Genomic DNA, 144,179 nt, shown 5'->3' with positions numbered 1-144,179 from the left:
AAATTTTACCCCCACCATCACTCAATTTTTTTGATTTATTAGAACCCATCTATTACTTTAATAATTAAGATATAACCTGTGTTTTCTGATGGATGACATACCCATTTTTTATCTTGTTAGCCCCCCCCCCCTAATACCTAAATCCTTAATCTTTGATTGCGGTGGTCTTGAATTTGCTAAGAAGTTTTGAATTCTATAGAAATTTAATTTTAATCTATTTAACCTTATCTTAATACAACATTGAACCTCACCTAATCCCTTTGTAGAAAATCCTAGAATTTTCTTTCATATAGCTCATCTTCTATATATATATATATATATATATATATATATATGATTTTTGAAGATTAAAGTAGATTAATCCTTTGGTTCAAGATTAAGGTAAAATATGTTGAACCTCACCTTAATCCATTTGTAGAAAATCCTATAATTTTCTTTCTAAAAAAATATGGTTGTTTACTTTAAAAATCCTATATTGTTATTTAGGTTTGAAGGTTGAAGTAGATTAGAACAATAGTTCAAGACTAGGACAAAAAAATTATTACCTTAGATGTAAAGATGACCGGCTTTGGAAACATAAATCAAAGAATTTTTTATTTTAAATTTAATATGAGGGTGGGTATTGAGGTCATTTTGCATTAATCTATTGGAAAAGATCCAGGTCATAGACGCATTTAGGTGTTCTAGTCAGTATTTGAGAACCCTATATACGTTTTCAAACGGATGACATTTCCCCTCCACTTAGGTCTTCTCTCATAGATTAATGAGAAATGAATTGAATACCTTTTTCTTCAATCTTTAACAAAAAAAAAACCCTTGAGTTTTTTCCCTCAAAACCACTCGTCTTTAAGCTCTTTGACCATATCAAAAACTATAGTTTACCCCCCTACAAGAAAGTCCTTTCTCCTCCCCAAATCAGAGTCGTGGGTTTGCAATTAATAAGTTTCCTCTACTCCTTTTAGAGGTTCTAGCCATCAAATATTAGTATGATGCAGTATAATGTATCTTACATTGATACATCATATCAATATGATATGTTTGTATTAATGAACTCAATATTATAATGCATCATACTTATATTCTAATTAGGGTCACTAGGTGTTTATCCAAGATTGGTTACTCCCACCAACTGATCTGATACATCAACTAAAAAAAAAAAAAAAAAAGAAGCTTTAATAATTAACACCACCACCAAGACAGTCATGAAATGTCTTCACCAAGAGTCCACCTAATCTACTATATTAACAAGGATTTCACCCTTGGGGACACCTTTTTATACACATCCAAAAACATGATCCGATGCGTCAGGTTTTTTTTTTCCCTAAAAACAATTGGACTGATTGCACTCTTAGAATTAACAAATCATAAGTTGGACCTGTTAAGTTTATGTTCAATAATATGTAAGCCCGTGTTATCAATCCCGATATGATAAGCCATTAGGAATTGATAGGCCCCATAAGCCATGCCTAAATACCCAAAAAGTTTAATATAGTTCACTTGAGCCACATTGAATATAGTTCGTTTCAATTAAAAAAAATAAAAAGAGTTACCTTATTGATCCTTTGACCTTCATCTAGTCAATAAAGAATATAGATCTAGAACCCTATGTAGTTTTCATGTTCATCAAAAATTTGGTTTTTCGGAGGATTAGGATTTTTTCACTTAAATATTTCAAATATGGTAGGTTACTAGTAGGTGCATAAAAGAACACGTGTATAACAAAAATGAGGATCTAATTAATCTAATTTATTTCATAGTTTATCATTTAATATATTACAATAATGTTTTTATCATTTTAAATATTAATTTAGAGTCATTTTGAAATTGTATCAAACTCTTATCATATTAAATTTAAAAGGTATTATTTTATTTTATTTTTTTAATTTCCACAAATTAACTAACATGGTTATGAGAGTGGGGCAGATTTACAGTAGGGCCAAAAAGGCACTTGCCCCAACAAGAATTTTTAAAAAATTACATGATCCTTTAGATAATTGGGTGATGTAGATATGCCCCCCTTACATTTTGCTGGATATAAGAGATACCCAACTATGTTTTGAAATTGATGACATGCATCCCTTGACCTTAGTCTTCAAAATAGACTGAAGGGAAAAACTTAGATGCCCTTATCTTCAACCTCTAGTCAAAAATCTAGATTTTTCTTCCTATAATCAATCATCTTCAATTTCTCCAATCTCCATGGTATATCTACTCAAACTTCATCTTCAATTCATCATTTTCAACCTAGAACTAATCATTTACATAAAATCTTAGATTTTTCAATTTTCCCAAAAATACTATTTATTTTTTCTTCCCAAATCAAGTCATCTTCAAGCTCTTCAACTTCTAGGGTAACTTTAATTTATTTAACTTTATTTTAGTCCATCATTTTCTACCTTCCCTTCTTTATCGAAAATTCTAGATTTTTCTGTTCAAAATTTCTTCATTCTATACTTCCTAAAAACTTCTTTCTTGCCTTTAGGTTTGAAGGTTGAAGAGTTGAAGTAGATAAAATCTTAAGATAGTTGATGAGGGTAAATTTTTTTATCTAGTGAGGTTGAAGATTGTCGCTTTTTAGAAGAAAATCTGTATTTTTTAATATCAAAGGTTGAATAGATGGGAGTTTAAGTCTTTTCCACTTAGTAGTCTATGTACAAAAACTGATGTCAAGGGATGCATGTACAAGTTTTCAAAAAATAGGGGGAGGGTATCTCTAATATTTAACAAAACATAGGGGGGCATGTCTAAATCACCCTAGATAATTTTGATATATTTTGAGTTTGTCCCCACATTTATTCCCCCACCCCTACTCAAAATTTTCTATTTATTAAAACCCCTCTATTATTTTAATATTTAAGATACCAACTGCGATTTCTAATGGATGACATACCCATTTTGGCCTTATTAGCCCTCTCAATTTTTCGATGAATAGTTTAAGACACCACTTTGCTCTCAAATGATGACATGCCCCCTCAATTTTTATTGGATATTTGAGATAGCCCTATGTTTTCAAACTGATGACATGCCCCCTCCCCAACATTTTTGTTGATCTAGACACCCCTCAACATTTGGGTGAATATTTGAGATGCCCTTATATTTTCAAACTAAAGATAAGCCCCCATAGACCTTGTTCTTCTTTTCTACACTAATAAAAAATAAGCTAAATACCCTCATCTTGAGCCTGTAACTAAAAATATTTCATTTTTTCATATCATAAATCAATTTAAAAATTTTCAACTTCTGTAGAAATTAATTTTATTCTATTTAACCTCATCTTAATCCATCATTTTGAATCTTGCCTAATCCCTTTGTAGAAAATCTTAGAATTTTTTTTCAAAAAATCTCATCTTCTACTTTAAAAATCCTATATTTTTCTTTAGGTTTGAAGTAGATTAGTCCTTTGGTTCAAGAATAAGGTAAAATATTTTGAACCTCACATTAATCTCTTTGTAGAAAACCCTATAATATTCTTTAAAAAAAATGATCTTCTACTTTAAAAATCCTACTCTTTTCTTTAGGTTTGAAGGTTGAAGAAGATTAGTATTGTGGTTCAAAACATTAGTTTTTTTTTACCATATATATTGAAGATGATTGGCTTTGGAAACATAAATCAAAGGATTTTTTTATATTAAATTTAATATGACATTTTCCCTTGACTTAAGTCTTCTCTCGTACACTAATGAAAAATGACTTAAATGCCTTTTTAGTTAACTTCTAAACAAAATTCTCTTGAATTTCCCCCCTCAAAATCACTCATCTTCAAGCTCTTAAACCTTATAGCAAACTATAGTTTGCTCAGCCCCCTACAAGAAAATCCTTGCTCCGCCTTTGATCATAGTCGTGGGCTTACAGCTTTATTCATTTTGACAAAAAGACAATAATAATTAATATGTTTAGATATACTCTTATAACAATTATTCGAAGACAATTTTGATTTCAACAAACCTCTACTAGTCCTTTTCTTCGAGGTTCTAGTTGTTGAATATTATGTTTGCATTGGAATATTAGTATGATGCATTATATTGTGGTGTACATTGATACATATCATATCAATATGGCATGTACTCTTATACCAATTTTTAGAAGAAAATTTTGATTTCAACAAACCTCGACTACTCCTTATCTTTAAAGTTTTAGTTGTCAAATATTATGTTTGCATTAGAATATTTGTATGATGCATTATATTGTGCCGTACATTGATTCATATCATATTAATATAGTGTGTTGTGTATGTATACACCTTTGTCAAGCTCACTTAGTAATTTGATGAAACACCTATTTGGTATTAAACCAAACATCTTATATGCCACATCTTCCAAGACGTTGTTTGATAAAGACAATGAAGAATAAACCCAATTAATAGTAGTAAATGCAAAGAAGATAAGAACGAACAAGAACATAATACCCACAACATAAGATTTTACATGATTCACCCAAGTGTTGAAACTCAACTTCACTATGAAGAAAACAGGGCAAATCGATATAAGGAAACACCTTTATCAATTAGCTTCACATTCTTCTAGATTTCAATCATCCAAAATCTCTCAACCTCTCATTTCTTGAGTTTCTTTTTTTTCTCTATTCCCTTATCTAGAAATGACTTAGACTTCCTCCTAAAGAAAATAAAACCCCTTCCTTTTAGGAGCATCACAAAGTGGGTGACTTACATAAGTTGTAAACCCAACCCAAATTACCTTGGACCGACCCAAAAAGACACATACTTGGATCGTGCCTAATTGTTTTGAGTCATATTTCAACAATCTCTACCTTGGCAAAAAATTCTCAACCCTTGGAAACGTTGGAACCTTAATGTATTTATTTCACCTTCACCTTAATGAGAAATCTCTCATCTCCATGCACCTCAAGTGGGGAGGTGCCCTACAATCTCAACAAGTAATAAGATTAAGTAAGTTTAAGCAAGGCTCGAACTTGTCCCTTGTGACCGGCTTAATGAGATCTCCATCGCTTGCCACTAGAGCAAATTGCACTTCATCCTCACATCCAAACCTTTAAGGTGGTTTGATGGTCCTCCTCGACATTTCATGGGGTATGCTAGAAGGCTCATCATGAATCATCTTTTGTTGTTGTTCTTTCCTACTAGAAGTGCTACCTATTTCAAATTTAATTTGAGCTTCTTCCCTTGTAGTATTCTCCATGTTCGTAAGAACTTTAATAACAACTACCTTGTCACTAACAATTGATTTCTAACCATCATCTTTCTTGAATTTTTGTTTTGCCTTAAAACCTTAATCAAATACCACATCTCTACTTAAGATTTTCTTCTTGTTTACTAGCTCCTAAAACTTGAATTCCTTCATACTTTTCTCGAATATGAGGAAGATGTATTCAAGTAAAAAATTGCAAGTTGTTTATTTCATCACTAGGAATAAGAGTATATGCCTTGCATCCAAACATCTTCAATGTAGAGTAGTCCACTTCTTTTCCCGTCCATACGTTTTCAGCACATTTAAACTTAAGTAACTTTGATAGTGACCGATTAACCAAATAGTAAGTATGGTTAATCGATTCCACTCAAAATGGTTTGGACAACCCCACATGTAGCCTAATGCATCTCTTCCTCTCCATGAGAGTTCTATTCATCCTTTAGGCCATGCCATTTTGTTGATGATTTTTATTCACGGTAAAGTATCTTTTTATGCCTTCTTCTTTGCAAAACTTCAAGAACTTGCTATCTTTATACTTACCCCAATTATTACTTCTAAAGTATTTGATTTTTCTTCATGTTTGATTTTTTACTTCAACATTCCATTTCACAAACTTGGCAAAAACATAGAATTTCTCCTTTATAAAGCAGACCTAAACCTTTTTTGAAAAATCTTCTATGAAAGTGACAAAGTAGTGAGTTTCACATTTTGATTTAGTAGGTATGGATCACACACATCAGAATGAATATAGTCTATCAACTCCCTACTCTTGATTTCTTTATTTTCAACTTTGAACAACAAATTACTTTATTTTCCCATCACACAAAACTTGCAAAAGCCTAACTTGCTTGCTCCAACACCTTTCAACAATTGTCGTCATTGTAATTTTTGTATTGCTCTTTTACTCATATGACTAAGTGTTAAGTACCAAAATTGTGTTTCGTCCTTCATAGAATTTTCCTTTGTGAATATTGCAACTCTACTTAAAATTGTACTCTCTGAAAGCTTGTAGAGGTTTTTTGTAAGCTTCATATTTTTCATTATTACCATGACTCTCTTAGACAACTTGAGTGTTCCATCCTTTGCGGATAATGAAAATTTATTTGAGTCGAGTGTGCCCAAAAATATCAAATTCTTCTTGAGTGCTGACACATGCCTCACACTATCCAAAGTTATAACAACCTCATTATACATTCTTCTATTCATGGTATCCATTCCAATGATTTTATATGCTACATTGTCACCCATTAGAACATCTTCATCGTCATGAGGTTCATAGGAGTTAAACCAATTATGATTGGAACAAATATGAAAAATACACTTGGAATCTAAAATTAAGAGTTGGAGGTGCAATTACCCGAAGATGCCGCTAGTCACTCTTCATCATTTTTCGATACTATGCTTGTCGTAGAACTTGACTCGACTTTCTTCCTTTATTTTACCTTCGCTTTGTACTTGCTACAATCTCTTTTGTAATGTCTCTTCTTCCCACAATGGTAGCACTCAACTTCTTTTTTATTTCTAGATTTGGATCTAGAATTCTTTTCTTTGAATTTTTATTTCTCTTTTGTTCGGCCTCACTTGCTTGAACCCTTTGCAATGAGTCATTTCCCTTGAGTTTCTTTCTCACTTGACTAACACATTGTCACATGAGAGATAAGATTTTGAACCATATCCTCAAACTTGAGGGTCTCCTTGCCAAACAGAAATGTAGTCTAAAAGTGTTTGATAGAATTAGGAAGTGATCTTAATAAAAATAATAATTTATCTTCTTCTTCAAACTATACTTCTACCTTCAACAGAAAATATAATACTCAATGAAACTAATAACTTTCAAATCTAACTCCTCCTATGTCTCATTGGACATGCTCTCCGATTTTGCTTCAATTCCCTGAATATAATTATGAAGTCCTTCTTGGATAAGAATATTCCTCATCTTATTTGTCACAATGTAAAGATTTATTTTCTATCAAATAGTTTTACCTCAAATTTCATCCCACCAGAACTTCTGATCATTGTTGTATTCTTCTTTGTTATTGCAAACCCCTTAGATAATTTAGGCTCTGGTACCACTTGTTGTGTATGTGAATACATTTGTGAATCTCACTTAAAAATTTGATCAAATACCTAATAGGTATTTAATCAAACACCTCATATATCACAACTTCAAAGACCTTTTTGATAATGACAATGAAGGATAAACCCAATTAATAGTAGCAAATGCAAAAAAGATAAACAATTGCACAAAGAAAGAGTAAGAACACAATGCTCACAACACAAGATTTTACATGGTTCACCCAAATGCTACGTTCACAGAGGTATGAGTGTTAGAGCTTGATTTCATGATAAAGAAAACGGGATAAATCGATACAATGAAACACCTCTATCACTTAGTTTCTCTTTTTGCTTAATCTCAATTTTCCCAAAACTCTTTCTTACTTAAGTTTTTTTGTGTCTCTACTCCCTGCTCTAAAAAAGACTTAGACTTGGAGTTAAACTTCCTTCTAAAGAAAATAAAATCCCTTCGTTTTAAAAGCATCACAAAGTGGGCCACTTACATAAGTAACAAACCTAACCCAAATTACCTTGGACTGACCCAAAAACATGCACACTTGGACCGAGCCTAATTGTTTTGAGCCATACTTCAACATGGGGAACGGAATATCACAATGCATCGTGTTATAGAATACAGGTCTAAGAGTTTATCTTAGGTTGGTTACTCCCACCAATTGATCCAACACATCAACAAAAATAAGAAATTTTTTTTTTTTTATAATTAACACCAACACTACCTTGACATTCCTGAAATGTTTTCACTAAGAGTCTGCCTAACCTTACTAAGTTAGTAAGGATTTCACCCTTGGTCCTTGGGCTCATCCAAAAACATGATCCGATAGCTTCAAGTAGTAGAGGATGAATTCTATGTATATTGAAAAACAAAACTTTTAAAAAATGTTATTTTTCACCATTGAATTTCATTTTTTAAGTTTGGTGAGTTATGTGGAAGGTCAGTAGCCTTTCATTTTCAAAACCTTAGATCTAATTCATAAGAAATTGGTTTTTGAATTTTTTTTTTTTTTTTAAGATCTGAGTTTTACAATGAAACTTAGAGGGCTGTGGTGTTGGATTTCTGATGTGGTAATCCATTTGAGAAAAAAAAAAACCCTTTGTAAGCTCAAAATCTTACTATGTTAGTGAGAGTTTTTATAAAAAAACATGTAAAAAAAATCTAATTTCTACTGAAAACATATATTAGGGAATGTTAATATCCCACACCACATGGGATGTTAGCAACCTCCAAGAATTCACATTTTCAAAAATGTCCTTCATTTGTTTTTTTTTCTTTGAGTGAAAATGCAATCTTATTTTAATTTTTTTTGCTTGTCTTCGTTGAAAATTTTAAATGGCATTTTGGATTTTATATATTATGTAATAGATGTTTTGCAATAAATACAATAAATATTTAAAAATGCAAGGAATTTTTTTTATTTTTACAATAAATACTTTAATAGATATTTTGGAAGTTGCTAACTTCCCTAGAGCATAAAATGGGCCGGACCCTGGCTGGATCTAATTATATCTATATTCAAATCTGGATTTTATTATATTGAGTCAGATCCGATCAGATACACTTTGGGTCATACTAACTAATACCATACCCAAAGCCGACTAACATTTTGGCATTTTTTTAAAGAATAATGATGTATGCACACAGTCTTGGTATGCAGTTGGGTACACGGATGATGTGGCAAGGGTGTAGAACTGCACATATTTTTCTTGTGTACCCTGATGAAAACGATCTATGGTTTATGTGCCCTTGCCGCATCAGCTTAAAATAATATTCTATTTTACCATTATACTTTTAAATTTTATAAGAAATCGATATAGAAAATAATATTTAGAAAAACTTAAAAATATAGTTTTCAAAACAATATATATTCGGATCGTGGCGAATCTGGCGGTGGATTCGTATCCATCCCCAGAGTCAGGTCAATGTACATTAAACTATATTCGACCCATTTTATGCCCTAAACTTCCCCATGTGGTCATAAATGTTATACAGTAAGTTGCATTAATATTGGAGACTCATATGGTCTCATGGGTGATTCACATTGACTTTCTTGCTTGGTTTCCGAGGCTAAGATGAGCGTTAAGTCAATGTTGAATTTTGAAACAATGTTGGACCTCATCCCTGGGAAGCCCTCACACCTATTTCATTCTTCATCTCCACCAACTCTAACCATGCTCCCCTTTTAAGACTATATAGGTTCTTAATTCCTAATCAATTGGTTTATTAACTGTTGAAATTTGAACTTTGCTAAAATTCTTGATGTGATTATGTTAGTCCTATCGGTTATATAAAATCAAATATAAAAGTCCACTAGTATAATACTAACTCAATGGCATCTAATCTGTCTACTTGATCCTAATCCAAATCTTGAAGATATGTAACTCTATGCACCATATCCATGATAGGACTTATATAACGTTTCTTAATGCAATCTTGTGTGGATGCATGGCTTAATTTATTAAAGGACAATAACAAAAATTTTACAATTCTATTGTTGTGTTATTCGAGAAATCGCACAGGAAAATATGGTGGATGCAGTTGTCGCTGTTTTATTAGAAAACTTGATCGACAGTCTCTTAAGTGAAGGGTGTGACGTGCTTGAATTTCACAACCAGTTTAAGAAAATGAAAACGGAACTCCCTTACATGCAAAGCTTCCTCAAAGATGCAGATAAAGTGTTGATAAAAAATCAAAAGAAAACTCTGAAGACAGTTGTAAGGGATCTGAGAGAATTACTATATGAAGCAGAGGGCATTATAGAAGATTGTGAGTTGTTCCTGGAACAAAAACAAAAAAGAGGAGTATCCAAGTGCACGAATTATTTCTCTCTTTCATCATTGAAATATCGTTACCAAATGGGAAAGAAATTGAGTCAAATAAATCAAGAAATAAGAGATCTTCGGGAGAGGATGCAATCGTACCAATTTCCAACTCAAAGTGTTTCAAATGAAGAACAAGCCGGAAGTAGTCGACCAATAAGATATCCAATCTTAATGAACGATGCTGAAATAGTTGGCCTAGAAGATGACGTAAGGAAAATTAAGCGGTGGATCATTGATGCACGTGGGCCCCTGCATGTCATTGGTATTGTGGGGATGGGCGGGATAGGCAAAACTACCCTCGCTGAAAAGATAAAGAATTATGATCAAGTGAAGGAGTCCTTCAAACCTGTCTTGTTTGTGACCGTTTCCCAGACCTTCAAATTTGAGGAATTACTCAAGAACATGTTGAAAATGCTTCATGTAGACGACAAGGAGCTATCGAACATTGATGTACGTGGTCTACTGGAGATATTACATAAACAGCTGGATGGGAAAAGGTACTTGATTATCTTGGATGATGTGTGGAGGACAGATGAAGGGTCGTGGTGGGAGAGCTTCAAGTCCGCTTTGCCTCGAACAAATAAGGGTGGTTGTGTTGTTGTTACGACAAGGAATGAGGAAGTGGCCCGATCGATGGGAGCACTTGAGAATAACATACATAAACCGAAACTTCTTTCCAATGGGGAGGATTGGTCATTATTCTCCAAAATAGCATTTGCAAATGATGGTGGTCATTGTCGAAATCCAAAAATAGAGCAAATTGGCAGAGAATTGGTTGCTAAATGTAAAGGGCTCCCTTTGGCAATCAAGGTCATGGGAGGAGTGATGTTAGGGAAAGGAGACTCTATCCATGAGTGGAGGCGAATATCCGAGCATCTAAAGGAAGAGTTGGCGGCCCATGATGAGGAGATTTTCGCTCCACTACAGTTAAGCTACGAAGAGCTTCCTATGCATTTGAAGCCCTGCATGTTGTATTTTGCAGCATTTCGAGAGGATTATAAAATATCTGATGATATGGTGGTTTATTGCTGGATTGGTGAGGGTTTTGTTCGAGGAAGGGATGGAAAGGCTGCATTTGAGATTGGACTGGAGTACTTCGATGAATTAGTGAGCCGTGGTTTACTACTAGGCGCAAGGAAGGATGCTTATGAACAAAGATTTATATTGTGTAAAGTCCATGATATGGTACGCGACATGATTATAAACATTGCCAAGGACGAAAATTTTATGGGATTAGATAACAGGGGTATGCTATCTTGTACAGATAGATCGCGTCGGGCGGGCATTGTGAATTCACAAATGAGTCAAACTAATTCCCGATTGTTGAGGACAATAATTGGGGTTGACTTAGAGGAGAACGAGGAGGAGTTTGCCTTAAATGTTGGACCCAAATTATGCAAGTTAAAATGGCTGAGGGTTTTACATGTTGACTTTGGCTTCAAAGTTGGACCCAGATTTGAAGCAGGGCCTTTGAAGCTAAATTGGTTGAATGGGATAGGATCTCTAACACATCTTATTTGTCTTACAATAGAACGTTCTCGTTTGGATGAACTCCCCAATTCAATAGAAAAACTGAAAAATCTTCAAGTTCTACGTTTGGTCGATTTCTCTTATTTAAAGAGGCTTCCAAGACAGGTGACTACTTTGGAGAGACTAACTATGCTGGAATTATCTAGATGTGTAGAACTAGAATACCTACCCAAGGGGGTTGGAAAGCTATCAAACCTTGAATCACTTATGGGGTTTAAGATTGTAAATTCCAATGTGGAAGATGCGTGTCGCCTTTCTGACCTGAAAATGCTGATCCGACTCAGACGATTGGAGTTGTTAATTGGTTCAAAAGGTCAATTAACAGAAGGGGAGCTGACAGTCTTATCTGAGCTCAAACAACTGGAGTTTTTAACCCTAGATTTTGATTTGGCAAGGGAGGAAATCGTCACGAAAGTGGATTACGAGCTTCCTCCTCTTCAGAAGCTTCAGGAACTACGATTCAAGTGGTATAAAGGAGAAAAGACACCTGTTTGGATCAATCCGACTACTCTTCCAAATTTACGACGACTGTGGATTGCTGGTGGAGGCATTTCTAAGATGAGTAGGGAGTTCTTTGGGAATAACAACATAGTTTGGGACTTGGAAATCTTAGTCTTACGTTTCTTACGAAAATTGAAGGTGGATTGGCTTGAGATGAAAATGGCAATGCCATCCCTAAGAAAGCTTGTGGTTGAATATTGTGAAGAACTCGAGTCAGCCCCATGGAGCAATGATGGATGGTTGGACGAAGGAAGGAGCGTAACAAAGAAAGTCGGTGAGGATATAATTGAAGACGCTTTGGCAGATGTGGAGGAGGACTGAGAAAACCATGTAGCTCGTGGTTTACTGCTCTTTATTGTTTCTTTCTTTGTTGTAATTACTCTTAACTGCTATAATGATATTATTGTATTGTATTGTATTATCTTCCCTGTTAATAATTTGTTAATGTTCTTATTTTGACTTAATTGCTTCCAGCTGAAATGGAAGAGAATATCTGTAAGGTAATATCCTCTGAGTTCCTTAATTTCTGAGTTCATTAAAAATATTTCAGTTGTTACATTTTTTTTGAGTTGTGCTGGGGGTGACACAGGATTTACTGTGATTCTCACAATTCTGACGTGGAGATGCATACATAAGCATAGATGCTTTTTACTCGTATTATACGAGTAAAAAGCATCTATGCTTATGTATGCATCTCCACGTCAGAATTGTGAGAATGGCAGTGAATGCCCTGTGTCATTTCAGTATTTTCCTTTTTTTTTAGGTTGTTAGAGAGATATTTCCAAACTTTAAGTAAGGATTCCGTGTATCCCGAGGTAGAAAGATCTACGGTTTTCAAACATTTCCTTTTTATTTGTATGATTTTTCTTCCTTGTGATTTCCTTATTTTAATTAATATTGCAGGCTTCCATGAAATTTATTAGGATATTAGTTTACAATATTTTTTTCTCTCTTAGGTTCTTAATTCCTAATCAATTGGTTTATTAACTGTTGAAATTTGAACTTTACTAAAATTCTTGATGCGATTATGTTAGTCCTATTGGTGTCTAATCTGTCTACTTGATCCTAATCCAAATCTTGAAGATATGTAACTCTATGCACCATATCCATGATAGGACTTATATAACTTTTCTTAATGCAATCTTGTGTGGATGCATGGCTTAATTTATTAAAGGACGATAACAAAAATTTTACAATTCTATTGTTGTGTTATTCGAGAAATCGCACAGGAAAATATGGTGGATGCAGTTGTCACTGTTTTATTAGAAAACTTGATCGACAGTCTCTTAAGTGAAGGGTGTGACGTGCTTGAATTTCACAACCAGTTTAAGAAAATGAAAACGGAACTCCCTTACATGCAAAGCTTCCTCAAAGATGCAGATAAAGTGTGGATAAAAAATCAAAAGAAAACTCTGAAGACAGTTGTAAGGGATCTGAGAGAATTACTATATGAAGCAGAGGGCATTATAGAAGATTGTGAGTTGTTCCTGGAACAAAAACAAAAAAGAGGAGTATCCAAGTGCACGAATTATTTCTCTCTTTCATCATTGAAATATCGTTACCAAATGGGAAAGAAATTGAGTCAAATAAATCAAGAAATAAGAGATCTTCGGGAGAGGATGCAATCGTACCAATTTCCAACTCAAAGTGTTTCAAATGAAGAACAAGCCAGAAGTAGTCGACCAATAAGATATCCAATCTTAATGAACGATGCTGAAATAGTTGGCCTAGAAGATGACGTAAGGAAAATTAAGCGGTGGATCATTGATGCACGTGGGCCCCTGCATGTCATTGGTATTGTGGGGATGGGCGGGATAGGCAAAACTACCCTCGTTGAAAAGATAAAGAATTATGATCAAGTGAAGGAGTCCTTCAAACCTGTCTTGTTTGTGACCGTTTCCCAGACCTTCAAATTTGAGGAATTACTCAAGAACATGTTGAAAATGCTTCATGTAGACGACAAGGAGCTATCGAACATTGATGTACGTGGTCTACTGGAGATATTACATAAACAGCTGGATAGGAAAAGGTACTTGATTATCTTGGATGATGTGTGGAGGACAGATGAAGGGTCGTGGTGGGAGAGCTTCAAGTCCGCTTTGCCTCGAACAAATAAGGGTGGTTGTGTTATTGTTACGACAAGGCATGAGCAAGTTGCTCAATCGATGGGAGCACTTGAGAACAACATACATAAACCGAAACTTCTTTCCAATGGGGAGGATTGGTCATTATTTTCCAAAATAGCATTTGCAAATGATGGTGGTCATTGTCGAAATCCAAAAATAGAGCAAATTGGCAGAGAGTTGGTTGCTAAATGTAAAGGGCTCCCTTTGGCAATCAAGGTCATGGGAGGAGTGATGTTAGGGAAAGGAGACTCTATCCATGAGTGGAGGCGAATATCCGAGCATCTAAAGGAAGAGTTGGCGGCCCATGATGAGGAGATTTTCGCTCCACTACAGTTAAGCTACGAAGAGCTTCCTATGCATTTGAAGCCCTGCATGTTGTATTTTGCAGCATTTCGAGAGGATTATCAAATATCTGATGATATGATGGTTTATTTGTGGATTGGTGAGGGTTTTGTTCGAGGAAGGGATGGAAGGGCTGCATTTGAGATTGGATTGGAGTACTTCGATGAATTAGTGAGCCGTGGTTTACTACTAGGCACAGTGAAGGATGATTATGAACGAAGATTTATATTGTGTAAAGTCCATGATATGGTACGCGACATGATTATAAACATTGCCAAGGACGAAAATTTTATGGGATTAGATAACAGGGGTATGCTATCTTGTACAGATAGATCGCGTCGGGCGGGCATTGTGAATTCACAAATGAGTCAAACTAATTCCCGATTGTTGAGGACAATAATTGGGGTTGACTTAGAGGAGAACGAGGAGGAGTTTGCCTTAAATGTTGGACCCAAATTATGCAAGTTAAAATGGCTGAGGGTTTTACATGTTGGCTTCGAGAACAATTTTGGACCAGGGCCTTTGAAGTCAAATTGGTTGAATGGGATAGGATCTCTAACACATCTTATTTGTCTTACAATAGAACGTTCTCGTTTGGATGAACTCCCCAATTCAATAGAAAAACTGAAAAATCTTCAAGTTCTACAATTGGTCAGTTTCCGTTATTTAAAGAGGCTTTCAAGACAGGTGACTACTTTGGAGAGACTAACTATGCTGGATTTATCTCTATGTCTATTTCTAGAATACCTACCCAAGGGGGTTGGAAAGCTATCAAACCTTGAATCACTTATGGGGTTTAAGATTCTAAATTCCAATGTGGAAGATGCGTGTCGCCTTTCTGACGTGAAAATGCTGATCCGACTCAGACGATTGGAGTTGTTAATTGGTTCAAAAGATCAATTAACAGAAGGGGAGCTTACAGTCTTATCTGAGCTCAAACAACTGGAGTTTTTAACCCTAAAGTTTGGGCCAAGGGAGGAAATCGTCACGAAAGTGGATTACGAGCTTCCTCCTCTTCAGAAGCTTCAGGAACTACGATTCTGGTCATATAGAGGAGAAAAGACACCTGTTTGGATCAATCCGAATACTCTTCCAAAGTTACGACGACTTTGGATTGGTGTTGGAGACATTACTAAGATGAGTAGGGAGTTCTTTGGGAATAACAACATAGTTTGGGACTTGGAAAACTTAGTCTTAGAATACTTACCAAAACTGAAGGTGGATTGGCTTGAGATGAAAATGGCAATGCCATCCCTAAGAAAGCTTAAGGTTGATGATTGTGGCGGACTCGAGTCACCCCCATGGTTCAATGTGGATGGTTGGACGAAGGAAGGAGCGTAACAAAGAAAGTCGGTGAGGATATAATTGAAGACGCTTTGGCAGATGTGGAGGAGGACTGAGAAAACCATGTAGCTCGTGGTTTACTGCTCTTTATTGTTTCTTTCTTTGTTGTAATTACTCTTAACTGCTATAATGATATTATTGTATTGTATTGTATTATCTTCCCTGTTAATAATTTGTTAATGTTCTTATTTTGACTTAATTGCTTCCAGCTGAAATGGAAGAGAATATCTGTAAGGTAATATCCTCTGAGTTCCTTAATTTCTGAGTTCATTAAAAATATTTCAGTTGTTACATTTTTTTGAGTTGTGCTGGGGTGACACAGGATTTACTGTGATTCTCACAATTCTGACGTGGAGATGCATACATAAGCATAGATGCTTTTTACTCGTATTATACGAGTAAAAAGCATCTATGCTTATGTATGCATCTCCACGTCAGAATTGTGAGAATGGCAGTGAATGCCCTGTGTCATTTCAGTATTTTCCTTTTTTTTTAGGTTGTTAGAGAGATATTTCCAAACTTTAAGTAAGGATTCCGTGTATCCCGAGGTAGAAAGATCTACGGTTTTCAAACATTTCCTTTTTATTTGTATGATTTTTCTTCCTTGTGATTTCCTTATTTTAATTAATATTGCAGGCTTCCATGAAATTTATTAGGATATTAGTTTACAATATTTTTTTCTCTCTTACTTTCTTTATTCTTTTTGGATATTTTTTTTTAAATCTTTCTGTAGAGGAGAAATTGATCAATTAACATATCATAATTTCATTTTTTTTTTCCTAAAAACAATTGGATTGATCGCTTAATAAAACATAAGTTGGACCCGTTACATTAAGTTTATGCCCAATAATATGTAAGCAATTTGTAATTGATAAGGCCAGAAACCATGCCAAAAACTATAGCATAGCTCACTTGAGCCGCATTGAATATATATACTTCATTTCAATTTAAAAATAAAATAAAAAGAGTTACTTTATTGATCCCTTGACTAAGCTAGTCAATCAAAGAATCAAGATCTTGTACCCTATGTAGTTTCTATGTGCATGTTTTTAGGAGGACTAATTTTTTTTATTTAAGTATTTTAAATATGATAGTTACTATTGGGTGGAATTTTTTAAGATTACATGATCCTTTAGATAATTTTGGTATATTTTGAGTTTGCCCCACATTTGAGATTTTGCCTTCACCCTTACTCAATTTTTTCTATTTATTCGAACCCCTCTATTATTTTAATATTTAAGATACCAACTGTGTTTTCTAATGGACGACATACCCAACAATGACCTTGTTAGCCCCTTCAAATTTTTTGATGAATAGTTAAGACGCCACTTTGCTTTCAAATTGATGACATGCCCCCTCAATTTTTAATGGATATTTGAGATATCCCTATGTTTTCAAACTAAAGACAAGCACCCATCGACCTTGTTCTTCTTTTCTACACTAGCAAAAAATATTTCAATATACTCATTTTCAACCCGTAATTAAAAATATTTCATATTTTGTCCTATAGTCATTTTGAAAATTTTCAACTTCTATAGAAAATAATTTTATTCTATTTAACCTCATCTTAATCCATCATTTTGAATTTTCCTAATTCCTTTGTAGAAAATCTTAGAATTTTCTTTTAAAAAAGCCCATCTTCTACTTTAAAAATGTTATATTTTCTTTGGATTTGAAGGTAGAAGTAAATTAGTCTTTTGGTTCAAGATCAAGGTAAAATATTTTAAAACCTCACCTTAATCTCTTTATAGAAAATCATATAATATTCTTTGGAAGAAAAAATGATCTTCTACATTAAAAATTATGCATTGTGCTTTAGGTTTGAAGGTTGAAGTAGATTAGTAGTATGATTCAAGACTAGGATTAAAAAAAAATTCCTAGATGTCGAAGACCGCTTTGAAAACTTAAATCAAAAGAAAATTTAAATTTAATATGAGGTTATTGAGGTCATTTTGCATCAATCAATTAGAAAAGACTAACGTCACATAGGTATTTAGGCGTTTCGGTCCGTATTTGAGATCCGTACATATATTTTCAAACAGATGACACTTCCCCTTGACTTAGGTCTTCTCTTGTATGCTAATGAGAAATGACTTGAATGCCTTTTTCTTCAACCTCTAACCAAAAATCCCTTGAATTTTTTCCCTCAAAATCACTCATCTTCAAGTTCTTAAACCTTATAGAAACTATAGTTTTGCCCACCCCTTACAAGAAAATCCTTGCTCCACCCCTAATTAGAGTCGTGGGCTTGAAATTTTATTAATTTTGACAAAAAAAGATAATAATAGTAATTAATAAGGTTAAATTTACTCCTAGAACAATTTTTGGATGAAAATTTTGATTTCAACAAACCTCTGTTATTGCTTCTCTTAGAGGTTCTAGTGGTTGAATATTATTTTTGCACTAGAATATTAGTATGATGCATCATAATGTAATGAATATTTTTTCAATAAATACAATAAACACTTTAAAAATGCCAAAGAATTTTTTATCTTTACAAACAATTGAAAGACATTTTTGAAAATATAAATTACTGGAGGTTGCTAACTTCCTTAGCACATAAATGAGTGAGACCCTGGTCGGATCTAACTATATCTATATTGAGATTTGGATTTTTTTATATTGATTAGGATCCGATCCGTTTTGAATCATACTAGCTAATACCATATCCAAATCCAACTCACATTGGATAATTCTTGAACATTTGGCATTTTTTAATCAATTTTACTTCTTTGCAAGCTTAGAAGAATATTCTATTTTACCATTATACTCTTCAATTTTATAAGAAATCGATGTAGAAAAAGATATTTAGAAAAACTTAAAAATATGGTTTTCAAAACAATATATATTTGGATCGTGGCAACATATCCATCCCCAGATGCGAGTAGGGTCAAGGTATATTAAACCATATTCGACTTAATTTCTTATTTTATTCAGATCTATTCCATGGTTCCAAACTTGCAAAACTCAAGTTTTGAAATTTGGATTTTGGGTGAAGTATATATTAAACTCAATTTATTTGGAGGGTTTGGATCATTATGTGAGTATAATTTTTGGATTGTTAACTTGGTTAAGTGGATTAATTAATAATGTCGTTATAACCATTTCTAAGCTAGTATGAAACGGTTAACAGACCGTCTCTAATCGAGACGTCGTTAATGAATTAAAACAGTTGGAAGCTTCTCTAGATCTCAGGATTTGGAACGGCTAAAAACCGTTTCTAATCTGCATTTATAACCCAAAAAGTACCTTAGACATCGATTTAAAATCCGATGTCTATAAGACTGATGTCCTAAGTCTAAGACTTTAGACATCGGTTACAAACCTATATCTAAAATAATTATAAACCGATATCTAAACTTTAAAAAAAGATTTTTTTTTTTTTTTCTATGCACCTATCATCCGCAATCAAAATAAATCCAAATAGAGAACATCGAGGTTCTCTATCACATTAATTTATTACACAAAAAATTTACAATGATTCATAACTTACAAATCCAAAATTACAATACATCAATAAACCCTTCACAATCGTTACACAAACAGAGGTGCCTACAAGAAAGCAATGCCATCACTCTCATCGCTCTCTATCTTCATTAAGATCCCCACAATGCTCACAGCTGCCAATCGAAGAGCCCTTCTTGTCACCACATTGCATACTCTCACAATGAGCTTCCGCACCTTCAAAGGAATGTTTGAAATATGAAAACCCAAATCCACAACAACGTTCACCCCTCGCACACCAGTTCTATGACCCTGAATTGAACAGAATGTAGTTACAAGCTTCTGTCTACCCTTTTGAGTGTAGTCTGTCCAAATTGGGATATTTCCATCACCTATATTAAATGAGATGAGAATACAATCAGATTCATTCTGAATTACAACATCCCACAAGGAAGTGGTTCACTAAAACCATCACATTGCTCATCAACATACCAGTGATGAATCTTACATGAAGCCCTCACCTATATTAAATGAAATGAGAATACAATCAGATTCATTCTGAATTACAATATCCCACAAGGAAGGGATTCACTAAAACCACCACACTACTCATCAAACATACCAGTGATGAATCTTACATGAAGCAACAAGAAGTAAACTGTCATCTAGCTCATTCACCAGGCAAAGCTTAAAAATTCCTTTGTCAGGAAAATTGTGATTGTCAAAGCTATTGAGAAGGGTATCTTCCTCATAGTTCCATACCTTGCGATACACAGAAAATATGAGAACATTAATTATCAAAGCTATGAAGTGAAGATTCACCATTAAGGATCAGTAAAGATTCAGTATTCACTGAAATATTTCATGAAATGAATAGTGATTTCCACCGAAAGAAGCTCTTGATTAAATTTCATGTCAAACCTCATGGAAATGGAGATATATGGATATATTTAGTGGAAATATGCCAATATTTAACATTGATTGCAATGAAGAATTCATTTTTATCAGTGATGAAAGTTCCACAGAATAAACAACAGAACACACCATACAAACTACCTGATGCATTCGCTCTCATCTGCAGCAACTACAACAGGAGAGAGAGGATGCAACAAAGCTGCTTTTGTACCCGTTTCAAACTTAGTATCCCAACTAGCAATTTGATTATTAAGCTTGCTTACAGCTGCAACATAAAGGAAATCAACCAAATTCACTTCATACCTCAAGCAGAAAAATAGTCATGATCATCCAAAAAAAATTAATAGAATGGAAAATTAATGATATATATGTCCAGCTGCATGCCCATCGCTGCACTAACCTGCACAACATGTCTGAAGCCTTGTAAACATTGTGACATGACTATTTTCAAACATTATCTGTTTTGAATTATTACAGGTTGGAACAATGAAGTATACTGACTCACTCTTGTTGAACAAAAGTATCCCTAAGCTTGCACTATTTTCTCTGTACACAAGGAAGACATTCTACAGCTATGCCAATGATGCATTAACAAATAATCATTAATAGTTCATTTAATGCTACCTACGTATCTTGATCGATAAGCATTTATGGCAATGAAATTATCAAAATCAAAGTTTCTTCAAAATATAGTTCCACCAGTAATTGAACACTTAATAAATAAGCAATACGACTAAAAAAAAAATATGCAGAGCCTTTGCAAAAGGTAAGAGAAGGCTTCTAATTCCTACGGACAGAATAAATGGTAGTCAAAATCTTTTAGGTAAATGAAAACAAACCAGAGAAATTAATGGAGCCTCGTCTTCATCAGTAGTAACATGAATCATCAGTGCCAGTTTTTCACCAATCCACAAGTTTCACCTTCAGGAGTATCACGGGGGCAAAGCATGCCCCACTGTTCCATATTCAATTTTATCAGCAAATGCCTTGAAACAAAGAATTAAAAAGAAAACCATATTCAATTTCCTCAAGCATACAAGCTCTCGCTATTTGTATAGATTGACAGCAGAAATACAGAGGAAAACTGAGACAAGTGAGGCTGTGTTTCCCCTGTAATCATAGGAACATTGAATATCTGATTCCATTAGCATGCCCTGCACCTACTTGCCAACCTGTAAGGCCACTTTTACCCATTAATGCCAGCCTGTTTCAAAGGTAGTACTAGTCTGGCTTAAAATATCATATCGATTGAATGTTTCAGTTAATGAAAAGCCCGATAAGATATCCACCAATACATTTGATACAAACCGATACATTTTCAGGGACAATGTTTCTTATAGATCGTGGACGATACATTCCAATAATTTAAACCATGGGTAGTACTATGTATAATGATGTTAAAATTAAACATACCAAGTACCATAAACTATAAATGCAGCAGTAGCACTACAACAAAAATGGAAATTAGGAACCGTTTATAATCGTTTCTACGCCGGTCTGAAACGGTTGAAAGACCGTCTCTTATTGATGAGTCATTAATGAGTTCAAACCGTAGGAAGCCGTTCCAAATCTGTTTTTATAAAACGAAACGCACTAATACTTTGTGCCATTATGTTTCTCAATGAGCTTGGTCAAATCAGCCACAATTAATACATAATTTTTTTATCATCATATCAACTTCATAAAGACTTCCCAATACAAATGCTATTCAACAAAAGAAAGTTTCTTTCTTATAGTTAGTTTATCAGTTTCCCAATAAACTAACTACATATTGGATCAAAGACTGCTATAATGATTTTACTTGATCATCATTCAAGGTCAGTGCACTATGAAGTATGGAAGTAACAAAGTTAAAATAAAACTTTAAATCTGATGAAGTACTACCCATGGCAACTTGCTATGTCTAGGCATGTAGAAAGGAAAAAAGAAAACAATAAAGAAAACACTAAAAAGGATTATAACCCTAAGGGGGACAACCATATAAACCAATATGGTAAGAGCCTTTCAATGAAGCAGAGTAACTTATTTGAGTGTTAATGGGACCTACTATCACAGCATATATACCACTATTTAAAAAGCCATTTTATTGTGGGGTTTTTGCCTTAGTAAGATATGAATGAAATCATTCATGCTAATATTTCAAAGGGGTTGCACATGAGGTAATATCTTGAACTGTGTTTCAAGGTGATATAATTGATTTTAACAATGAGATTGTATACCTCATAATCCAGATGGGAGGGTGCTCGAAAATCATTGCTAAGCCAAGGGGAGATTGACCACCCACCATTGGTGAAGCATGGGAGATTGTACATCTACCTCATAATACAGTTGTTTACTAACTTTGCAAATGTCAGATGAGTCCTCTACCTTGCAAATCTGCAGGAGTCAATATTTAGAATGTATCAAATGCCTTAACTGACAATGCTCCAAGGGAAATTAATCACAAAAATTCAAAAATAGTGATATATCTGGATATAAAAAAAAGTATAACTACCTTAAAAATATTATTTTTCTGTCTTTATGGCATTGCTTGCTAGCATACTTAACCAATTCATTCAAGGCATTAATAATCGAGAAATTATTTGGGCCAATTCTGTTTAGATTCTTGACACCTACTCTAGCCTATATTATCAAAATTATATTCAACAATATGATAGGACTACAGGTTGTGCACATATAATTCATCAAGTTACTGTATAGTCATGCACGCCACACATAACCAAATGTTTGAAATTATAAACTATCCATCAAATTCTTATTTTATTTTTTTGTGAGAGAGGGAGTTCTAATTTTCAATTCCATATGTATGTTGCATCTATGTTAGATTAGTGTAAGGCAAAAAAAACAGTTTATAATTTACATAAATGCTCTTCACGAGTCTTCGATCAATTCACCATTCGAGACCTACACAAATATTTCCTAAAAGCCAAAGCACGGAAAAGGAAGCCATACCACCCAACAATCTACTTGTAGATCAATCACTGCTGCTGCAAATCTATCATGATCATAATGCATAACTCCTATCAGTCCATGGTCATATATAACAGGCAAGGTGTTGCGGCCACTAATAGGAACAACGATCATCACCCAGCAATCTACTTGTAGATCAATCACTGCTGCTGCAAACCTATCATGATCGTAATGCACAACCAATCAATGAAGTATAATAATAAAAGAAACGAGCTCAGTACCCTTTGTGTCATTTGAATCTCATTAGAAGTCAACCTGAAAATTTTCAAATTTTCTTAATTAGCTCAACCCCAAATCGTTGGGAAAAGGCTTCAATGATTATGTGGTCTTCCATAGTTTATGGGCTGCGATCCCTTGAAAGTGAAAAAACACAAAATTTTAAAGGTCAGGATACATCAAGTGTCCCTAGCAATAACATAAATCCAGACCACTTGATTTCATGTTTTAATGGTCTGGATTTTAAGCTTTTTCATAGTCAAACAGATTCAAATAAGCCAATATATAAGTACCATTTCTAAATGAAGAATGAAATTTTTTGTTCCAGATCTTTTGAACACAAATTTGTGAGGAGCTGAAGTAGAGCACGTAAATCCTTATACTGTTGTGTCTTTGCTTCGCTCAGCTAACTACTTGAAAGACTCAGTGATATATGAGAAGACAGTAAAAATTTAGAGAGCCACAGTAAGGAAAGCACATCTCAAGCAATGTTTAAACAATCCAGCCTCAAGGAGAGGCATAGCATTCTATCTAAGAGACCTAAGCCTTGACTTGTTTATAAGAGACTTAAACCTCACCTGATTGACGCCTATAAGCGTTGAGGCTCAGGCAACACTTAAGCCTCAACTATAAGTACATACAGGAATCAAACGAATAAAAATTATTCTTGTTAAATTTTTTTCCCTATGGTTCCAAAATGGTCCTAGTTATTTTCTATGCCAAAACAACCTTGACTGAGAATATTTATATCATCTTCATCCCATAAGGTGCAATGGTCCAAGGTGGCAAACACCTTCTCTAATCCTCCAAGGAGTGGCAGATATATCAATAATACTTGGGAGCAGCAAAGCATGTGCACCAATCATTTCTAAGAAGGATTTTAGTCCATTGTGGGATGTATGCGTGGACATGTTGGAATATCTTCTCTGTCGTTATGGTCACCAACAACATTTATCCTTCCATTTTCTTTCCTTTTAACACCACATAGAGAAAACTGACAAAATGAGAAGTACTTCGTTTAGAATGTCCAAGACAGTCTTCAACATTCTCTACACCATTGAAATTTCCATTGAATAACATTTTAAGGAACAGTTTCAACAAAAAAAAAAAAAAAAATTTGCATTTTATATTAATATGACTTTAGTATAGATGCAGAACCGTCATTAAAAAAGAGGCAAGTTTGCAGAGAAGCTGTTTTTCTGTTTCTATTTCTCTTCTTTCCTTTCTGTTTTTTTCTTTTCTGATTGGTAATATTCTTTCTTTCTTTAATATTTCTTTCCTTTATATTCTTTTATTCTGCTCAAGCAAAAAAATGTTCACATGTATTTAACAATCAGATACACGATTTGTAACTATATTTTTTTGGTACATATCTATTACAACATGTACCAAGTGAATAAATTAGAAAGATGTGGAACAATACCTTGCCAATATTGTGAGAAGAGTAAAGCTGAAGCAATCGCATGCAGAAATTAACAACAACTGCAGTGTCTTTAACCTCCAAGAACACAACTAGCCCATCCACCCAGTCAACAACGAATTTCAGTAACACACAAACAACTGCAGACTAAACAGCAGAGGTTAGGATCAATGTAGACCAATGAACCCTCTGGCCATACAGTGGAATAATATAAACAGCAATGTAAAGATCTAGGAGATATAATGCCGAATACAAGGAAATACAAAAAATCGTGAGGCCTGTAAAGTAGGTCTATTATGAAAACATGTGCAATGCAAGGATGAAGTGAACAAATTCAATACCTCATGTTTGTAAATTTCTAGAAGAGTCAGCATAGAGTTCATCAAGGAGACACCCATCTCATAAAGAGATTTTTGAGTTCGAGGTTGAGTAGCCCTGGCTGCTCCTCTTAGCTGATCAAACAAACAGCTGACCTACAAGATGTTCGTGATGCTATGTGGATCAATCTATCGTTCTAATGATGGAAAATGTGGATCAAGGGAGACCTTGCATTAAAATCCTTTCTAGACTTACTGATAGAATAGCATTGGGCAGTTGAGCGATAGTTTTGAAGTCATTCTTACTAGATATATTTACTAGGTATGCTGTCATTGGTCCCATGAGATCCCTCACAAACCTATAAGAATTTCATACCGGATTATTAGGCCATCCAGTATTCATTATCTAAAAGTAAATAAATAAACGAGAAAATCAATGAAGAGCGGCTCACTGATTGGATGCCTCTGAATTTCTCATGCTAGAAACAGAATGGACAAGAGTATCTGCTTGTGAACGCTACAAGAAACAATGAGGATAACCACAAAGGTTGTGATTAGTTAATTTTAAAAATCAGGATAACATAGTGGTGGGGATGAAACATATCAAATTCTTACTTGTTGAGGAGCAGTTAGTGAGAACAAACCTCTTCCATTTGCAAAAGCAAATAAATATAAAATGTGGAGCTAATTTAAATCAAATACCAGGGGTATCTCCATCTCATCCTCTTTGTGAATGAAGGGTATTTAGCCGCCGAGCAGCACCAAGTCCTATTTCAATAGCATAAATAAGACCCTTTGCAAATAAGTAATCGAACTCTATTCGGTAGCTTAAATGTGCAATTCTAAGTAGCATTAAAAAGCTTCAAGAACTACGCCATTAAAGCCTACTTATATTTGGATTTTTAACTGGAATGACTCGTGCTTGTCAAATTCCAACTAAAAGATTGTTGTAGACTAAGAAAAAAACTATAAAAGACAATAAAAATAGAATTAAAACTAAAATAGAACATGCAAGTCATAATTATTTTCATTCCTAAAGATTCTTTATCAGCTCAAAAATGCAATCTAGTCCAGAACTAAAACTAAAACAGAACATGCAAGTCACACTGAGATAAGAGGCTTTAAGAGCTGTCTCTTAGTTTAATAATTTAAGTATTAAAACACCAAGATTTACATTCTTACAGAACTTATGTTACTAACTTCATTAAAGTCCCAAAACAAATATTTTAAGTCTCCAAAATAAGGGTTTCAGATTTGACTATTCGACAAATAATAGAAATCTAATTCTTTAATGGTCATTCATCATGCATCCTTCAAGGAATCCTTCCAAATGTTAAAGGTGACTTAAAATGTTAAGAATGACATAAAAACCGAAACAGGTTTAGTCATTGAAAGGTTTTAAATTCAAAATGGCCAAAATCTGCTTCAAACTCCTGGTCGTAATTCACAGTTTTCCTGTAGTGAATATGGGATTTGTAATTTCCACACAATTATGAGAATAAAAGATAAACAACCATATTTGATCACTGAATTCTTTGGCAGTCTGATTTGGGATCAAGTGCTGCATATGTAGGTCGATAAGCAACCTATTAAAATTGCTAAATTTTGAAGGAATGCCAATTAGTAATTGGAAGAAAAATTATGGATAGAAATACTAGAAAAATAAGACTGCCAAAGAAACTAGAACTTTGAGGATGACTAAAGTCTAGAATTAGTGCACAAAGTAGCGATGATTACATATGGTTTAGGTTTCCCCGAGAAACATTCGAAATATGAATCTTCCGACTGACAAAAAAACACGATTAAACAAAGACTAATCAAATGCTCTATCGTAAATTAGTGTGGGAAACATTAACTATGTTCCATTTTACAGAGAGTGCAGACTTCAAAAAACCCCAAGAACAAATTAGACTATCACAAAAACAAAAGGAAGATTTACGAAAACAGAGAAAAAACCTTTTGATATTAATTATAAAGGTACATTTCTAACATGTTTATGAACAACGATATTGGGAGAAGGTCAGTATTGAACCAACTGAGCTATGGGTCTAAGTCTGTTTTTTCGTGTTTAGTTATTCCAACTACATATACTAGCAAATGTGCAGATCGATCTGTTCAACGTGTAGAGATATAATGTATCTCTTGTATCAAAGTTTAAAAATTGATACCCAATTATGAAAATTAGTCCTTCAAACAACAGAACCAAAAGAATTATTTAGGAACCAATACAAAAACAGAATGAAAATCATAAAACTTCAATCGATTAGCAGTTTTTCGAATTTTACACTCTAATCCAAAAGAGTTGGAAGTAGTTGAAATTAAATAACACAAATCCAACCAGATAAATTAAAGATAGTTTAGTTGTTCAACAAATACAACAAACTAGAAGGATAAGAAAATCTTATTATTAACTATCTGTAAACTTGTTAGAGTGAAGAAATGACAATCATTTTCGCAAGTCCCCATCAAGTCTCTGATTAAGCAATTGCAAGTTCTAATCTTTACTGGAATCACAGCCTATGTATAGTTATAGTAGGAAAAATAACAGATTCTAGAGTTCAAATTAAACAACCTGAAAAATTGTTGAACTTCTTGATCCAAATGCATGATGAGAACCTGAAAATCTGTCTAAAAAAAAATCCCTAAGTTCGAAGAACAAAAGTAGGTCTTCAACCCTAGAATCCACTCAAACATTCCAAAAAGACTAGAACACCAAACTAAACTTCATTCATTTTCAGAATCTGATATTCTTTACAGAAACGAAAAACTACAGACATACAACTCTAACCAAACAATTAGATTTAAAATGCAACAAAACCTCTAAATCAACCAAAGAAATTAGGGTTTTTGTTTAGGGTCTTACTTTAAGAACTTCTTGTAGGCTTCGACGGCTAATTTCCTTCTCGAAATCGACGAAAGACATTGACGTTTGATCTTCTTCGTGAAATCGAGATAAAAAAGGAGAAACGAGTCGGGTTTTGAAGGAGCTTTGTTGGGGTTCAAGAGACGAAGATCAGAAGTGATATTTCTCTCGAAGTATTAAGAGAAACGAGTTGATTTCCAGTTAATTTCTTCTCAAAATCAAGACGAAGATCAGAAGAGAAATTTCTCACGAAATCTAATAGATTTCTAGTTGATTTCTTCTCGAAATCAATACGATGGAGGAGAGAAACGCGTACCATTGTGAGGATGGAGAAGTCTGATATCCTTGTCGAGCTCGATTTTAGGATTCGTTCTATTTTAGAAAGGAGAGACTAAATACCTTTCTCCCCATGTTGTTAGTCTAAAAGCGTCATTGAGAACCCATTTTCTCTAGTGAAACAGTTTTAATCCGTTTTTAATTAGAAACGGCTCAAATCCGTTTTAAAGACTTGTGCCTAATTGGCAATTTTGTTATGGTGATAATATGTATTGGTGACATTTATCAAACCATTTGATTAGCCTCAAATTAAATGGAATTGACTCAAATCTCTTGTACCCATAACAGGCCTTCATACAATATAAAATTTTCAAAATATTATTGAGCAATAATCTTGCTTGCCTTTGTTCGTTTTTTCAGTGGTGACGGTAACGTTGAAAATATCCAAAAGTAAAATAATTATATCTGTAAGGACGACAGTAACAGATTTAATGTCAAAAATAGGTTAAAGCGTATTGAAGGTATAAAAATCAAATAACCACTGATGTGGCAACTGTTGGGGGTAAAATACATATTTCAAAGAGATGGGGCCTACAAGAACCCAACTTTGAATTAACAATGCCCCTTCAAAATTTTGAAGGAACCCTCCTAGTTTCAAGACATGTGGCATTTTGTATTTATTTCATGCCCCTATATTTTTGTCAATATTTGAAATACCTCGTTGGAAATGTCACGTGCAATCTAAAAGAGATGTTTCTACAGAAATTTTGAAGCAAGATTGTCGCTTCAAAGTTTTCTGGCTTAGAATGCTAACTTATGAAAGTTAGGAGTCCGAAATACTAAAAACCCGATTTATTTATTACTAAAGATTGAAGATAAGGTTGTTTTGGTTGTTTTCTGTTGGTGTTTTAGAGTAGAGCAAGGTCGAGAGATATGTCATTAGTTTGAACCACTAGGGATACCTCAAATCATTTAACAAATAAATATTAGAAAAAATGAGACAGAAGATTGGAATTGCTTCTAAGAAGTGCTACAACTCCCAAAAAAATATTGGCACATGGGACCTATATTAAACTGGAATAATCAAATAGCTAGCTCATTAAGGCAAGAGATACTAGTGATCAAAGTGACTAAGTCAAGAATATTGGTACACTTTTATAAATTTTAATCCCTTAAATTTGTATTTTTCTTTTCTTCCTCAACTAGAAAGAAATGGAGAAGCAATATATCAAAGTAACAAAAGTAACATTTGGACTGAAATGGACTCCTTATACTTTACTTCTAGCTGAAATGGAACAAGGGTGTTCTTGGAAATATTCATATAAAAATATATGTTGTATTTGAAATTTTAAATGTGTGGCAATGTTTGAAGGGGGTTGTACATACATGGGCTTCAAAACCTTTTAAAATGTTTGAGATCATCTACTTGGGTTTTGGAGTCGCTATCATTCAATTAAGGTATGAATAGACACCATAAAATTATTTTGATAACTCTTATATCCAAAGGATAGGTAAAAGTCTACCTAAAGTTCTAGGTAAAAGAGTTTGGTTGAGAGACAAAGAAGGTGTTAGGCATATTGTCCCTCACATTCTAAGATGGTCACCAATATGACCATAAAAGAAGTTTTTAAAAGTGTTTTTTTAGATTTTTGAAGATAGAGGGAGTTAGAAAGAGAGTTAAGGAAAATTGACTATAGTTTATCTCTACAAAATGGACAAATTAAGATGATGAGTAATCCCCTATTAGAAGTAGGTGCTTGTTAGATTTTTTTGTGAGCCAAAGACTTTGGTCCCACTTGAATTCCAGCATTTTGAGTTTCAAAGTTTTAAAACAAGATTATATACTCACTTGAGAGTAATTTTTTATTGGTTTAGTCTTTTGGAGGTGTCCATGGGTTAGACACCACCATTAAAAAGACTACAGACCTTCATGTATGATTTGTATACCTTTTGGGACTATTTTTTAGTGGAATGGCTACTTTGGCCGACCCCCCCCCCCCTGTTGTTCTCTTTAAGTGGTTTAGCTTCTTTGGTCCCTATTTTGTCTCCTTAAAGAGATTCGGTCACCTTGGTCAACCCCTCATCTCTCTATGTTACATTAGGTGGTTTGGTTACCATGGTTGACCCTTCGATATTTTTTTCGTCCAAATGAGGTTCCTCCTCCTCAAGGAGCCAACCCCTTGTTATTACGTCCTAAGGAGGTTTGGCATCCTCATGGAACCGATCCCTTGCTATGTCATCTAAAGGAATTCTACTCCTCTAAGGAGTTGAACCCTTACTATATCATCCGAAGTAGGTTTCTCCCCAAATGGAACTAATCCCTTATTATAATGTCCAATTCGATCAAACACTTAATTAAAGCCGACCCTTTTTTCAAACACTTAATTAAAGTGATTCGATCAAGTTCTATCAGCAATGATAGCTATTACTGCTTCTTCTCCTAATCCTGGCTCAATAGTTGATGCTATTGTTTCTCCTCCTTCTCATGCTCTTACTCATTAACTGATACTACTACTCATATTCCAAGTATTTTTGGTATTACTTTAAGGAGATTGATACACCAAGGGAATTGTACAAAGCTACCTGAATAGTAACATATCAAAGTACTATAAATAGTTACAATATAGCTATCTAAGTAGCAACATATCAAAGTATTATAACTAATCACCATAAAACTACCCAAGTAGCAAAGGTCATTAGAACATGCTCTACCAATAATACCTTGAAAAATGATTAAGTGTACCCGTATAATATTATATGTATAAAGATATGTTTGGTAAAACATTCTTGTTAACTTATAGATATACATTTTATTCTATCATTTTTCACACTTATAATATTTTTCTATTTATGGGTAAAAAGGTAATTTCACCTAAGAATAGTTTAGTCACTTTGAAAATATCATTATCAAAAAAATATTTCCTTTTTTTTACATGAGTATGATGAATCTTTGAATCCAGAAAATCATAACATAATCGAATAATAAGAATATCTTTATATTAGGGATGTAAATGTCATTTTCATTTAAGTAATTTGTATTTTTGAGCACCAAAATGTTAAAATATCACTTTAACCAAAATATAAAGATAATTAGAATCTAATTTTACAAAACATATCAAATTTCCTTAATTATAGAAGACAAGACATTTTTGGACTATTTTGCCCTTCATGTATTTTTTTTTTATGTCTTCTTTGTTTTCTATATGATTTACTTTGTGATAATCTTTATTTTTATAATGATATATTTTATAATAAAATTTTAAAAATACTTTTAAAAGTTGATAACTTTTAAAAAATAAAAGTATTTTGATTTTTTTACGTAAACTCTAACGAGAAGAGATTTTTCTAAAATTTTCAAAAGTCAAAGGGTGCCTCAAAATATTATTTTTGAATTTAAAATTGTTGCTGAATTATGGGAGAGAAAATGGATTGGTTAATTGATTATTATCCCATAAATTTGATAATTTTAACTTGATAAAACTCTTAAATGCTACGTGTCACTTTTCTATTGCACAAAACCCTATTTTTTCATCCAAAATGTGACACGTGTTTTACTATTATTAGTTGATTACATTAAACTCTAAGATGTTTCTATGTGGTTCAAAAATAAATGAACAATGGTCATGATGAAGTAGGGAATATTTTAACCTAAATTGGTGCAAATTGTAGGATCAAGACTACACCAATTTATTGAGAATCTATGCTATTACTGGGGATGAGAAAAACAAATTTTTGAATTTTTAAAACCCTAGAAGTCTTTCCAAATTTATGCTCACCTCACCTCATTCTAGAATACTTATAGAAACACCATTATTTATTAGAAAAACACCATTGAAAAAACCCTCGGAATTTCTATCTACTAAAGTCATTTGCTCTCGGATGAAACACGAAAGTTCTTCATCTAATCAAAGTTTAAAAATACTTTATTTCCAAATCAAAATATTAGGTAGGTGCACATTTATACTTTTTCTTGATCTTTTTGTTATAATAGTGTTATCTTATTTTACTAAAGTTTCTTGTACATCTTTCTTTAATGTAAGAAAAATTATGTATTTTTTTTATATATATATTATTTATAAGAAAAGAATTCGTTAACGATGAATGAATTATGCTAATGAGGTTTGGAAAATGATATTTTTGCATTGACATAACGGATTGGTAAAAATCTCGATTCAGTAAGAAGGAGAGTGTCTTATGTGGGTATATGACTTAATACATGCATGCCTCGTGTTATGTGGGTGAGACCTTTGCATGAATTATCATTACATGACATATTTTATTTACTTATTAAATTTTTATATCAATTACGTAATAAAAGATTTACAATATTCTTTATTTACTCGATATGATTATTATCTCGATTAAATCATGAGTAAGTATAGCAGTAACCTATGATGATTTTCGTATGTTGTTTATTCAATTTTTTTTTCAGATACTCATCTCGAGGAGGTGTCATAGTCAGATTTTCAAAAAAATTTATTTTTATGTTCTTATTTCAGTCCTGTTTTACATCAAAATAAATGGTGAAAACATAGATAAACACGTAGTGATTTATTTTATTTTATTTATAAACTCTATGTGACGAGTCATCCAAGAAGAATGTTAAGTTGATCTTATTAATTTTTTTTAATAATGGATTGAGATTATCTTTTATTGTTATTTATTTCTGAGTTTGGAGTATATTAGATATAAATTAAATTTTAATTAATAAATTATTAATTTTAGAATATTTCACCATTGTAGTTTCATAAAGGTTGAAAATATCTTTCTAAAATGGACAAAATCATTGAAATTAGAATAATATTAAATTTTATATGTTTTTTAAAATAAACCACGGGAATCTAAATTTCTACTGTCTTCGCAAATAGGACCTGTTTCGACTAATTATTATTTTTTTTTAAATATCCTTATTCTAAAAATAGTCAAAACGCAAAACTTTTAGGTTTTATATGTTAGCTTTCCAACCCCACTGGCCGTTCTTGAAAATACTGAGTATGTAATCCACAACAATAATTTCTGTAAAATGGGTTTGTTGTGTCCACAATGGGACATCACACATTTACTAATTTTCTCTCATATTTCCGTTTATAACTCGTAACTATTGTATTTTTTTTTTTTTTATGAAAAATAAATTGAATTGAAAATCTAACGGTTTAAAGAATACACAATATCGAGGTGTCTCAATAATCGAATAAAATCATACTTTTGGATTACCAATGTTTATTTCTAGTATTGACAATTATAAAAAAAAATTAAGTGTTAACTATGAAATCCCTTTTACTAAAATCATACATATTTTTTTATATATCTTAAACAATTTATAATTTTTTGATCTTCAATATTTGAATCTACATCTTAACTCACGAGTTATGGGTCGGGTCATGGACCTGAATTTTGAGCCGTCATACTACCATTAAATTAAAACACACATGGTGCTTGAAATAGTCACAAACACATAATTTGATTGAGTCAATTCAAGGAACTGAATGACGACCGAGTTTGAACAATTACATATTTACGGCCACTCCTCATGTATATAACAAAATCATGAGGAATGAGTTTTCATTATCATCAAAGCATCATAGACTTTTATCATCATGAATATTAGACAACATTGGTGACTAGTTACAATTAAGTTTACTACTCCCATTAAATAGCCCACTTAATAAATATGGATGCTTTTCCTACTCAAACCCAAAGTAAAATTCACACAACTATAATGCCCTTATTTGCTTATTGCTCTACAATTTTCATCAACTACTAACTTGATAGTTGGAGCCTCTTTAGCATGTACCATACCTGTGCATTTTTAGGTAAAGGCGAACAAAAAAAATGATCCCAAAAAATAAGGTTCACTGGAGAAGATGATCAAAAATTCAAAGGACCATCGGAGATGAAGACTAGAGAGTCGTATTAATTGTAATGCGAATTTCAATGAGTGGGAAATTAAAAAATCCCCCATGGTGCATGTAGCCAATCTCAAAAGTGAGAAAATATAAAATATCCAAAGTCATGTAAGTGATTATATTTTCCTTTCTATTTTTATGATTTTTCTTCTTTGTAATTTTCTTATTTTAATTAATTTTGCAGGCATGCGTGTAATTTATTAGGATATTAGTTTTACTTTTTTCTCTCTTATTTTCTTTGATCGTTTTGGATGTATTTATGTGGAGAAATTGATCCTCAACATATCATAATTTCATTTTTTTTTCCCTAAAAACTATTGGACTTGTTGCAATCCTAAAATTAATAAACCATAAGTTGAACCCGTTAAGTTTATGCCCAATAATCTATAAGCGTGTGTTATCTATCAAGAAATTATACACTATTTGAATTTTGTAGGCCTAAAAATCTCAAATTTAGAATCCCCAAGCTCCATCATTTGAAATTTAGAATCCCCAAGCTCCATCATTAGGAGACATAAAGAGGTGTAGATCTTATATGATAAGGATAAAACTCATAAAATATGCCTAAATTCCCAAAAACTAAAGTATCTTGAGCCACATTAAATAGTTTTTTTTGTTTTTTGTTCTCGTGGGTATCCCTACCCTCTGGGTGGGACTAATCCCATGGTGACACATACTACCCCCTCTAAAAGTCCTACATGCAACAAGTTGAGTCAAGGGACAACCAAACATGGAGGGTGGCCTAAAGAAATTCATAGCTTCGTGGGGTTTCAAACACTTGACCTACTCTTCCTGAGGAGCTTATCAAGGCTCAGCTTGCCACATTGAATATACATCATTTCATTTCAATTTAAAAAAATAAAATGAGTTACATTATTAATCTTTTGATCTTCATCTAGTTAATCAAAGAATCTAGATCTAGTACACTATCACTACAAAAAAAATGTAAAATTAGAACAGAAGGGTAAAACGGTATTAAGCCGTTTTTATTAAAAAACGGTATTAAACCGTTTTATTTTTAAAAACCGTTTTATCCGACCCATATTCGTTTATTTAGATGGAACGAAAGTCCGATCCATCTCTTTTCCATCTCTCTCAGCCGTCTCTCTCACTCTCTCTCTCGTCTCTCTCTCACTCTCTTGTCTCTGATCTCAGCTCTCTCGTCGTTCTCTCGTCTCTCTCAATCGATCGTGTTTCTTTCAATCGATTGTCTCTCTGTTTCAACTTTCAAGCGAAGACGCCATGAGAGGACCTCCGAAAGGCTCTATCGCTCACAAGAAGCTTAATCTAGCGTAAGATCTGCTTCCTGTTCTTCTAATGTTTTGATTTCTAGTTTTTCTTCTCTCTCTGTCGTTTCGATTTCCTGTTGTTCTAATGTTTTCTAATTTTCTGGTTTTAATCGATATCGTCTCTCTGATCTCAGTCGCTCTCTCTCTCGATCTCAGTCGCTCTCCCTCGATCTCATCTCTCTCTCGCTCAGTCGCTAGCTCGGTCGCCTCTCTCGCTCAGTCGCTCGCTTGATCTCAGTCGTTCTCGCTCGATCTCATCTCTCTCTTGCTCAGTCGCTCGCTCAATCGATCTCTCGGGCTAGGTACTATCTCTAATCTCTCTTTTATTTATATAGATTATATTAGGGATTTGGATTGAAGATTTAGGTTTTTAGATGTGATTAAACATAGTTTTGTTTGTTCTATTATCTCACAGTTATGAGAAAAGGAAAGAAAAAAAGATAGCTGATTTACAACTGTGAAACCATAAATACCAAGCAATTTTGCATAAAAAATACAAAGAAAGTGACATTTGTGCGTGGAAAAAATATTAGCAAAAGGGCTAAGTGGTTACATTAGTAAAAATCAGTTGGGTGGTTCAAGACAGAGACCAAACATGCCATTATTTAGCAGAAAAAAATAGTAGTTATCAAAGGAGCAAAATTGCTCAAAGAAAGATTAAGGATCACAAGAGATGTAAAATTCACATATGAAAGCTACATAACTAATGCCATTGAGTATACAAGGTGCAATGTTAACGCTAATAAAGAATGAAGCATATTATCGAATGCCTTATTGAGGTTCACTTCACTCATGTCTAAGTAATTGCATAGAAGGAAGGCCATAAAGCTATTGGAGACTCTAAACATCTAATTCGAAATAGCCAAGATATGATTATTGAATATTATATGGATTGCTTACCAACAAAATTATCTTAGCTTTTTGACCAATTATGATGAAAACGTTGACACCAATCTTTAATCTATTAGGAAATAAAATTAAGGTGTGTACCCATTTTCTAAACTACAGAGCACCTAAGTGAATGCAAACTGATAGGGGTAGGAACAAATAATAGTTTGAAACCAATCCATACTTTGAACTATAGAATCTACTTATTACTTAGTTCAATTCGTCAATTGAACCCGATTGGCCGTCAGAAAGACTTTAGAGGTCTGATAGCAAGATTTAAGTAATCTATTCTTAATCTCAGACCTTCCATTTAGTTAACCATCATGGTCCTACATCACATACCCAAATATCTAGTAGGTAATTTATTGTCTGAAGTACCTCGACTTAATTTCAATTTCTTTCAGACTGTGAACAACATTTCAATGTTATAAATGTTGGGTTTGTTATATGCTTGAATCTTGATATTTGTAAGTACTTGTAGTATTCTTGTAGAGGAGTTGCATTTATTTATAAAGTATATCTTTTTTGAGTCATAGGTGAATCTTATTCACACTGATATGTTATCTCAACTTTGTAGAATAATGATATCAAGTAGCAAAGCATGGATGACTAAACCTAGGACAAGTGCAAAGTACTTTGATGGGGTTCAATCATTTTTGGATTTTGTTATAAAAAATTCTGGTGGAGATACATTATTTTTATGTCCATGTACGAAATGTTGTAATAGAAAGGGAAAAATCTCTATTGAAATGATTTCGGAGCATTTGATCATAAATGGTATTGATCAAACATATATTGTATGGTTTGTTCATGGAGAACATGAATCATTAAATGAAGAACAACCATCAACAACAAATTCTGTAAATGACTCTCTTGATCAACATAACGATAACTATCCAAGAATGGGTGAACTCGTTAATGATGCATTTGAAAAAATAGGTGGAAATGCTGATGTTGTTATGGAAGATATGGGAAAAAATGAAGATGAGTGTGGGTTATGTTCAGTAGAATCTCATAACCATGAAGACCATGAAGTAAGACGATACAAGACTTTATGTGACAATGCAAGACAACCATTGTACCCTTCATGTCCAAAGGAATTAACAAAGTTGTCAGTTATTGTTGAGTTATACAACTTAAAGGTACGACATGGTTGGTCAGATAATAGTTTTAATGAACTACTTGAATTGATTAAGAAAATTTTACCGGATGGAAACACATTACCTGATAAATCTTATCAAGCGAAGAAAATGATTAAAGACTTGGGAATGGATTATGAGCAGATACACGCGTGTCCAAATGATTGTATCCTTTATTGGAAAGAGAATGAATATAGAAATAATTGTCCAATCTGTCATGTGTCTAGATGGAAATCAGATTATTTGGCACAGAGAAAAGGTAAACGAATCCCTGCGAAGGTATTAAGATACTTTCCTCTCACACCAAGACTAAAGAGGCTTTACAGGTTAGTAATAATCAAGTTTCAACATATTTTTAATATCTCACTAAATAATAGATATTTATGATACGTAACTATGAATCGTAAAATTTACTTTTGTAGTGTACCATGGATAGCTGAGCAAATGACCTGGCATGCTAGATCGAAAGAATCTACTGGTGTAATGCGGCATCCCGTTGATTCATCAAGTTGGAGGGCAATAGATGTCACATGGCCACATTTTGCCGAGGAAGCACGCAATGTGCGTTTAGGACTTGCAACTGATGGCTTTAATCCTTTTGGTCATCTTAGCAGTGCTTATAGTTGTTGGCCTGTGATTATAGTACCCTATAATCTTCCTCCTTTTTTGTGCATGAAAAGAGAATTCTCAATGTTGACCTTATTAATACCAGGGCCGAAAGGACCAAGACTAAGTTTGTCCGGTACATGCAAACACACATGTATTACAAAAATGAGGATTTATGTACGATTAATCTTATTTATATCATAATTTATCATTTAATATATTACAAGAATGTTTTTATCATTTAAAATATTAATTTTGAAATTGCATTATTAAAGATTAAAAGGGATTTTTTTTAATTTCCCCAAATTAACTAAGGTGGTTAAGAGAGTCATGCAGATTTATGGTGGGGGCAATGAGGCACTTGCTCCAACAAGAATGTTTTAAAATTGCATGATCCTCTACATAATTTTGATATATTTTGAGTTTTGCCCCACATTTGAAATTTTATCTCTCGCCCCACCCAAATTTTTTGGTTAATTAGAACCCCCTCTATAATTTTAATTTTTAAGATAGTACTTGTATTTTTCTAATGAATGGCGTACGCATTTTGACCTTGTTAGCCCCCTCTGTTAAGACACCCTTTTGCTTTCCAATTGATGATATTACCCAACAAATTTTAATGGATATTTGAGATATCAGTATGTGTTCAAATTGATGACATGCCCCCCTCCCCCAATATTTTTGTTGATCTAGACACCCCTCCACATTTGGGTGAATATTTGAGATGCCCCTATATTTCCAAATTGATGACCCCCTCGACCTTGTTCTTCTATTCTACACTAACTAAGGCTAACCTAAATACCCTCATCTTCAACCTGTAACTAAAAATATTTCATTTTTTCTCCTAATGTCAATTTAAAACTTTCAACTTCTATAGAAAAGTAGTTTTAATCGAGTTAACCTCATCTAATCCGTCGTTTTAAACCTCGCCTAATCCTTTGTGGAAAATCTTAGAAATTCCTTTCAAAATATCTTATCTTCTACTTCAAAAATCTTATATTTTTCTTTAAATTTGAAGGTTAAATTAAATTAGTTATTTGGTTCAAGACTAGGGTAAAATATTTTGAACCTCACCTTAATCCCTTTTGTAGAAAATCCTATAATAATCTTTCAAAAAAATAAAATAATAACCTTCTACTTCAAAAATCCTATATTATTCTTTAAGTTTGAAGGTTAAAGTAGATTAGTACTATGGTTCAAGATTATGTTACATTTTTTTTTACCCTAGATGTTGAATCTAGTCCCACATTGGACACTCATTGCCATGTCTCTTTCCTTATAATCTCTTGGGCCTCTCTACTCATTGCCAATTGATTTTGAGTTGGACTCTCAAATTTATCATAGTGTCAGAACGGGCCTTTCTCTCCTTCATGTCACCCAATTCATATCTCCACGTGCTTTCAATCTAGTCCACACGTGTGGGGGCGTGTTCAATTTAGTCTCACATCGGACACTCATTGCCTTGTCTCTCTCCTTATAAGCTCCTGAGCCTCTCCACTCATTGCTAATTAGTTTTGAGTGGAAATATAAATCAAAATATTTTTTTATTTTACATTTAATGTGTGGGATTGAGGTCATTTTGCATTAATCTATTAGAAAATACCAAGGCCACATAGGCATTTAAGCTAGATGGCATTTTTCCTTGACTTAGGTCTTCTCTCATAGACTAATGAGAAATGATTTGAATGCCTTTTTCTTCAACCTTTAACTAAAAAACCCTTGAATTTTTTTTCCTCAAAATCACCCATCTTTAAGCTGTTCAACCATATCAGAAGCTATAGTTCGCCCCCTACTAGAAAATCCTTACTTCGCCTTGATCAGAGTCGTCGACTTGCAATTTTATTTATTTTTACAAAAAAATAATTAATAAATCTAAATGTACTATTAGAGCAAATTTTGGAAGAAAATATTGATTTCAACAAACCTCTACCAACAAGGCATCCCTTCAAAAAGGGAGATGATTTTAGTTCAAGCCCCCTTGTTGCACCAACATGGATTTAACCCTACTATCTGGTATGTGTGGTTTTGTGGGGGTGTTGCATGTATTTGGGGGGATTTGGGCTAGATATGGTGCTCTAAGAGGTCAATTGCCTCGTCCCCGCTAGTCGGGCCTACGAGTCCGGAATTCCCATCATAAAATAAATAAATAAATAAACCTCTAGCTACTATTGCTTCTTGTAGAGGTTCCAATGGTCGAATATTATGTTTGCATTAAAATATTAATATGATATATATTATATATTGGCGTACATCGATACATCATATCAATATGGTTGAGGAGGTTATGCACAACTTGATGGTATGTTGTATTAATGAACACAATATTACAATGCATCACACTTAAATTCGAAGACGGGTCTTTAGGAGTTTATATAAGATTGGTTACTCTCACGAAATTAGTTGACAGATCTACTAAAATAAGAAAAAAAAATGGAAAAAAGAAAAGAAAAGAAAATTTTTAATAATTAACAACTCTAACTCGAGAGTTTTCACCACGCCTAGCCTTAAGTTAGTAAGGATTTCACCCTTACTAAGGGTCCTTGGGTTCATCTCTTGGCAACCAAAAACATGATCCAATGCTTCAGTGTTGTAGAAGACAAAATTCTATGATTTCTTTTTAGAAAAGTTCAAAAAAAAAAAAAAAGAATTTTACCATTGAATTTCATTTCTAAGTTTGGGAGTTATGTTGAAGTTCAATAATCATCCATTTTCAAAACCTCAAATCTAGTTCAAATAGCAATTATTATTATTATTTATCTAATTTTTTATTATTAAACTAGTGAGGTGATGTTGGATTTCTGATGTGGTCATTTGAGCAAAACGACCTTGAGTATGGCTCAAAATCTTACTATATTAGTAAGGAAAGAGTTTCACTTTCACTAATAGGTGTCATGGCATATGTAATTCATAGGAGTGAACATTGGATTGGGTCAAACTGAGAATCAAACCAAATAAAAGCAGTTAAGATTGATTTGGTTCTGTTTCATAGATAATCTACTCAGTTCAGGGTAGAAATTTAAAAAAAATCAATTGAATCAGTTCAATTCTCGATTCAAGGGTGTCCTAGAGCCAAACCGAACAATAATGCATATAGGGGATGGTTTGACAACAATACATATTAATTAATTTGATTTCATTCAATGAGTCGAATTTAAAGCAGTTAGGTCGCTTCCAAACTTTGAAGAAACCATCCTCATTACAAAACACGTTAATTGTGATTTAATTCTGAATTTTCAAAAAATCATGGATTATTTTTGTTTTAGACATTTTTTCTTTATTATTTTTTATTTTATATATAAAAAACTAATTTTTGTAAAAAAAATAACTCTATATTTAAAACTTTCCAGCATGCCAATGTAGACAAGTGAACTGATGACTTTAGTGACTTAATTTGTCTTTGTTTTTTCCCTTACAATTCTTCACCTCATATACTTTAACTTTATATCCCTCATATACTTTAACTTTATCTAGTTGGAATATCACTACAGTAAAATAGGGCTATAGCGACGGTCGCTATAAGTACAAAATACCGTCGCAAAACATCTAGCAACAACCAAGAGGGCCGTCGGTACTCGTCGCTAATAGTCCCATCGCTAAATGTTATATCGACGGCCAACAATTGACACCAACAATTGACAGAAACGTCGTTAGATATAGGACTTATAGCGACAGCCGCTATTGGCCGTCGCTATAGGGTAGTGTTTTTTTTAAAAAAAATATCCTTCAGCTACGGTTTTGGCTTGGCCGTCCCTATAGAAGCTTTTGAAAAAAAAATTTTAATTTTATACCAGCCCCCTCATGTATTGCTAAATATTGGAGATACCCCTATATTTTGAAATAGATGACCTCAACCCCAACTATCAATATGAAAAGATCTAAATGCCCTCAATACTAGAGCTCATTGGGTTACTATTGCAAACTAATATAAATTCTCACAGAATCCAAGTCACACACATTATAAGATGGTCACCGGAATCCAACTCACGCGCACACACACATACACTCCAACTCACACATACACACACGCGCAAACATACACACACGGGCGCACACATACACTCCAACTCACACACACACACATAAAATATTGTTATTTTCTGTAGAAACACTTATTTATCAATAAATCCCTAAAAAATAGTGAAAAAAAGAGAGAGATATATAGAGTTAAAGATGAAGAAGATACATGAAACTTTCAAATATTAATAAATTTAGCTCAAATGAAGTCCAAAAAGTCTCAGACTGCTGATGAGATACAAACAAGAAAAAATAAAAAAAAAAATTGTTGCTTGCATCGAATTAGAGCTGACAAGTGATTGTGTCCTTGTTGCATAGAATTTTGCAACCACTTTCTTAGTATTTAATTAACTCTTTCAAAGTTTTGTTTTGCTTTATTTTATTTTTTTAATCTCACTGAAACAGAAAAAGATGAATTGATACATGAGACAGCATCTTTTACCTTGAAAAGATGAGCCAATCTAAGGAGAACATTTCCATCATCCAACTCCTGCAAAACCATGAAGTCACTAATACAGTAGGTAAAAAGATTAGTGATTAGCAAATGAAGTTGGGCTCTAGGGGGTTTGAAACTAGGACATGGGAATAGCACTCCTCACTTCTTATCAACTTAGTTAAGTTTCATCACTAATATAGTTCTTAGACAAAGTGTTCGACACCCACATCATTTTACACATAGTCCTTTGAGACAAGATCACCTGAAGAGTGATCAGCGCAACATTAGGAGGTAAACTATAGCTAGGAAACATAGTGGTTGCATTTGCCACATAAGAAGGGGCTTCCCGATTCCCCATTTCCTGTAAGACAAATTGTTTCATCAGCAGTTAATTAAGAGAAAAGAAAGTTACACTTTAGTATTAATCATATTTACATGCTATACCTCATGTGTGAAAGCTAAAAGAAGTGGGGAATAAACTTGTTGGCCGCTCATCCGTCGCCAGAGTGCCCCAGTGCCTAGCTGGTTGATGCTCATATAATAGTTCCCTCGAATCTGAAATAAATTTGGAGGGAAAGTGAAAAACAGATGATTCAGAAGAAGCCTTTGAATCCACAAAGAAATCTTTGCTGTCCATTTCAATGATATTATTCATTGCCAAGGCACTAAATTTGCCAATTGCTATCTGGAAACCGGATCTTAAGAATTGGAACTTGGAAATTAGCTCAAAGAAATACACATACAATGGCCCATTATACACTACATAGTCCTTTGAAAAATTTATAGATTTTTGGGGAATATTTCTTTAAAAAGAAATGTTTATAGTATTGAAAATTCTAAAAATACTAGAAAGTTCTTTTCAAGGAAAATAATGTTCACAAGGACTGAAGGAAATATTTTTCTTTTCTAAAAGGATTCTGTACTTATTTCTGTTCACACGTATACCGTCTACTAGATCCATCTCCATGATTAATCCTGGTAAGCAGGGTAATTATGATAATGTAAACTTTTCCCCATTCCCCATTTAATCTTAACATCAATTTTTATTTTTTATTTGTTATAATCAAAGCAATTCATTTAAAAAAAAGGAAAAAAAAGAAGAAGAAAGAAACTGAAATACAGGGGAAAGGGATGCCAAAAATGGCAGATCAACCAAAGGGCAACCCAAAACAAACAATGACATCAAGAAAACTAAATAAAATAAAAGAAAGATATATTTCATTCAGGCTTCAAAAAAAAATTTCCTGATAGGTAAGCTGTGCTTGACACGGATTCAGCACCCATTTTGAAGTATTCGTTTATAGGAAAAAATTGAAAGAATTTGAGAAATTGTTACCCGGAATCAGTGGAGTACTCATAGAGCTTTCCTTTACTTGAAAAGGCAATCAAAGAAACATCAGCATCGCAAAGAACTGAGGTCTCATGAGCTTTCTTCATTAATCCTGACTTTCGTTTCGAAAACGTAACTTGTCGATTGATCTTGTTTTCGATCCGCTTCAACTAAACCTTACCTCTCCCCATTCTTTCTCTCTCTTACTCTTCTTTTTTTTTTTCTAGAAATCTCACAAAGAGAGATTAAAAAAACAAGGAAAAATCAAAGTGAAGGAAGAAAGTTTGCAATGTTTAATAGCATATACCTTGAACAGTTTTTGCCATCAAACATCTCAATCAGTTAAGCAAGTTTGCAATGTTTAATAGCATGATCATCAAGGTGGGAAAGTAAGGTTATGGCACTACAACGAAGGTAGAAATGGGAATTGTATAAATACAAACCGGGCCATCCTCATATTTTCAGATTCTACAAATGGGTATCCTAATTCTTCTAGTATGAATTATACATTAGAATCATCAAACTGGGAAAAAATAACTTCATATCAAATTTCACAAACCATGAAATTGACCTAAAACAAAAATCCTCTACACAATTATATTCAAAATCAAAGATAATCTAACTAAGAAATTAAAACCAACATGACAAAATTTTCATTGTTATCCAAAATCAAAGACAATCCAACTAAGAAATTGAAATTAACATGACAAAATTTTAATTGTTATCAAAAATCAAAGATAAAACAACCAAGAAATTGGCTTAAATAAGACAAATATTTCATTGTGGGTTCAACAATAAAATCAAAGAGAGAATCCCCAAATCAATAGTCCCAAATCCAAAAAAACGTAATTTCTCTTACCATATTGTTCAATCATGTCTAACAATACTTTCTGACTCAAAGCATGCTCTACAAACAAAATCTCCAAAAAAGAATCAATATGAAAATTAAGTTGTCGCATTCTCATTTAACCCAAAAGAGATTGAAACATGTGCTTACCTCAAGGGTCTACCATCCAACAAATAACCATATGCCAAGTGAATATACCAAACTGTTTTCTCCTCTTTCAAGTAACATATCTGTAATGAGTTTTATCTGCCGGTGTACCCGATAGAGAACCACATCGAAATAACAACTACTGAAATGTTAGATTTTTTTTTTATTGAAATATATTCCTAATTTTTGTCCTCAATAAAACAATGTTAATCAAACAAAAAGAATGAGAAATAAAATCTACGGTCATCTTAAAAAATAATTCATTATGTAATGCACATATGATTCTAAGTAAGACTGATTGATTAAGAGCTTGGGAGATCAGAGCTTTGGGAGGATTACAAGGGTTTCTTTTTTTTTTGTGATAAATTCAGGATAGCTGCAAAAGGTTGGAACAGGAGGTTTGCCCAAGGTGGAGAAGTTAACCAAGCAATGGCTGTTAATGTATGAACAGTTGCATATACATTGGACGATTACCGTGATGAAAAGGTGCGGTCCCAGAAAATAGTTCCAATTTGTCAAGATCAAGAATATTGTTGGGGCTGTGAATGCTAAACAAGTGGAAGAATTCACTTTTAAGTTCTTCTAAAGAAGATATAATCTCTGAGGCTAGTTTTAAGCAAGATTGGATACTTGATAGTGATGCTACACATCATTATTTTCTGAGAAACAAAGTGGAAGGGCTAGAATTTTAATATGAATCCTAAGTTACTTCAACTTAAGTCAATAGCTATTCATAGAAGCTGGTGGAGCAACTTACCACAAGGTGATTCATAAGTGATGGTATATTTCAAGAAATCTATGCTTGGTTTCTAGAAAACAAATCAAAAGTCTACAGTTTCTAATCAGCATCAAATGACAATTATATACAAGCAAAGGTGCTTCTTATTTTTTTTTTTTAATTTCTCCGTCAGTGAATTTAAGTGCAGCAAATAAGATACTTATTGATATGAAGATACGGCACTTACCCCGTCAGAAGCAAGAACAATAAATTGATCCCGCTCCGTGAGAACCCTGTGAGAGAACTTGGGTATAGATATCACTCCATAATCCTTCAAACAGAAATCCCCAAATGCCCTAGCCATTGCTAACCCAGGGGCATCATCAAATGGCAACCAAACCCTAGGAACTTCGGGTTCATCTTGGAGTGCAAAGACCCTTCCTTTACACCTTTTAATCCGTTCAGCTTCCCCTATAACAGATCATGATTAAAGGAGTAAGTTTCAATAACACACACATCACTATGAAAGTAGCTAATATCAAGACATACTTGGCAAGTCGGGCTCCAGATCAACTGTTAACTGTATTGCGACCATGGAATCAGTGGCATCTTTAGATCCCAAAATCGCCTGAGAATCCCCAATGTTTCCCATGAAAAGATTAAGCCCCTTAAAATCAGATAAAAACAGAGAATTAATAATTGGAACAAAAAGAAATAATAACAGATTCTGGCGACGCACCTGTTTCACTATAGTTACAGCATTGCTGCCACTGCAGAAGCAGTCCAAGGTAGGATGAGACTTCAGATCCTTGTCCATGGCCTTGAATGACTTAAGAAATGCTTCTCTCCACAAAGACTCTGTTTGATCCTCAATCGAATCAGCCTTCTCAGAATCTCCTATATCAAGATCGAGAGATCAGCATCGATGTCGAGTTTGAGATGAGAGAGAGATCGAGAGATCAGCGTCGATGTCGAGTTTGAGGATGAGAGAGAGATCGAGAGATCTGCGTCGATGTCGAGTTTGAGGATGAGAGTCGAAGACAACAGCGTCGATTTTTCAGGGTGAGAGTGAGATGGAGAGATCAGTGATGTCGAGGGTGAGAGACAGTGTTTTCGTCTGAGAGGAGAGTGAGTGGGTGGGTTGGGTTTTAGATGACTCTACAACGACAGTCAATATATGACCGTAACTAACAGAATACATTAATGGTATTTCCTGTAGTGTATTTTGTAAGTTAGATAACTAACAGAGATAGTAAGAATAGAATACATTAATGGTATTAATAACATAAAACTAATTTTAGTTTTTTTTCAAATTTAATGTCATACTTATATTCAATTTTCCAAAAAAAAAAATAATAATAATAAAAAGGCTTTGTTAACTTGTGCCCTTAGGGCACACGTTAAAGTGCTATAAATCCACATTTAAAATAAGCACCTGAGGGTATTTTGGTAAAAAAAGAATTTTTAAAGGGTATTTTTGGTACAAAATAAGCACCCATAGATGCTTTTCATTGATACAATCCTGAGGTCACTTCAATGGTATTCTTAATTATAAAAAAACCTATTTTTAAATTTGACTTTGAAATCTTGAGTCAGATCAGTCAATCTGCCATTATTGAGTTTGTTCACCCAGTCACTTAAAAAAGAGAGCTGCTATTGGGACCCCAATTAAGAATAGAGGAAATAAGTGAAGGTTGGGCTGCCAATAGAAGTTCTCTCTCTCTCTCTCTTTTTTTTTTTTTTTTTTTCCTTAAGTTTCTCCTTTTAGAGTTTAGCTACGATTTATATGAGCCTTGTCATTTGGCTTTAGTAAATCAAATTTTTATTTAGTTATTTTTTTTTAACGTTTCTCTTGATAAGCATGTGAAGACCAGGTTTAACTTCAGGTACCTCTCACATCCTTTAACCTTATCAAGTTCATATAGTTTGTAACTTAGATTAACAGAGCAAAATGAGGAATTTTTAGGAAATGAATATTAATTGTATTAGTAATATATAATAATAAAAAAGTAATATAAAATTAATTTTAGTTTTTTTTTTTTCCAGATTTGATGTCAGATTCATTTTCAATTTTCCAAGAAAATTGAGTTTGTCCGTCAAGTCACTTTAAAAATTGATTGAATTGAGATGATTTGGCCAAGTTTCACTTTGAAAAATAAAGAAGAGCGAGGGAAGAAATATGGGGCTTGTAAATGAGATTTGCCACCATTCAGAAGATTACTTTCGGATATGCCAAAAAGTCAATCCACCAACTCTTACGAGCATTTTTTTTTTCACCAATGCTTTTTCCTTCTCTGAAAATGAGAGCTCTCAAGATTTGACAAATATCATGTTAAATGACCTTACTTGTAATTTCATTCATGGGTAATTCATTATTATGAGCTTTTTTTTGGGTGGGGCATTTAGCTTATCCTTAAAATAAATAAAAATCATAATGTCCACTCCCGTATACAATTTTTACTCCCATGTTGTGTCCCCTGGACTCATGGTTTCAAAACTTGGTTTGACGTCTCATTGCATCTATGGACGAGTCAACTTGTCTCATCGAGACAAACCGTTTGATTCGATTTATAATGATTGTTTACATATATTTGAATTAAAATAATTATAATTTTTTAATAGAAAAAGGTAGATAAGAAGATGTTTAGTCATGAAATGATATTTTATTTATATAATAAATACTTAAATTCTTTAAAAATTAATTATTTTAATCAAAATCCTGGTTGACTCTGTCGAGATTTTCAAAATATTGTCCAAGACATTTCGTTTATCTCACGAGATGATGTGAATGTTGAGACACAGTGTATATCCGTATTGTTGTTGAATGAGACCGAGATGACTCGCCGAACGAGATTTAAAATCATGCCTTGACTAAAGTAAATTTTATTCGCCCCTAAAAGATGTCATGTACTTTCTCATGGCAATTTCACCATGTTATTGATTATGTTATTAGTTACTAAAATTCTTCACATTTAAGTCAAAGAATTGTTTCTTAGGTAAACATTTGTAATCAAGGCATTGCTTGGATTATTGACATTTCCTTAACCAGTTTTAGATGTGGTGTCCACGATTCAAGAAATGGCAAAATTTAGGGTTTAATACTCTGTTTTTAAATCCCTAACTCAGCAACCAAAGTCTGGTCCATCGAGTTGTTTTTGTGACCCGCACATTTAATTTGGCCGAGTCACTACAAATTGACTTGTTGAGCAAGGAAGTATTATTCATTAATTTTGTGGTTAGGTACATAATATTTTGTATCACAACTATAATAACCATGGTTTTAAAACTCGGATTCGCATCTTGTCTCATCCATGCCAGATACTGTGTTGTCTCGAAAGAGTTTTCTAATACGTTGAGACGTCTCATTCAAAAATGAAAAAAAATGACCGAGGGGTTTTAAATCATGTCCGAAAAATTGACTTGTCCATCCATCTCATCCTTGCCTGTGTGTTGGTCTCGGACGAGTTTTGAAACCATGATAATAATAGGGTATTCTTACATTGCAAATTACAAATATGCAAATGTTTGTAGTGCAACCTATTTTTGGTTGCTCATATGTGGGGACAATCCAATTGGAATTTCCAACATAATGTGTTTCCCACTCATTTCCATTGAAATTTGTTCATACTGTACTTACTTCCCTTGGTGAGAAATTTTTTTGTGATGTTACTTGGTTTCATTTCTCACTCCTCTGAAAACAATGAGAAAAAGGAAGAAGAAATAAAAAAGACAACTTCTTATTCAAAAGCTCATAATCTTGTTCAAAAGTAGATTTATGCAATATCAAACATTGCGCGAGGCGTACACCATGCACATCAAACATATCTGTGTTTCTGGTGTTGCTATAGGTTACCATTGCATAGATTTACAGTGCAGTTTGGCGTGCCTCGAGCCCACAACTCAATTACAAGCTAATAAGGCTATAACAACTGAAAATCAAAATAAAACAACAGACCATTATTTGTTGTCATCTAAGAGATTTTTATTATTTATTTGAAATACATCCAACTATTTCTAATGCCAAGTTATCAACACATCTCCAGTACTCAAGTACTCAGACCACCATTTCTGTTTACATGCCAAAACCAAGAAAAGACCACAAAATCCAACCCCAAGACCCAATGCAACATTCCCATAAAACAACCACTTCCTTCTCACAACCTTGTTATCTTCTTCCTTGTTAGCATTTGTATGGGAATCATCATAACAGCTCTTCCTTGAAGGGGGTCTACACAACAATTCATTACCAATGAAAGCTGACCCATCCAAACTCAACGTATCAAAATGAATTCCTCTTGGAATCATTCCACTCAAATTGTTATAAGACAAATATGCAAATGTTTGTAGAGTCCATGATATGGTACGCGACATGATTATAAACATTGCCAAGGACGAAAATTTTATGGGATTAGATAACAGGGGTATGCTATCTTGTAGAGATAGATCGCTTCAGGTGGACATTGTGAATTCACAAATTAATTCCCAATTGTTGAGGACAATAATCGGGGTTGACTTGGAGGAGAGCAAGGAGGAGTTTGCCTTAAATGTTGGACCCAAATAATGCGAGTTAAAATGGCTGAGGGCCTTTGAAGGTGAATTGGTTGAATGGGATAGGATCTCTAACACATCTTATTTGTCTTACAATAAGATGTTCTCGTCTGGATGAACTCCCCAATTCAATAGAAAAACTGAAAAAGCTTCAAGTTCTACGGTTGATCATATTACCTTTTTTAAAGAGGCTTCCAAGACAGGTGACTACTTCGGAGAGACTAACAATGCTGGATTTATCTCCATGTCGAAGACTAAAATACCTACCCAAGGGGGTTGGAAAGCTATCAAACCTTGAATTACTTATGGGGTTTAAGATTGTAAATTCCAATGTGGAAGATGCGTGTCGCCTTTCTGAGCTGAAAATGCTGATCCCACTCAGAAGATTGGAGTTGTTAATTGTTTCAAAAGGTCAATTAACAGAAGGGGAGCTTACAGTCTTATCTGAGCTCAAACAACTGGAGTTTTTAAGCCTAAATTTTTATAGGGAAAGTGCGGAAATTGTCACGAAAGTGGATTACGAGCTTCCTCCTCTTCAGAAGCTTCAAGAACTACAATTCTGGTCATATAAAGGAGAAAAGACACCTGTTTGGATCAATCCGACTACTCTTCCAAATTTACGACGACTTTGTATTTGGGATGGAGGAATTACTAGGATGAGTAGGGAGTTCTTTGGGAGTAACAACATAGTTTGGGATTTGGAAAACTTAATCTTAAGTGACTTAAGAAAATTGAAGGTGGATTGGCTTGAGATGGAAATGGCAATGCCATCCCTAAGAAAGCTTAAGGTTGAATATTGTTCCCAACTCGATTCACCCCCATCATGGAGCAATGATAGATGGTTGGACGAAGGAAGGAGCGTAACATAGAAAGTCGGTGAGGATATAATTGAAGACGCTTTGGCAGATGTGGAGGACCGAGAACACCATGTACGTAGCTCGTGGTCGTGGTTTACTACTCTTTATTGTTTCTTTCTTTCTTGTAATAACTCTTAACTGCTACGGTGATACTATTGTATTGTATTGTATTGTATTATTTCCTTGTTTATAATTTGTTAATGTTCTTATAAGAAACATTATTTTGACTCAATTGCTTCCAGCTGAAATGGAGGACAATATCTGTAAGACAATATCCTCTGAGGTCCTTAATTTCTGAGTTCATTAAAAATATTTCAGTTGTTACATTTTTTTTGAGTTGTGCTGGGGTGACACAGGATTTACTGTGATTCTCACAATTCTGACGTGGAGATGCATACATAAGCATAGATGGTTTTTACTCGTATTGCGAGAAAACACATCTATGGTTATGTGCACATCCCATGTCAGAATTGTGAGAATCGCAGTGAATGCCCTGTTCATTTCAGTATTTTCCTCTCTTTTTTTAAAGGTTGTTAGAGAGATATTTCCAAACTTTAAGTAAGGATTCCGTGTATCCCGAGGCAGAAAGATCTACGGTTTCCAAACTCTTCCTTTCTATTTGTATGATTTTTCTTCCTTGTGATTTCCTTATTTTAATTAATATTGCAGGCTTCCATGAAATTTATTAGGATATTAGTTTACAATATTTTTTTTCTCTCTTATTTTCTTATTATTTTTGGATTTTTTTTATAAAATTTTTTATGTAGAGGAGAAATTGATCAATCAATATATTATAATTTCATTTTTTTTTTCTAAAAACAATTGGATTGATCGCACTCCTAGAATTAATAAAACATAAGTTGGACCCGTTATGTTAAGTTTATGTCCAATAATATGTAAGCAATTTGTAATTGATAGAGCCCAGATGATATGTTGTATTAATGAACACAATATTACAATGCATCACGCTTAAATTCGAAAACAGGTCTTTAGGAGTTTATCTAAGATTGGTTACTCTCACCAATTAGTTGACACATCTTCTAAAATAAGAAAAAAAAATTGGAAAAAAGAAAAGAAAAGAAAATCTTTAATAATTAATGACTCTAACTCGAGAGTTTTCACCCCGCCTAGCCTTAAGTTAGTAAGGATTTCACCCTTACTAAGGATCCTTGGTTCATCTCTTGGCAACCAAAAACATGATCCAATGCTTCAGTGTTGTAGAAGATGAAATTCTATGATTTCTTTTTAGAAAAGTTCAAAAAAATAAATAAATAAATAAATAAATTTACTATTGAATCGGATCAAACCGAGAATCAAACCAAATAAAAGCAGTTGAGATTGATTTGGTTCTGTTTCATAGATAATCTATTCAGTTCAGGGTAGAAATTTAAAAAAAAATCAATTGAATCGGTTCAATTCTTGATTCAAGGGTGTCCTAGAGCCAAACCAAACAATAATGCATATAGGGGATGGTTTGACAACAATACATATTAATTAATTTGATTTCATTCAATGAGTCGACTTTAAAGCAGTTAGGTCGCTTCCAAACTTTGAAGAAACCATTCTCATTACAAAACACGTTAATTGTGATTTAATCTTGATTTTTCAAAAAATCATGGATTATTTTTGTTTTAGACATTTTTTCATTATTATTATTTATTTAATATATAAAAAACTTATTTTCTTAAACTTTTGTACACTTAAAATAATTATTTATTTTATCCGGTATTTTCCCTACTTTATGGATTTTTGCCGAAACTTTCTCTTGCCCAATTATTCCCAATCTCCAACTTTGTAAAAAAAATTAAAATTTTGCTCAGCTCACAGATATTTGGGATCAACCGGTCACATATACCATGTTATAAAATTAAAATTGATTTTTTGCTATAGATAAGGAGGTGAAGTCAAGTCACCATTCAAAACAAAATAAAGAAGTCAAGTCAAGTCAATTGAAGCTCACTTGTTCACCAAACACACCTTGTTTTTTTCTTGAAAAAGTTTAATTACATCTTTGACCGAGTCATTCGGTCTTTATTATCTTTGAATTTGAATTTCAAACTTTTCCCTTCTTTTCATGTGGGTCCTTTTTAGTTTGATGGGATAATAACTCAACCAAATGAGATAATCACAGCCATCCGATCAGCTGGAATTTTTTAATGATCAAGTCCAACAATATACAAAAAGGTATTTCAACGGTTAGGATTCTATGATTTGTTATGTTTTTCAATTAAGGAGATAGACCAAGTAAGGCCCCTAATTCACAAGTTAGCTTAGTTTTTTTATTTATTATTTTATAATCATTTTAAGAGTTGATTTAGATAGGAATCGTTTACTTTATCGTGTTAATTATATGAGTCATAAAGAATGACACATGTAAAAAACATGTGATCCATCACATTCTTTTTGTTCAATAATACTCATATTCATTTTATCTTCTAGTGAAAAAGATAAATGTAATATTGTACATAATAAATATATTTATTATGCTGTTAATAAATACATTGGGTTGAGTTATTATCCCAACAAACTTCTAAAAGGACCCCTATGGAAAGAAGGGAAAGTTTGAAATTCAAATTCAAAGATAATAAAGATCGAATGACTCGGTCAAAGATGTAATTGAACTTTGGACTTTTTTTCAAAAAAAAAACAAGGTGTTTTATTTTTTCGGATTCCATAGATCGTGGAAGAATTTTTTTTAAAGAAATTTGACAATAAAATTGGAAAAAAAGATTAATATTCACCGTTATATTTTTAATTTTAAATTTTGGAGTTTGGTAGCCATCGATTTTCAACAACTTCAATTAAGCTCAAAAAGTATTTGTTTTTTATTTTTTCCATGAAATTTAGAAGGATGTGGTGTTTGATTGCCCATTTTGATAATTCATGTCGACTCAATAATCCATAGTGAAATTTGAAATCTTAGAAGATTAGTCATGATAGTTTGATTCATTATAAAGTAAGGTTTGTCAAGTAATTTAATAAGGGAATTTTTGTAATAAAATTATAAGAGATAGATCTGCTGGATAAATCTCTCATTAATAATTGAGACAGCACAAAAAAGACAAGTCTGACTAGCCTTACTAAGTTAGGGAGGAAAAGAGATTTTACTAAGTCTCATCCACCGTGAACATGACCTCGAGATTCAGTAATTTAGTAAGACTAGTCAAATTCCTAAAGTCAACTGAGACGGCTGTATCCCAAATTTTGAAAAAAAAAAAAAATATTCCTTAGGTCAATTGAGACTTCCAAACTTGAAGAAATCTAACCTTAACGGGAAAAAACCGATTAGATTTTGGATCGATGGCATCTTTGGATCTCACTCTAAATTGAAATCTAATAGAACGAATCCATTAAAGCTTATATGGATGGGACGATTGAAGATTATTTTAAGCTCATACGGATGTACTCATAATTGTTGAGTTTATTTGCTTTCTAAATATTTTGCTTCTCCAATATTTTTGTGCTCTAAGTTCTTTAATTAATTCATTAAAAATATTTTAACTGTTACTTAATTTTTAATTTTTTGTAATTGTTTGAGAGAGATATTTCCATGTAATGGTTAAGAAATAAATATTTTAGTTGGGTTGGTACAGGTAGCCAATCTCAGAAGTGAGAAGATATAAACTATCCAACGACTAGTAAGTGATTATATTTTCCTTTCTATTTATATGATTTTTCTTCTTTGTCATTTCCTTATATATATATATATATATATATATATATATATATATATATATATATATATATATATATATATATATATGTGGTAGTGTTCTTTTGACAAAATCTCAGCCAACATTCTAGACAAAGTTTTATCTTAATGGCTAAAATGTTTCAGAATGTAATGATTTTTTGTGAAGATGATCTCTATAGTCAGTAGATCATCCTCACAAAAAATCGGCCAATTCTGAAACTTATAACCCCATGAAAAGTCGTCACAAACTAACGGTAAAAATTGACGGTTCACAATTCATCATCTTTTAAACAAAGGTTAGAAATTTCAGAATTTGCTGATTTTTTGTAAGGATAATTTTCTCATCATAGAGATTATCCTCACAAAAATCAGCCTATTATAAAATTTTTAGCCCATATAAGACAAAATGCTTTGTGTAGAATGTTGTCTAGGATTTTGTTAAAAGAATGCCACCTATATATATGGGAAATGTTCAACACCCTAAGCTTTACCCTACACTTTAACAAACGTGTTTTGTCCTACATGGGTTAGAAGTTTTGGAATTGGCTGATTTTTGGTGAGGATGATCTCTATGATTAGAAGATCTTCCTCACCAAAAATCAGCCCATTTTGAAATTTTTAGCCCCATGTTTACAAGTTGAAAAATTGTGGACCGTCCATTTTTTGTAAATCATTTTTGATGGGGTTAGAAGTTTTGGAATGAGCTGATTTTTGGTGAGGATGCCATAGAGATCATCCTCACCAAAATCAGCCCATTCCAAAACTTCTAACCCATGTAGGACAAAACACGTTTGTTAAAGTGTAGGGTAAAACTTAAGGTGGGGAACGGGACCCTATATATATAATTGCATGCAAGCATGCAATTTATTAGGATATTTGTTTTATTTATATGATTTTCTTCTAATATTTCCTTAGTTTAATATATATATATATATATATATATATATATATATATATATATATATATTTGCAGGCATGCATGCAATTTATTAGGATACTTGTTTTATTTTTTCTCTCTTATTTTCTTTATTCTTTTTGGATGTTTATTTATTTATTTATTTTTATGTGGAGGAGAAATTGATCCATCAACATATCATTAATTTCATTTTTTTTTCATTGAAATCAATTGGACTAATCGCATTTCTAGAACTAATAAACCATAATTAGAGATACTCCCTTATGTTTTGAAATTGACAACATGCATCCCTTGAGCTTAGTCTTTTAAACATGCTAAGAGAAAAAGATTCAAATGCCCTCATCTTCAGCCTCTATCCAAAAACTTAGATTTTTCTTCTTATAACCAATCATCTTCAAGTTCTTCAAACTTCATGGTATATCTACTTAACTTAATTTCAATTCATAGTTTTCTACCTTGAACTAACACTTTTTACATATCTACTCAAAATTCCATCATTTTCAAAATTTTCAAAAGTATTATTTGTTTTTTCTTCTCAAAACATGTCTTGTTCAAGCTCTTCAATTTCTAGATTAACTTTAATCTATTTAACCTTATTTTAATCTATTATTTTCTACTTTGCCTTCTCTGTAGAAAATCCTAAATTTTTCAATCCAAAATTTCATCATTTTATACTTGCTAAAAAATTCTATCTTGCTGATATTTGAAGGTTGAAGAGATGAAGTAAATAAAATCTTAAGATAGTTGATGAGGGTTAGATTTTTTATCCAATAAGGTTGAAGATGATTGGTTTTTAGAAGAAAAATCTGGATTTTTTTATTAGAGGTTGAAGTGAGTGTGTTCAAACATTTTTCTCTTAGTCTATGTAGAAAACTAAGGTTAAGGGATGCATGTCACCATTTTCAAACCACAAGGGGGTATCTTTAATATTTAGTAAAACATAGGGGGGCATGTCTAAATCACCCTGAAGTTTATGCCCAATAGTTTCTAAGCATGTGTTATTAATCACATATGATAAATAATTCGTAATTGATCGGACTGGCAAATCTCAGATCGAGAATCCCCAAACCCCATCATTACGAAACATAAAGAGGTGTAGATGTTATACGATACGAATAAAACCCAGGTAATATGCCAAAATACCCAAAAACTACAATATAGCTCACTTGAGTCACATTGAATATATTTTGTTTCAAAAAATAAGAAGAGTTACCTTATTGATCTAGATCTAGTACGCTATGTAGTTTTCATGTGCATCAAAAATTAGATTTTTTCTGAGGGATAGGATTTTTATTTTTATTTAAATATTTCAAATATGATAGATTACTAGTAGGTGGCATAAGCAAACCCACATGTATTACAAAAATGAGGATTTATGTACTATTTATCAAATTTATATCATAGTTTATTATTTAATATATTACAAGAATGTTTCTGTCATTTAAAATATTAATTTAGTGTAATTTTAAAATTGCATCAAACCCTTAACTCATTAAATATTAGAAAATGATTTTTTTTTTTTTTTTTTTTAAATTCCACAAATTAACTAATGTGGTTATTAGAGTTGGGCGGATTTACAATGGGGGCAATGGGGCATTTACCCACACAAGAATTTTTTTTTAAATTACATGATCTCTATATAACTTTTTGTATATTTTAGGTTTGCCTCCACCATCACTCAAATTTTTTGATTATTAGAGCTCCTCTATTATTTTAATAATTAATATACCCCCTGTGTTTTCTAATGGGTGACATACCAATTTTTGACCTTGTTAGCCCCCTCATACCTAAATCCTTAATCTCTCTTTGCAATGGTCTTGACTTCGCTAAGAAGTTTTGAATTCTATAGAAATTTAATTTTAACCTATTTAACCTTATCTTAGTACAACATTTTAAACCTCGCCTAATATCCCTTTGTAGAAAATCCTATACTTTTCTTTCAAATAGCTCATCTTGTATTTAAAAAATCCTATATATATATATATATAGTTTTGAAGGTTAAAGTAGATTAGTCCTTTGGTTCAAGATTAGGGTAAAATATTCTGAACTACATCTTAATCCGTTTAAAGAAAATCCTATAATTTTCTTTCAAAATAACATATGATCTTTTACTTTAAAAATCCTATATTGTTTTTTAGGTTTGAAGGTTGAAATAGATTAGTACTATGGTTCAAGACGAGGACAAAAAAAATAAAATAAAATACCTTAGATGTTGAAGAAGACCAACTTGGAAACATAAATAAAATAATTTTTTATTTTAAATTTGATGTGAGGGTATTGAGGTCATTTTGCATTAATCTATTAGAAAAGATCAAGGTTATAGAGGCATTTAGGCATTCTAGTCAGTATTTGAGAACCCTATATATACTTTCAAACGAATGACATTTCCGCTTGACTTAGGTCTTCTCTCATAGATTAATGAGAAATGAGTTGAATGCCTTTTTCTTCAACCTTTAATAAAATAAACCCTCAAATTTTTTCCCTCAAACCACTCATCTTCAAGCTCTTCGACCATATCGGAAACTATAGTTTGCCCCCCTACAAGAAAATCCATGCTCCTCCCCTAATCAGAGTCATGGGCTTGCAATTTTATTCATTTTTATAAAAAGATAATAGTAATTAATAAGTTTAAATGTACTTTTAGAACAATTTTTGGAAGAAAATTTTGATTTCAATAAACCTCTACTACTCTATCTCTTAGAGGTTTTAGTGGTCGAATATTAGTATGATGCATTATAATGTGTCGTACATTGATACATCATATCAATATGATTGAGGAGGTTATGCACTATGATGATATGTTGCATGAATGAACACAATATTACAATGCATCATACTTATATTCTAATTAGGGTTTCTAGGAGTATATCGAAGATTGGTTAGTCCCACCAATTGATCCGACACATCAACTAAAATAAGAAAACAATGAAAAAAGAAAACAAAAAAAAAAAAAAAATTTAATAATTAACAACACTACCTAGACAGCCATGAAATGTTTTCACCAAGAGTCCACCTAGTCCACTATGTTAGTAAGGATTTCACCCTTACTACAGCTCCTTGGGCTCACTTTTTTATATGCATCCAGAAACATGATCCCATGCTTCAGTGTTGTAGAAGACTAAATTCTATGAATTTTGAAAATAATAATAATAATTAAAAAAATGTATTTTTCCTAGTAGAATTTCAAATTTTTTTTTTAGTTTAAGAGTTATGTGGAAGTTCGGTAGGCATCCATTTTCAAAACCTTTGATCTAATTCAAAAGAAATTTTTTTTATTTGTTTTTTGGATTTGAGTTTTTGGATGAAACTTAAGAGGGTTGTGGTGTTAGATTTCTGATGTGGTATTCCATTTGAGCCAAAATCTTACTATGTTAGTAAGAAAAGAGTTTCACTTTCACTAATAGGTATCAGGGCATATGTAATTGAAGAACTAAGATTATCAACTTAACTCTACAAGACATTTTTTTAAACCCTGTCAACAAAATTCTCACTCTCGTAAATAAATAGATTAGAATTTTTAATTTAAAAAAAATATTTTTTTAAAAACAATCTAATTTCTATTGCAAAATATATTGGGGGAATGTTAACGTCCAAGACCACATGGGATGTTAGCAACCTCCGGTAAAGACATTTATGAAAATTTGAAGTATTGGAGGTTGCTAATATATTTCCCTAGAGCATAAAATCATTTGGACCGTGGTTGGAACTAACTATATCTATATTGAGATCTAGATTTCTTTATATTAATTTGGATCCGATCAAATCCGTCTAAGTTCATACCAACTAATATTAAAAAATCGATGTAGAAAAGGATATTTAAAAAAACTTAAAAATAAGGTTTTGAAAACAATATATATTTGGATCCTGACGAATCTTGGGATGGATTCATATCCATCGGGTCAAGGTATATTAAACTATATTTGACCCCTTTTTTTTATTCAGATCTATTCCAAGGATCCAAACTTGCTAAACTCAATTCTCGAATCACTCGGGATTTTGGGTGAAGTCCGACCCATTTTATGCCCTAAATTTTGACCTTGTTACCCCTTTCAATTTTTCGATGAATAGTTTAAGACGCCACTTTGCTCTCAAATGATGCCATGCCCCCTCAATTTTTATTGGACATTTGAGACAGCCTGTGTTTTAGAACTGATGAAATGCCTCCTCCCCAACAATTTTGTTGATCTAGACACCCCTCAACATTTGGGTGAATATTTGAGATGCCCCTGTATTTTCAAATTGAAGACAAGCCCCCACAGACCTTGTTCTTCTTTTCTATACTAACAAAAAATAACCTAAATACCCTCATCTTCATCCCGTAATTAAAAATATTTCATTTTTTTATGTCATAAAATCAATTAAAAAATTTTCAACTTCTTAATTTTATTCCATTTGACCTCATCTTAATCCATCATTTTGAATCTCGCCTAATCCCTTTGTAGAACATCTTAGACTTTTTTTCAAAAAATTTCATCTTCTACTTTAAAAATCCTCTATTTTTCTTTAGGTTTGAAGGTTTGAAGTAGATTAGTCCCTTGGTTCAAGAATAGGGTAAAATATTTTGAACCTCACATTAATCTCTCTGTAGAAAACTCTATAATATTCTTTAAAAAGTAATCTTCTACTTTAAAATCCTATTCTTTTCTTTAGGTTTGAAGGTGGAAGAAAATTAGTATTGTGGCACAAGCCATGGATAATTTTTTTTTACCATACATATTGAATATAATTGATAAGTTCAAGAAGAATCATACTTTACAGAAAACAATCAATGTTTATCTAATAATCTCGACCTGAGTTATTGAGATAACGTATGTTTTTATTATTAGGTGGAATATTAAATGTTTCTCATAATTTTAACTGCTTGATTTTTCGATCCACAAATATCAGCTTTGTTTAGTGGATTGAGATAAAAAGAAAATCAGAATTCACTTATAAAGCTTGTGAAGGTGGATCCAATTGATCTATACTTCTCTATCATAATTTTTTTATTTTTATTTTAGTAATTTATTTTAGATAAATCCTCTTAACAAACTATTTTTTTTTTTAAATCGTTTGTTAAACTTGAATTAGATTAGAAGTAAAAATACTTTGGATTAACATTGTCTTTATGGTTCGACTCTTACTTGCCAATGTTTTCTTTTGCTCTTTATTTTATTATCATCTACAGTTCGAGCACTCCATCTTCGATCCCCCCAATGAGCTCGATTGGTGTGAAGGTATGGCTTGATTTATAGTACCTCTTTGTTGACCAGTGCTATTAGGCTCTACAAACCAAAAGAAGAACTATGTATATAAGAGGGTCACGGGGCTTAATTGGGGTGAGATGCACCAAAGAGTGGAAGAAAATTTACACTCACATTAAAAAAAAATCCACTTAAATAATCAATATTTATGTAACTTTTTCCACCTATAACAAACCTTTTTTGTTTTTTAAATGGACAACACCACACACAAAACAGTCTGCATCGAAAAATAAATCCATTTGAGTCCAAAGCAAAATTGGAACGACATTAGATGCTTCATTCAGCTGCAGTCCTCACAAAACTTTTTTTTTTTGAAGATTTGGATCATTATGTCACCATAATTTTTGGATTGTTAAGTTGGTTTTATGGGTCAATGAAACTGATCATAATTTTGAAAGGGATACTAAGTTTACAGATGTTTCATGTTTGATAAATTACATTCTTGTAAACATTTAATAATATGTATTGGTAACATTTGTCAAACCATTTGATTAGCCTCTGTGGAAACCATTGATCAATTATAGAAGAAACAAATGGAGTTGACTCAAATCTCTTGTACCCAATAACAGACCTTCATATAATATAGAAATTTCAAAACATTATTCAGCAATAATCTTGCTTGCCTTACTTCGTTTTTTCAGTGGTGACGGTAGCGTTGAAAATATACTAAAATAAACCTGTAAGGACGATAGTAACAAATTTAATGTCAGAAGTAGGTTAAAGGATATATAAGGTATAAAAATCAAATATCCGCTGATGGGAGGAGTGTAAAATACCTATTTCGAAGGGATGGGGCCTCCAAGAACCCAACTTTTGAAAGAACCCTCCTAGTTTCAACATACGTGGCATTTTGTATTTATTTCACACCCTTACATATTTGTCAATATTTGAAATACCTCCTTTAAATTAGCAATGCTGCTTCAAAATAATGAAGGAACCCTCCTAGTTTCAAGATACGGGGCATTTTGTATTTATTTCACACTCTTACATTTTTGTCAATATTGGAAAAACCTCCTTGGAAATGCCATGTGTAATCCAAAGGAGATGTTTCTACAGAAATTTTGAGGTGAGATTGCCACTTCAGAGTTTTCTGGTTTGAAATGCTAACTTGTGAAAATTAGGAGTCCGAAATACTAACAAATTATTTATTGCGAGAGGTTGAAGATAAGGCTACTTTGTTGTTTTCTGTTTGGTTTTAGAGTAGAGCAACGTCAAGAGATATGTCATTAGTTTGAAAACAACCAGGGATATCTCAAATCATTTAACAAATAAATATTAGAAAAAATGAGAGAGAAGATTGGAATTGCTTCTAAGAAGTGCTACAACTAACAAAAAATATTGGCATACAGGACCTATATTAAACTGGAATAATCAAATAGCTAGCACATTAAGGCAAGAATATTGGGTGCACTTTTATAAATTTTAATCCACTAAATTTGTATTTTTCTTTTCTTTCTCAACCAGAAAGAAATGGAGAAGCAATATATCAAAGTATCAAAACTAACATTTGGACTGAAATGGACTCCTTATACTTTGCTTCCAGCTAAGATGGAACAAGGGTGTTCTTGTAAATATTCATATAAAAATATACGTTGTATTTGAGATTTTAAATTTGTGGCAAGGTTTGAAGGGGATTGTAGATACATGGGCTTCAAAACCTTTTGAAAGATTTTGAATTCATCTACTTGAGTTTTGGAGTAGCCACTATTCAATTAAGGTGTGAATGGCATTATGTGACAACTGAAAATTTTGACAATAAAATTTGACGAGTCAGAACCCAAAATTTTAGAAAGCTAATTTTGACGGCCTATGACTATTGAAATTTTTTATGATCCCTAATTCGACTGCTTAGAGAGATCAAATTTCTCTCATCCTTCATTAATTTAATAGTTTCGGTCTGTTGAAAAAAGAAATTGATAATAAAAATTTTGACGCTTTGGTCTGTCAAATTTTATGAAATTCGATGGCCTTAGACCGTCAAATATTAGCTTTTTTCACGTTGTGTGGGCACCATAAAATTATGTTCAAATTCATTTTCCTTGGCTTGTAGTGACTCTCATATCCAAAGGATAGGTAAAAGTCTACATAGAATTCTTAACTTGAACAAACTTTAGAGTTGGGGTCCACATTATAAAATTAAAATTGAGAATGTTAATTTGTTACTCAACAAACCTTAGAGTGGATCTATCCACATCAATTGTGGCATCCAAAAATATGATTGGATTCCATCGGGTGGTGGAGGAAAATTTTCTAAAAATTTTGAAAATAAAATTTAAAAAAAAGATTAACATTCATTTTTAGTTTTAAATTTGGCAGTTTGGTAACCATTCATTTTCAACAATTTCGATCATGCTCAAAAAGTATTTGTTTTCTATTTTTTCTGATTCCATAAGTCGTAGAGGAAAATTTTCTAAGAATTTTGAAAATAAAATTCGAAAAAAAGATTAATATTCACTGTTATATTTTTAATTTTAAATTTGGTGGTTTGGTAATCATCCATTTTCAACAGTTTCGATCAAGCTCAAAAAGTATTTATTTTTTATTTTTTATTTTTTGCATGAAATTTAGAAGGATGTAGTGTTTGATTGCCCATTTTGATAATCCATGTAAACCCAATAACGCTTAGTAAGATTTGAAATCTTAGAAGATTAGTCATGATAGTTTGATTCATAGATTAAGATTTGTCAGAGTACTTTAGTAAGGAAATTTTTGTAATAAAATTATAAGAGATAGATCTGTTGGATAAATCTCTCATTAATAATTGAGACATCACATAAGACAAGTCACAAAAGACAAGTCCTAAGTTAGGGAGGAAAATCAAGACAAATCCTAAGTTAGGGAGGAAAAAGATTTTTACTAAGCCTCAACCACTGTTAACGTGGCCTTGATATTCACTAATTTAGTAAAGCTAGTTAGATTCCTTAACTCAATTTAGACAGCTGTAGCCCAAATTTAAAGTATATATATATATATATATATATATATATATAGGAATTTTAAGTCAAGTTAGCAACTGTATCACAATTTAAAAAATATATATATTCTTTTAAGTCAATTGAGAAAGCTGTATCCCAAACTTGAAGAAATCTAACCTGAACTCCGAAAAAACCGATTAGATTTTGGATCGATAGCATCTTGGATCTCACCCTGAATCGAAATCTAGCCGAACGATTGAAGCTCGTATGGAGGGGACAATTGAAGATGCTTATTGTTTGAGTTTTATTTTGCTTTCTAAATATTTTGATTCCCCAATAGTTTTGTGCTCTTAGTTCTTTAATTTCTTCATTAAAAATATTCAATTGTTACTTAATTTTTTAATTTTTTTAAATTGTTTGAGAGAGATATTTCCATGTGCTGGTTAAGAAATAAATATTTTAGTTGCGTTGGTGCAGGTGGTTAATTTCAAAAGTGTGAAGATATAAACCATCCAAAGAGTAGTAAGTGATTATTTTCCCTTTCTTTTATAATGATTTCTTCTTCTTCTTTGTCATTTCCTTTTATATATATATATATATATATATATATTATAATAATTTTTATGTAGAGGAGAAATTGATGCATCAAAATATCATAATTTCATTTTTTTTCACTATAGAATTAATAAACCATAAGAGAGATACTACCCTATGTTTTTGAAATTGATGACATGCATCCGTCGAGCTTAGTCTTCTAAATAGGCTAAGAGGAAAAGACTCAAATGCCCTCATCTTCAACCTCTATTCAAAAACCAAATAAATTTTTCTTCTTATAACCAATCATCTTCAAGTTCTTCGAACATCATGGTATATCTACTTAACTCAATTTCAATTCATAGTTTTCTACCTTAAACTAACACCCTTTACATAAAACTCAGATTTTTCTACCTAAAATTCCATCATTTTCACAAATTTTCAAAATATATTTGTTTTTTATTCCCAAAACAAGTCGTCTTCAAACTCTTCAACTTCTAGAGTATTTACCTTATTTTAATCCATCATTTTCATTTCTACTTTATCTTTTTCGTAGAAAATCCTAGGATTTTTCAAACCAAAATTTCATCATTTTATACTTCCCTAAAAAATTCCAACTTGCTTATTTTGAAGATTGAAGAGTTGAAGTAGATAAAGTCTTAAGATAATTGATGAGGGTTAAATTTTTTATCCAATAAGGTTAAAGATGATGGGTTTTTAGAAGAAAAATCTGGATTTTTTATTAGAGGTTGAGATGAGCGTGTTCAAATATTTTTCCCTTAGTCTATGTAGAAAACTGAGGTCAAGGGATGCATGTCACCATTTTCAAACCATAAGGGGGTATCTCTAATATTTAGCAAAACATAGGGGAGGCATGTCTAAATCACCCTTAAGTTTATGCCCAATAATCTCTAAGCCTATGTTATTAATCACATATGATAAACCCTTTGTAATTGATAGGGCTTACAAATCTTAGATCTAGAATCCCCAAACTCTAATCATTACGAAACATAAAGAGGTGTAGATGTTATATGATACAAATAAAACCCAGATAATATGCCAAAATACCCAAAAACTACAATATAGCTCACTTAAGCCACATTGAATATATTTCCCTTTCAATTTAAAAAAATAAAAAGAGTTACTGTATCGATCTAGATCTAGTAGGGCTAGTTACTTTTCATGTGCATAAAAAATGTAGGTTTTTCTAATGATTAGGATTTATTTTATCTAAATATTTCAATGTGGATACGTAATTGTAGATGGCATAAGCAAATGCATATGCATTACAAAAATGAGGATTTATGTACTATTATCTAATATATATATATATATATAGTACGCTCGGACTTGAAATTGGAAATTTGGAGTCCGGATAAACATTGATTGAGATTCTTGCAACTTGGACACTTGGCTCTTTCTTTTTAGAAAATGAGGACACAACTTTTGACCAAAATGGGGTAAAGGTTTTTAGGATTGGATGGTTCGCTTGTTTTTCTCCAGAGAAGACAATTATTTTAATGTTTTCTTTTACCAAAGCAACAGACCATCAAACAATAGAATTATTTTCCAAAAATCAATTTTAAAACATCAACAAAAACACAAATTCTTACATATTGGATTAATTCAAGTAGGGATATATATATATATATATATATATATATATATATATATATATATATATATATATAGGGTCCCGTTCAGCAACAAACATTTTGACAAACATTTTGGCAAAACATTTTTTCAAAACATGGGTTAGAGGTTTGGAATTGGCTGATTTGTGGTGAGGAATGATCTCTATGGTGAGGAGATCATCCTCACCAAAATCACCCATTCCAAAACTTCTAGCCCCAGTTTACAGTTGAAAAATCGTTGACCGTCCATTTTTTTGCAAACCATTTTTGATGGGGTTAGAAGTTTTGGAATGGGCTGATGTTTTGGTGATGATGATCTTCTCACCATAGAGATCATCCTCACAAAAATCAGCCCATTCCAAAGCCTATAAACTCATGTTTTGAAAATGTTTTGGCCAAAATGTTTGTTTGCTGAACATTTCTCATATATATATATATATATATGTCATAGTTTATCATTAATATTTACAAGAATATTTTTGTCTTTAAAAATATTAATTTAGAGTAATTTAAAATTGCATCAAACCCTTATCTCATTAAGATTAGAAAGGAATTTTTTTTTTTTTTTTTTTTTTAAATTCCACAAATTAACTAATGTTGTTATCAGAGTCGGGCCGATTTACAGTTGGGGCAGTGGGGCATTTACTCCACAAGAATTTTTTTAAATTACATGATCCTCTATATTAATTTTTAATATATTTTAAGTTTGCCCCCTCCATCACTCAAATTTTTTTGATTTATTAGAACCTCTTTATTATTTTAATATTAAGATACCACATGTGTTATCTAATGGATGACATGACCATTTTTGACCTTGTTAGCCGCCCTCATACCTATATCCTTAATCTTAGTCTTGAATTTTTCTAAGAAGTTTTGAATTCTATAGACATTTAATTTTAATTTTTTTAACCTTATCGTATGCAACATTTTGAACCTCCCCCCCAAATCCCTTTGTAGAAAATCCTAGAATTTTCTTTCAAATAGCTCATCTTCTATTTCAAATATATATATATATATATATATATATATATATATAGATATATAGTATATAGATATATATATATATATTGGTTTTGAAGGTTAAAGTAGATTAGTCCTTTGGTTCAAAATTAGGGTAAAATATTTCGAACCTCACCTTAATCCATTGTAAAAATCCTATAATTTTCTTTTAAAAAATAAATATGATCTTTTACTTTAAAAATTCTATATTGTTCTTTTGGTTTGAAAGTTTAAGTAGATTAGTACTATGGGTCAAGATTAGGACAAAAAAATAAACTACCCTAGATGTTGAAGATGACTAGCTTTGGAAACATAAATCAAATAATTTTTTATTTTAAATTTAATGTGAGGGTATTGAGGTCATTTTACATTAATCTATTAGAAAAGATCAAGGATATAGAGGCATTTAGGCGTTCTAATAAGTATTTAAGAACCCTATATATGCTTTCAAACGGATGACATTTCCCCTTTACTTAAGTCTTCTCTCATAGACTAATGAGAAAAGAGTCGAATGCCTTTTCCTTCAACCTTTAATAAAAAAAAACCCTTGAATTTTTCCCTCAAAACCACTCATTTTCAGGTTCTTCGACCATATTGGAAACAATAGTTTGCCTGCCCCCCTATAAGAAAATCCTTGCTCCTCTAATCAAATTCATGGGCTTGCAATTTTATTCATTTTTATAAAATGATAATAATTTATAAGTTTAAATGTATTGTTAGAATAATTTTTAGAAGAAAATGTTGATTTCAATAAATCTCTACTACTCTTTCTCTTAGAGGTTCTAGTGGTCGAATATTAGTATGAGGGATTATAATGTGTCGTACATTGATACATCATATCAATATGATTAAAGAGGTTCACTACTATGATGATATGTTGTATGAATGAACCCAATATTACAACGCATCATACTTATGTTATAAAATATATCTGTATCTAACTATATTATATTCAGATCTGGATTTGTCTATATTAATTTGGATCCGATCAAATCCGTCTTGGATAATACTAACTAATACTAAAAAATCGATGTAGAAAAGGATATTTAGAAAAACTTAAAAATATGGTTTTGAAAACATATATATTTGAATCTTGACGAATCTTGGGGTGGATTCACTAGTGCAAAGTGCATTTCATTCTCACATCCAAACCTTTATGATGGTTTGATGGTCCTCCTTGACATTTCATGAGATATACTAAAAGGTTCATCATGAACCATCTCTTGTTATTGTTCTTTCTCATCAAAAGTGCTACCTATTTCAAATTGAATTTGAGCTTCTTCCCTTGTAGTATTCTCCATGTTAGTAAGAACTTTGGCAACAATTACCTTGTCACCAATTACCGATTTCTAACTATTATCTTTCTTGAATTCTCTTTTTTTGCTTTAAAACCTTAATCAAAGACCGCATCTCTACTTAAGATTTTCTTCTTGTTTACTAACTCCTAAAACTTGAATTCCTTTACTCTTTTCTCAAATCCGAGGAAAATGTATCCAAGTAACAAATTGCAACTTGTATCTTTCATCACTAAGAATAAGAGTATATGCCTTGCATCCAAACATCTTCAATGTAGAGTAGTCCAATTATTTTTCCATCTATACGTTTTCAGCACATTTAAACTGAAGTAGCTTTGATAGTGACTGATTAACCAAATAGTAAGTATGGTTAATCGATTTCGTTCAAAATGGTTCGGACAACCCCACATGTAACTTAATGCATCTCCCCCTCTCCATGAGAGTTCTATTCATACTCTAGGCAGTGCCATTTTGTTGATGATATTTCTTCACAGTAAAGTATCTTTTATGCCTTATTCTTTGCAAAACTTCAAGAACTTGCTATCTTTATACTCACCCCCATTATAACTTCTCAAATATTTGATTTTTCTTCCTGTTTGATTTTCTACTTCGACCTTCCATTCCACAAACTTGGTAAAACATCGGATTTCTCTTTTATAAAGCAATCTCAAACCTTTCTTTAAAAGTATCATCCATGAAAGTTACAAAGTAGCGAGTTCCACCTTTTGATTTAGTAGGTATAGGCCACACATTGGAATGAATATAGTCTAGCAACCCTTTACTCTTGATTTCTTTACTTGCAACTTTGAACAACACATGTATTGCTCCAACACCTTTTAATAATTGTCGTCGATGTAATTTTTGTATTGCTCTTTTACTTATATGGTTAAGTCTTAAGTACCAAAATTGAGTTTCGTCTTTTATATAATTTTCCTTTGTGGATATTGTACTCCACTTAAAATTGTATTCCCTAAAAGCTTGTAGTGGTTATTTGCAAGTTCACATTATGCCTCAACACCTTTCAATAATTGTCGTCGATGTAATTTTTGTATTGCTCTTTTACTTATATGGCTAAGTCTTAAGTACCAAAATTGAATTTCATCCTTCATATAATTTTCCTTTTGTGGATGTTGTACTCCACTTAAAATTTTACTCCCTGAAAGCTTGTAGATGTTATTTGCATGTTTCACATCTTTCATTACTACCATGACTTCCTTAGACACCTTGAGCGCTCCATCCTTTGTTAAGAATGAAAACCTATTTGAGTCGAGTGTGCCCAAGATATTAAATTCTTCTTGAGTGCCAGCACATGCCTCACACTACCCAAAGTTCTAGCAACCTCATCATACATTTTTATATTCATGGTACCCGTTCTAATGATTTTGCAAGTTGTATTGTCATCCATTAGAAAATCTTCATAGTCATGAGGTTCATAGGAGTCAAACCAATTACGATTGTAACAAATATGAAAAGTATACTTGGAATCTAAACTTGAAGAGTTGAAGGTGAGATTACCCGAAGATGCCGCTAGTCACTCTTCATCACTTTCTGATGCTACGTTTGCCGTAGAACTTGACTCAACTTTCTTCCCTTATTTTACCTTTGCTTTATACTATCTACAATCTCTTTTGTAATGTCTCTTCTTCTCATAATGGTAGCATTCAAATTCTTTCTTATTTCTAGATTTGGATCTAGAATTATTTTCTTTGAATTTTTCTTTCTCTTTTGTTCAACCTCTCTTGCTTGAATCCTTTGCAATAAGTCTTTTCCTTTGAGCTTCTTTCTCACTTGACTTGTTCATCGTCACGTGAGAGATAAGGTTTTGAAACACCTCCTTAAACTTGAGGATCTCCTTGTCAAAGATAAGTGTAGTCTAAAAGTATTTGAAAGAATTAGGAAGTGATCTCAATAAAAATAATGATTTGTCTTCTTCTCCAAACTACACTTCTACCTTCAACAAATCACTAAAACACCAATTGAAAGTATTCAAGTTTTTCATCCTAAGCCATAGAGTTAGTCCTTAAGGAATAGCTTGTTGGATAAAGTCTTTTCCATGTAAAATTTATCATGCTTGTCCCATGTTCCCTTAGCGCTCTTTTCTTCCATGACGTTATACATATCTTCATTGAAAAGTATACAACTCAATAAAACTAATATCTTTCAAATATAACTCCTCCTATGTCTCATTGGACATGCTCTCCGATTTTGCTTTAATGCCCCGAATACAATTACAAAGTCCTCGTTGGATAAGAATATTCCTCATCTTATTTGCCATAATGTAAAGATTGATTTTCCATCAAGCAGCTTTACCTCAAATTTCATTCCACCAAACTTCTGATCACTGTTGTACCCTTCTTTGCTATTGCAAACCCCCTAGATAACTTAGGCTCTGGTACCACTTGCTGTGTATGTGAACACCTTTGTGAAGCTCACTTAGTAATTTGATTAAACATCTTTGTGAAGCTCATTTAGTAATTTGATCAAATACCTACTAGGTACTTAATCAAATACCTTATATGCCATACCTTCTAAGACATGATCGGATAGCTTCGAGTTGTAGAGGACAAAATTCTATGTATAATGAAAAACAAAACTTAAAAAAAGATTATTTTTCACCATTGAATTTCATTTTTAAGTTTAGGGAGTTATGTGGAAGTTTGGTAGCTGTTCATTTTCAAAACCTTGGATCTAGTTCAAAAGAAATTAGTTTTTGATTTTTTTTTTAGTTGGTTCTGAGTTTTTTTATGAAACTTAGAGGGTTGTGGTGTTGGATTTCTGATGTGATATTCCATATGAACAAAACAAACCTTTGTAACATCAAACTCTTAATATGTTAGTAAGGAAAGGGTTTCACTCTACCAGACATTTTTTTTTTCTAAACCTGGTCAACCAAAATCTTATACTCTCGTAAATAGCTAAGAGTTTTTATAAATTTTTTTTTTTTTAAATCTAATTTCTATTGAAAAAATATATTGGGGAATATTAACATCCAAAACCCCATGGGATGTTAGCAACCGCCAATCATTCACATTTTCAAAAATGTCCATTTTTTTTTCTTTTAGTGAGAATGCAATCTTATTTAAAAAAAATTTGCTTGTCTTCGTTGAAAATTTTAAACGGCATTTTGGATTTTAGATATTCTGTAATAGATATTTTGCAATGAATATAATAAATACTTTAAAAATGGAAGGAATTTTTTTTATTTTTACCAATATGTCATTATATAAGTACGACTAAAGGACAAACAACTGGAAGGCATTTTTGAAAATGTAAAGTATTGGAGGTTGCTAGCTTCCCTAGAGCCTAAAATGGGCCGGACCCTGGTTGGATCTAATTATATCAATATTCAAATATGGGTTTCTTTATATTGATTCGGATCCGATCAGATCCGTTTTGGGTCATACTAACTAATACCATACCCAAATCCAACTCATGTCGGATAATTCTTGAACATTTGGCATTTTTTTAAAAAGAATAATGATGTATGCGTACAGTCTTGGACGCAGTTGGGTACGTGGATAATGTGGCAAGGGCATAGAACTGCACATATTTTTCTTGTGTATCCCGATGAAAACAATCTATGGTTATGTGCCCTTGCCACAACAGCTTAAAATAATATTCCATTTTATGATTATACTCTTAAATTTTATAAGAAATCGATGAAGAAAATAATATTTAGAAAAACTTCAAAAAAAAAAGTTTTCAAAACAATATATATTCGGATCATGGCAAATCTAGGGGTGGATTCATATCTATCCCTAGAGTCAGGTCAAGATATATTAAACCATATTTGGCCCATTTTATGCCCTAAACTTCCCGATGTGGTCATAAATCTTATATAGTAAGTTGCATTAATATTGGAGACTTATATGGTCTCATGGGTAATTCACATTGACTTTCTTGCTTGGTTTCTGAGGCCAAGATAAGTAGCCTTAAGTCATCTTGGCTTCGAGCTGAATTTTTAAACAATGTTGGTCCTCATCCCTGGGAAACCCTCAGACCATATTTCATTCTTCATCTCCACCAACTCTAACCATGCTCCCCTTTTAAGACTATATAGGTTTTTAATGCCTAATCAATTGGTTTATTAACTGTTGATATTTGAACTTTGCTAAAATTCTTGATGTGATTATGTTAGTCTTATTGGGTATATAAAATCATATATAAAAAGTCCACTAGTATGATACTTAAGTCAATGGTATCTAATCTGTCTACTTGATCCTAATCCAAATCTTGAAAATATGTAACTCTATGCACCATATCCATGATAGGACTTATATAATTTTTATTTATGCAATTTTGTGAGGATGTGTGGCTTAATTTATTAAAGGACTAACAAAATTTTTACAATTCTATTGTTGTATTATTCGAGAAATCGCACAGGAAAATATGGTGGATGCAGTTGTTGGTGTTCTAATACAAAACTTGATGGACAGTCTCTTAAATGAAAGGCGTGAAGTGCTTCAATTCCACAACCAGTTTAAGAAAATGAAAAGGGAACTCCCTTACATGCAAGGCTTCCTGAAAGATGCAGATAAAGTGAGGATAAAAGATCAAAAGCAAACTCTGAAGGAAGTTGTAAGGGATCTAAGAGAAGTACTATATAAAGCAGAGGACATTATAGCAGATTGTGAGTTGTTCCTGGAAAGAGGAGAATGCAAATGCATGAATTACTTCTCCCTTTTATCATTGAAATATTGTTACCAAATGAGAAAGAGATTGAGTCAAATAAATCAAGAAATAGGAGATCTTCGGAAGAGGATGAAATCGTACCTGCCTCCAACTCAAAGTCTTTCAAATGAATATCAAGCCGGAAGAAGTCGACCAATAAGATATCCAATCTTAATGACCGATGCTGAAATAGTTGGAATAGAAGATGACATACAGAAAATTAAGCAGTGGATCATGGAAGCACGTGGGCCCCTGCATGTCATTGGGATTGTGGGGATGGGCGGGATAGGCAAAACTACCCTCGCTGAAAACATAAAGAAATACTATGATCAAGTGAAGGAGTCCTTCAAACATGTATTGTTTGTGAACGTTACCCAAACCTTCAAATTTGATGAATTACTCAAGAAGATGTTGAAAAAACTTGATGTGGACGACACGAAGTTATCGAACATTGATGTACATGATCTACTGGAAGAATTACATAAACAACTGCATGGGAATAGGTACTTGATTATCTTGGATGACGTGTGGAGGACAGAAGAAGGGTCGTGGTGGGAGAGCTTCAAGTCCGCTTTGCCTCGAATAAATAAGGGTGGTTGTGTTGTTGTTACGACAAGGAATGAGGAAGTAGCCCGATCGATGGGAGCACTTGAGAATAACATACATAAACCGAAACTTCTTTCCAATGGGGAGGATTGGTCATTATTCTCCAAAATAGCATTTGCAAATGATGGTGGTCATTGTCGAAATCCAAAAATAGAGCAAATTGGCAGAGAATTGGTTGCTAAATGTAAAGGTCTCCCTTTGGCAATCAAGGTCATGGGAGGAGTGATGTTAGGGAAAGGAGACTCTATCCATGAGTGGAGGCGAATATCCGAGCATCTAAAGGAAGAGTTGGCAGCCCATGATGAGGAGATTTTCGCTCCACTACAGTTAAGCTACGAAGAGCTTCCTATGCATTTGAAGCCCTGCATGTTGTATTTTGCAGCATTTCGAGAGGATTATGAAATATCTGATGATATGATGGTTTATTTGTGGATTGGTGAGGGTTTTGTTCGAGGAAGGGATGGAAGGGCTGCATTTGAGATTGGATTGGAGTACTTCGATGAATTAGTGAGCCGTGGTTTACTACTAGGCACAGGGAAGGATGATTATGAACGAAGATTTATAAGGTGTAAAGTCCATGATATGGTACGTGACATGATTATAAACATTGCCAAGGACGAAAATTTTATGGGATTAGATAACAGGGGTATGCTATCTTGTACAGATAGATCGCGTCGGGTGGGCATTGTGAATTCACAAATGAGTCAAACTAATTCCCAATTGTTGAGGACAATAATTGGGGTTGACTTAGAGGAGAACGAGGAAGAGTTTGCCTTAAATGTTGGACCCAAATTATGCAAGTTAAAATGGCTGAGGGTTTTACATGTTGACTTTGGCTTCAAGAACAGTTTTGGAGCAGGGCCTTTGAAGCTAAATTGGTTGAATGGGATAGGATCTCTAACACATCTTATTTGTCTTACAATAAAACGTTCTCGTTTGGATGAACTCCCCAATTCTATAGAAAAACTGAAAAATCTTCAAGTTCTACATTTGTCCGTATTCCGTTTTTTAAAGAGGCTTCCAAAACAGGTGACTACTTTGGAGAGACTAACTATACTGGATTTACATGAATGTCTACGACTAGAATACCTACCCAAGGGGGTTGGAAAGCTATCAAACCTTGAATCACTTATGGGGTTTAAGATTCTAAATTCCAATGTCGACGATGTGTGTCACCTTTCTGACTTGAAAATGCTGATCCGACTCAGACGATTGGAGTTGTTCTTTTATTCAGTAGATCGCTTAACAGAAGGGGAGCTTACAGTCTTATCTGAGCTCAAACAACTGGAGTTTTTAAAGCTTTTTTTTGTTGGGACAAGTGAGGAAATCATCACGAAAGTGGATTGCGCGCTTCCTCCTCTTCAGAAGCTTCAGGAACTACGATTCCACGTATATAAAGGAGAAAAGACACCTATTTGGATCAATCCGACTACTCTTCCAAATTTACGACGACTTTGTATTCAAGCTGGAGACATTACTAGGATGAGTACGGAGTTCTTTGGTAATAACAATATAGTTTGGGACTTGGAAACCTTAATCTTACGTTTCTTACGAAAATTGATGGTGGATTGGCTTGCGATGAAAATGGTAATGCCATCCCTAAGAAAGCTTGAGGTTGATGATTGTGGCAAACTCGAGGCACCCCCATGGAGCAATGATGGTTGGACGAAGGAAGGAGACACTTTGGCAGATGTGGTGGAGGACTGAGAAAAGCATGTAGGTCATGGTGAGAATCACTTGGGGGGGGGGGGGGGGGGGGGGGGCGGGGCGTATAAGGCTTGTTCCTTGATGGGATCACCACTACTCTTTATTGTTTCTTTCTTTGTTGTAATATTGAGTCTTGAAATAACTCAACTGCTATGATGATATGTGAGCAGATGACTTTTAGTATTGTATTATTTCCTTGTTTATATACATATTTTTCGTAAAATAAATTAATTTATATTCATAAAAAGATAATGTCAACTCATGTAACAAATAAGGGTCTCGTTCGGCACCAAAATTGTAAAACTTCAATAGAAAATAATTTTATTCTATTTAACTTCGTCTTAATCCATCGTTTTGAATTTTGCCTAAACCCTTTGCAGAAAATTTTAGAATTTTCTTTCAAAAAAATCGCATCTTCTACTTTAAAAATCCTATACTTTCTTTGGCTTTGAAGGTTGAACTAGATTAGTCCTTTGGTTCAAGATCAGGGTAAAATATTTTAAATCTCACCTTAATCTCTTTATAGAAAAGACTATAATATTCTTTGAAAAAAAAATGATCTTCAACTTTAAAAATTCGACATTGTTCTTTAGGTTTGAAGGTTGAAGTAGATTAGTACTATGGTTAAAGACTATCATAAATAAATAAATATATATATATATATATAGGTCCCGTTCGGCACCCTAAGTTTTACCACACACTTTAACAAACGCGTTTTGTCCTACATGTGTTAGAAGTTTCAGAATGAGCTGATTTTTGGTGAGGATGATCTCTATGGTGAAGAGATCATCCTCACCAAAAATCAGCTCATTCCAAAACTTCTAACCCCATCAAAATTGATTTACAAAAAATGGACGGTCCACGATTTTTCAACTTGTAAACATGGGGCTAAACATCTCGGAATGGGCTGATTTTTGGGGAGGATGATCTTCTAATCATAGAGATCATCCTCACCAAAAATCAGCCCATTCCAAAACTTCTAACCCATGTAGGACAAAAAACGTTTGTTAAAGTGTGTGGTAAAACTTAGGGTGCTGAACATTTCCCATATATATATATATATATATATATATATATATATATATATATATATATATATATATTCCCTAGATGTTGAAGACTACTCAGGAAACTTAAATCAAAAGAAAATTTCAATTTAAATTTAATATGAGGTTATTGAGCTTATTTTTGCATTAATCTATTAGAAAAGGCTACCGTCACAGAGGTATTAAGGTGTTTCGGTCAGTATTTGAGATCCGTATATATGTTTTCAAATAGATGGCATTTCCCCTTGACTTAGGTCTTCTCATGTACATTAATGAGAAATGACTTGAATGCCTTTTTCTTCAACCTCTAACCAAAAATACCTTGAATTTTTCCCCCAAAATCACTCATCTTCAAGCTCATAAACCTTATTGGAAACTATAGTTTGCCCAGCCCCCTACAAGAAAATCCTCGCTCCGCCCCTAATCAGAGTCATGGGCTTGAAATTTTATTAATTTTGACAAAAAGATAATAATAATTAATAAGTTTAAATTTACTCCTAGAACAATTTTTGGATGAAAATTTTGATTTCAACAAACCTCTACTATTGCTTCTCTTAGAGATTCTAGTGCTCGAATATTATTTTTGCACTAGAATAATAGTACAATGCATTATATTGTGGAGCAATTTATTAAATAATATCCAAAATCCAATTGGTTACTCATGTGGATTGGATTTTAGATATTAAGTAATAAATATTTTTGCAATAACTACAATAAACACTTTAAAAATACCAAAGATTTTTTTATCTTTACAAAAATGACATTATATAAGTATCTCTAAAGGACAAACAATTGAAAGGCATTTTTGAAAATATAAATTATTGGAGGTTGCTAACTTCCCTAGAGCATAAATGGGTTGGACCCTGGTCGGATCTAACTACATCTACATTCAGATCTGGATTTCTTTATTGATTAGGATCCAATCAGATCCGTTTTGAATAATACTAGCTAGTACCATATCCAAATCCAACTCACATCGGAGAATTCTTGAACATTTGGCATTTTTTAATCAATTTTGCTTCTTTGCAAGCTTAGAATAATATTCTATTTTACCATTATACTCTTTCGATTTTATAAGAAATCAATGTAGAAAAGGATATTTAAAAAAACTTAAAAATATGGTTTTCAAAACAATATATATTCGGATAGTGGCAAATCTGGGGGTTGATTCATATCCATCCCCAGATGTGAGTCCGGTCAAGGTTTTTTAAACTATATTTGACTTATTTTTTTTATTATTCAGATCTATTTCATGGTTCCAAATCTGCTAAACTCAATTTTCAAAACTTGGATTTTGGGTGAAGTCCACCCCATTTTATGCACTAAACATCCCCATGTGGTCATAAATGTTAGCATTTATATATGGGTAATTATAAAAGCACCCTACGAATTAATAAGGGCAACTCAGGCATAGCTGAATTGTTGTCTTATATACAAGGGTTAAAAGTTTGAGAATGAACTGATTTTTGGTGAGGATAATCTCAATGATGAGGAGATCATCTTCCCCAAAAATCAGCCCATTCTGAAATTTCTAACCCCATCAAAATGGATTTACAAAAATATGGACGATTTACTATTCTTGAACTAGAATGTAATGACGAAGTTTATTAAATTACCTAAATTGAATCAAGTCGGATGATAAAAAATAGAAGTTCCCGTGGACTAATGAAAATCCAAACTTGGCCAAGGAAAGTGCACATTGGAGTCTACATTGGAGGCCATGACTAATGATCAAGCCCATTGTAGAGCCTGTAATAAGATCATCTTAAGGCCCATGTCCTAACATGACTGACCCATTCAATGTTGAAGCATATCAGTTGTGTAAACTACAATATTACCACTTTTGAGTGGTGCAAAAGAAATCCAGAATTGTCTCTTTTTTCCTTTTTTGATCTTTTTTTTACCCTAGTGTCAGTCGAATTTGGAAAAAAAAAAAAATTGATTGCATACCTCATGAGCATGGTGAAAAAAAATCTGCGAATTTTTTTAAATTAAAGTACGGTTTTAATAGTTGTCGATTCAATCAAGAAGTTTTTGAAAAAGATCTTTGATTTGAAAAAAAAAAAAATCACAATTAATCAACGATTTCTCAAAAAATCTCATAGATTATTTTATTTTTTTAATTATTTTATTTATTATTTTTTCATTTAATATATAACATAAATATTTCTATTGCATTTTTTTTTTTAAACAATTATATTTTACTTTTTAATGTATCCAAAGTTTTCCCGGCTTTACTAACTTTTTTCCAAAGCTTTCTCTTGCCGAATTATTCCTGAACCCGACTTTGTCGCTATGCTCATGAGCAATAGCACTTTAAAACCATGTCCTCCCTATTACACAAATTACCAGTCCTCACAAAACTTTTTTTTATTTTTGAAGGTTTGGATCATTATGTCACCATAATTTTTGGATTATTAAGTTGATTCTTTGGGTCAGTGAAACTGATCATAGTTTTGAAAGGAATACTAAGTTTACGGATGTTTCATGTTTGATAAATTACAACCTTGTAAACATTTAATAACATGTATTGGTAACATTTATCAAACCATTTGATTAGCCTATGTGGAATCCCTTGTACCCACTAACAGACCTTCATACAATATAGAAATTTCAAAACATTATTGAGCAATAATCTTGCTTGCCTTTCAAACAAAATAAGATAAAATAAAAAGAAAGATATGAAACCACTAGGTATTATAGTTTCAAAGATTTTAAAACAGAACATAATTTGTACTGAACCTTGATGGAATGTGAACATAATTTATATATCAATTATGTAATAAAAGATTTACAATATTCTTCTTTTACTTAATATGATTATTATTTCGATTAAATCACGAGTGAGTATAGTAGTAACCTATGAAGATTGTTCTTATGTTATTTATTCAAATTTTTTTCAAATGCTTATCACGAGGAGGTGTCTTAGTTAAATTTTCAGAAATTTTATTGTTACGTTCTTTTTATTTCAATTTTGTTTTACGTCAAAATAAATGGTGAAAACATTGATAAACATGTAGTGGTTTATTTTATTTCATTTATGAACTCTATTTGATGAGTCATCCAAGAAGAATGTTATGTCGATATTATTAATGTTTTTAAATAATGGATTGAGATTATGTTTTATTGCTATTTATTTCTGAGTTTGAGTATATTAGATATTAATTAAATTTTATTTAATAAATTATTAATTTTAGAATATTCCATCATTGTGGTTTGATAGAGGTTTAAAATATCTTTATAAAATTGACAAAATCATCGAAATCGAATAAATATTAAATTTTATATGTTTTCTTAAAATAAACCACATGAATCTGAATTTTTATTGTCTTTGCAAATAGGTTCTGTTTCGGCTAATTTTTTTTAAGAAATATTCTTTCTCTGAAAATAGTCAAAACACAAAACTTTTAGGCTTATGTGTTAGCTTTCCAACACCACTGACCGTTCGTGAAAATACAGGGTGTATAATTCGCAACAATAATTTTTGTAAATTGAGTTTGTTGTGCCTACAATGGGACATCACACATTTACTAATTTTTTTTTAAATTTTCTCCCATCTTTTCATCTGTAACTCGTAACTATTATATTTTTTAAGAAAAATAAATTGAGTTGAGAATCTAACAATTTAGAGAACACACAATATCAAGGTGTTTCAATAATTGAATAAAATCATACTTTTGGATTACCGATGTTTATTTCTAGTATTGATAGTTATAAAAAAAAAAAATAATAAGTTTAAGTGTTAACCATGAAATCCCTTTTACTAAAATAATAGATATTTTTTTATATATCTTAAATAATTTATAATTTTTTGATCTTCAATATTCGGATCTATATCTTGACTCATGAGTTATGGGTAGGGTCATGGACCTAAATTTTGAGGCGTCACATTACCGCCGAATTAAAACACACATGGTGCTCGAAAGAGGCGCATTCACATAACTCGATTGAGTCAATTCAAGGAACTGAATGATCACTGAATTTGAACAATTACATATTTAAGGCCATTCCTCGTATATATAACAAAAATCATGATGAGTGAGTCTTCATTATCATCAAAACATCATGAACTTTTATTATCATAAATATTAGACAACATAGGTGACTAATTACAATTGAGTTTAATGCTCCCATTAAAAAGCTCACTTTATAAATAGAGATACTTCTCCTACTCAAACCCAAGGTAAAATTTACACACAACTATAATGCTCATATTTGCTTACTGCTCTGTAATTTTCATCAAATACTAGCTTGATAATTGGAGCCTCTTTGGCAGGTTCTACACCTGTGCATTTTTAAGTAAAGGCTAACAAAAAAATTAATCTAGAAAAATAAGATTCACTGGAGAAGATGATAAAAAATTCAAAGGATCATCGGAGAAGAAGACCAGAGAGTCGCATTAATTGTAGTGTAAATTTCAAGGGGTGGGAGATTAAAAAATCCCCCACAGTGCATGTAGCCAATCTCAAAAGTGAGAAGATATAAAATATCCAAAGTCTTGTAAGTGATTATATTTTCCTTTCAATTTTTATGATTTTTCTTCTTTGTAATTTTCTTATTTTAATTAATTTTGCAAGTATGCATGCAATTTATTATATTAGTTTTACTTTTTTCTCTCTTATTTTCTTTATTCGTTTTGGATGTTTTTATGTGGAGGAGAAATTGATCCATTAACATATCAAAATTTTATTTTTTTCCCTAAAAACGATTGGACTTGTTGCAATCCTAGAATTAATAAACCATAAGTTGAACCCGTTAAGTTTATGCCCAATAATCTATAAGTGTGTGTTATCAATCAAGATATTATGTGTCATTTGAATTCGGTAGGCCAGACAAATCTCAGATTTATAATCCCCAAACTCCATCATTAGGAGACATAAAGAGGTGTAGATCTTATATGATTAGGATAAAACCCATAAAATATGCCTAAATTCCCAAAACTAAAGTATCTTGAGCCACATTGAGTAGTTTTTTTTTTTTGTTTTTTGTTCTCATGGGTATCCTTACCCTTTGGGTGTGACTAATCCCACGGTCACACGCACCGCTCCCTTGAAAAGTCCTACATGCAACAAGTTGAGTAAAGGGACAATCAAACCCTGGAGGGTGGCCCAAAGAAATTCATAGGTTTGTGGGGTTTCAAATTGTTGACCTAATTTTCCTTAGGAACCTACATGGAAAGAAGGGAAAGTATGAAATTCAAATTCAAAGATAATACAGAACGAATGACTTGGTCAAAAAGGTAATTGAACTTTGGACTTTTTTTCAAGAAAAAAACAAGGTGTTTTTATTTTTTCGGATTCCATAGGTCGTAGAAGAATTTTTTTTTAAAGAATTTTGAAAATAAAATTGGAAAAAAAGATTAATATTCACGTTTCATTTTTAATTTCAAATTTTGGAATTTGATAGCCATCCATGTTCAATAGCTTCGATTAAGCTCAAAAAGTATTTGTTTTTTATTTTTTTCATGAAATTTAGAAGGATATGTTTGATTGCCCATTTTGATAATTCATGTTGACTCAATAACTCATAGTAAGATTTCAAATCTCAGAAGATTAGTCATGATAGTCTGATTCATAAAGTAAGGTTAGCCATAGTAATTTAAAAAGGGAATTTTTGTAATAAAATTATAAGATATAGATCTGCTGGATGATCTCTCATTAATCATTGAGACAGCTCACAAAAGACAAGGCCGACTAGCCTTACTAAGTGAGAGAGGAAAAGAGATTTTACTAAGTCTCATCCACTGTGAAGATGGCCTTGAGATTCAGTCATTAAGTAAGAGTTGTCAGATTCCCAAAGTCAACTGAGACAGCTGTATCTCAAATTTAAAAAAATATATATTCCTTAAATCAATCGAGACTTCCAAACGTGAAGAAATCTAACCTGAACTCGAAAAAACCGATTAGATTTTGGATCGATGGCATCTTTGGATCTCACTTTGGATCGATGGCATCTTGGATCTAACCTCTACCTACTATTGCTTCTTGTAGAGGTTCCAATGGTCAAATATTATGTTTGCATTAAAATATTAATATCATATATATTATATATTGGCGTACATCGATACATCATATCAATATGGTTGAGGAGGTTATGCACAACTTGATGATATGTTGTATTAATGAACTCAATATTACAATGCATCACACTTAAATTCGAAGACGGGTCTTTAGGAGTTTATATAAGATTGGTTACTCTCACGAAATTAGTTGACACATCTACTAAAATAAGAAAAAAAAAATGGAAAAAAGAAAAGAAAAGAAAAGAAAAGAAAAGAATTTTTTTAATAATTAACAACTCTTACTTGAGAGTTTTCACCACGCCTAGCCTTAAGTTAGTAAGGATTTCACCCTTACTAAGGGTCCTTGGGTTCATCTCTTGGCAACCAAAAACATAATCCAATGCTTCAATGTTGTAGAAGACGAAATTCTATGATTTCTTTTTAGAAAGGTTCAAAAAAAAAAAAAAAAAAAAAAAAAAGAATTTTACCATTGAATTTCATTTCTAAGTTTGGGAGTTATGTTGAAGTTCAATAATCATCCATTTTCAAAACCTTAGATCTAGTTCAAATAGAAATTATTATTATTATTTATCTAATTTTTTATTATTAAACTAGTGAGGTGATGTTGGATTTCTAATGTAGTCATTTGAGCAAAACGACTTTGAGTATGACTCAAAATCTTACTATATTTGTAAGGAAAGAGTTTCACTTTCACTAATAGGTGTCATGGCATATGTAATTCATAGGAGTGGACATTGGATCGGGTCAAACTGAGAATCGAACCAAATAAAAGCAGTTAAGATTGATTTGGTTCTGTTTCATAGATAATCCATTCAGTTTAGGGTAGAAATTAAAAAAAAATCAATTGAATCGGTTCAATTCTCGATTCAAGAATGTCCTAGAGCCAAATCGAACAATAATGCATATAGGTTTATTGATTAATTTGATTTCATTCAATGAGTCGACTTTAAAGCAGTTAGGTAGCTTCCAAACTTTGAAGAAACCATCCTCATTACAAAACACGCTAATTGTGATTTAATCCTAATTTTTCAAAAAATCATGGATTATTTTCGTTTTAGACATTTTTTCATTATTATTGTTTTTAATATATAAAAAACTTATTTTCTTAAACTTTTGTACACTTAAAATAATTATTTATTTTATCCGGTATTTTCCCTACTTTATGGATTTTTGCAGAAACTTTCTCTTGCCCAATTATTCCCAATCTCCAACTTTGTAAAAAAAATTAAAATTTTGCTCAGCTCACAGATATTTGGGATCAACCGGTCACATATACCACGTTATGAAATTAAAATTGATTTTTTGCTATAGATAAGGAGGTGAAGTCAAGTCACCATTCAAAACAAAATAAAGAAGTCAAGTCAAGTCAAGTCAATAGAAGCTCACCTGTTCACCAAACACATCTTGGTTTTTTCTGGAAAAAAGTCTAAAGTTCAATTACATCTTTGACCGAGTCATTCGGTCTTTATTATCATTGAATTTGAATTTCAAACTTTCCCTTCTTTCCATGTGGGTCCTTTTTAGAAGTTTGTTGGGATAATAACTCAACCCAATGAGATAATCACAGCCAACAGATCAGCTGGAATTTTTTAATGATCAAGTCCTACAATATACAAAAAGGTATTTCAATGGTTAGGATTCTATGATTTGTTATGTTTTGCAATTAAGGAGATAAACCAAGTAAGGTCCCTAATTAACAAGTGGGCTTAGTTTTTTTTTTTTTTACATAATCATTTTAAGAGTTAATTAACTTGTGATCCAACACATTCTTTTTTTTTTTTTTTTTTCAATAATACTCATATTCATTTTATCTTCTAGTGGAAGAGATAAATATAATATTTTACATAATAAATATATTTATTATACTTTTAATAAATGCATTTGGTTGAGTTATTATCCCAACAAACTTCTAAAAAGGATCCACATGGAAAGAAGGGAAAGTTTGAAATTCAAATTCAAGGATAATAAAGCTCGAATGATTCGATCAAAGATGTAATTGAATTTTGGACTTTTTTTCAAGAAAAAAACAAGGTGTTTTTTTTTTTTTCGGATTCCATAGATCATAGAAGATTTTTTTTTTTTTTTTTAAGAATTTTGCAAATAAAATTGGAAAAAAAGATTAATATTCACCGTTATATTTTAAATTTTAAATTTTGGAGTTTGGTAGCCGTCGATTTTCAACAGCTTCGATCAAGCTCAAAAAGTATTTGTTTTTTATTTTTTTCATAAAATTTAGAAGGATGTGATGTTTGATTGCCCATTTTGATAATTCATGTCGATTCAACAATCCATAGTAAAATTTGAAATCTTAGAAGATTAGTCATGATAATTTGATTCATAAAGTAAGGTTTGTTAGAGTAATTTAATAAAGAAATGTTTGTAATAAAATTATAAGAGATAGATATGCTGGATAAATCTCTCATTAATAATTGAGACAGCTCACAAAAGACAAGTCTGACTAGCCTTACTTAGTTAGGGAGGAAAAGAGATTTAACTAATAAGTCTCATCCACCGTGAAGATGGCCTAAAGTCAACTGAGACGGCTGTATCCCAAATTTATAAAATATATATATTCCTTAAATCAATTGAGACTTCCAAATGTGAAGAAATCTGACCTGAGCTCGAAAAAACCGAATAGATTTTGGATCGATGGCATCTTTGGATCTCACTCTGAATCGAAATCTAACAGAACGATTCCATTGAAGCTCATACGGATGTGGCGATTGAAGATCTTTTTTTTGCATTGAAGCTCATACAAGTTCTTTTCGACTTGGATGAAATTCAGAGGTGATCATGAGAGTGTAGATGTACCCATAATTGTTGAGTTTATTTGCTTTCTAAATATTTTGCTTCCCCAATATTTTTGTGCTCTAAGTTCTTTAATTTCTTCATTAAAAATGTATTCAATTGTTACTTAATTTTTTTTAAATTTTTTGTAATTGTTTGAGAGAGATATTTCCATATAATGGTTAAGAAATAAATATTTTAGTTGCGTTGGTGCAGGTAGCTAATTTCAAAAGGGAGAAGATATAAACTATCCAAAGATTAGTAAGTGATTATATTTTTTCCTTTCTATTTATATGATTTTTCTTCTTTGTCATTTCCTTATTTTAATTAATATATATATTTTTGCAGGCATGCATGCAATTTATTAGGATATATATATATATAGGGTCAGGTTCAAGGGCCATATGAGAAAACATATGAGAAAACTTTCGTTTTTCAAAATAAGGGTTAGAGGTTTTGGATTGAGTTGATTTTTTGCAAGGATGGTCACTATGATGAGAAGATCATCCTCACATAAAATCAGCTCAATCAGAAACTTCTAAATCCACCAAAAGTGATTTACAAATTAGTGATAAAAATTGGTAAAAAATCGATGATCCACATTCTAAATCACTTTTAATGGGGTTAGAAGTTTCAGATTGGGCTGATTTTTTTTTTTTTTTTTTTTTTTTTTGTGGATGATCTTCCTATCATAGAGATCATCCTCACAAAAAATCAGCTCAATCCAAAATTTCTAACCCATATTTTAAAAAATTTTGAAAAACGAAAGTTTTCTCATATGGCCCTTGAACCTGACCCATATATATATATATATATATATATAGAACAGCGTTATTACGACCCCTATTATGACTCACATTGCGACACACCGTTTTGTCTTATATGGGCAAAAGTGTTTGGAATGGGCTGATTTTTTGTGAGGATGATCTCTGTGATGAGGGGATCATCCTGGCAAAAATCATCCCATTCCAAAACTTCTAACCCCATCAAAATTGATTTACAAAATTGGACGGTCTATAATTTTTCAACAAAAATTGGACGGTCTAGAAGTTTCATAATGAGCTGATTTTTGGCAAGGATGATCTCCTCACCATAGAGATCATCCTCACAAAAAATTAGCCCATTCCAATCATTTTTGCCCATATAAGACAAAACGGTGTGTCGTAATAGTGGTCGTAAGAACCCGACCCATCCATATATATATATATATATATATATATATTTCTCTCTTATTTTCTTTATTCTTTTTAGATGATTTTTTTTTTTTTTTTATGTGGAGGAGAAATTGATCCATTAACATATCATAATTTCATTTTTTTCACTAAAATCAGTTGGACTGATCGCATTTCTAGAATTAATAAACCCTAATTAGAGATACTCCCCTATGTTTTGAAATTGATTACATGCATCCCCTGACCTTAATCTTCTAAATAGGGTAAGAGAAAAAGACTCAAATGCCCTCATCTTCAACCTCTATCCAAAAACCTAGATTTTCCTTCTTATAACCAATCATGTACAAGTTCTTCAAGTTCTTAACTTAATTTCAATTCGCAGTTTTCTACCTTGAACTAACACCCTTTAATGTCCGAGACCACTCTACCCAACACTTGTTAGATGATCCAACCAGATAATGAAGTTTGTACTTTAGAGATCATTAGTCATTGTAGGCCATGATTAATGATCAAGCCCATTAAGTAAAGAGTTAAAGAAAGTAATCATCTCTCGTAAGATTATACTAAATAGAGGAATTAGGAAGTTATATAATTATCCTTAAGTTTTAATAAGGTCTAGTATCATCCTCATTTACTATATAGCATCAATCTATATTACCCTCCTGCAATTGCACGTATGTTCCTTTGGTCATGTTTAATATCAATGGTATCTAGTCTGTCTACTCGATCCTAATCCAAATCTTGAAGATATGTAGTAGAGAAATTGATTAATCAATATGTCTAAATTTCTTTTTTTTTCCTCCTAAAAACAATTGGACTGATCATACTCTTAGAATCAATAAACCATAAGTTGGACCTGCTAAGTTTATGCTCAATAATATCTAAGCCTGAGTTATCAATCATGATGTGATAAGCCATTTGGAATTGATAGGCCCTAGAAACCATGCCTTAATACCCAAAAACTATAATATAGTTCTCTTGAGCCACATTGAATATACTTTGTTTCAATTTAAAAAAATAAAAAGAGTTACCTTGACGATCCTTTGACCTTCATGTACTCAATAAAAGAATATAGATCTAGAACCCTATGTAGCTTTCATGTTCATCAAAAATTAGGTTTTTCGGAGGATAAGGATTTTTTTACTAGTAGGTGGCATACAAGAGCACACATGTACTAAAAAATGAGAATTTACGTACGATTAATGTAATTTATTTCATAGTTTATCATTTAATATATTACAATAATGTTTTTATCATTTTAAATATTAATTTAGAGTCATCTTGAAATTGTATCAAACCCTTATCTAATTAAGTTTAAAAGGTATATATATATATTTTTTTTAATTTCATCAAATTAACTAACGTGGTTATGAGAGTGGGGCAGATTTCCAGTGGGGCCACTGAGGCACTTGCCCCCACAAGAATTTTTTAAAATTACATGATCCTTTAGATAATTAGGTGATTTAGATATGCCCCCTTACATTTTGCTGGATATTAGAGATACCCAACTATGTTTTGAAATTGATGACATGCATCCCTTGACCTTAGTCTTCAAAATAGACTGAGGGGAAAGACTTAAATGCCCTTATCTTCAACCTCTAGCCAAAAATCTAGATTTTTCTTCCTATAACCAATAATCTTCAATTTCTCCAATCTCCATGGTATATCTACTCCAACTTCATCTTCAATTCATCATTTTCTATCTAGAACTAATCATTTACATAAAATCCTAGATTTTTCTACCCAGAATCTCATCATTTTTAATTTTCTCAAAAATATTATTTGTTTTCTCTTTCAAATGTTTTCACTAAGAGTATGCCTAGCCTTACTAAGTTAGTAAGGATTTCACACTTGGTCCTTGGGCTCACTTCTTGGCTTCCAAAACATGATATGATAGCTTCAAGTTATACAGGACGAAATTCTATGTATAATGAAAAACAAAACTTTAAAAAAGGTTATTTTTCACCGTTGAATTTCATTTTTAAGTTTGGGGTGTTATGTAGAAATTCGGTAGCAGTTCATTTTCAAAACCTTGGATCTAGTTTAAAAGAAATTAATTTTTGATTTTTTTTTTTTTTATCTGAGTTTTTCGATGAAACTTAGAGGGTTGTGGTGTTGGATTTCCGATGTGATAATCCATTTGAGCAAAACAACCCTTTGTAAGCTCAAAATCTTACTATGTTAGTAAGGAAAGGGTTTCACTCTACAAGATATTTTTTTTTTCTAAACTTGGTCAACCAAAATCTCACACTCTCGTAAATAGATGAGAGTTTTTATATAAAAAAATATAATTTCTATTGAAAAAATATATTGGGGAATGTTAATATCCAAGACCACATGGGATGTTAGCAACCTACAATAATTCACATTTTTGCAATAAATACAATAAACACTTATATTGATTCGGATCCTATCAAATCCATTTTGGGTCATACTAACTAATACCATACCCAAATCCAACTCATGTTAGATAATTCTTGAGCATATGACATTTTTTTAAGAATAATGATGTGTGCACACGGTCTTAGTACGCGGATAATGTGGGAAGGTCGTAGAACTGCACATATTTTTCTTGTGTATCCTGATGAAAACGATCTATGGTTATGTGCCCTTCTCACGTTAACTTAAAATAATATTCTATTTTTCCATTATACTCTTAAATTTTATAAGAAATCGATGTAGAAAATAATATTTAGAAAATCTTAAAAATATGTATTCAAAACAATATATATTCGGATCATGGCGAATCTGGGGGTGGATTCGTATCCATCCCCAGAGTCGGGTCAAGGTATATTATACTATATTCGGCCCATTTTATGCCCTAAACTTCTCCATGTGGTCATAAATGTTATATAGTAAGTTGCATTAATATTGGACACTCGTATATTCTCATGGGTGATTCACATTGAATTTCTTGCATGGTTTCCGGGGCCAAGTCTAGCAGCCTTAAGTCATCTTGGTCTCGAGCTGAATTTTTAAACAATATTGCTCCTCATCCCTGGGAAACCCTCACACCATATTTCATTCTTCATCTCCACCAACTCTAACCATGCTCCCCTTTTAAGATTATATGGGTTTTTAATTCCTAATCAATTGGTTTATTAGCTGTTGAAATTTGAACTTTGCTAAAATTCTTGATGTGATTATGTTAGTCCTATTGGTTATATAAAATCATATATAAAAGTCCACTACTTAAGTCATTGGTATCTAATCTATCTACTTGATCCTAATCCAAATCTTGAAGATATGTAACTTTATGCACCATATCCATGATAGGACTTATATAACTTTTCTATATGCAATCTTGTGTGGATGTATGGCTTAATTTATTAAAGGACAATAACAAAAATTTTACAATTCTATTGTTGTATTATTCGAGAAATCACACAGGAAAATATGGTGGATGCAGTTGTCGGTGTTCTATTAGAAAACTTGATCGACAGTCTCTTAAGTGAAGGGCATGATGTGCTTGAATTCCACAACCAGTTAAATAAAATGAAAAGGGAACTCCCTTACATGCAAAGCTTCCTCAAAGATGCAGATAAAGTGAGGATAAAAGATCAAAAGAAAACTCTGAAGATAGTTGCAAGGGATCTGAGAGAATTACTATATGAAGTAGAGGGCATTATAGAAGATTGTGAGTTATTCCTGGAACAAAAACAAAAAAGAGGAGAATCCAAGTGCATGAATTATTTCTCTCTTTCATCATTGAAATATCGTTACCAAATGGGAAAGAGATTGTGTCAAATAAATCAAGAAATAGGAGATCTTCGGGAAAGGATGCAATCGTACCGGTTTCCAACTCAAAGTCTTTCAAATGAAGAACAAGCCGGAAGTAGTCGACCAATAAGATATCCAATCTTAATGAACGATGTTGAAATAGTTGGCCTAGAAGATGATGTAGAGAAAATTAAGCGCTGGATCATAGATGCACGTGGGCCCCTACATGTCATTGGGATTGTGGGGATGGGCGGGATAGGCAAAACTACCCTCGCTGAAAAGATAAAGAATTATGATCAAGTGAAGGAGTCCTTCAAACGTGTCTTGTTTGTGACCGTTTCCCAGACCTTCAAATTTGTCGAATTAGTCAAGAAGATATTGAAAAAGCTTGATGTGGACGACACGAAGTTATCGAATATTGATGTACGTGATCTATTGGAAGAATTACGTAAACAGTTGGATGGGAATAGGTACTTGATTATCTTGGATGACGTGTGGAGGACAGATGAAGGGTCGTGGTGGGAGAGTTTCAAGTCCGCTTTGCCTCGAACAAATAAGGGTGGTTGTGTTGTTGTTACGACAAGGAATGAGGAAGTAGCTCGATCGATGGGAGCAGTTGAGAACAACATACATCGACCCAAACTTCTTTCCAATGGGGAGGATTGGTCATTATTCTCCAAAATAGCATTTGCAAACGATGGTGGTCATTGTCGAAATCCAAAAATAGAGCAAACTGGCAGAGAGTTGGTTGCTCAATGTAAAGGGCTCCCTTTGGCAATCAAGGTCATGGGAGGAGTGATGTTACGGAAAGGAGACTCTATCCATGAGTGGGGGCAAATATCCGAGCATCTAAAGGAAGAGTTGGCGGCCCATGATGAGCAGATTTTCACTCCACTACAGTTAAGCTACGAAGAGCTTCCTATGCATTTGAAGCCCTGCATGTTGTCTTTTGCAGGATTTTCCGAAGATTATGAAATATTGGCTGTTAATGTGATTAATTGGTGGATTGGTGAGGGTTTTGTTCAAGGAAGGGATGGAAGGACTGCATTTGAGATTGGATTGGAGTGCTTCAATGAATTAATCAGTTGTGGTTTACTACTGGGCGTATGGAAGGATTTTTATGAAAGAAGATTTATAACTTGTAAAGTCCATGATATGGTACGCGACATGATTATAAAGATTGCCAAGGATGAAAATTTTATGGGATTAGATAACAGGGGTATGCTATCTTGTACACATAGATCGCGTCGAGTGGGCATTGTGAAGTCACAAATGAATCAAATTAATTCCCAATTGTTGAGGACAATAAACGGGGTTGATTTGGAGGAGAGCGAGGAGGAGTTTGCCTTAAATGTTGGACCCAAATTATGCAAGTTAAAATGGCTAAGGGTTTTACATGTTGACTTTGACTTCAAGACCATTTATGAAACAGGGCCTTTGAAGGTGAATTGGTTGAATGGGATAGGATCTCTAACACATCTTATTTGTCTTATAATAATAGGTTCTCGTTTGGATGAACTCCCCAATTCAATAGAAAAACTGAAAAATCTTCAAGTTCTACGTTTGGTCATATTCCCTTATTTAAAGAGGCTTCCAAGACAAGTGACTACTTTGGAGAGACTAACTATGCTGGATTTATCTAGTTGTCTAGAACTAGAATACCTACCCAAGGGGGTTGGAAAGCTATCAAACCTTGAATCACTTTTGGGGTTTAAGATTGTAAATTCCAATGTCGAAGATGCGTGCCACCTTTCTGACTTGAAAATGCTGATCCGACTCAGACGATTGGAGTTGTTAATTGGTTCAAAAGATCAATTAACAGAAGGGGAGCTTACAGTCTTATCTGAGCTCAAACACTGGAGTTTCTAATCCTAGATTTTACCAAGACAGGTGAGGAAATCGTCACGAAAGTGGATTACGAGCTTCCTCCTCTTCAGAAGCTTCAGGAACTACGATTCTGGTCATATAGAGGAGAAAAGACACCTGTTTGGATCAATCCCACTACTCTTCCAAAGTTACGACGACTTTTGATTGGTGGTGGAGACATTACTAGGATGAGTACGGAGTTCTTTGGGAATAACAATATAGTTTGGGACTTGGAAAACTTAATGTTACGTTTCTTAGTAGAATTGAAGGTGGATTGGCTTGAGATGAAAATGGCAATGCCATCCCTAAAACAGCTTAAGGTTGTTGCATGTGACAAAGTCGAGTCAGCCCCATGGAGCAATGATGGATGGTTGGACGAAGGAAGGAGCATAACGAAGAAAGTCGGTGAGGAGGAGAGGATATAATTGAAGACGCTTTGGCAGACGTGGAGGACTGAGAAAACCATGTAACTCGTGGTTTATTTACTACTCTTTATTGTTTCTTCTTTGTTGTAATAACTCTTAACTGCTACAATGATATTATTTTATTGTATTGTATAATTTTCCTTGTTTAGAATTTGTTAATGTTCTTATAAGAAACATTATTTAGACTCAATTGCTTCCAGCTGAAATGGAACAAGGATTTTCTTTGAAATATTCATATAAAAAATATATTATTTTAAAATTTTAAACTTGTAGGCAAGGTTTGAAGGGAACCATTATTCAATTACAAAGGGCATTTCTGTAATTCAACTGACTTGCTTTAACTATCTCTATATCATGATTTGTGTACCCCTCATTGTTGAGTTTATTCGCTTTCTAAATATTTTGCTTCCCCAATATTTTTGTGAAAGTATTTGTAGGATAATAGCCTCTGAGTTCCTTAATTTCTTTATTAAAAATATTTCAATTGTTATGTTTTTATTTTTATTTTTTTTTTTCTCTTTGTTTGAGAGAGATATTTCCTTGTACTGGGTAAGAAATAAATATTTTTGTTGGGTTGGTACAGGTAGCTAATCTCAAAAGTTAGAAGACATAAACTATCCAAAGACTTGTAATTGGTTATATTTTCCTTTCTATTTGTATGCTTTTTCTTCTTTGACATTTCCTTATTTTAATTAATATTGCATGAAATTTATTAGGATATTAGTTTACAATATTATTATTTTTCTCTCTTATTTTCTTTATTCTTTTTGGATTTTTTTACTATTAAGTAGAGGAGAAATTGATCCATTAATATATCATAATTTTTTTTTTTTTACCCTAAAAACAATTGGATTGATCGCACTCCTAGAATTGAAAAAACATAAGTTGGACCCGTTAAGCTTTATGCCCAATAATATGTAAGCAATTTGTAAGTGATAGGCCCAGAAACCATGCCAAAAACTATAGCATAGCTCACTTAAGAATCATTGAATATATATACTTCATTTCAAGTTAAAAATAAAATAAAAAGAGATACTTTATTGATCCCTTGACTAAGCTAGTCAATCAAAGGATCAAGATCTAGTACCCTATGTAGCTTCCATATGCATCAAAAATCAGGTTTTTAGGAGGATTAAAATTTTATTTATTTAAGTATTTTAAATATGATAGTTCCTATTAGGTGGAATTTTTTAAAATTACATGATCCTTTAGATAATTTTGATACATTTTGAGTTTGCCCTGCATTTGAGATTTTGCCCTCACCCTTACTCAAGTTTTTCTATTTATTAGAACCCCTCTATTATTTTGATATTTAAGATACCAACTATGTTTTCTAATGGACGACATACCCAACTTTGACCTTGTTAGCCCCCTCAATTTTTCGATGAATAGTTACGACACCACTTTGCTTTCAAATTGATGACATGCCCCCTCAATTTTTAATGGATATTTGAGATATCCTTATATTTTCAAACTGATGACATGGCCCCCTCCCCCAACATTTTTGTTGATCTAAACACCCCTCCACATTTGGGTGAATATTTGAGATGCCCCTATATTCTCAAACTAAAGACAAGCACCCATCAACCTTGTTCTTCTTTTCTACACTTACAAAAAATAATTTCAATATTCTAAATTTCAACCTGTAATTAAAAATATTTCATATTTTTTCCTATAGTCATTTTGGAAATTTTCAACTTCTATAGAAAATAATTTTATTCTATTTAACATCATCTTAATCCATCGTTTTGAATTTTGCCTAGAAGATCTTAGAATTTTCTTTCAAAAAAGCTCATCTTCTACTTTAAAAATCCTATATTTTCTTTGGGTTTGAAGGTTGAAGTGGATTCATCCTTTGGTTTGCAACCATGGAATAGATCTGAACTAGAATATTAGTATGATGAATTATATTGTGGCGCACATTTATTACATAATATCTAAAATCCAATTGGTTACTCCCATCGATTAGATTTTAGATATTATGTAATAAATATTTTTGCAATAAATACAATAAACACTATAAAAATGCCAAAGAATTTTTTATCTTACAAAAATGTCATTATATAAGTATCACTAAAGGACCAACAATTGAAAGGCAGTTTTGAAAATTTAAATTATTGGAGGTTGCTAACTTCCCTAGAGCATAAATGGGTTGGACCCTGGTCGGATCTAACTATGTCTATATTCAGATATGGATTTCTTTATATTGATTAGGATCCAATCAGATCTGTTTCGAATCATAGTAGCTAATACCATATCCAAATCCAACTCACATAGTAGCTAATTCTTGAACCTTTGGCATTTTTTTAATCAACTTTACTTCTTTGAAAGCTTAGAATAATATTCTATTTTATCATTATACTCTTCAATTTTATAAGAAATCGATGTTGACACTATAACAAATATGGCAATTAAGAACCGTTTATAACCGTTGCTAAGCTAGTACGAAACGTTTTAGAAACCGTCTCTAATCGAGGCGTCACTAAATCCAAAACTCAAGATTTGGAACCACTAAAACACCAAAAACATCTTAGACATTGGATTTTATAAGACTGATGTCCTAAGTCTAAGACTTTAGACATCAGTTACAAACCAATATCTAAAATTTTCATAAACTAACATCTAAAGTTTAAATTTTTTCTTTTTTTTCTACGCAGCTATTACCCACGATCAAAATAGACCTAAATAGAGAACATCGAGGTTCTCTATCACATTAATTTATACACAAAAAGAATTACAATGAGTCATAATTTACAAATCCAAAATTACAATACATCGATAAACCATTCACAATCGTTACACAAGTACAAGTGTTTACAAGGAAGCAATGCCATCACTCCCATCCCTCCCTATCTTCTTTAAGATCCCCACAATGCCCGCAACTGCCAATAAAATAATCATTTCGTGTCATCACATTGCATACCCTCACGATGAGCTTCCACACCTTCAAAAGAGTGTTTGAGAAGCAAGTGCTCCTGATCAACCAAAGAACCTAAGACTGTATAAGATGAGAAACCTTCATATCCATTGTTCAGCTCCAAAGGTAATCCAATCAAAAGCATAAATAAATTGAATACAAATAAAAGTACCTAAGATAAAGGACCCAGAGTCCGTGTTAACAACAAAAAATCAAATTTTAGTTGATGTGATCATTTTTTCTACATTGAGGACACATTCTTGCAAGAGCGGACAATCATTTGATATGTCCAACCTAAGAAATCTTCTAATTTAAAAAATCATACTTTATGAATGACTGCAACGTATAATGATGTTGCATATGTGTGTGCGTGGGTATTCTAGAATATAGACTGATTTACAGGTCATCAGCTACAAGAGCTATTCATGGTTTAGCATTGTAGGCACAACTGTGATACTTCTACACCACTCACTCGATCATTACCACAAGTACAATTTTCAATTTGTACAAGCAATTCAATTTTTCCACTAAATTTCTTATTTTTCAGGGTCAAGTATTGTAGAAACTAAATACACCCAAAAAGTAGCATTTATGGAGGCTACTAAATGTTCAGTTTAGAGCATATAAAGTAAAATAGATAAAACTGTGTAATAAAACCAGGTACCTTTGAGGTGCCCGTCACAAACTGCAAGAGACGAGCTTTATCCTTATTGCTAAAACCTTGAACCACCTCCCAAAACCATTGGATAACAAGATTACCAGCACTATATCCAGAATACTCTGTATTTGCTCTCATGTCATCCACTGAAAATCTAAAATCATACCAATTACATCAATATAAAAAAAATTATCAGATTGCCAAGGTTAAAATCAGCACCTAAAATTCAAACCCAACATTGCCAAGGTTACATGTACAAATTGTTGTCCAAGCCAGGTAAACATACCACAAAAATACTCTGCATATCAGCATATGGTGTGGCGTCGGATGTTGTATCCAAATGTCACGTCGCTTCATTAAACCAGCTCATGTATGTTGGTCACCAACACACCAGAATTACCTTCCAAAAAAAAAAAAACACGCCAAGATTTTAAGCATTAGACCTCATTGTTATGGGTCAATTGTTGCACGTAATAGAAGATGACCTTGCTGCAGCTAGGCAAGAAGATCGGAGTGTGGGCAGCCATAACTTTAATAGGTCAATCAAGGACCTACACATCTTTCTTCAGTTTTGAGTGTGCTGTTAGTTTCTTTGCTGTGGTGGTCTTGCTTAGCCATTGTGATCTTTTAACTTTCAGGTGGCTGACAATGCCCGCCTAATGTCAGCAAGCTTTGGCAAGACGCATCTGTCTTTAGTGCATTGGCAAATGGTTAAGGTGTTGGAGAGGCTAAGAAAGGAGAGGCTTAAGTGGGTTGAGAAAATGTAAATGGCTATAGGCAGCAGTGGTGGGTCAGATTCAGGCAGTTCTGGAGCTGTAGTTTCAATGTTTAACACATGTGAATCCTGTTCATGACCAATATCTATTTGATATTATTTGTTTAATGCAACACTGGAGCCCTCTCACAATATGGGGTTTGGTACAAGTGTCTGTATACTGGAAACTATGTGAAATTGTTGGGGTGGTTTACATTAACTGCATTCATTTGATGGCGGCTCTAAACAATATGGAAACGCCAAGCTGACATCCAATTAGAACAAAGATGAAAACAAAACCACAAAAGTCCACCAAAAATCTCATATTTGCATTGGGTGCTCTTAGTTCTAGTCTTGATCAAAACATTCTGAGCAGTTTAAACCACACTCATATATTCTTAATTCCATTTAAACTTTTACCACAAGTTTAGAACACCTAAAAGAAATTAGGTTCAAAGTGATCATATGACAGTCACAACCTCACAGTGTCCCTGTTTCTTTTAGAACACCTAAAAGAAATTATGTTCGTTTTGTCATCCTAAGATTGTCAGCCGAATGCCTCACATTGAGGTCTATCCCCTTTAGGTGCCACATGGTTTGAGGCGTAAGACTTAGTTTCTTTAAGTTTTCAACCTTATGCCTCAAGGTGTTTTTAATGAACCTCATCTTGTGGCGTAAGCCTCACACACCTCTAAAAACACTAGTTTACATCAACATGAACAATAACCGAATTAAGAGATCCACGGTGTTATAACCAGCACAACCATAACAAAGTCATTCATCAGCTATTAGAGTTTTCTGTTTTCACCTGAGATCGTCCAATAAGTAGTGGCACTCTGGTGCTTTAACCATGTATCTCTGCTGGAAAGTATTCCGTGCCTGCTCTTCAACGTGTGCTGCCTAACCTGTTTGGTCTTCCCGAAATTTCTGAAGGGTGTCTGCTTGTGCCTCAACAGTAGTCATTATGTTAGATACTGATTCTCGACCATGCTCCGAGATGCCTGCAGATAATTAACAAGTAAATAACCAAAACTACTTCAGAACAATATCCACATGCATCCACTGAGTATAATAGCCACAGTTTACACTTGACATTACACCAATAAACATATAACAATCAATACATACAAGCACCCACGCATACTTAAACATACAGAGATTGTTAGATATGAATACAAACATATAGTTTGTATTTTTATTTTTTTTTCCATTAACAACTGGTGTTCCAAGCTGTCATTAGTTGCCACGAGCAAATAGTATGGATTTATTTAACACAAGAAGAGCAAGTAGTGAGCAACAATGCACTCCCCAACTAAATACAGTAAACAGCCCCTAACAATCATGAGCCAAATATCACTTTATGAACCTATTGCATATAAAATAAAATGAAAGAAATATTGACCAAACTCTAAGGTTTTAGAAAATTCTGCCATTTTCTTTTAGCATCAGAGGTGATGCTCACCATTGACGAAGTGTGCTTGTCCAAAAATGCCTTTTTTCAATATTAGAGTCTCCCAAATCAGCAAGTCTTGTCTCCACCGGCCATCACCCATTTTAGAGGTGATCCTCGCCATTGTAAGTCCATAATAAACTCTATCGGAGCATGAGTCATCACTCTAAACTAAATTCACAAGGCTGAATGCAGCTGACTGAAATGTAACCGTACAGAAAAATACAAATTGGGCAGACCTCTAAGAACTTTTTGTATAAAAATCTGTACATTTAACGAAGTTAAAAAAAAATGATGATAGGTTCTAAGACATCGACCATTGAAAAGGGTCACTTGATTCTTTTTCTAAGGGAGGCCAACCGGATGATAGCAGTAAGCCAGTAAGGATGCTACCATGTCAACCCTGAGGGGTTGGCTCAATGGCAATCTCGGACCGGTACGTGGTTAATGCCCATAGGTTGTCAGCCCAATACCCAATATGAGCATTATTCCTCAGTGGCCACTCGCAAGGGTGCACTCTCAGCGTGTGCCTCTAGGCCTACTATGCCATGCCCATACCCACTTGCCCAATTGAGGGCTGAGTAAGAGAAAGAGAAAATAAAAATAAAAAATGAATTGAGATAGTGAAAGACACTAAGAACCCATGTGAATCATTATAAATTGTATTGCCACAACATGGCTCATGTGTCCATCAATCAAAGAGTTCAAGACCTTTGACACGGCTTGGGTGCACACAATGGACACTGCATTTACTCCAATGTCGGATGATCCACATTTAGATTGAAGGACCATCTCATAACAGTGGAAGATATTTCACGTCTTAATGAACAAAAAGTACTAAAATATGAAGAAAAAAAATTACAAAAAAAATAAAGAGGGTTGAAGCTCTCCATCAAACAAAGGGTTGAGATGCTACGGATTCCCCAGAAAACTATCTCTAGAAAAAAAAAAGTTTACTAATATCTAGATGATTAGTACAGATCCCTAGGAAATCTGTTTTGATGGAAAGCCTCTCTACTGTGGGATGATCTGAAAAGTCCAACTAAAATGATGGGACATTTCATAGAATCTTACATAAAACTGACAATATGAACTAACCCTACAAAGGGAAGGTCAAGAAAAATTGCTTAAGTAGAATCAGAGAATTAAAAAGGCTAAAAAGATTTTTTTTTTTTTTTTAAATAATAATAATAAAGAAGAGAAAAAAATAACAAAACAAACATAGAAGAAGAGATAAAGAGAGAATTAAAGAGTATGATATTGCTACCTTGAAAAACTTAGATTCTTCAATGTATCCTAATGTATTTAGCTTGCAAAGATCATTTGGCAGAGAGGAGAGTATTTAGCTTGCAATGATTCACGTGGGGTTCCAAGAGTTATAAATCCCCAAATCCAAGAGGACTACATGCCCTCTAGGCCTACTGTGCCATGCCACCCAGATCTATTGAGCTGGAATTCTGTGTTGGAAAACCAATTGATAGGGTTGGTTTTCTGAGTTGCTAAGCAAGCAAGAGATTAGCAAAAACCCAAAGTAAAGAAACAAAAAATATTCTTAAAAGATCAAACAAGACATTAAACCCTACATCAATCGGAATTCCACCTAAGAAATGCAACGATCTCAACCGAAAACTAGCAAATCAAATCAGATCTAACTAAGAATCGATAATAGGGTTCCAAAATCATAAAAAATGATAGATCGAAAAGAAAATTAAAAGAAAGCAAGATCTCACCTGAGAGACGAGGGGATTTTGACGATCCGAACCTTAGGTTTCGTAGATCTTAGACGAAGAACCGATCGACATTGAGGGATGAATGGATTTTCGCAGATCACCTTCCCTTTCCTCTCGATCTAGCTCTCTCGATCAACTATTTTTGTCTTCCGTCTTTCGTTCTCGTTAGAACGAGAGAATGAGGACGATTTCAGGATTTCTTCAGTCTGGTTCGGGTTAAACCAACGGGTCGCGATTTCGAAACGGCTCCTCACATAATTAAAAATTAAAAAATTAAAAAATTAAAAAAAAACGGTTTAAAAACATTTCTTATTAGAAACGGCCAAAATCCGTTTCATCCTCCTGTTCCAAAATAGCCATTTTTTTTTGGTAGTGTGATCAGAAGGATATTTAGAAAAACTTAAAAATATGATTTTCAAAACAATATAAATTGAGATCGTGGCAAATCTGAGAGTAGATTCGTATCCATCCCCAGATGCGAGTCGGATCAAGGTATATTAAACTATATTCAACTTATTTTTTTTATATTCAGATCTATTCCATGGCTACAAACCAGCAAAACTCAATTTTCGAAACTTGGATTTTGGGTGAATTCCACCCCATTTTATGCCCTAAACGTCCTCATATGATCATAAATGTTAGCATTTATATATGGGTAGTTATAAAAGCACCCCACGAATTAATAAGGGCAACTCAAGCATAGCCGAATTGTTTTGTCTTATATATATATGGGTTAAAAGTTTCAAAATGAGCTGATTTTTTGTGAGGATAATCCCTATGACAAGGAGATCATCTTCACCAAAAACTAGCCCATTCCGAAACTTCTAACCCCGTCAAAACTAGTTTACAAAAAAATATGGACGATTTACTATTCTTGAACTAGAATGTTTATGGACAAAGTTTATTGAATTGCCTAAATCGAATCAAGTCGGATGATAAACATAGAAGTTCCTGTGGAAAATCCAAACTTGGCCAACGATTGTGAACATTGGAGTCTATATTGAGAACAAGCACAATGTGAAAAAAGCCAAAATTTGACGGCCCTAGGCCGTTAAATTTCATAAAATTCGATGGACCAAGGGGTCGATTTGGCGTTGAGTTTTTCATTATCAATTTTTTTTTTTTTTCGACAAATTATAACTGTCAAATTAATTAAGGATGACAAAAATTTGACAGCTCTAAATCGTCAAATCTGGGAACAACAAGAATTTCGACAATCCTAAACCGTCAAAATTCAGTTTCTAAAATTCATGAGCCTTGGCCCGTCAATTTTTTATATTGAATTTTCCAATTTTCATGTAGTGAAGTAAGACCCATTGGAGGCCATGACTAATGATCAAGTTCATTATAGAGCCTGTAATAAGACCATTTTAAGGCCCATGTCCTAACATGACTGACCCACTCAATGTTGAAGCATATCAGTTGTGTAAACTACACTATTACCACTTTTGAGTAGTGCGAAGGAAATCCAGAATCTCTTGGGCATTTACTCAATTAAGGAGCCACAGTACATTTTATTGTTTGTTTCATTGTTTCTTCGTTGTATAATATGACATAACTCAACTATAATGATATGTGAGCAGATGACTTAGTATAGCTTTGTTTATCCTTTGTTAATGTTCTTATAAGAAACATTATTTTCTTTTAACAATGGGCAATACCACCCACTACACAGTCTGCATACAAAATGGATCAATTCAAGTCCACAGAAATATATCCACAAAATTTATTTGGAGGGTTTGGATCATTATGTGAGTATAATTTTTGGATGGTTAACTTGGTTTTGTGGGTTACTTAATAATATTGTTAATTTTGAATGGGCGTTTAAGTTTACAAACTTGTAAGCAGATGACTTAGCATTGTATAATCCCCATGTTTAACATTTACTAATTTAAATATACAGAAACATTATTTTCATGATTGAAAAAAAAAAAAAAAAAGCAGAACTCTGTGCTAACAGGTCAAACAGATATCACCAATTCATGGAAGGTAGGTCTGACATATTTTAACCAGAGAATATTCAAATAACCACGTCCAAATCCTGGCTTTATTCCAGGATGCAAACATCTGAGTTAATTCCTTTTACCGAGCAATTAAGTGTTAATGAAGAAATTATACACTCTAACACTTCCCCTCACTCATAAGGGTGGAAAGAGTTGAAACCATGAACTATACGAACCTAGCGCTCTATACCATTTAAACAACTAACTACTCCAAAATATGCCTAAATTCCCAAAAACTAATGTATCTTGAGTCACATTGAATAGTTTTTTTTGTTTTTTTGTTATCGTGGGTATCCCTACCCTTTGGGTGGGACTAATCCCACTGTCACACATACTGCCCCCTCTAAAAGTCCTACATGCAACAAGTTGAGTCAAGGGACAACCAAACCCTGGAGGGTGGCCCAAAGAAATTCATAGTTTCGTAGGATATCAAACACTTGACCTACTCTTCCTGAGGAGCTTATCAAGGCTTGACTTGCCACATTGAATATACGTCATTTCATTTCAATTTTAAAAAATAAAATGAGTTACATTATTTATCCTTTGATCTTCATCTAATTAATCAAAGAATCTAGGTCTAGTACGTTATGTAGTTTTCATCTGCATCAAAAACTAGGTTTTTCAAAAGATTAGGATTTTATGTTTATTTAAATATTTCAAATATGATAGCTTACTAGTAGGTGGCATATGCAAACACACATGTATTACAAAAATGAGGATTTACGTACGATTAATCTTATTTATATTATAATTTATCATTTAATATATTACAAGAATGTTTTTATCATTTAAAATATTAATTTTGAAATTGCATCAACCCCTTATCTTATTAAATATTAAAAGGGATTTTTTTTTTTCTTAAATTTCCCCAAATTAACTAAGGTGGTTATGAGAGTCAGGCAGATTTACGGTGGGGGCAATGAGGCACTTTCTCCCACAAATTTTTTTTAAAATTGCATGATCCTCTACATAATTTTGATATATTTTGAGTTTTGCCCCACATTTGAAATTTTATCTCTCACCCCACCCAAATTTTTTGGTTAATTAGAACCCCTCTATTATTATAATTTTTAAGATAGTACTTGTATTTTTCTAATGGATGGCATACTCATTTTGACCTTGTTAGCCCCCTCTGTTAAGACACCCCTTTGCTTTCAAATTGATGACACATTACCCCTCAAATTTTAATGGATATTTTAGATATCCGTATGTGTTCAAATTGATGACATGCTCCCCTCCCCCAATATTTTGTTGATCTAGACACCCCTCCACATTTTGGTGAATATTTGAGATGCCCCTATATTTCCAAACTGATGACATGCCCCCATCGACCTTGTTCTTCTTTTCTACACTAACAAAAGCTAACCTAAATACCCTCATCTTTAACCTGTAACTAAAAATATTTTATTTTTTGTCCTAATGTCAATTTAAAACATTTCAACTTCTATAGAAAAGTAGTTTTAATAATCTAGTTAACCTCATCTAATCCATCGTTTTGAACCTCGGCTAATCCTTTATGGAAAATCTTAGAAATTTCTTTCAAAAAATCTTATCTTCTACTTCAAAAATCTTATATTTTTCTTTAAGTTTGAAGGTTAAATTAAATTAATCATTTGGTTCAAGACTAGGGTAAAATATTTTGAACCTCACCTTAATCCCTTTGGTAGAAAATCCTATAATTTTCTTTAAAAAAAATAAAATAATAACCTTCTACTTCAAAAATCCTATATTATTCTTTAGGTTTGAAGGTTAAAGTAGATTAGTACTATGGTTAAAGATTATGATACATTTTTTTTTACCCTAAATGTTGAGTCTAATCCCACATCTCCTTATAAGCTTTTGGACCTATTCATTCATTGCCAATTAGTTTTGAGTTGGACTCCCAAATTTATCATGGTGTCAGAGTGGGTCTTTCTCTCCTCCATGTCACCTAGTTCATTTCTCTACGTGCTTTGGCTCAATCTAACCCACACGTACGGGGATGTGTTCAATTTAGTCTCACATCAAACACTGATTGACATGTCTCTCTCCTTATAATCTCCTAAGCCTCTTCACTCGTTGCCAATTAGTTTTGAGTGGAAATATAAATCAAAATATTTTTTATTTTACATTTAATGTGTGGGATTAAGGTCATTTTGCATTAATCTATTAGAAAATACCAAGGTCACATAGGCATTTAAGTTAGATGGCATTTTTCCTTGACTTAAGTCTTCTCTCATAGACTAATGAGAAATGACTTGAATGCCTTTTTCTTCAACCTTTAACTAAAATACCTTTGAATTTTTTCCCTCAAAATCACTAATATTTAAGCTCTTCAACCATATCGGAAGCTATAGTTTGCCCCCTACAAGAAAATCCTTACTCCACCTTGATAAGAGTCATCGACTTGCAATTTTATTTATTTTTACAAAAAAATAATTAATAAACTTAAATATACTGTTATAGCAAATTTCAGAAGAAAATATTGATTTCAACAAACCTCTACTACCAAGGCATCCCTTTAAAAAGGGAGATGTTTTTAGTTCAAGCCCCTTCTTGCACCCAACATGGATTTAACCCTACAATCTGGTATGTGTGGTTTTAAAGGGGTATTGCATGTATTTGGGGGATTTGGGCTAGATATGGTTAGATATGGTGCTCTAAGAGGCCAATTGCCTCGTCTTGCTAGTCGGGCCTATGGGTCCGGAACCCCGTCTTAAAATAAATAAATAAATAAATAAACCTCTAGCTACTATTGTTTCTTATAGAGGTTCCAGTGGTCGAATATTATGTTTGATTAAAATATTAGTATGATATATATTATATTGTGGCATGCATTGATACATCATATCAATATGGTTGAGGAGGTTATGCATAACTTGATGATATATTGTATTAATGAACACAATATTACAATGCATCACACTTAAATTCAAATACATGTCTTCAGGAGTTTATCTAAGATTGGTTACTCCCACCAAATTATTTAGCACATCAACTACAATAAGAAAAAAAATGGAAAAAAGAAAAGAAAATCTTTAATAATTAACAACTCTAAATTGAGAGTTTTCACCAAGAGCTCGCCTAGCCTTACTAAGTTAATAAGGATTTCACCCTTACTAAGGGTACTTGAGTTCACATCTTGGCAACCAAAAACATGTTCCAATGCTTTAGGGTTGTAGAGGAAGAAATTCTATGATTTCTTTTAGAAAAGTTAAAAAAAAATTGTAAAAAAAAAAAATATATATATATATATATATTTACTGTTGAATTTCATTTTTAAGTTTGGGAGTTATGTTGAAGTTCAATAACCATCCATTTTCAAAACCTCAGATCTAGTTCCAATAGAACTTATTATTATTTTTTATCAAATTTTTTATATTAAATTATTGACGTGATGTTGGATTTTTGATGTGGTTATTTGAGCAAAACAACCCTGAGTATGACTCAAAATCTTACCATATTAGTAAGGAAAAGATTTCACTTCCACTAATTGGTGTCATGGCATATGTAATTCATAGGAGTGCACATTGGATCAGGCCAAACTGAGAATCGAATTGAATAGAAACAGTTAGGATTGGTTCGATTACGTTTCATAGATACTCTATTCGGTTCAGAGTAGAAATTTTAAAAAATCGATTGATTCGGTTCAATTCTTGATTCAAAGGTGTCCTAAAGTCAAACCGAACAATAATGCATATAGGGGATGATTCGACAATATACATATTAAATAATCTGATTTCATCCAATGAGTCTGACTTTAAAGCAGTTAGGTCACTTCCAAACTTCAAAGAAACCATCCTCATTACAAAAACACAGTAAGTGTGATTTAATCCTGAATTTTCTAAAAATCGTGGATTACTTTTATTTTAGACATTTTTTTATTATTATTTTTTATTTAATATATAAAAAATTAATTTTTTTTAAAAAACCTTTGTTCTCTTAAAATAATTATTTATTTTATCTGGTATTTTCCTTACTTTATGCATTTTTGCCGAAACTTTCTCTTGCCCAATAATTCCTAATCTTCAACTTTGTGACTATGATTCAATTAAGACAGCTGTACCAACAAATTAATAAACACTAAAGTCTTCAATTGAGAGCTGTATCCACAAATTTGTGACAAGCACTGAGATTATGGCCTTGCGATTCACTAATTTACTAAAGCTAGTTAGATTCCTTAAGCCAATTGAGACAGCTGTATCCATGGTTTTTAAACTCGGTATCGCGTCTCGTCTCGTTCAGCTCTGATACCGAGTCATCTCGGATGAGTTTTCCGATACGTTTGAGACGTCTCACAAGATAACTCGAAAATTTATACATGAGTTGTAAAACCCGGTCAAAAAAATCACTTTGTGAGTTGATCTCATTCAACTCTGATACCGAGTTAACGCGGGCGATACATCTCGATCTCGGACGAGTTTAAAAACCATGGCTGTATCCCAATTATTCCCAATATCCAACTTTCTATGATTCAATTAAGACATCTTTACTAAAGTCTTCACCAGTCACATCTACCATATGTATTGAATGGCATGTTTAATTTACAAAAATACCCTTCTTTAATTACAAAAATACTCTTGTATGTTTGTGAGAAGCACTTAGTAGTCTGCGAGCAAAAATTCTATAAGCCAAAAACGACTCTCACAAAAGACAGCTTTTCTATGTCTTCAATTTAGTAGACAGCAGCATCAACAAATTAATAAAGCAGGAGTCTAAGTATTGCATTTTTAATTGAAGTTGCCACAACGCCAAAAATATAATCACATTCCATTGGGTGGTAGAGGAAAATTTTCTAAAAATTTTGGAAATAAAATTTGAAATAAAGATTAATATTCACCGTTATATTTTTTATTTTAAATTTGAGAATTTGGTACTCATTCATTTTCAATAGTTTCGATTAGATTAAAAAAGTATTTATTTTTTATTTTTTTAGATTTTATAAGTCATAGAGGAATTTTTTTTAAGAATTTTGAAAAAATAATTAATATTCACCGTTATATTTTTTTTATTTTAAATTTGAGAGTTTGATAGTCATTTATTATCAACAGTTTCGATTAAGCTAAAAAAAAATTTGTTTTTTTTTTTTTTCCATGAAATTTAGAAAGATGTGATGTTTGATTGCCCATTTTGATAATCCATGTGAAACGACTAACCTTTTGTAAGATTTGAAATCTTAAAAGATTAGTCATGATAGTTAAATTCATAAAGTAAGGTTTGTCAAGTAATTTAGTAAGGGAATTTTTGTAATAAAATTAGAAGAGATAGATTTGCTAGATAAATCTCTCATTAATAATTGAGAAAGCTCACGAAAGACAAGTCCACTAGCCTTACTAATGTTAGGGAGGAAAAGAGATTTTACTAAGTCTCATCCACCATCAACATGGCCTTGAGATTTTACAAAATCCACATCTACAACCTAAACCTACACCCATCCTCTCAAGTCAAACACTCAACCTCTCACATCAACCCATCTCAACCCTTCATTTCCACCCATTTTAACACATGGCATCATCTCCCACACCCTCCCAAAATATCATCAACCACCATCTTACACAACCCTTTTTTTAATTAAAATCTCATCCCTTCAACTCACTTCACCAATTAATTACACTCTTACACAATCCCATCCTCTCAACCACTCTAATTTATTTTATTCCATCTAATACTCAACCTAAATGGGTTGAAAGATCCAACTCATTTGGGTTGTAAAACAACCCATTTACCCTTCTTACACAAATACCCTTCAATCAAATCTAATTTACCCCCGCCTTTCTCTTAAACCCCACACCATTCTACCACTTCTCTTCATTTCACCCCATTATATCCCTACACTAACCCCTCAACATCTATAAATACCCTCCTCTTCTTCCCAAAAATTCTCCCCCCAACTTTCACTACAAAAATTCTCCCCCCCCCCAACTCTCACTACCAACCACTATTATCAATTCTCTCTCACCAATTCTCTCTTACTAACTCTACACCAAGTCTCACATAAATAAAAAAAGAAACTCAAATCTCTACTCACCTCTCCTCTACTATTATACCTTCACAATAATCTTCTAAATATACACATTTTCTCATAGTTTACTAAGGATCCAAGAAGACATAAAAGAAGAAAGAAATAAGAGAAGAGAAGCTTCAAGGTGGGTTCAAGACTCCATACCCCCTCTTCTCTCTACCCTCTCCTCCTCCCTCTTCTACTATCCCCTCTCCTCTTCATTTATTTTAAATAGATTTAAGATGAGTGGATCTCAAGGCAAATGATCCATTAGGATCATCTCTTTCAATGAGATGATCATATGATCTAGTCGAAAGTAAACTCTTATTTAAGGTACAAATGCACACACGTGACACTTTATTTTTTGTTTTTTTATAATTAAACGACCGAGTTGAGTTGAGGTTACCACTATTTAATGGGGAGAAAAGGGTGCCTAACACCTTCCCTTTTCTCCAACAGAGCCGCTTACCCCGAATCTCAAGGTTCGATTAATTCCTATCCATCGTGAGTCACTAAATGCCAAAATGTCATTTTTTTCAAAAAATGTACATCGGGTGACCATTCACACCCACTTACAATATGAATGATGGCGACTCCTAACCTTAGTAGATGTGGTCATCGCAATGATGAAATCATGTATCTACAGTTGCCATTTTCTATTCTGTTCTTACAAATTTGTTTTCAAACTCTGTTTTGATTTTCAATTCGTAGTTTAAGTGAATCACGATTGTCCATGTGGAACGAATCCTACTTACCCAAATTTTATCCTCATTATTTGTTCAATCTGCAATCTACAAAAGTTTTCAACGATCATGTAGTCTGAAAGTGTTTGAAAGAATTAAAAGTGATCTCAATGATTTGTTTTGTTCTCCAAACTACACTTCTACCTTCAATAAATCACTAAAATACCAATTGAAAGTATTCAAGTTCTTCACGATGTCTTGTTCCTTTTCAATCCTTAAGCCATAGAGTTGGTCTTTAAGGAATAGTTTGTTCGATAAAATCTTTTAATATAAAATTTCTCAAGCTTGTCCTATTTTCCCTTAGTGGTCTTTTCTTTCATGACGTTGTACATGACTTCATTGGAAAATATATAACTCAATGAAACTAATAACTTTCAAATCTAAATCCTCCTAAGTCTCATCCACCGTCAACATGGCCTTGAGATTCACTAATTTAGTAAGGCTAATTAGATTACTTAAGCCAATTGAGACAGCTGTATCCCAAATTTATAAAAATATATAATCCTTAAATCAATTGAGGCAGCTATAATCCAAACTTGAAGAAATCTAACTTGAACTTAAAAAGACCGATTAGATTTTGGATCGATGGCATCTTTGGATCTCACTTGAAGCTCGTACGGATGAGACGAATGAAGATATTTTTTGCATTGAAGCTCATACAAGCTCTTCTCGACATGGATGAAATTCAGAGGAGATCATGTGAGCGTAGATGTACCCATAATTGTTGAGTTTATTTGCGTTCTAAATAATTTGCTTCCCCAATTTTTCTGTCCTCTTAGTTCTTTAATTTCTTCATTAAAAATATTTCAATTGTTACTTTTTTTTTTTTTCTATTAATTGTTTGAGAGAGACATTTCCATTTAATGGGTAAGAAATAAATATTTTAGTCGGGTTGATGCAGGTAGCCAATCTCAGAAGTTAGAAGATATAAACTATCCAAATTCTTGTAAGTGATTATATTTTCCTTTCTATTTATATGATATTTCTTCTTTTGTCATTTCCTTATTTTAATTAATATATATGTGCAGGTATGTATGCAATTTAGTAGGATATTTATTTTATTTTTTTTCCTCTTATTTTCTTTATTCTTTTTGGATTTTTTTTATTTTATGTGAAGGAGAAATTGATCCATCAACATATCATAGTTTCATTTTTTTTTTCACTAAAATCAATTGGACTGATAACATTTTTAGAATTAATAAATCAAAATTAGAGATACTCCCCTATGTTTTAAAATTGATGAGATGCATCCCTTGATCTTAGTCTTCTAAATAGGCTGAGGGAAAAGATTCAAATGCCCTTATCTTCAATCTCTAGTAAAAAATCTAGATTTTTCTTCCTATAACCAATCTTCTTTATTTTCTCCAATCATCAAGGTATATCTACTCAAACATCATCTTCAATCCATCATTTTCTATGTAGAACTAATCATTTATATAATACCCTAGATTTTTCTATCCAAAATCTCATCGTTTTCAATTTTTTCAAAAATATTATTTGTTTTTTCTTCCCAAATCAAGTCATCTTCAAGCTCTTCAACTTCTAGGGTAACTTTAATCTATTTATCCTTATTTTAGTCCATCATTTTCTACCTTCCCTTTGTAGAAAATTCTAGATTTTCTTGTTCAAAATTTCATCATTCTATACTTCCTAAAAACTTCTATCTTCCTTGAGATTTGAAGGTTGAAGTAGATAAAATCTTAAGATAGTTGATGAGGGTAAAAATTTTTATCCAATGAGGTTGAAGATTGTTGCTTTTTAAAAGAAAAATATGGAATTTTTAATATTATAGGTTGAATATAAGGGAGTTTAAGTCTTTTCCACTTGGTCTATGTACAAAAACTGATGTCAAAGGATGCATGTCAAAGTTTTCAAAACATAGGGGGAGGCTATCTCTAATATTTAATAAAACATAGGGGGGGCATGTCCAAATCACCCTAGATAATTTTGATATATTTTGAATTTGTCCCCACATTTGCTCAACAGATAAATGAGCGTTGGAGCTTGATTTTACTATAAAGAAAATAGAATAAATTGATACAATGAAACACCTTTATCACTTGGAGTTAGACTTACTCTTAAAGCAAATACAATCCCTTCATTTTAGAAGCATCAATGTAGGTGACTTATATAAGTAACAAACTTAACCCAAAATACCTTGGACTGACCCAAAAACACATACACTTGGACTGAGCCTAATTGTTGTGCACTATACTTCACCATGGTGAACGGAATATTACAATGCATCATACTTACATAATACAAGTGTCTAGGAGTTATCTTAGATTGGTTACTCTCACCAATTGATCCAACACATCAACCAAAATAAGATTTTTTTTTTTTTTTAATAATTAACACCAACACTATCTTGTCAGTCCTGAAATGTTTTCAAATAGAAATTATTATTATTTTTTATCTAACTTTTTTTTTTTATTTTTATTAAACTCAAAGGGATGTAGTGTTGGATTTCTAAAAAATTAGAAATCGCACATTGGATCGGCCCAAACTGAGAATCGCACCGAATCGGAGCAGTTAGGATTACTTTGATTTTGTTTTATAGATAATCTATTCAATTCAAGGTAGAAAATTTTAAAAATTGATTGATTCAATTCGATTCTTGATTCAATGGTATCCTAGAGCTAAACTGAACCATAATGCATATAGGGGATGATTCGACAACTATACATATTAAATAATTTGATTTCATTCAATGAGTCCGACTTTAAAGCAGGTAGCTCACTTCCAAACTTACAAGAAATCATCCTCATTACAAAACACGTAAGTCTTCTTCAAGCTCTTCAATTTCTAGAGTAACTTTAATCTATTTGACCTTATTTTAATCCATCATTTTTCTACTTTACTTTTTTCGTAGAAAATCCTAGATTTTTCAACCTAAAATTTCATCATTTTATACTTCCTAAAAGATTCCCTCTTGCTTATATTTGAAGGTTGAAGAGTTGAAGTAGATAAAGTCTTAAGATTGATGAGGGTTAAATTTTTTATCCAATAAGATTGGAGATTATTGGTTTTTAGAAGAAAAATCAGGATTTTTTATTAGAGGTTGAAGATGAGTGTGTTCAAATATTTTTCCCATAGTCTATTTAGAAAACTAAAGTCAAGGGATGCATGTCAGCATGTTCAAATCATAAAGAGGTATCTCTAATATTTAGCAAAACATGGGGGGCACGTCTAAATCACCCTTAAGTTTATGCCAAATAATCTCTAAGCATGTGTTATTAATCACATGTGATAAATCATTTGTAATTGATAGGGGTGACAAATCTTAGATCTAGAATCCCCAAACTCCATCATTACAAAACATAAAAAGGTGTAGATGCTATATGATACGAATAAAACCTAGATAATATGCCAAAATACCCAAAAACTACAATATATCTCATTTGAGCCACATTGAATATATTTCATTTCAATTTTAAAAAATAAAAAGAGTAACCGTATCGATCTAGATCTAGTACGTTATACAGTTTTCATGCGTATAAAAAATTAGGTTTTTTCTAAAGATTAGGATTTTAATTTTATTTAAATATTTCAAATATGATAGATTACTAGTAGGTGGCATAAGCAAACACACATGTATTACAAAAATGAGGATTTATGTACTATTAATCTAATTTATTATAGTTTATCAATTAATATATCACAAGAATGTTTTTGTCATTTAAAATATTAATTTAGAGTAATTTCAAAATTGCATCAAACCCTTATCTCATTAAAGACTAGAAAAGATTTTTTTTTATCATTTTAAATTCCACAAATTAACTAATGTGGTTATCATAGTCAGGCAGATTTACAGTGGGGGCAATGGGGCATTTAACCCCATGAGAATTTTTTAAAATTACATGATCCTCTATACAATTTTTGATATATTTCAAATTTGCCCCTACATTTGAAAATTTTCCCCCACCATCACTCACAATTTTCAATTTATTAGAACCCCTATGTTATTTTAATAATTAAGATACCCCCTGCATTTTCTAACGGATGACCCATTTTTGACCTTGTTAGCCCCCTCATACCTAAATCCTTAATCTCTGATTGCGGTGGTCTTGAATTCGCTAAGAAGTTTTCAATTCTATAGAAATTTAATTTTAATATATTTAACCTTATCTTAATACAACATTTTGAACCTTGCCTAATCCTAGTTCAAATATATATATATATATATATATATATATATATATATATATATATATATATATGTATGGGTCCCGTTCGCCACCCTTAGTTTTACCACACACTTAACAAACGCGTTTTGTCTTACATGGGTTAGAAGTTTCGGAATGAGCTGATTTTTGGTGAGGATGATCTCTATGGTGAGGAGATCATCCTCACCAAAAATCAGCTCATTCCAAAACTTCTAACCCCATCAAAATTGATTTACAAAAAATGGACGGTCCACGATTTTTCAACGTGTAAACATGGGGCTAAACATTTCGGAATGGGCTGATTTTGGGGAGGATGATCTTCTAATCATAGAGATCATCCTCACCAAAAATCAGCTCATTCCAAAACTTCTAACCCATGTAGGACAAAAAACGTTTGTTAAAGTGTGTGGTAAAACTAAGGGTGCTGAACATTTCCCTATATATATATATATATATCAGGAAATGTTCAGCAGCAAACATTTTGGCAAAACATTTTTTAAAACATGGGTTAGAAGTTTTGGAATTGGCTGATTTTTAGTGAAGATGATCTTTACGGTGAAGAGATCATCATCATCAAAAATCAGCCCATTCCAAAACTTCTAACCCTATAAAAAATGATTTACAAAGAATGGACGGTCCACGATTTTTCAACTTGTAAACATGCGGCTAGAAGTTTTGGAATGAGCTGATTTTTGGTGAGGATGATCTCCTCGCCTTAGAGATTATCCTCACCAAAAATCAGCCCATTCCAAAGCTTCAAACCTATGTAGGACAAAAATGGTTGGCCAAAATGTTGGTCAAAATGTTTGGTGCTAACCGGGACCCATATGTTGAGGATGTTATGTACGACTTGATGATATGTTGTATTAATGAACACAATATTACAATGCATTACACTTAAATTCGAATACAGGTCTTTAGGAGTTTATCTAAGATTGGTTATTCCCACAAAATTGTTTGGCACATCAACCAAAATAAGAAAAAAAATTGACAAAAGAAAAGAAAAGAAAATCTCTAATAATTAACAACTCTAATCTCATAGTTTTCACCTAGAGCCTGCCTAACCTTACTAAGTTAGTAAGGATTTCACCCTTACTAAGGTTCCTTGGGTTCACCTCTTGGCAACCAAAAACATGATCCAATGCTTTAGGGTTGTAGAGGATAAAGTTCTATATTTTTTAAAAAAAAAGTTCAAAAAAAAAAAAAAAAAAAAAATTTACAGTTGAATTTCATTTCTAAGTTTGAGAGTTATGTTGAAGTTCAATAACCATTCATTTTCAAAACGTCACATCTAATTCAAATAGAAATTATTATTTTTTTTTATCTAAATTTATAATTAAACTCAGAGGGATGTGGTGTTGGATTTATGATGTGGTCATTTGACCAAAACAACCTTGAGTATGGCTTAAAATTTTACTATATTAGAAAAGAAAGCGGGTCACTTTCACTAATAGGTGTCATGGAACATGTAATTGATAGTGGTGCATATTGGATCGGGCCAAATTGAGAATTGAACCAAATCAGAGTAGTTAGGATTGGTTTGATTTTGTTTCATAGATAATCTGTTCGATTCAAGGTAGAAATTTTAAAAAATTGATTGATTCGATTCGAATCTCGATTCAAGGGTGTCCTAGAGTTGAACCCAACCATAATGCATATAGGGGATGGTTCAACAACTATGCATATTAAATAATTTGATTTCATTCAATGAGTCCGACTTTAAAGCAGGTAAGTCACTTCCAAACTTTGAATAAACCATCCTCATTACAAAACAAGTAAAAATTTAATATATATAAAATATTTAATTTTTTAAACTTTATGGATTTTTGCCGAAACTTTCTCTTGCCCAATTATTCCCAATATGCAACTTTGTGGCTATGATTCACTTAAGACAGCTGTACCAACAAATTAATAAATGAGACAGCTCACGAAAGACATCTTTACTGAAGTCTTCAATTGAGACAGCTCACAAAAGCAAAAAAATAAATTTGCTCAGTTCTGGGATTCACCAGTCACATGTACCACGTGAATTGAATGGCATGCTTAATTTACAAAAGTACCCTTATAAATTACCAAAATACCCTTATATGATTGTCACAAGCACTGAGTAGTCTGCGAGCAAAAATTCTATAAGCAAAAAAAAAAAAGAGTCTCACAAAAGACAGCTTTTCTAAGAGTCTTCAATTTAGACCGCTATATTCCAAACTTGAAGAAATCTAACCTGAACTCGAAAAAACTGATTAGATTTTGTATCGATGGCATCTTTGGATCTCACTTGAAGCTCGTACGGACGGGACCAATGAAGATATTTTTTGCATTGAAGCTCATACATGCTCTTCTTGACATGGATGAAATTCAGAGGTGATCATGTGAGCGTAGATGTACCCATAATTGTTGAGTTTATTTGCTGTCTAAATAATTTGCTTCCCCAATTTTTCTGTCCTCTGAGTTCTTTAATTTCTTCATTAAAAATATTTCAATTGTTACTTAAGTTTTTTTTTAAATTGTTTGAGAGAGACATTTCCATTTAATGTGTAAGAAATAAATATTTTAGTTGGGTTGGTGCAGGTAGCTAATCTCAAAATTTAGAAGATATAAACTATCCAAATTCTTGTAAGTGATTATATTCTCCTTTCTATTTATATGATTTTTCTTCTTTTGTCATTTCCTTATTTTAATTAATATATATGTGCAGGCATGTATGCAATTTAGTAGGATATTTGTTTTATTTTTTTTCCTCTTATTTTCTTTATTCTTTTTGGATTTTTTTTATTTTATTTTATGTGGAGGAGAAATTGATCTATCAACATATCATAATTTCATTTTTTTTTTCACTAAAATCAATTGGACTGATAACATTTTTAGAATTAATAAATCAAAATTAGAGATACTCCCCTATGTTTTAAAATTGATGAGATGCATCCCTTGATCTTAGTCTTCTAAATAGGCTGAGGGAAAAGATTCAAATGCCCTTATCTTCAATCTCTAGTAAAAAATCTAGATTTTTCTTCCTATACCCAATCTTCTTTATTTTCTCCAATCATCAAGGTATATCTACTCAAACATCATCTTCAATCCATCATTTTCTATGTAGAACTAATCATTTATATAATACCCTAGATTTTTCTATCCAAATCTCATCGTTTTCAATTTTTTCAAAAATATTATTTGTTTTTTCTTCCCAAATCAAGTCATCTTCAAGCTCTTCAACTTCTAGGGTAACTTTAATCTATTTATCCTTATTTTAGTCCATCATTTTCTACCTTCCCTTTGTAGAAAATTCTAGATTTTCTTGTTCAAAATTTCATCATTCTATACTTCCAAAAACTTTTATCTTCCTTGAGAATTGAAGGTTGAAGTAGATAAAATCTTAAGATAGTTGATGAGGGTAAAAAATTTTATCCAATGACGTTGAAAATAGTTGCTTTTTAGAAGAAAGATCTGGAATTTTTAATATTATAGGTTGAATATAAGAGAGTTTAAGTCTTTTCCACTTGGTCTATGTACAAAAATTGATGTCAAGGGATGCATGTCAAAGTTTTCGAAACATAAGAGGAGGGTATCTCTAATATTTAACAAAACATAGGAGGGCATGTCTAAATCACCCTAAATAATTTTGATATATTTTGAGTTTGTCTCCACATTTACTTCATGGAGGTATGAGCGTTGGAGCTTGATTTCACTATAAAGAAAATGGGATAAATCGATACAATAAAATACCTTTTATCACTTAGTTTCTCCTTTTTCTTAATCTCAATTTTCCCAAAACTCTTCCTTACTTGAGTTTCTTTGTGTCTCTACTCCCTTCTTTAGAAAATGCTTAGACTTAGAGTTAGGCAATATTTGTTTGCGCTATTTTTCAGCACTTATTGCTGAAAAAAATTAAATTTATCACTTTATGTCAAAATAGCGTGTTTGTTTACCATATATTTTCAGCGTTTATTGCTGAAAATAAGCGAAAAAAATTCAGCATTATTTTGATGTTGAAAAAAGTGCTGAAGCGGTAAGCACTTCGCTTTTTTCGATACGGATAAATATGCCCTTCATTTTTTAGCATGGACAAGTATGCCCTTATTCTTAAAAAGATATTACCTCTTATATCCCATTGATAAGTATATAAACACCTCACAAATTAATAAACCCACACCATGGCTAAATTATTTTGTCTTATATGGGTTAAAAGTTTTGGAATAAGTTGATTTTCTATGAGAATGATCTCTACAACAAGGAGATCATCCTCACCAAAAATTAGTATATCCTGAAACTTCTAATCCTATCAAAACAAGTTCAAGAACCGTAAATCGTCTCTTTCTCCTTTTTTTTGAAAACTATTTTTGACGACTTAAAATTTTCAAAATGGACTGATTTTTGGTGAGGATGATCTCTAGACCATATAGACCATTCTCACAAAAAATTTACTCATTCCAAAAACTTAAAACAAAAAAAAATTGGTTATGGTGTGAGTTGCTCTTATTAATTCATAGCAACAGTCTAACTATTGCATTTTTAATTAGAAAAGTCTCTTTTGGAGCTGTCACAACTCCAAATAAAAAAAAACTTAACTTGAAAAAAATTTAAATTTGAGTGCTAATTTGTTGCTAAACAAATCTTAGACTGGATTTACCCACATCAGTTTTGGCATCCAAAAATATGATCGGATTCCATAGGGTGGTAGAGGAAAATTTTTCAAAAATTTTGAAAATCAAATTTGAAAAATTGATTAATATTCATCGTTACATTTTTAACTTTAAATTTGGGAGTTTGGTAGTCATTTATTTTCAACAGTTTCGATCAAATTCAAAAAGTATTTATTTTATATTTTTTGAATTTTAAAAGTCATAGAGAAATTTTTTTAAAATTTTTGAAAATAAAATTAAAAAAAAAGATTAGTATTTATCATTATATTTTAATTTTTAATTTGAGAGTTTGATAGTCATCCATTTTTATAATTTCGATGAAGTTTAAAAAGTATTTATTTTTTATTTTTTTCATGAAATTTATAAGGATATAATGCTTGATTACCCATTTTGATAGTTCATGTGGACCCACTAACCCTTTGTAAGATTTGAAATCTTAGAAGATTAGTCATGATAGTCTGATTCATAAAGTCAAGTTTGTCGAGAGTAAATTAGTAAGGTGGTTTTTGTGATAAAATTATAAGAGATAGATCTGCTGGATAAATCTCTCATTAATGATTGAGACAGCTCACAAAAGACAAGTCCGACTAACCTTACTAAGTCAGTGAGGAAAAGAGAATTCACTAAGGGTATGTTTGATTGCACATGAAAATATGGTGGAAAATCAATTTCCATGGAAAATGACATTTTTCAAGTGTTTGATTGCACATGGAAATGAAAATTCATTTTCCACCCCATTCAAAAAGTCCACTAAATCATGGATTTCAATTTCCCACCCATATGGGTGGGAAAATGAAATCCACCCATATTTTCCATCCTCAATTCTTCCCTACCACCACCACCATCACTACCACCACCATTACACTAACTTTGCCGTCGTCGTAATCGCTGTCGTCACCATCGCCATCGCTGTCGCCGTCGGCTCCGTCTCCGACCACTTTCTCTCTCTCTCTCTTCTTTTTCTTCTTCTCCTTCTTCTCCATCCCTCACCTCCTCTGCCACCACCACCACCACATTCTCCCCCCATCTTCCTCACTTACCTCCGTCGTCGCCATCGTCGCCGCCACCACAGGCGCAGTCATCGTCGCCACCGTTGCCGTCGTCGCCACCACCTTCGTTGCCACCGTTGTCGTCGCCGCCACCACCTTTGTTGCCACCGTCGCCACATTCTCCCCCCTCCCTTTTCCTCGTCATCTTCTTCTTCCTCTCCCCCTCCTCTCATCTTCTTCCTCCTTCTCCTCTTCTTCTTTTTTCTCATATTTTTTCCATGATTTTATCCAAGTGAAATCAAACAATAGAATTTGATTTTCCAACCCTACCTATTTTCCACAACTAATTTTCCATGGATTTCAAATTCCATGGAAAGTGACTTTCCATGCAATCAAACATACCCTAAGCTTCATCCACTGTTAACGTGGCCTTGACATTCACTAATTTAGTAAAGCTCATTAGATTCCTTAAAAGTCAAGTTAGACAGTTGTATCCCAAATTTAAAATGTAAACATATATATATACATATAGGGTCGGGTTCCTGCAACACACATTGCGACACACATATAGACAACGTGTTTGTCTTATATGGGCAAAAATGTTTGGAATGGGCTGATTTTTTGTGAGGATGATCTCTGTGATGAGAGAATCATCCTGACAAAAAATCATCAAATTCCAAAACTTCTAACCCCATCAAAATTGATTTACAAAAATTGGACGGTCTATAATTTTTCAACAAAAATCGGACGGTCTAGAAGTTTTGGAATGGGATGATTTTTTGCCAGGATGATCCCCTCACCATAGAGATCATCCTCACAAAAAATCAGCCCATTCCAAAAATTTTTGCCCATATAAGACAAAATGCGTTGTCTATATGTGTGTCTATATGGTTGTCGTTTGAACCTGATCCATATATATATATATGGGTCCGTTCGGCACCCTAAGTTTTACCACACACTTTAACAAACGCGTTTTGTCCTACATGGGTTAGAAGTTTCGGAATGGACTGATTTTTTGTGGGGATGATCTCTATGGTGAGGAGATCATCCTCACCAAAAATCAGTTCATTCCAAAACTTCTAATCCCATCAAAAATGATTTACAAAAAATGGACGGTCCACGATTTTTCAACTTGTAAACATGGGGCTAAACATTTCGGAATGGGCTGATTTTTGGGGAGGATGATCTTCTAATCATAGAGATCATCCTCACCAAAAATCAGCCCATTTCAAAACTTCTAACCCATGTAGGACAAAAAACGTTTGTTAAAATGTGTGGTAAAACTTAGGGTGCTGAACATTTCCCTATATATATATATATATATATATGTTTGGAAGTCAATTTAAACAGCTGTATCCCAAATTAAAAAATATATATATATATTCTTTAACTTTTAACCCTAACTTGGTAAGTTCATCCTCACAAATAATCAACTTATTCCAAAATTTTTAACCCATATAAGACAAAATAATTTGGCCATGATGTGGATTTATTAATTTGTGTGGTGCTTTTATATTTATCCATGGGATATGAGAGATAATATCATTTTAAGTGTAAAAGCATGCTTGTTTGTGCCCAAAAATATGAAGGGCATACTTATCCATGTCGAAAAAAGCAAAGTGTTTATCACTTCAACACTTTTTTTCAGTATCAAAATAGTGTTGAATTTTTTTCACTTATTTTTAACAATAAGCGTTGAAAATATGGAGCAACCAACACGCTATTTTGATAAAAAGTGTTGAATTTTTTTTTAAGCAATAAGCGCTAAAAAATAGCACAAAAAAACACTGCCTTAATTTATGTACAAAAACTGATGTCAAGGGATGTATGTCAAAGTTTTCAAAACATAGGGAGAGGGTATCTCTAATATTTAACAAAACATAGGGGAGCATGTCTAAATCACCTTAGATAATTTTGATATATTTTGAGTTTGTTCCCACATTTGTTCCATAGAGGTATAAGCGTTAGAGCTTGATTTCATTATAAAGAAAACGGGATAAACCGATACAATGAAACACCTCTATCACTTAGTTTCTCTTTCTTTCTTAATTTCAATTTTCCCAAAACTTTTATTTACTTGAGTTTCTTTGTGTCTCTACGCCTTTATCTAAGAAAGACTTAGACTTGGAATTAGACTTCCTCCTAAAGATAGTAAAATCCCCTTCCTTTTAGAAGAATAAAAAAGTGAACCACTTACATAAGTAACAAACCCAAATTATCTTGGACCAACCCAAAAACACATACACTTGGACCGAGCCTAATTGTTTTGCGCTATACTTATAGAATACTTATGGAATATTACGATGCATCATACTTATGGAATACAAGTGTCTAGGAGTTTATTTTAGATTGGTTACTCTCACCAATTGATCCAACACAGCAATCAAAATAAGTTTTTTTTTTTTAATAATTAACACCAACACCACTTTGACAGTCCTGAAATGTTTTCAAATAGAAATTATTATTATATTTTATCTAACTTTTTTTTATTAAACTCAGAGGGATGTGGTGTTGGATATCTAATGTGGTCATTTGAGCAAAACGACCTTTAGTATGGTTCAAAATCTTACTACATAAGTAAGGAAAGGGGTTCACTTTCACTAATCGGTGTTATGGCATATGTAATTGATAGTGGTGCACATTGAATCGGGTCAAACTGAGAATCAAATCGAATCGGAACAGTTAGGATTGGTTTGATTTTGTTTCATAGATAATTTGTTCAATTCAGGGTAGAAATTAAAAAAAATCGATTGATTAAATTCGATTATCAATTCAAGGGTGTCCTAGAGTTAAACCGAACCATAATGCATATAGGGGATGGTTCGACATCTATACATATTAAATAATTTGATTTCATTCAATGAGTCCAACTTTAAAGCCAGTAGGTCACTTTCAAACTTTGAAGAAACCATCCTCATTTCAAAACACGTAGATTGGGATTTAATCTTGATTTTTTTTAAAAAGCATAGATTATTTTTGTTTTAGACATTTTTTCATTATTCTTTTTTATTTAATATATAAAAAATTTATTTTTTTAACTTTATCGATTTTTGCCGAAACTTTCTCTTGCCTAATTATTCCCAATATCCAACTTTGTGGCTATGATTCAATTAAGACACCTGTACCAACAAATTAATAAATGACACAGCTCACAAAATAAAAGAAAAGATAAAAAAGAGAGGAGTGCTGGGGTGACACAGGATATAGTGATTCTCACAATTCGGACGTGGACATAGATGGTCTTTACTTGTATCGTGAGGAAATACATCTATGATTATGTGCCCATTGCACGTCAGAATTGTGAGAATCGCAGTAAATACTCTGTGTCATTCTAGCATTTTCCAAAAAGATTTTACTCAGCTTTGGGATTCACCAATCACATGTGCCACGTGTATTAAATGGCATTTTTTAATTTACAAAAGTACCCTTGTATACTTGTGATAGGGACTGAGTAGTCTGCGAGCAAAAATTCTATGAGCAAAAAAGACAGCTTTTCTAGTAGTCTTCAATGTAGACAGTTGTGTCCACAAGCAGTCTAGCTATTGCATTTTTACTTAGAAAAGTCCCTTTTGTTGTCATCACAACTTAAAAAAAAAAAAAAAATTAACTTGAAGAGTGCTAATTTGTTACTCAACAAATCTTAGACTGGATTTTCCCACATCAATTGTGGCATCCAAAAATATGATCGGATTTCATAGGATGGTAGAGGAAGATTTTTTTTTTAAAATTTTGAAAATAAGATTAATATTCACCATTACATTTTTAGTTTTAAATTTGGGAGTTTGATAGTGATTTATTTTCAACACTTTCGATCAAGTTCAAAATGTATTTATTTTTTTTTTTCACATTTCATAAGTCTTAGAGAAATTTTTTTTAAAATTTTGAAAATAAAATTTATAAAAAAGATTAATATTTATCATTATATTTTTAATTTTAAATTTGGGAGTTTGATAGTCATCCATTTTTAACAGCTTGGATAAAGTTTAAAATGTATTTATTTTTTATTTTTTCATAAAATTTAGAAGGATATGACGCTTGATTACCCATTTTGATAATTCATATGGATCCACTAACCCTTTGTAAGATTTGAAATCTTAGAAGATTAGTCATGATAGTCTGATTCATAAAGTAAAGTTTGTCGAGAGTAATTTAGTGATAAAATTATAAGAGAGAGATATGCTGGGTAAATCTCTCATTAATAATTGAGAGAGCTCACAAAAGACAAGTCCGACTAGCCTTACTAAGTCAAGGAGGAAAAGAGATTCTACTACGCGTCATCCCCTGTTAACATGGCATTGAGATTCACTAAAGTTAGATTACCAAAGTCAATTGTGACAGCTGTGACACAATCCGTATATACATAAAGCTAAGTTACAACGTGTTTTGTCTTATATGGGTAAAAATGTTTGGAACGGACTGATTTTTTGGGAGGATCTCTATGGTGAGGAGATCATCCTTGCCGAAAATCAGCCTATTATGAAATTTCTAGCCACATGTTTACAAGTTGAAAATTTTTAGACCGTCCAATTTTTGTAAATCAGTTTTGATAGGGTTAGAAGTTTTTGAATGGGATGGTTTTTTGCAAGGATGATCCTCTCACTATAGAGATCATCTTCACAAAAAATCAGTTTATTCTGAATCTTTTTAATCATATAAGACAAAAACGTTGTAACTTTTTGAGTAGCTTTATGTGCTTACGGAAACCCACCCATATATATATATATATTTTCTTTTAAGTAAATTGAGATAGCTGTATTGGAATGATGGCATCTTTGGATCTCACTCTGAATCGAAATCTAGCCGAACGATTCCATTGAAGCTCGTACGGACGGAATGATTGAATATCTTTTTGCATTGAAGCTCATACAAGCTCTCTCGAACATCTTGTAAATATTCATATAAAAAATAAATTGTTTTTCAGATTTTTAAACCTGTGGGCAAGGTTTGAAGGGAACCATCATGCAAAAGGCATTTCTGTTACTTCAATTAACTTGCTTTAACTATCTCTATATCAAGATTTCCTACAAATACACAATGTACCTCTCATTGTTGAGTTTATTAATTTCTTCATTAAAAATATTTCAATTGTTACTTAATTTTTTTAATTGTTTGAGAGAGATATTTCCATGTAATGGTTAAGAAATAATTATTTTAGTCGGGTTGGTGCAGGTTGCTAATCTCCAAAGTTAGAAGATATATAAACCATCCAAAGACTAGTAAGTGATTATATGATTTTTCTTCTTTTTGTCATTTCCTTATTTTAATTAATATATATATATATATATATATATATATATATATATGCAGGCAGGCATGCAATTTATTAGGATATTTGTTTTATTTTTTTCTCTTATTTTTTATTTTTTTAATTTTAAGTGGAGGAGAAGTTGATCCATCAACATATCATAATTTCATTTTTTTTTTCACTAAAATCAATTGGACTGATCACATTTCTAGAATTAATAAACCATAGTTAGAGATACTCCCCTATGTTTTGAAATTGACGATATGCATCCCTTGAGTTTAGTCTTCTAAATAGGCTAAGAGAAAAAAACTCAAATGCCCTCATCTTCAGCCTCTATCCAAAAACCTAGATTTTTCTTTTTATAACCAATCATCTTCAAGCTCTTCAAACTCCACGGTATATCTACTTAACTTAATTTCAATTCACAGTTTTCTACCTTGAACTGATACCCTTTACATAAAACTTCAGATTTTTCCACCCCAAATTCCATCATTTTTAAAATTTTCTAAAATATTATTTGTTTTTTCATCCCAAAATAAGTCTTCTTCAAGCTCTTCAATTTCTAGAGAAACTTCAATCTATTTGACCTTATTTTAATTCATCATTTTTCTACTTTACCTTCTTAGTAGAAAATCCTAAAATTTTCAACCCAAAATTTCATCATTTTATACTTCCTAAAAAATTCCCTCTTGCTTATATTTGAAGGTTGAAGAGTTGAAGTAGATAAAGTCTTAAGATTGATGAGGGTTAAAAATTTTATCCAATAAGATTGGGGATGATTGGTTTTTAGAAGAAAAATCTGGATTTTTTATTAGAGGTTGAAGATGAATGTGTTCAAATATTTTTCCCTTAGTCTATTTAGAAAACTAAAGTCAAGGGATGCATGTCACTATGTTCAAATCATAAAGAGGTATCTCTAATATGTAGCAAAACATGGGGGGCACGTCTAAATCACCCTTAAGTTTACGCCAAATAATCTCTAAGCATGTGTATTAATCACATATGATAAATCATTTGTAATTGATAGGGGTGACAAATCTCAGATCTAGAATCCCCAAACTCCATCATTACGAAACATAAAGAGGTGTAAAACTCAGATAATATGCCAAAATACCCAAAAACTACAATATAGCTCATTTCAGCCACATTGAATATATTTCATTTCAATTTTAAAAAATAAAAAGAGTTACCGAATCGATCTAGATCTAGATCTAGTATGCTATGTAGTTTTCATGTGCATAAAAATTAGGTTTTTTCTGAGGATTAGGATTTTAATTTTATTTAAATATTTCAAATATGATAGATTAGTAGTAGGTGGCATAAGCAACACACATGTATTACAAAAATGAGGATTTATGTATTATTAATCTAATTTATAATAGTTTATCATTTAATATATTACAATGTTTTTGTCATTTAAAATATTAATTTAGAGTAATTTCAAAATTGCATCAAACCTTTATCTCACTAAAGATTAGAAAGGATTTTTTTTTTTTTTTAAATTCCACAAATTAACTAATGCGGTTATTTGAGTCGGGCAGATTTACAGTGGGGGCAATGGGGCATTTAGCCCCAAAGAATTTTTTAAAATTACATGATCCTCTACATAATTTTTGATATATTTTAAGTTTGCCCCCACATTTGAAATTTTGCCCCCACCATCACTCAAAATTTTCAATTAATTAGAACCCCTCTGTTATTTTAATAATTAAGATACCCCCCTGCATGTTCTAATGGATGACATACCCATTTTTGACCTTATTAGCCCTCTCATACCTAAATCCTTAATCTCTGATTGAGGGGTGGTCTTGAATTTGCTAAGAAATTTTCAATTTTATAGAAATTTAATTTTAATCTATTTAACCTTATCTTAATACAACATTTTGAACCTCGCCTATTCCTAGAATTTTCTTTAAGATAGCTCATCTTCTACAAAAATCCTATCTATATAATATATATATATATATATATATATATATGTTAGTTTTGAAGGTTAAAGTAGATTAGTCCTTTGGTTCAAGATTAGGGTAAAATATTTTGAACCTCATCCTAATCCATTTGTAGAAAATCCTATAATTTTCTTTCAAAAAAATATGATCTTTTACTATAAAAATCCTATATTGTTCTTTAGGTTTGAAGGTTGAAGTAGATTAGTACTATGGTTCAAGAGTAGGACGAAAAAGAAAAAAGAAAATTACCCTAAATGTTAAAAATGACCAGTTTTGAAAACATAAATCAAATAATTTTTTTTATTTTAAATTTAATGTGAGGCTATTGAGGTCATTTTGCATTAATCTACTAGAAAAGATCAAGGTTATAGAGGCACTTAGGCATTCTAGTTAGTATTTGAGAACCTTATATATACTTTCAAATGGATGCCATTTGCCCTTGACTTAGGTCTTCTCTCATAAACTAATGAGAAATGACTTGAATGCTTTTTTCAAGCTCTTCGACCATATCGGAAACTATAGTTTGCCCCCCACAAGAAAATCCTTGCTCCTCCCCTAATCAGATTCATGGGCTTGCAATTTTATTCATTTTTATAAAAAGATAATAATAATTAATAAGTTTAAATATATTGTTAGAACAATTTTTGAAGAAAATTTTGATTTCAATAAACCTCTATTACTCTCTCTCTCTCTTAGAGGTTCTAGTGGTCGAATATTAGTATGATTGAGGAGGTTATGCACTAGCACTACTATGATGATATGTTGTATGAATGAACACAATATTACAATGCATCATACTTATATTCTAATTAGGGTCTCTAGGAATTCATCAAAGATTGGTTACTCCTCCCGCCAATTGATCCGACACATCAACTAAAAAAGGAAAAAAAAAGAAAAGAAGATTTAATAATTAACAACACTACTTAGACAGTCATGAATTGTTTTCACCAAGACTCTGCCTTGTCTACCATGTTAGTAAGGATTTCACCCTTAGTCCCTTACAACGGCTCTTTGGGCTCCCCTTTTTATATGCATCTAAAAACATGATCCAATGCTTCAGGGAGTTATGTGGAAGTTCGGTTGCCGTCCATTTTCAAAACCTTGGATCTAATTCAAAATAATAATTATTATTATTTTTTTTTCTTTTTCTGATGTGAGTTTTTGGATAATACTTAAGAGGGCCGTGGTGTTAGATATCTGATGCGGTTATCCATTTGAGCAAAAGGATCCTTAGTAAGGCTCAAAATCTTACTATGTTAGTAAGGAAAGGGTTTCACTTTCACAAATAGGTGTAAGGGCATATGTAATTGAGTAACCAAGATTATCAATTTAACTCTACAAGACCTTTTTTTTCTAAACCCAGTCAACAAAAATCTCACTCTTGTAAATAAATAGATGAGAATTTTGATTAAAAAAAATATTTATTTAAAAAAATGTAGTTTCTATTGAAAAATATATTGGGGAATGTTAATGTCCAAGACTACTGTGCCTAACACTTGCTAGATGATCCAACCAGACAATGAAGATTGTACCTTAGAGATCATTAGTCTAAGATTATACTGAATAGAGGAATTAGGAAGTTATACAACTATCCTTATGTTTAGTTTTAAGAAGGTCTAATATTATCCTCATTTACTACATAACACCAATCTAGCTTGGTCAAGTTTAATATCAATGGTATCTAGTCTGTCTACTCGATCCAAATCCAAATCTTGAAGATATGTAATAGAGAAATTGATTAATCAATATGTCTCAATTTCATTTTTTTTTCCCTAAAAACAGTTGGACTGATCATACTCTTAGAATCAATAAATCATAAGTTGGACCCATCAAGTTTATGCTAAATAATATGTAAGCCCGAGTTATCAATCATGATATGACAAGCCATTTGGAATTGATAGGCCCAAGAAACCATGCCTAAATACCCAAAAATTATAATATTGTTCACTTAAGCCACATTGAATATACTTTGTTTCAAATTAAACAAATAAAAAGAATTACCTTATTGATTCTTTGATCTTCATGTAGTCAATAAAAGAATATAGATCTAGAAACCTATGTAGTTTCATGGGCATAAAAAATTAGGTTTTTCAAAGGATTAGGATTTTTTTATTTTAAATATTTCAAATATGGTAGGTTATGAGTAGGTGGCATACAAGAACACAAGTGTTTTACAAAAATGAGGATTTACGTACGATTAATCTAATTTATTTCATAGTTTATCATTTAATATATTGCAATAATGTTTTTATCATTTTAAATATTAATTTAGAGTCATTTTGAAATTATATCAAACCCTTATCTTATTAAATTTAAAAGGTATTTATCTATTTATTTTTAATTCCCACAAATTAACTAACATGGTTATGAGAGGGGCATATTTACAGTGGGGCCAATGAGACACTTGCCCCCACAAGAATTTTTTAAAATTACATGATCCTTTAGATAATTGGGTGATTTAGATATGTCCCCCTTACATTTTGTTGGATATTAGAGATACCCAACTATGTTTTGAAATTGATGACATGCATCCCTTGGCTTTAGTCTTTTAAATAGACTAAGGGGAAAGACTCAAATGCTCTTATCTTCAACCTCTAGTAAAAAATCTAGATTTTTCTTCCTATAACCAATCATCTTCAATTTCTCCAATCATCATGGTATATCTGCTCAAACTTCATCTTCAATTCATCATTTTCTACCTAGAACTAATCATTTACATAATACCCTAAATTTTTTTTACCCAAAATCTCATCATTTTCAATTTTTCCAAAAATATTATTTGCTTTTTCTTCCCAAATCTAGTCATCTTCAAGCTCTTCAACTTCTAGGGTAACTTTAATCTATTTAACCTTATTTTAGTCCATCATTTTCTACCTTCCGTTCTTTGTAAAAAATTCTAGATTTTTCTACTCAAAATTTCATCATTCTATACTTTCTAAAAACTTCTATCTTGCTTTGAGATTTGAAGGTTGAAGTATATAAAATCTTAAGATAGCTAATGAGGGTAAAATTTTTTATCCAATGAGGTTGAAGATAGTTGCTTTTAAAAAGAAAAATCTTGATTTTTTAATATTAGAGGTTGAATATAAGGGAGTTTAAGTCTTTTCCACTTAGGCAGTGTTTATTTGCGCTATTTTTTCCGTGTTTATTGCAGAAAAAAAAAATTAAATTTAGCACTTTTTGTCAAAATAACGCGTTTGTTTATTTTATTTTTTCAGCGCTTATTGCTGAAAATAAGTGAAAAAAATTCAGCACTATTTTGATGCTGAAAAAAAGTGCTGAAGCGGTAAGCACTTCGCTTTTTTCGACACGAACAAGTATGCCCTTCATTTTTTTGAGCATGGACAAGTATGCCTTATTCTTAAAAGGATATTACCTCTTATATCCCATGGATAAGTATATAAGCACCCCACAAATTAATAAACCCACACCATGGCTAAATTATTTTATCTTATATGAGTTAAAAGTTTTGGAATGAGTTGATTTTTGGTGAGGATGATCTCTTCATTAGTATATAAGCGTCCCACAAATTAATAAACCCACACCATGACTAAATTATTTTGTCTTATATGGGTTAAAAGTTTTGGAATAAATTGATTTTTTATGAGGATGATCTCTACAATGAGGAGATCATCCTCACCAAAAATCAGCACATCTTGAAACTTCTAACCCTATCAAAATAAGTTCAAGAACTGTAAATCGTCCCTTTTTTTTTTTTTTGAAAACTATTTTTGACGAGTTAAAAGTTTAAAATGGACTGATTTTTTGTGAGGATGATCTATAGACTATATAGGCCATCATCACCAAAAACTTTAACCCATATAAAACAAAAAAAATTGACTATGGTGTGGGTTGCCCTTATTAATTCATAGGGTGCTTTTATAATTAAACATCCTTCATTTCCATCGAAAATTATTTATCCAAAATTAAGTTCTTTTAATGTTGATTTAAAATTTTGGTGATTTGTATGACATTATTATTTTTAATTTGAAATTTATGGGCTTTTATAAATAGAAATTATTATTTATAAATTGAAGATTTAAATATTATTTATTATTTAAAAATGAATTGTATTTTAATTTTATAAAAATAATATATTTTATTGTGTTTGATAAGAAATAGGTATTTGAAACATGCAAACAATATATAATATAATTGTAAGGGTAACAAAGACAATTTACAAGCTTCAGTAATGTGTAACAAACATTATTCAGCATCTAAACAAACAACTTTTTCAGCACTTAAATTCAACGCTTATAAGTTTTAGAGCTTAATGCTATTCAGCACTTATTTTTTTCAGTTTAATAAACAGTACCTTAGTCTATGTACAAAAATTGATGTCAAGGGATGCATGTCAAAGTTTTCAAAACATAGAGGGAGGGAATCTCTAATATTTAACAAAACATAGGGGGGCATGTCTAACTCATCCTAGATAATTTTGATATATTTTGAGTTTGTCCCCACATTTGCTCCATAGAGGTATGAGCGTTGGAGCTTGATTTCACTATAAAGAAAACGAGATAAATTGATACAATAAAACACCTCTATCACTTAGTTTCTCCTTTTTCTTAATCTCAAATTGTCCCAAAACTCTCCCATACTTGAGTTTCTTTAGTCATAAATGTTATAAAGTAAGTTGCATTGATATTGGAGACTCATATGGTCTCAAGGGTGATTCACATTGACTTTCTTGCTTGGTTTTCGAGGCCAAGATGAGCAGCCTTAAGTCATCTTAGCCTCAAGCTGAATTTTTAAACAATGTTGCTCCTCTTCCTTGGGAAGCCCTCAGACCATATTTCATTCTTCATCTCCACCAACTCTAACCATGCTCCCCTTTTAAGACTACATAGGTTCTTAATTCCTAATCAATTGGCTTATTAACAGTTGAAATTGGAACTTTACTAAAATTCTTGATGTGATTATGTTAGTCCTATTGGTTATATAAAAACATATATAAAAGTCCACTAGTTTGATACTTAAGTCAATGGTATCTAATCTGTCTACTTGATTCTAATCCAAATCGTGAAGAATGTAAAATTTGAACTTTGCTAAAATTCTTGATGTGATTATGTTAGTCCATGATAGGACTTATATAACTTTTCTTTATGTAATCTTGTGTGGAAGTATGGCTTAATTTATTAAAGGTCAATAACAAAAATTTTACAATTCTATTGTTGTATTATTTGAGAAATCGCACAGGAAAATATGGTGGACGCAGTTGTCGGTGTTCTAATACAAAACTTGATCGAAGGTCTCTTAAATGAAGGGCGTGAAGTGCTGAAATTCCACAACCAGTATGAGAAAATGAAAGGGGAACTCCCTTTCATGCAAAGCCTTCTAAAAGAAGCAGATAAAGTGAGGATAAAAGATCAAAAGCAAACTCTAAAGCAAATTACAAGGGATCTGAGAGAATTACTATATGAAGCAGAGGACATTACAGAAGATTGTGAGTTGTTCCTGGAACAAAAAAACAAAAAGAGGAGAATCAAAGTGCATGAATTACTTCTCTCTTTCATCATTGAAATATCGTTACCAAATAGGAAAGAGATTGAGTCAAATAAATCAAGATATAGGAGATCTTCGGGAGAAAATGAAATCGTACCTGCCTTTGACTCAAAGTCTTTCAAATGAAGAACAAGCCGGAAGTAGTCGACCAATAAAATATCCAATCTTAATGAACAATGCTGAAATAGTTGGCCTAGAAGATGACGTAAGGAAAATTAAGCGGTGGATCATTGATGCACGTGGGCCCCTGCATGTCATTGGTATTGTGGGGATGGGCGGGATGGGCAAAACTACCCTCGTTGAAAAGATAAAGAATTATGATCAAGTGAAGGAGTCCTTCAAACCTGTCTTGTTTGTGACCATTTCCCAGACCTTCAAATTTGAGGAATTACTCAAGAACATGTTGAAAATGCTTCATGTAGACGACAAGGAGCTATCGAACATTGATGTACGTGGTCTACTGGAGATATTACATAAACAGCTGGATGGGAAAAGGTACTTGATTATCTTGGATGATGTGTGGAGGACAGATGAAGGGTCGTGGTGGGAGAGCTTCAAGTACGCTTTGCCTCGAACAAATAAGGGTGGTTGTGTTATTGTTACGACAAGGCATGAGCAAGTGGCTCAATCGATGGGAGCACTTGAGAACAACATACATAAACCAAAACTTCTTACCAATGGGGAGGATTGGTCATTATTTTCCAAAATAGCATTTGCAAACGATGGTGGTCATTGTCGAAATCCAAAAATAGAGCAAATTGGCAGAGAGTTGGTTGCTAAATGTAAAGGGCTGCCTTTGGCCATCAAGGTCATGGGAGGAGTGATGCTAGGGAAAGGAGACTCTATCCATGAGTGGAGGCGAATATCCGAGCAACTAAAGGAAGAGTTGGCGGCCCATGATGAGGAGATTTTCGCTCCACTACAGTTAAGCTACGAAGAGCTTCCTATGCATTTGAAGCCCTGCATGTTGTGTTTTGCAGCATTTCCAGAGGATTATTTCAAATTTGATGATATGGTGGTTTATTGGTGGATTGGTGAGGGTTTTGTTCGAGGAAGGGATGGAAAGACTGCATTTGAGATTGGATTGGAGTGCTTCGATGAATTAATCAACCGTGGCTTACTACTCGGTGTAAGGAAGGATGATTATGGCAGGAGATTTATATTGTGTAAAGTCCATGATATGGTACGCGACATGATTATAAAGATTGCCAAGGAAGAAAATTTTATGGGATTAGATAACAGGGGTAAGCTATCTTGTACAGATAGATCACGTCGGGTGGGCATTGTGAATTCACAAATGAATCAAATTAATTCCCAATTGTTGAGGACAATAATCGGGGTTGACTTGGAGGAGAGCGTGGAGGAGTTTGCCTTAAATGTTGGACCCAAATTATGCAAGTTCAAATGGCTGAGGGTATTACATGTTGACTTTGCCTACATGAACATTGATGAAAAATGGCCTTTGAAGGTGAATTGGTTGAATGGGATAGGATCTCTAACACATCTTATTTGTCTTACAATAAGATGTTCTCGTCTGGATGAACTCCCCAATTCAATAGAAAAACTGAAAAATCTTCAAGTTCTACATTTGTTCAGGTTCCCTTTTTTAAAGAGGCTTCCAAGACAGGTGACTACTTTGGAGAGACTAACTATACTGAATTTATATGACTGTGGAGGCCTAGAATACCTACCCAAGGGGGTTGGAAAGCTATCAAACCTTGAATCACTTATGGGGTTTAGGATTGTAAATTCCAATGTCGAACATGCGTGTCGCCTTTCTGACCTGAAAATGCTGATCCGACTCAGACGATTGGAGTTGTTATTTTATTTTACAGATCGCTTAAGAGAAGTGGAGCTTACAATCTTATCTGAGCTCAAACAATTGGAGTCTTTAACCCTAAATTTTTTTAGCGCAAGTGAGGAAATCGTCACGAAAGTGGATTACGAGCTTCCTCCTCTTCAGAAGCTTCAGGAACTACAATTCCAGTGGTATAGAAGAGAAAAGACACCTGTTTGGATCAATCCGACTACTCTTCCAAATTTACGACGACTTTATATTTGGAATGCACACATTACTAGGATGAGTAGGGAGTTCTTTGGGAATAACAACATAGTTTGGGACTTGGAAAACTTAGTCTTAGGTGGCTTAGCAAGATTGAAGGTGGATTGGCTTGAGATGAAGATGGCAATGCCATCCCTAAGACAGCTTAAGGTTTTTCGTTGTGACAAACTCGAGTCAGCCCCATGGAGCAATGATGGATGGTTGGACGAAGGAAGGAGCATAACAAAGAAAGTCAGGCGAGGAGGAGAGGATATAATTGAAGACGCTTTGGCAGATGTGGAGGAGGACTGAGAAAACCATGTACGTAGCTCGTGCTCGTGGTTTACTACTCTTTATTGTTTCTTTCTTTCTTGTAATAACTCTTAACTGCTACAATGATATTATTGGATTGTAGTGTATTGTATTATTTCCTTGTTTATAATTTGTTAATGTTCTTATAAGAAACATTATTTAGACTGTGTTGCTTCCAGCTGAAATGGAACAAGGATTTTCTTTGAAATATTCATATAAAAAATATATTATTTTTCAACTGTGATAGTATCTGTAAGACAATATCCTCTGAGTTCCTTAATTTCTTCATTAAAATATTTCAGATGTTACATTTTTTTTTTTTTTTTTTTTTTTTTTGAGTCGTGCCGGGGTGACACAGGATTTACACGAGAAAATATTTCAGAATTGTGAGAATTGCAGTAAATGCCCTGTGTCATTGCAGCATTTCTGTTTTTTTTTTTTTAAGTTGTTTGAGAGAGATATTTCCAAACTTTGGGTAAGGATTCGGTGTATCCTGAGGTAGAAAGATCAACGATTTCCAAACGTTTCCTTTCTATTTGTATGATTTTTCTTCTTTGTGATTTCCTTATTTTGATTAATGTTGCAGGCTTCCATGAAATTTATTAGGATATTAGTTTATTAGTTTATAATATTTTTTTTCTCTCTTATTTTATTTATTCTTTTTGGAATTTTTTTTTTTTTAATTTTTATGTAGAGGAGAAATTGGTCAATTAATATATCATAATTTCATTTTTTTTTTTCCTAAAAACAATTGGATTGATCGCACTCCTAGAATTAATAAAACATAAGTTGGACCGTTAAGTTAAGTTTATGCCAAATAATATGTAAGCAATTTGTAATTGATAGGGCCAGAAACCATGCCAAAAACTATAGCATTGCTCACTTGAGTCACATGGAATATATATATATATACTTCATTTCAATTTAAAAATAAAATAAAAAGAGTTACTTTATTGATCCCTTGACTAACACTATGTGAAAAAGGCCCATATTTGACGGTCTTAGCCCGTCAAATTTTGAGAAATTTGACGGACCCTCCTGTCAAATATGCCCGTCAAATATTCTCTTGTAGAATTTTTTTTTTGACGGCCCTGGACTATCAAATTATTAGAGAATGGGCTTCATAAAAAAAACAAAAAAAATCATAACGGTCATAGCCACTACGATACCTACCACGCTAACCTGCCACAAAGAATAAAATAAAGAGATGAGTATGGCTTAATAAAAACTAATGATGAAAGTACACTCGTTATCTAGAAAGACTAACCAGCCTCTTTTGTGCTTTTCAATCCAAGATAGTGTCCAAGTGTAGGTGTTCTCGGGCGTTTCCTCATTGACTGATTCATGATTCATGTATTGATGTTCCCAAACTGTTTATATTGGCAGGTCTGGTGGAACCATTGGCAGTTATTCTGATGGGTATAAAGTCAGGTTCGATACCATGGTACACCATGATGGTCCTACACAAGCCTAATCTGCATTTTCGTAAATCAAATTGTTAATCTTAGGATGGACGACAATGATTTGATGATAGGGGATGATGCTGCGCATTGGGAGGAAGCCTATGCATTGTGGGGTGGTGGTGATAGAATAGGCCCCCCCAATGCGTCTAGCCATGAACCCAAGACTTCTCATGTTCTTTCTTTGAAGATTTGCATCAAAGTGGGATCTTGTGATTGATCAAGGCACATAGATAGCTTCATAGTGTAGCTATAAACTAGTTAAAAATCAGTCCCATAATTTATCTGCAATTAATCACATAAGATTTTAAACTCTATCCTTGTTTGTCTTGTGTTAGAAAACCCTATTGTGGCTTTCACTACCCAAAATGGCAGTTGAGAGTGGATGGGTAATGAGATAGACCGAGTACCAAATAAGAAATCCTAACATAATTTTTTAGGAAAGAAAAAATGAAATTAGAGTTTTGGATCATCCCTCATATCAGCTTCAATATCCAATTTATTTCTTTGATCAGCATGGTGATGCAGCCCAAAAATAAGGGCACACGGCAGTCCCAAGTGATTGGAATTTACAGCATATATAATTTAAGAATAGAACTCCTAGAACTTCTAATTTTAGAATAGGACTCCTAGTTTAACTCAACTACTATTTAGGACTCCTAGTTTAATTCTCGTAATTTGAAGCATACCAAAGAGCTGAACAATGGTAAACTCAGCTCAAATTGGAAGGGGCGTTTATTGATCAAGAACTATTTGTTGGAACTAATTGGAGGTGATGAGTAACATAGTAAGACTGGTGATACTAGTCAAGCTTTATAAATAATACAAAAAATGCAATCAAACTATGGTCATGGGGAGAATGAAAACATAACTACTATGGACAATAGTAGAGTTATGATGTATTTTTCAATGCAAATTTTATTAAATAAAGTTTGTTTACTTTCATAAAATCTATCAATTCTAAATTCTAAATTTTAAATTCAAAATTAACAAGAAACATTAAAATCTGAAAAAAAGCTAAAATCCAAAATCTGTACCATTTCAGATCGTGAAACAAAGATCTTCCCCAAGCTGTTCTCTGTCTCACATGCTTCCTGCAACATCAAAAAGTAAAGAAAATTAAGAGATTGAAGAGCTCTAAAGCTGCTAAACAAAGAAAATTTTCCCTCCGTTTTATAATCAGATTAAACAAACCATAACTTCTCAAAATCTCACCATAGAATATCTAGTTGAATCCAAGGAGAAAGAAAAAAAATGATGAAAAAATTCAGATCTAATCATATCGAAACACTCAAATCTATGAAATCATTTGGATCCTTAATCAAAATTTTATTTGTTTTTAGGTTTTGTTTCATGTAAAATTAAAACATTTGGGAAACAAAAAATCAAAACTAATATATTTTGTGGAATCCAAAACTCTAGATCTCGTCCTCATCAATCTGAACAATGCTATGGATCCATCAACCTAAGAGAGAGAGAGAGAGAGAGTCACCTTAAAAAACAACAGTGAACAGATGACTTCGAGATTGAGAGATCACTCCATCGTTTCCAATGTTGAGAGATCGAGAGATCACTTCGAGTGATCAGAAATTGAGCGATTGAGCGATGACATCGATCCATACTCCAGAGATGAGATTGATCTAGAGATGAGGTCGAGGGAGACAGGGAGAGAAATCGATCGACTGTGAGAAAATAATGGAGAGGTCGATCGATTGAGTGTGAGAGAGATAGAGAAACAGTGAGAGAGAGAGGCAGAGAGTGAGAAGTCGATCGATCGACTGTGAGAGAAAGACGGAGAGAAACAGTGAGAGAGAGAGAGAGAGAGGTAGAGAGTGAGTGTGATGGACCGAAAACGTGGTCCACAGGCCGCGGAATTTCGGATTTAAAATTCGACGGGCCAGGCCCAACAAATTTTTTTTAGAAAAAGTTGGGATTTTCACGTAGTGTAAGCTAGTCAGTCTAAGAATCAAGATCTAGTACCCTATGTAGTTTCCATGTGCATGTTTTTAGGAGGATTAATTTTTTTATTTAAGTATTTTAAATATGATAGTTACTATTGGGTGGAATTTTTTAAGATTACATGATCCTTTAGATGATTTTGATATATTTTGAGTTTGCCCCACATTTGAGATTTTACCCTCACCCTTACTCAATTTTTTCTATTTAAAGGAACCGCTCTATTATTTTAATATTAAAGATACCAACTGTGTTTTCTAAGGGACGACGTACCCAACTATGACCTTGTTAGCCCCTTCAATTTTTTGATGAATAGTTAAGACGCCACTTTACTTTCAAATTGATGACATGCCCCTCAATTTTTAATGGATATTTGAGATATCCCAATGTTTTCAAACTAAAGACAAGCACCCATCCACCTTATTCTTCTTTTCTACACTAACAAAAAATATTTCAATATTCTCATTTTTAACCTGTAATTAAAAATATTTCATATTTTGTCCTATAGTCATTTTGAAAATTTTCAACTTCTATAGAAAATAATTTTATTCTATTTAACATCATCTTAATCCATCATTTTGAAATTTGCCTAATCCCTTTGTAGAAAATCTTAGAATTTTCTTTCAAAAAAGCTCATTTTCTACTTTAAAAATCCTATATTTTCTTTGGGTTTGAAGGTTGAAGTAAATTAGCCCTTTGGTTCAAGATCAGGGTAAAAAAAAAAATGATCTTCTACTTTAAAAATTATACATTGTGCTTTAAGGTTTGAAGGTTGAAGTAGATTAGTAGTATGATTCAAGACTAGGATAAAAAAAAATTTCCTAGATGTTGAAGACCACTTTGAAAACTTAAATCAAAAGAAATTTTTAATTTAAATTTAATATGAGGTTATTGAGGTCATTTTGCATCAATCAATTAGAAAAGACTAACATCACAGAGGTATTTAGGCGTTTCGGTCCGTATTTGAGATCCGTACAACAGATGACACTTCCCCTTGACTTAGGTCTTCTCTTGTATGCTAATGAGAAATGACTTGAATGCCTTTTTCTTCAACCTCTAACCAAAAATCCCTTGAATTTTTTCCCTCAAAATCACTCATCTTCAAGTTCTTAAACCTTATAGAAACTATAGTTTTGCCAGCCCCTTACAAGAAAATCCTTGCTCCACTCCTAATTAGAGTTGTGGGCTTGAAATTTTATTAATTTTGACAAAAAAAAGATAATAATAGTAATTAATAAGGTTAAATTTACTCCCAGAACAATTTTTGGATGAAAATTTTGATTTCAACAAACCTCTGTTATTGCTTCTCTTAGAGGTTCTAGTGGTTGAATATTATTTTTGCACTAGAATATTAGTATGATGCATTATATTGACGTCGTTAATGAATTAAAACAGTTGGAAGTTGTTCTAGATCTCCGGATTTGGAACGGCTAAAAACTATTTATAATCTGCATTTATAATAACCCAAAAAAATACCTTCGACATCAATTTAAAATCCGATGTCTATAAGACTGATGTCCTAAGTCTAAGACTTTAGACATCGGTTACAAATCGATATCTAAAATAATTATAAACCGATATCTAAACTTTAAAAAAAGATTAATTTTTTTTTTCTACGCACCTATCATCCGTGATCAAAATAGACCCAACTAGAGAACATCAAGGTTCTTTATCACATTAATTTATTACACAAAAAATTTAAAATGAGTCATAACTTACCAATCCAAAATTACAATACATCGATAAATCCTTCACAATCGTTACATAAGCACAGGTGCCTACAAGAAAGCAATGCCATCACTCTCATCGCTCCCTATCTTCTTAGAGATTCCCACAATGCTTGCAGCTGCCAATCGAGCAGCCCTTCTTGTCACCACATTGCATACTCTCACAATGAACTTCCACACCTTCGAAGGAATGTTTGAGATCTGAAAACCCAAATCCACCACAACATTCACCCCTCGCACACCAGGTCTATGACCCTGAATTGAACAGAATGCAGTTACAAGCTTCTGTCTACCCTTTTGAGTGTAATCTTTCCAAATTCGGATATTTCCATCACCTATATTAAATGAGATGAGAATACAATCAGATTCATTCTGAATTACAATATCCCACAAGGAAGTGGTTCACTAAAACCACCACATTGCTCATCAACATACCAGTGATGAATCTTACACGAAGCCATCACCTATATTAAATGAAATGAGAATACAAGATTCATTCTGAATTACAATATCCCACAAGGAAGGGATTCACTAAAACCACCACACTACTCATCAAAGATACCAGTGATGAATCTTACATGAAGCAACAAGAAGTAAACTGTCATCTAGCTCATTCACCAGGCAAAGCTTAAAAATTCCTTTGTCAGGAAAATTGTGATTGTCAAAGCTATTGAGAAGGGTATCTTCCTCATAGTTCCATACCTTGCGATACACAGAAAATATGAGAACATTAATTATCAAAGCTATGAAGTGAAGATTCACCATTAAGGATCAGTAAAGATTCACTATTTACTGAAATATTTCATGAAATGAATAGTGATTTCCACCGAAAGAAACTCTTGATTAAATTTCATGTCAAACCTCATGGAAATGGAGATATATGGATATATTTAGTGGAAATATGCCAATATTTAACATTGATTGCAATGAAGAATTCATTTTTATCAGTGAAGAAAGTTCCACAGAATAAACAACAGAACACACCATACAAACTACCTGATGCATTCGCTCTCATCTGCAGCAACTACAACAGGAGAGAGAGGATGCAACAAAGCTGCTTTTGTACCCGTTTCAAACTTAGTATCCCAACTAGCAATTTGATTATTAAGCTTGCTTACAGCTGCAACATAAAGGAAATCAACCAAATTCACTTCATACCTCAAGCAGAAAAATAGTCATGATCATCCAAAAAAAATTAATAGAATGGAAAATTAATGATATATATGTCCAGCTGCATGCCCATCACTGCACTAACCTGCACAACATGTCTGAAGCCTTGTAAACATTGTGACACGACTATTTTCAAACATTATCTGTTTTGAATTATTACAGGTTGGAACAATGAAGTATACTGACTCTTACTTGTTGAACAAAAGTATCCCTAAGCTTGCACTATTTTCTCTGTACACAAGGAAGACATTCTACAGCTATGCCAATGATGCATTAACAAATAATCATTAATAGTTCATTTAATGCTACCTACGTATCTTGATCGATAAGCATTTATGGCAATGAAATTATCACAATCAAAGTTTCTTCAAAATATAGTTCCACCAGTAATTGAACACTTAATAAATAAGCAGTATGACTACAAAAAAATATGCAGAGCCTTTGCAAAATGTAAGAGAAGGCTTCTAATTCCTACGGACAGAATAAATGGTAGTCAAAATCTTTCAGGTAAATGAAAACAAACCAGAGAAATTAATGGAGCCTCGTCTTCATCAGTAGTAACATGAGTCATCAGCGCCAGTTTTTCACCAATCCACAAGCTTCACCTTCAGGAGTATCACGGGGGCAAAGCATGCCCCACTGTTCCATATTCAATTTTATCAGCAAATGCCTTGAAACAAAGAATTAAAAAGAAAACCATATTCAATTTCCTCAAGCATACAAGCTCTCGTTATTTGTACAGATTGACAACAGAAATACAGAGGAAAACTGAGACAAGTGAGGCTGTGTTTCCCCTGTAATCATAGGAACATTGAATATCTGATTCCATTAGCATGCCCTGCACCTACTTGCCAACCTGTAAGGCCACTTTTACCCATTAATGCAAGCATGTTTCAAAGGTAGTACTAGTCTGGCTTAAAATATCATATCGATTGAATGTTTCAGTTAATGAAAAGCCCGATAAGATATCCACCAATATATTTGATACAAACCGATACATTTTCAGGGACAATGTTTCTTATAGATCGCGGACGATACATTCCAATAATTTAAACCATGGGTAGTACTATGTATAATGATGTTAAACTTAAACATACCAAGTACCATAAACTATAAATGCAGAAGTAGCACTACAACAAAAATGGAAATTAGGAACCGTTTATAATCGTTCCTACGCCGGTCTGAAACGGTTGAAAGACCGTCTCTTATTGATGAGTCATTAATGAGTTCAAACCGTAGGAAGCCGTTCCAAATCTGTTTTTATAAAACGAAACGCACTAATACTTTGTGCCATTATGTTTCTCAATGAGCTTGGTCAAATCAGCCACAATTAATACATAATTTTTTTATCATCATATCAACTTCATAAAGACTTCCCAATACAAATGCTATTCAACAAAAGAAAGTTTCTTTCTTATAGTTAGTTTATCAGTTTCCCAATAAACTAACTACATATTGGATCAAAGACTGCTATAATGATTTTACTTGATCATCATTCAAGGTCAGTGCACTATGAAGTATGGAAGTAACAAAGTTAAAATAAAACTTTAAATCTGATGAAGTACTACCCATGGCAACTTGCTATGTCTAGGCATGTAGAAAGGAAAAAAGAAAACTATAAAGAAAACACTAAAAAGGATTATAACCCTAAGGGGGACAACCATATAAACCAATATGGTAAGAGCCTTTCAATGAAGCAGAGTAACTTATTTGAGTGTTAATGGGACCTACTATCACAGCATATATACCACTATTTAAAAAGCCATTTTATGGTGGGGTTTTTGCCTTAGTAAGATATGAATGAAATCATTCATGCTAATATTTCAAAGGGGTTGCACATGAGGTAATATCTTGAACTGTGTTTCAAGGTGATATAATTGATTTTAACAATGAGATTGTATACCTCATAATCCAGATGGGAGGGTGCTCGAAAATCATTGCTAAGCCAAGGGGAGATTGACCACCCACCATTGGTGAAGCATGGGAGATTGTACATCTACCTCATAATACAGTTGTTTACTAACTTTGCGAATGTCAGATGAGTCCTCTACCTTGCAAATCTGCAGGAGTCAATATTTAGAATGTATCAAATGCCTTAACTGACAATGCTCCAGGGGAAATTAATCACAAAAATTCAAAAATAAGGATATATCTGGATATAAAAAAAAGTATAACTACCTTAAAAATATTATTTTTCTGTCTTTATGGCATTGCTTGCTAGCATAGTTAACCAATTCATTCAAGGCATTAATAATCGAGAAATTATTTGGGCCAATTCTGTTTAGATTCTTGACACCTAATCTAGCCTATATTATCAAAATTATATTCAACAATATGATAGGACTACGGGTTGTGCACACATAACCCATCAAGTTACTGTATAGTCATGCACGCCACACATAACCAAATGTTTGAAATTATAAACTATCCATCAAATTCTTATTTTATTTTTTTGTGAGAGAGGGAGTTCTAATTTTCAATACCATATGTATGTTGCATCTGTGTTAGATTAGTGTAAGGCAAAAAAAAAAACAGTTTATAATTTATATAAATGCTCTTCACGAGTCTTCGATCAATTCACCATTCGAGACCTACACAAATATTTCCTAAAAGCCAAAGCACGGAAAAGGAAGCCATACCACCCAACAATCTACTTGTAGATCAATCACTGCTGCTGCAAATCTATCATGATCATAATGCATAACTCCTATCAGTCCATGGTCATATATAACAGGCAAGGTGTTGCGGCCACTAATAGGAACAACGATCATCACCCAGAAATTTACTTGTAGATCAATCACTGCTGCTGCAAACCTATCATGATCGTAATGCACAACCAATCAATGAAGTATAATAATAAAAGAAACGAGCTCAGTACCCTTTGTGTCATTTGAATCTGATTAGAAGTCAACCTGAAAATTTTCAAATTTTCTTAATTAGCTCAACCCCAAATCGTTGGGAAAAGGCTTCAATGATTATGTGGTCTTCCATAGTTTATGAGCTGCGATCCCTTGAAAGTGAAAAAACACAAAATTTTAAAGGTCAGGATACATGTATCCCGAGGATACATCAAGTGTCCCTAGCAATAGCATAAATCCAGACCACTTGATTTCATGTTTTAATGGTCTGGATTTTAAGCTTTTTCATAGTCAAACAGATTCAAATAAGCCAATATATAAGTACCATTTCTAAATGAAGAATGAAATTTTTTGTTCCAGATCTTTTGAACACAAATTTGTGAGGAGCTGAAGTAGAGCACGTAAATCCTTATACTGTTGTGTCTTTGCTTCGCTCAGCTAACTACTTGAAAGACTCAGTGATATCTGAGAAGACAGTAAAAATTTAGAGAGCCACAGTAAGGAAAGTGCATCTCAAGCAATGTTTAAACAATCCAACCTCAAGGAGAGGCATAGCATTCTATCTAAGAGACCTAAGCCTTGACTTGTTTATAAGAGACTTAAACCTCACCTGATTGATGCCTATAAGCATTGAGGCTCAGGCAACACTTAAGCCTCAACTATAAGTACATACAGGAATCAAACGAATAAAAATTATTCTTGTTAAATTTTTTTTCCCTATGGTTCTCCTCAAAATGGTCCTAGTTATCTTCTATGCCAAAACAACCTTGACTGAGAATATTTATATCATCTTCATCCCATAAGGTGCAATGGTCCAAGGTGGCAAACACCTTCTCTAATCCTCCAAGGAGTGGCAGATATATCAATAATACTTGGGAGCAGCAAAGCATGTGCACCAATCATTTCTAAGAAGGATTTTAGTCCATTGTGGAATGTATGTGTGGACATGTTGGAATATCTTCTCTGTCGTTATGGTCACCAACAACATTTATCCTTCCATTTTATTTCCTTTTAACACCACATAGAGAAAACTGACAAAATGAGAAGTACTTCGTTTAGAATGTCCAAGACAGTCTTCAACATTCTCTACACCATTGAAATTTCCATTGAATAACATTTTAAGGAACAGTTACAACAAAAAAAAAAATATATTTGCATTTTATATTAATATGACTTTAGTATAGATGCAGAACCGTCATTAAAAAAAAGGCAAGTTTGCAGAGAAACTGTTTTTCTGTTTCTATTTCTCTTCTTTCCTTTCTGTTTTTTTCTTTTCTGATTGGTAATATTCTTTCTTTCTTTAATATTTCTTTCCTTTATATTCTTTTATTCTGCTCAAGCAAAAAAATGTTCACATGTATTTAACAATCAGATACACCATTTGTAACTATATTTTTTTGGTACATATCTATTACAACATGTACCAAGTGAAGAAATTAGAAAGATGTGGAACAATACCTTGCCAATATTGTGAGAAGAGTAAAGCTGAAGCAATCGCATGCAGAAATTAACAACAACTGCAGTGTCTTTAACCTCCAAGAACACAACTAACCCATCCACCCAGTCAACAACGAATTTCAGTAACACACAAACAACTGCAGACTAAACAGCAGAGGTTAGGATCAATGTA

General features: G+C 32.6%; 11 protein-coding genes and 2 long non-coding RNA genes across 90 annotated transcripts in view; 7 read left to right on the top strand and 6 right to left on the bottom strand.

Moving 5' to 3' along the window:
• The window catches only part of LOC147387451 (disease resistance RPP13-like protein 4), a 14,239-nt gene extending 1,829 nt beyond the window's left edge, over positions 1-12,410 (top strand). The window contains exon 2 of the mRNA XM_086421594.1: positions 9,756-12,410. Coding sequence (XP_086277720.1) covers positions 9,762-12,410 — 2,649 coding nt within the window. The 5' untranslated portion in view covers positions 9,756-9,761. The remainder of the gene's footprint in view (positions 1-9,755) is intronic.
• A 914-nt stretch (positions 12,411-13,324) lies between these two features.
• Positions 13,325-15,898, top strand: LOC147387450 (disease resistance RPP13-like protein 4). The gene has a single exon (XM_086421592.1). The coding sequence runs from the start codon at positions 13,325-13,327 to the stop codon at positions 15,896-15,898; it is 2,574 nt and encodes an 857-aa protein (XP_086277718.1).
• Positions 15,899-19,315: 3,417 nt separating this feature from the next.
• LOC147387449 (regulatory-associated protein of TOR 1-like) lies at positions 19,316-28,509 on the bottom strand. 21 transcript variants are annotated; one of them, XM_086420392.1, is made up of 13 exons: positions 28,047-28,508; positions 25,886-25,951; positions 25,636-25,700; positions 25,440-25,542; positions 25,208-25,339; positions 24,870-25,013; positions 23,486-23,583; positions 23,213-23,387; positions 21,298-22,636; positions 21,100-21,215; positions 20,402-20,525; positions 19,968-20,107; positions 19,316-19,866 (listed from the first exon to the last, which is right to left on the bottom strand). In XM_086420392.1, exons 2-7 carry the CDS (start codon positions 25,898-25,900, stop codon positions 23,542-23,544), a joined length of 501 nt encoding a protein of 166 aa, XP_086276518.1. In that variant the 5' UTR covers positions 25,901-25,951; positions 28,047-28,508; the 3' UTR covers positions 19,316-19,866; positions 19,968-20,107; positions 20,402-20,525; positions 21,100-21,215; positions 21,298-22,636; positions 23,213-23,387; positions 23,486-23,541. The 21 variants fall into 21 exon arrangements, with proteins under 21 accessions (XP_086276518.1, XP_086276521.1, XP_086276510.1 ...); XM_086420395.1 differs by having other exon boundaries at positions 22,480-22,636; XM_086420384.1 differs by adding an exon at positions 27,756-27,811 and having other exon boundaries at positions 20,402-22,636; positions 28,047-28,509.
• An 8,645-nt stretch (positions 28,510-37,154) lies between these two features.
• LOC147387448 (uncharacterized) lies at positions 37,155-38,277 on the top strand. The gene is made up of 3 exons (XM_086421591.1): positions 37,155-37,870; positions 37,967-38,186; positions 38,257-38,277. The coding sequence occupies exons 1-3, from the start codon at positions 37,155-37,157 to the stop codon at positions 38,275-38,277; spliced, it is 957 nt and encodes a 318-aa protein (XP_086277717.1).
• Positions 38,278-44,139: 5,862 nt separating this feature from the next.
• LOC147387447 (putative protein phosphatase 2C 52) lies at positions 44,140-46,829 on the bottom strand. 3 transcript variants are annotated; one of them, XM_086421044.1, is made up of 4 exons: positions 46,382-46,829; positions 46,192-46,270; positions 45,890-46,113; positions 44,140-45,023 (listed from the first exon to the last, which is right to left on the bottom strand). In XM_086421044.1, the coding sequence occupies exons 1-4, from the start codon at positions 46,457-46,459 to the stop codon at positions 44,937-44,939; spliced, it is 468 nt and encodes a 155-aa protein (XP_086277170.1). In that variant the 5' UTR covers positions 46,460-46,829; the 3' UTR covers positions 44,140-44,936. The 3 variants fall into 3 exon arrangements, with proteins under 3 accessions (XP_086277170.1, XP_086277169.1, XP_086277168.1); XM_086421043.1 differs by having other exon boundaries at positions 44,140-45,063; positions 46,192-46,309; positions 46,382-46,827; XM_086421042.1 differs by having other exon boundaries at positions 46,192-46,309; positions 46,382-46,826.
• Positions 46,830-49,656: 2,827 nt separating this feature from the next.
• Positions 49,657-50,013, bottom strand: LOC147387446 (receptor-like protein 56). Its single transcript, XM_086421589.1, has one exon. It carries the CDS (start codon positions 50,011-50,013, stop codon positions 49,657-49,659), a length of 357 nt encoding a protein of 118 aa, XP_086277715.1.
• A 404-nt stretch (positions 50,014-50,417) lies between these two features.
• Positions 50,418-51,059, top strand: LOC147387445 (disease resistance RPP13-like protein 4). The gene has a single exon (XM_086421588.1). The coding sequence runs from the start codon at positions 50,418-50,420 to the stop codon at positions 51,057-51,059; it is 642 nt and encodes a 213-aa protein (XP_086277714.1).
• Positions 51,060-64,287: 13,228 nt separating this feature from the next.
• Positions 64,288-75,295, top strand: LOC147387444 (disease resistance RPP13-like protein 4). The gene is made up of 2 exons (XM_086421834.1): positions 64,288-64,337; positions 72,661-75,295. The coding sequence occupies exon 2, from the start codon at positions 72,667-72,669 to the stop codon at positions 75,259-75,261; it is 2,595 nt and encodes an 864-aa protein (XP_086277960.1). The 5' UTR covers positions 64,288-64,337; positions 72,661-72,666; the 3' UTR covers positions 75,262-75,295.
• Positions 75,296-84,917: 9,622 nt separating this feature from the next.
• LOC147387443 (disease resistance RPP13-like protein 4) lies at positions 84,918-92,439 on the top strand. Of its 2 annotated transcripts, none has more exons than XM_086420977.1 (3): positions 84,918-85,116; positions 85,333-85,377; positions 89,679-92,439. In XM_086420977.1, the coding sequence occupies exon 3, from the start codon at positions 89,685-89,687 to the stop codon at positions 91,875-91,877; it is 2,193 nt and encodes a 730-aa protein (XP_086277103.1). In that variant the 5' UTR covers positions 84,918-85,116; positions 85,333-85,377; positions 89,679-89,684; the 3' UTR covers positions 91,878-92,439. The 2 variants fall into 2 exon arrangements, with proteins under 2 accessions (XP_086277103.1, XP_086277104.1); XM_086420978.1 differs by having other exon boundaries at positions 89,668-92,439.
• Positions 92,440-94,975: 2,536 nt separating this feature from the next.
• On the bottom strand, positions 94,976-100,057 carry LOC147387442 (uncharacterized). 7 transcript variants are annotated; one of them, XR_015171433.1, is made up of 7 exons: positions 99,809-100,057; positions 99,346-99,577; positions 98,091-98,244; positions 97,437-97,629; positions 96,161-96,274; positions 95,881-96,028; positions 94,976-95,274 (listed from the first exon to the last, which is right to left on the bottom strand). It is a non-coding gene; the product is annotated as an uncharacterized LOC147387442 (long non-coding RNA). The 7 variants fall into 7 exon arrangements; XR_015171435.1 differs by having other exon boundaries at positions 99,346-99,569; XR_015171434.1 differs by having other exon boundaries at positions 98,091-98,277; positions 99,346-99,535.
• Positions 100,058-109,010: 8,953 nt separating this feature from the next.
• LOC147387441 (disease resistance RPP13-like protein 4) lies at positions 109,011-133,467 on the top strand. Of its 3 annotated transcripts, XM_086421647.1 has the most exons (5): positions 109,011-109,233; positions 109,436-109,480; positions 114,945-115,069; positions 115,269-115,313; positions 130,709-133,467. In XM_086421647.1, the coding sequence occupies exon 5, from the start codon at positions 130,940-130,942 to the stop codon at positions 133,376-133,378; it is 2,439 nt and encodes an 812-aa protein (XP_086277773.1). In that variant the 5' UTR covers positions 109,011-109,233; positions 109,436-109,480; positions 114,945-115,069; positions 115,269-115,313; positions 130,709-130,939; the 3' UTR covers positions 133,379-133,467. The 3 variants fall into 3 exon arrangements, with proteins under 3 accessions (XP_086277773.1, XP_086277775.1, XP_086277774.1); XM_086421649.1 differs by lacking the exons at positions 109,011-109,233; positions 109,436-109,480; positions 114,945-115,069; positions 115,269-115,313 and adding an exon at positions 123,482-123,542 and having other exon boundaries at positions 130,720-133,467; XM_086421648.1 differs by lacking the exons at positions 109,011-109,233; positions 109,436-109,480; positions 114,945-115,069; positions 115,269-115,313 and adding an exon at positions 123,488-123,542.
• Positions 133,468-134,515: 1,048 nt separating this feature from the next.
• Positions 134,516-136,705, bottom strand: LOC147387440 (uncharacterized). The gene is made up of 4 exons (XR_015171358.1): positions 136,331-136,705; positions 135,876-135,932; positions 134,646-134,853; positions 134,516-134,560 (listed from the first exon to the last, which is right to left on the bottom strand). It is a non-coding gene; the product is annotated as an uncharacterized LOC147387440 (long non-coding RNA).
• Positions 136,706-138,434: 1,729 nt separating this feature from the next.
• The window catches only part of LOC147387439 (regulatory-associated protein of TOR 1-like), a 9,301-nt gene continuing 3,556 nt past the window's right edge, over positions 138,435-144,179 (bottom strand). For 8 of the 47 annotated variants that reach the window (XM_086420563.1, XM_086420565.1, XM_086420579.1 and 5 more), the window contains 6 exons: positions 144,008-144,144; positions 142,604-143,014; positions 142,331-142,505; positions 140,215-141,751; positions 139,100-139,223; positions 138,460-138,856 (listed from right to left, as the gene is read on the bottom strand). In XM_086420563.1, coding sequence (XP_086276689.1) covers positions 138,573-138,856; positions 139,100-139,223; positions 140,215-140,262 — 456 coding nt within the window. In that variant the 5' untranslated portion in view covers positions 140,263-141,751; positions 142,331-142,505; positions 142,604-143,014; positions 144,008-144,144 and the 3' untranslated portion in view covers positions 138,460-138,572. The other 39 variants (XR_015171253.1, XR_015171251.1, XR_015171248.1 and 36 more) reach the window with 35 other exon arrangements.

Source organism: Akebia trifoliata, chromosome 13 (genome assembly GCF_017979445.1).
Source record: "Akebia trifoliata isolate Shusen 1 chromosome 13, ASM1797944v1, whole genome shotgun sequence".
Taxonomy (NCBI): domain Eukaryota; kingdom Viridiplantae; phylum Streptophyta; class Magnoliopsida; order Ranunculales; family Lardizabalaceae; genus Akebia; species Akebia trifoliata.
Note: the sequence above shows the minus strand (reverse complement) of the source record. Positions and strands in the feature narration are given on the sequence as shown.

Excerpts from the sequence above, each read along its gene's own strand:
- LOC147387441 (XM_086421647.1), top strand. The coding sequence starts at position 130,940 with ATGAAGCAGAGGACATTACAGAAGATTGTGAGTTGTTCCTGGAACAAA.
- LOC147387446 (XM_086421589.1), bottom strand. The coding sequence starts at position 50,013 with ATGTCGCGTACCATATCATGGACTCTACAAACATTTGCATATTTGTCT.
- LOC147387449 (XM_086420384.1), bottom strand. Across the intron at positions 25,543-25,635 it reads AATTCAGAGGCATCCAATCA|GTTTGTGAGGGATCTCATGG; the intron begins GTGAGCCGCTCT and ends AAATTCTTATAG. Across the intron at positions 23,584-24,869 it reads CTTCTCACAATATTGGCAAG|GGATCGCAGCCCATAAACTA; the intron begins GTATTGTTCCAC and ends TTCACTTTCAAG.
- LOC147387443 (XM_086420977.1), top strand. The coding sequence starts at position 89,685 with ATGGTGGATGCAGTTGTCGGTGTTCTATTAGAAAACTTGATCGACAGT.
- LOC147387447 (XM_086421042.1), bottom strand. The coding sequence starts at position 46,459 with ATGGACAAGGATCTGAAGTCTCATCCTACCTTGGACTGCTTCTGCAGT. Across the intron at positions 46,310-46,381 it reads CTGTAACTATAGTGAAACAG|GGGCTTAATCTTTTCATGGG; the intron begins GTGCGTCGCCAG and ends TCTGATTTTAAG. Across the intron at positions 45,024-45,889 it reads TTGTTCTTGCTTCTGACGGG|ATAAAACTCATTACAGATAT; the intron begins GTAAGTGCCGTA and ends GTACACCGGCAG.
- LOC147387450 (XM_086421592.1), top strand. The coding sequence starts at position 13,325 with ATGGTGGATGCAGTTGTCACTGTTTTATTAGAAAACTTGATCGACAGT.
- LOC147387444 (XM_086421834.1), top strand. The coding sequence starts at position 72,667 with ATGGTGGATGCAGTTGTTGGTGTTCTAATACAAAACTTGATGGACAGT.
- LOC147387445 (XM_086421588.1), top strand. The coding sequence starts at position 50,418 with ATGCTGGATTTATCTCCATGTCGAAGACTAAAATACCTACCCAAGGGG.
- LOC147387448 (XM_086421591.1), top strand. The coding sequence starts at position 37,155 with ATGATTTCGGAGCATTTGATCATAAATGGTATTGATCAAACATATATT. Across the intron at positions 37,871-37,966 it reads AGACTAAAGAGGCTTTACAG|TGTACCATGGATAGCTGAGC; the intron begins GTTAGTAATAAT and ends TTACTTTTGTAG. Across the intron at positions 38,187-38,256 it reads GTTGTTGGCCTGTGATTATA|GGCCGAAAGGACCAAGACTA; the intron begins GTACCCTATAAT and ends TATTAATACCAG.